The 144,179-nt window shown below is 43.5% G+C and overlaps 2 protein-coding genes across 2 annotated transcripts; both read right to left on the minus strand.

The window, feature by feature from the left end:
• Positions 1-42,055: 42,055 nt before the first annotated feature.
• LOC115483080 (intrastrand cross-link recognition protein-like) lies at positions 42,056-42,529 on the minus strand (the record flags this gene model as incomplete). The annotated part of the gene is made up of 1 exon (XM_030224056.1): positions 42,056-42,529. A coding segment is annotated over one exon (234 nt), but the record flags the coding sequence as incomplete, so codon positions are not given.
• On the minus strand, positions 42,451-94,260 carry LOC111602876 (AF4/FMR2 family member 4). Its single transcript, XM_023320203.2, has 4 exons — positions 94,022-94,260; positions 51,671-52,117; positions 51,270-51,608; positions 42,451-45,516 (listed from the first exon to the last, which is right to left on the minus strand). Exons 1-4 carry the CDS (start codon positions 94,056-94,058, stop codon positions 42,533-42,535), a joined length of 3,807 nt encoding a protein of 1,268 aa, XP_023175971.1. The 5' UTR covers positions 94,059-94,260; the 3' UTR covers positions 42,451-42,532.
• Between the last annotated feature and the right edge of the window lie 49,919 nt (positions 94,261-144,179).

Consider the following 144,179-nt stretch of genomic DNA (forward strand, 5'->3'; position numbering starts at 1 on the left):
CATTTGATAACGTCTTTAATATAGAAATAGGGAACCAGAAATGGGAGCTCTACAAAGACCCAAACCGATTTCATATTAACTTACATTTTATGCAAGTTTCTGGTAGCATCCCAGATTAAGCCATCTATATATTCAACCAAGTATTAAGAGCTAATTAAGACGAAAATATGTACTTTCCGGATACTTTTCATACTTGAGCATTTTTCTAATGTAATTTGATTATTAAATTCTTCTGTTGCCATTCAAAAGATCCAAATCAGTATAAAAATAGAGTTGCAAGCGCTTCGCTGGCTTTACAACTGTTTTCCTCAGCTGTTTTGATATAGCATTTGATATGCATTTAATTGGAGCTTACAACTGGCAAATCGATGCGCATTGTTCCAGCATTGTTCTGCCCACACCACATGCCCCGTCTAATACTCTTCTTATGCTCAGTGGAAAGCAGGCGAACCAGGTGAAACGAACGTAATGGACTTCAATGTGGAGCTCCATTTGTTTCTCTAAGAAAAACAACAAAGGAAATCGCCAACTTGCATTTATCGCTACATATCAGGGGCGATGGGCGGCAGGGGCAAGGTGGCAGGGAGGGGAGGGGACTTAAAGAAACAACAACCGCAGCGAAAGAACTGGGCGGAGGGTGATGCTTCTGACATGGCCAGACTTAGCTGCCAAGCGCTTGTCTTTGGGCTCAGCTTGACGCTGGCCGCAGTCCGGATGGGGCTGCTGCTGCTGGGAGGCTGGGTGGGGTCTGTAGACAAGGCACAAAACAATATGCGATGATATGATGCGTGTGCCATGCGCGCTCGTATGTGTGTGTGTGTGTTTCAGGTTGTTTTTGGAGCGCGACCGACGCGTTGTTGTTTTGACAACATGCGACCAGAAGGACCCCTCTAAGCCCCCTCTCCCGGCTACCCAATGCACACACAAAAGAAAATACAAGCGTCGCATATGTGTGAAAGGCGAGTTGTGCGGCTGTGGGCTGGGTGGGCAAGAATATTTAACAGGAAGAAACCAATAAAACCTAATGATATGAAAAAATGCAATTTTCTGAAACTCAACCAACACACGCACATGCACACACACACGCACACGCACAAAATACACAACATACACAATGAAACGAAGCACTGGGGAAAAGCGTTTACACGTTCACAAGAATCGTGGCAGCCACAGAATGGCGAATACAAATGACAGCAACAACTGAAATGGCACCAACATCAAGGCGAGTAACAGAGCAGCAACAGCAGAAAAACATGTAAAGAGATGCAGAAGCAGCCAAAAATCAAATAGCTGCAGCAACATCAAGAACAGCTGCCGTAGTCTCCATGGCAACATCAGCAACAGACACAACAGCGACAACAATATATCAATTTATATTGCAAAATATATCTATTTATTAGCAAAAATATTGACAAAAGCAGTCAACGAAAGTCGAAGACATCAAAGAGCTGCAATAGTAGCAACAGCAGAAAAGTTATCGTGGGTCGCAGTTACAATAGCTAGTGAAAGACAAGAAAAGCAGCTAGACTAGGCTAACAACAGTCATATCCACTGCCACGAGAACAATTGCAGAAAGTGAACAACAGCCACAGCAGTAAATTTGAATAATAACAGCAGCAACAGCAGCAACAGCAGCAACAGCAGCATTGTGATATAGAGTTAAGAGCGTTGCAGCGGCAATTGCAACAGCAACAGCAACTGAAACTTCGACTGAAGTTGTTAGTCTATGTGCCGATGTTGCTGTTGTTGTTAATATTGTTGCTGTTACTGGTACTGCTGTTAGTTATATGCCGATGTTGCTATTTCTTTGCTTAGTCAATGTATCAAAGTTGCTGTTGTTGCTGCTGCTGTTAGTCTATGTAGCAATGTTGCTGTTGCTCTTGCTGCTGTCATTCTAGGTAGCAATGTTGCTATTGCTGCTGTTAGTCTATATGTCGATGTTGCTGTTGCTGTTAATATAGTTGCTCTTACTGCTACTGCTGTTGTCTATGAGGCAATATTGCTGTTGCTTCTGTTAGTCTATGCGCCGATATGGCTCTTGATGTTAATATTGTTGATGTTTCTGCTTCTGCTGTTAGTCTATGAACCAATGTTGCTGTTGCTGTTAATATTGTTGCTATTGCTTCTTTTGTTAGTCTATATATCAATGTTGCTGTTGCTGCTGCTGCTGTTAATCTATGTAGATATATTGTTGCTGCTGCTGTTAGTCTATGAACCAATGCTGCTGTTGTTGCTGTTAGTCTATGTGTCAATGTTGCTGTTGCTGTTTCTGTTAATATTGTTGCCGTTAGTCTATGTGCCGATATGGCTATTGCTGTTAATATTGTTGATGTTACTGCTTCTGCTGTTAGTCTATGAACCAATGTTGCTGTTAATATTGTTGCTGTTGCTTCTTCTGTTAGTCTATATGTCAATGTTGCTGTTGCTGCTGCTGCTGTTAATCTATGTAGATTTGTTGTTGCTGCTGCTGTTAGTCTATGAACCAATGCTGCTGTTGCTGCTGTTAGTCTATGTGTCAATGTTGCTGTTGCTGTTAATATTGTTGCTGCTGCTGCTGCTTCATCGTATAAACATTTCGTTGCGTTTGATTTTCCGCTTCAAAAAATCAGAAATATCAGAGCCGTCTTGGCCAAACATGATGATGATGATACATATGATGACGACGATGATGAAGATGAAGATGATAAAGATGATGATGGCCATGTCTTTGGCGCTTCTTGTGTTTTGCCTCTGTGACATGTTGTCCTCTGTTGTCGCTGCTGCTTCTACTTAGACTTGTTGTTGTTGCTGTCCGCGCAAGTTGTCATATGTGAAGCTTTGCGCGTTGCTGAATTTTTATATTACGTGCACAACAACAACACAAATAACAACAAAGAATATGGAAAGAAAGACACGAGCTTGGCTTCAAAAGGAAAGGACAAGGATGGCAACAACAGCTGCTGTGAGCGGGTAGCAGCTAGAAAGGAACGTGGGAAACGTAACGAAATGAAATGAAAGGCAACAACAACAGCAGCAGTAATAGCAGCAGCAGCAGCAGCAACAACAACAAAAACAACAATATAAACATGGCACCCAACACTTGTTTCATGTCCTTCCTTAGACGTTTGTCGTTTATACAGCGCCTGGCAACGTCCACTGCACATCCTTTAAGAAGGCTTGCTGTGGAGGGAGGCTGGGCTATCGGTTATGAGTTGGAGGATGAAACGCCAGCCAGCCGCTGCATATGAAAATGTATTACCGTTAAACGGAGGGCGGTCCATGCCCAAAACCCGAACCCTGTTGCCAACTGCTTTCCCCTTTCCTGACCGTTCACAGGACACACAGGCGCAACGCATGTAAGCAATTTTCAAAAGTACTTAGTCAGCATCTTTTTAACCCTTACCCCGTTGCCCAACCCCAGCCCACTACTCCCCCTCTCGCCATGCCTGCGTGCACTGCCTTTGAAGGTGGCCGCGGGGTGACCGTTCGTCAGCAGCGCCCACGCATGGCGCTTCGTAGATACCGAAGGGTAATGTTGTGTCCTGTCACTGGCTACAGCCGAACGATAAGCCAGACGACAGACCCGCACACCCCACCATCTCCCTACCCTTGTCCCGAATGCCCTAGCCCAATGAACATCCCGGCTGTAGCTGACGACCCCGCTTAGCGACTGTTTCTAGAACAAGTGGCAGGCCGAGCAATTTTTGAGAATTCCGTTTCGGCTGACTTTGGCAAAGGTTTTCCTTTTATTTTTTCTCTCTTAACACATATTAAGCCGCAAAAATATTGCCGACTATGTCGCAGCTAGGCCGAAAAAAGAAGATATATATAGAAACAAAGCAAGTTAGTGCATTTCGTTACGTATGGCTCGACTGAGAGATACCCTTGCCGAGCTTATTAATGACCTGAAGGTTTCAATCTTCCAGTGAGGCTTCACATTAAACTAACATAACTTTGTAAAGACTAATCCGATTTTTAGCTGAATTATTATTTTCCGTAAAGCCTTTTCATTCGATTCCACAAAGTCTACTTTGACTCTATCTAAATTTTAGATTTTACGCTCAATTTTGATCGAGACGAAGTTAATGGCAGATATAGTACACAGATGATATAGATATAGGTATCTGGTCTACACATCTATGTTTATCAGTGATACCCTTTTGAATCAGTTTTAAGAGGTATGAAAAAATATTTATACGTATATGTCGAAGTAGCAATAGAATACGCAAAACATGCTTGCCAGTGGGCAAGGGGGTATGAGGGCTGATTTGGCTGAAGGGAAAGCAGAGCTGGGTTTTGGGGGTTGGGGTTGTGGTACGTAAAAAAAATGGCACTGGCCTCTAATTCACTCGATAGCCATTCATTGGAAATTCTTGATTGATGCTCTGCCCTCGTCTGCAGCGCGTTGATAAGCCGGCAAGCACTGTGTGGGCCACCCGACCTCTCCAGCCCCCAACCACTCAGCCAACCCGAAGCCCTTTCTTCAGCACATTTTTACAACTGCTGCGTTGTCTGTTAGTTTTTCAATTTTTCATTTTACATATTTCAGGGATTAGATGAGGACAACATCAACTCTCAGCTACTAGTTGCAGGTTAAGGGCAAAAGGGGAGCACCACCGAAATGTGGTTATCGGAACTGCAATAAATATATATTCAAATGACCCCCGACTTTTCCACCCACACACACATGCGAATATTCATTTCCAACAAGCCAGAACTCAGCTGCTCAAAGAGAGAGAGGAAAGAGAGTTACTTGATGTTCATAATACTCTATCTATATCAAACTATATGCAAATAACAGAAAGTCTTATAATAAAAAGAATAATCACTTTTTGTTCAAATATCAATTTTTAATCCAAGTTTTATCACAGTAGTGAAATACTTGGGCACAAAAATCGTATTTACGTTTGCCCAGAAAAAAAACATACGACTTCATGAAGAATTCTGCAATTTCTTTGAGAGTTCCAATCATTCGACTGTTGTTGTGTTAGACCTACACACCTAGACGGCATCTTTCACAATTCAACAGAATATTTGAAGCTTGTATCTTTTGAGCTTGTTTATTTTTTTGTCGATCTTGTGATCTAAGGTCGGTTTAATAGATTCTTCTGGACATATGAAACATGGGCATTACTATAATCGTATGTGAAAATAAGGATCAAGTATATTTCCCTTGTCCGCCAGAAATTTTCATCACTTGTGCTTGCTGCGATGATTCAACTCTTTAAAATAATTGGCCGCAATATCTAGAGATGAGTCCTGCTTTTGCAATTCGTCTGCGGTAATACGCCGATTTCTCTTCGCATTTCCGTTGGTCATTTTATTTGTTGTCGCCTTGCATTCGCCGTTCTTAGTGAATGGAGCTTTCTTGACGTTTCTTTTAGTGCGCACATCTTTCGGAACTGCAGTACTTATTCGACGAGTCTGAAGCTTGGGTGTTTTAAATGTAAAGTCGGAAACTGTGTATATAGACTCTTCACTGTCCCACGATTTTGCCATCTCGTCGCTACGCTGCGACCTTTGAACTTCCCGCTGGCGACCATGAAACTCTGATACCTTTGCCTCAATCATCTGATCGAGTTTGTCCAGCTTGAGTTTCTTTATTTTCTGTTCGAGTACTATATCCACCGTATTACTTATCGTCTCGTACATATCCTTGGCTTCCATTGGGTTCGGCTCGGTTGGCTTCGTCTCTGGCCTTAGCTTCTCTAAGGCATCTTCTGTGATTAGAGCAAAGCGCAATTTGGGATATCGCTTCGTATAACTGGTCATTGCCGAATAGTGTATGTAATCCAATGCAGTTCAAGTGTTTAATGAAATAAAATTATGCAATTTTGGATAAGTTAAAAGTGAACTTAAAATTTAAAATTTTTTTAATTTGTTCGGCCTGAAAAATTTGGGTTCTTACTCGATAAATGATTAGTAATGTTCTGAGAGTAGAGATTTTATTGGGTTTACTGAGTGAGTGGCCCAGTCGAATCATATCTCATGGCCTACTCTATTTCAATCTCTAGCTATCCCTCTCTCTCTCTTTCTCTCCGCTTGCGTCCCTCTCTGCCACTGATTGCCTTTGAGTCGAGCACTTCCTTTGCGTCTATTGTTTTGGTGACATGTGACAGGCCGTACTTCCCAATATTGGCACGCAGCGCATTGTCCTCGGCCCTTTGAGTCGGGGCTGGGCAAAAACAATGCACAAAGCGTGGGGTGAGACCCGCCGCTGAGACTGCACTGACTGGCTGACTGGAGAGACCAAGCGGAGCAGAGGTTCCCTTCGAAACCATGTCCAATGACATTTAACAAAAGCTCTCTGGAACAAGTCACGTTTTCTGCTCTCAATTAATGAAAACAAGCAGCTTTACCTAAGTCTTTATGCACCGAATTCTGTATGCGCTTAACAGTTATTCCAATTATGTACATATCGAGAATTCTACAAAACGAATATTTTAATCAGAACCTTGAATGTTAAGCGTTAAGTTTATTCTATTAATAAGTTCGTAATTTCGAGTTTTTGGTTTTATATTTTTTTACCTCAAATTTCATTTGGTAATGAAATTTCTTAAAACAATAAGACAAATCCAATTAATATGCCCAGTGCTTGACTTGATGACCAGGCAAAGTTCCTGACATAGTTGTCATGTCCTCAGCCCTGCTTTATTGAATACTTCGGTGGCTTCTTGAGCTGACATGTTCACCTTGTTGTTGGCCTTTAGTTTTATGGCTTTGCTTTTGATTCTACTGCTTCTTTCACTGGTTCCGCATCTGGTTACCCTTCCACTGGAAGTTGCATTTCCATTTCCATTTTCTATGCGCGGTGACATTTCGGGGTTATTGTTTGTGATCTTCGGGTCCCGGGACCCGTGTCCCGTCTTTTGACGACTTGTCACAGGCACTTCAGGAAGCCGGCAGCCGATCTCGCTGCAAGACGCGGCCGCAAGACCTTCTAAAGCGAAACCTCAGCGAGCCCAGCGCAACCCCAAAAAGTGAACCAAAAAACTCAAATGCAAAAAATAAAACAGCCGAAAACAGAAAATGAAAAATGATAATTTCCATTGACGCAATTTTTAACACAGCACGTGTGTGTGTGTATGTGTGTGTGAGTCCTTACCTGGTAGGGGATTCGTGTTTGGTTTTTAGGATCGGCATATGCATTGCGTTTACGGGATTAACTCGATTTACGAAAGGGTTACGCATGCAGCCCGCGAACGTCCCAATAACAAAATATGCCAAAGTGTTTAATGTGCATTACCCGTTCCCATTTCCATGCCAGTTGCCATTCCCAATACATAGGGAGTGCCAGGTAGTCGCTTGTTCTGCCTCTCAGTCTCTGGCTGGCAATGAGTGTGCACAAAAGCCGAGCTCCTTTGCCTGCCTAATTCGCGACGTCGAGAGGTCCCGAGGGGGTAGCACGAAGTGCTTACAAATTACGTTAAAAGTGAATTAACCCTGGCGCACAGTCATATCCCGATCGTAGGCAAATGTGTGGCGTCACGATCGCGAAGGACCTAACTCCTCGAGCACATATGCCGCAGAGATCGAACGTCTGTCGGCCTAACGGGTTGTGTCTCGGTCTCTCTCTCTCTCTCTCCAATCGGCACTACTCAATCATCAGTCGCAATCGGTGCCTTATCGATTGGACCCATCAGCTCTGCGCTTTTCACAGCTGATACTCGAGCGCGTTTTACGGGCGAACAGCTTCCACAATCCGATCGGCCCATACGATCAAGTCAAGTGGCCACCACAAAGTGTCATCAATTAGCCAATTTCCATTGTTTGCTTCAGTTTAGACTGTGCCTTTTCTGTTTTGCTTTAGATTCATTTTGGAGATATTTACTGAACAAGAATTTTGCTGACAGGCAAATGCCGTCCAAAGAGGGTCGCGAAAGCTAAGTGAGCAAAAGTGTTTTATTGGACACATTTGAGACTATTCTGTAAACAAAAAATTTATTAAAAGTGGTCTAGTCTATGATGAAATAATATTCGTTTTATATGCCATAAAAAAGAATAAAAACTTACAAATTCTTATGAAATATATCTTTATTATAATGTCTACTTTTAAATAATCATTTATATCAATTGTATTTGTCTAAGTGAAACAGCAATCGGGGCTTAGGTGTTAGTTAAGTCAAGACCACAGTGGACAGGTCTGAATAAGCTCGTGAGCTTATCCAACGCAGCTAGGAAACTCAACAACTATATCTGCATGACAGTATAACAGTATAACAGTATAACAGTATTTTCCATTGAAGAGCTGCTTATTTTCCAGCTTTATCGAGGTGTATCAAAAGCCTAAAGACCTTTTTACATCAAACAGAAGCGGCTGGGGCACATACATGCTTATTATGGCCAATTTGTTCAGTATCAAATTGGCAGAGTAAAAGGAAGTTCGCCAAGAAGGGGGCTGGGCTTACACACCCAGAGCCGCTCGAAGCAGCGATGCAAAGGCGGAAAAACTTGCTGTCAAAGGCCATTCGAGAATTTCAATTGTATTCCTCTTGGTCTGGGTATTTGTTTAAGAATATAGCGAGTGTGTGTTTGTGTGTGCCTATCTGCTTGAATGTTTGATATCAGAGCGCAACATTTATAAATGTAATTGTATAATGGGCTGCTTATGCCCACAGTCAAGCCCCCGCAGAATAAGGAACTGTAAAGTGTGCTTCGGCTTGTGCCCATAGGGTTGAAGTAATGGCCGGTCTGTGCCGTCCGTTAGACATTAAGGGTGGACCATGGATTCGGATTCGGATTCGGAAACGGATTCGAATTCGGATTCGGATTCAATTCGAAGCGCAATAAAAATATGGCCACAGCGAAAGAGAGTGAGCGAGAGCGAGTCAACTGCGACAACAAACAAACAATAAATATGTACAATTCCAAAGCACTTCAAACGCTCGGCCCATTCGACTCCCACCACCACCGCTGCCACCATCACCAGCACCACTACCACCACCAAGTCCAGCAGCCACTTCAGGACTTTTACCTCGGTGCCGTCCATCAACAACACTAACGAGCTGGCAGCTTAGACTCAATGGCACAATCGAGTCGACTCGAGTCGAGCAGAGTAACAGGGTGTGAGGGTGGGTTGGCTGGCCAGTACCACTGCCTGAGCCACCGTTGTCCTGGCCGATGTCCGTTTCAAGCAAAAGGGTCAATGCTTACTGCAAAGCTTTGGTCTTGGTCTGATCTGGGCTGCTCTGGCTGTACACGTTCAACCCCTCGGACAGATTGACTTTTATGTTGATAGCATTCTCCTTCTTCTTCTCTCTCTCTCACTCTCGCTCGCTCTCCTTCTTTCTCTTTGTCCGCGCTTGTTTGTGTATGTCCACTACGCAATTCGCTGGCATACCCACCCCTCAGGTGGCCATTTTGAATATTGGCAGTGGCCAAATAACACCTTCCGTGGCTCAACAATTGATTTTAATAACTGCGTCAAGCCATTTGACCAGGTTCAGCTGCTGTTCGTTTAAAATTTCATCAACTTTAGGTAGTCTGCCACACACTTCCCAAGCAGCGGCAAAGCATTTTCATATCCAACTTAACTTTAGCTCTGATTGAAATCGCAACTTTGCGCAAGACTTGATGGAAAAATCATATTGAAATGATTTTCCACATAAGCTCATTTCACAATCGCTGCAACGTGGCCTTTGTGCGTAGTTGTTCCTTTACTGTTGGTATGTTGTAAGTATCTGATGCGCTCTGTTGAGCATATATTTCTTAATATATAACACGTGTGCTATATTGCAACTTGCTGACTACGACAGGAAATTTAATTAGGTTATTGTAGCTCATACTCATTTATTAACGGACGAGGCGACATCTCGTCGCCTGAGGTGATAAACGTTGACGTCTCTTTGGTGTGAATCTATCTATCCCTCAGCTGTCAGCTATTGGTATAAAAGTCATCTAATATTTAAGCACTTATATAAGTAATTATTTAATTATTAAATTAATTCATTTATGCATTTTAATATTTTGATTGATTAGTTTCTACTGTTGAGAGCATTGCCCCACTGAGGTTCATCTATCAATTGCGCATTAGACCCCAATTCATGAGGTCAATTCAGCTTGACAAGTCCACACATCTTACTTAACGTCAGTTGCTGGCATTAAATCCGAAAATTAGCTACTCATGCCGTAACTTCCGCTTTACCTGTACCATTTTACTAGCCACATACATGTGTAGCTCTAATAAGCCGCCTTAAGCCGGTGTCCATGTGCTGTCCGTGGTCCGTGCCTCATCCTCCACAAGTCCATTACACGCATCAAATGCTGCTCCATATGTGCACGATGTAGAGATGGGCATCCTACAGCAGCTCTCTAGCCTATGTTCACTGCGGATAAGCCTCGTCCTGGCTGTTACCGCCACCCTGTTGCTCGTCCTTGGTCCAACCCCGTTGGCGTATTAAGACAAAAGGTTAAATTTAAATTTGAAACGCAAATGGAGATGGGACATCACGTTCACATTCACGTCGCTGTCCGTGAGCCGTTGGAGATGCGTGTGCCATTCCCCATGCGGCATGCGCCATGCGCCTTGGTCATACGTTGCAATGTGGCTGGCCAAAATATCTCTTAACCCTCTCTCTCTGCGAGAGTGCGCCTCCAAGCATATTGTTGGCTCGGAATTGGATTGTTAGGCGTAAGGTGTAGCAGATGGTGTGGATTTTGTGTGTGCGTGTCTCTGTGTGTGTGTCTTGGTTGTTGAGGAGCATCCGTGGAAGGCAAAGGCAAGGGTTTAGCCCGTAACCCGACCGATGCGAACTCAATTCTAGTCCAGGGTGGTTTACTCTGTGTGCGTGTGTGTGAGTGTGGAAAGAATAAAAGAAACTGCTGCTAAGGCCAGAGACGTGGCCAGAAGGAGCTATACGTATGCTAATGGACATTCGAGATTTTGGTTTTGGTATTTTAAGCAGCTCAGAGCCGCTCAGCTCAGCGCTGTTCGGTTTAGATGGGGGGCTCTGGAAAGCTGATAAGTACGTTTGATGCCGCCTCTCGACTGCTACGTGTGCCTGCCTGGCTGACTGACTGGGCCATGGCCATAGCGTCGATACCTTGGGTAAGCTGGTCGAACTGAAGCACGGACGAGGGGCCAGCGAAAGGGTTGGGAGGTGGTATGATACTCATTTTGTGATTGTGTGATGATGGATGGGACATGTGCCGTGGGGACTTTTGTAGCAGCTTAGATGCTTCAAAATGCCGATAGCTGCTGAAAGGCCGAGCACGGGAATAGAGACCAAGACCAAGACCAAAACCGAGACCAAGACTGAGACAGAGACCAAAACGAGGACCTTAGGCCAGTTGCACTGCTTGTCCTTGTGCTATTGAGCGTGTGCGAAATCCCAAGCTCTGGCTGTCCGCTCGACTGTGTCGGGCAAAAGGATTCGAACGATTTAGCATTCGAAATAAGTTGCTCCGTTGTCCTGTATGTGCCGTATCCTGTGTGTGCGTGTGTGTGTCAGTCAGTCTGTTGTGTGCTTTGTTTGCTCGCGCACTATTCATACCTGATATCCAGGACCATTAAATTCATAAAATATGCATGTGGATAAACATAATGCCAGGCCATGCGAATAAATACTTTTGTAAAGATTTTACCATGATTGAGTGTTTGCAGAGCTACCTCCAATACACCCACGCCCACTGGAGCCGTCCCCATCTAACGCAGGCTAACTGGCCATAATTCATACAGTCGATTGGTTTGCACACTTTCCGGATTAGTTACGGAGCAGCGACCACTCGACCCAAGCCATGGGTCAATATTCAGGTGTCAGAGTTTATCAAGGCAGCCTTTGTCAAGCTGAACTGTGCAATATGTAAATATATTTTTGAATATTTTATTAAGCATTTTTAGAATATATAGTAATTGCATTACATCTGATTTAGCAGTTCTTGGAATTTAAACTAAGCTAGCCAATTGTTAAGATTGTTATAATCTCTCTTTCTCTTAAGTTTCTCCTATGTAAAATAACAGAGTTAACATGAGCATTGATTTAGGTTTATAATGTTTAGGCTCAGCTTAAACTGTATGTTAAATACTCTTAACTGTTAGTTAAGTTTTTAACTGACAAAAGGTTCTCTTATAAATACTTTCTCTCCTTAACTTAAATCCGACAGTCACTTCTGAGGTTCTCTTATGCAAGCTTGTTGAGCCCTAGTCTAGATTGCTGTAACCTCCAGTTAAATTAAGCATGTAAAAATCATGTGTTTGTTAGCATTGTAAACTGCAAGTTAATGCTTACTGTTGTAAAGTCTAAAGCTATTTATCTTAAGTGTCTTTATAAGAGTATTTTCAAGGCTAAAAACCATCCAATTTTTCCTTTCAGATGACAGTTATGGTGTGTTCACAGTGTTCATTGGGGCGTCGGAGTTCACTTGTAATGAGTCTCTACTTAAACATCGATACAGTAAGCACACACACATACACACACACATGAGCACCACACAGTTGTGGGATGTCAACACCCACTCAGTGAATGGTGAATGGGTGTACTCATTAAAAATGTACGTTAACATTTTGCAGACAATTTCAACTTAATTGGCCCATATCGAGCTGTTGCCAAGGCAGCCAATTTTGTGGGCGCTGTCACAAAGAGGCGTGGCGGGGGTGTGCACTAAAAATTAAAAAAAAGATGCAAAATAATTAATAACACATAAACAAAGCAAATATACAGAAGCGACTGCATAGGTTTAAAAACTGCGAGACTTAGACAAGGAGAAAGTATGTGGGGAGAGAGACAGATAGAGAGAGAGAGAGAGAGCGGGAGAGTGAGAGAGGGAGGGCAGAGAAATATTAGATAGAATAAAATAGCTGTGTCATTCGTTATTTTTGAGTGCTATTATTAAGCATTTGAAATATCATACCATGATGCGGGACATGGGTCACACACGAATACATGTGAATATGAATATAAACATGAATGTGTGAGTGCGTGAGTGTGTTTGTGTTGGCGCGTTATCCATTAGCTTATATTAAAATCATTTTTTGCAGACTGAATGGCTGCCTGTAAAGTCTGGGACGATGCCATACAAAAACCACGCCCCACAGACCCAGACCCACAGTCGACAGTCGACAGTCGACAGATAGACAGACCGGCAGAACGGCAGACGGACAGACGGACAGATAGACACAGCCAACAATCACGCACTCACACACACCCACACAGCAGACACTCACTGGACGGAGGCTCGAGATGAATGGGCCGGGCCACAAATGTACCGAGTTGGTCGCATTGTTTAATGAAAGTTCTTTCCAAAAACTTTTGCAAGCCGCTTACGGGAATGTGGACTCAGCTCTCGAATCAAGTCTGTGTGTGTATGTGTGTGAGCGCGTGTGTATCTGTGTGGGTGTGTGTGTGTTGCCGTCCTGGGACGTTGGCCGCACGTATGCAAATGTGGCTTTCCCTGCAGCATGTGCAGATGGGCGCGTCTGCGGGGGAGGCTGGACGACGTGTGGTGTCAGACGGCAGGTGACAGCATGTTTATTTGTTTTCATGTCCCCCTCCCCCTCCCCACCGCCCTCTCTCTCTCTTGCTCTCTCTGTCGGTCTGTGCCCTCTCTGCACTGCCTCCCACTCGAGAGCTAAATGTGGCCACTGTCAATCTGAACGTCCAAGTTGCAGCCTACCTTTTCGTATTTTTCCAGCTCGGTATAAACACAGTGCCTGTGAATACATTCACATTTATTCGTATTGATTAGCACATTTGCGAGTGCAGAGCATTTAGCTGCCGCATGCAACTTCAATGAATACATGCAGTTTATAAATTCTTTAAAAATTAATTCATTGAGTAATTAGATAAATTCTAAGCTGAATTAATTTGTTGAATAAGTTCAAACTGATAAGTAAGTGTCATGAATAACTCATGAATGTACATGTAATATTTGTAATTTTTGTAATTTTTGAATGAATGCAATGAATATATTCATATACAGGTGAATAGCATGCACATACTTAAATCAAATGAATGAATGAATGAACTAAATTCAAGCTGATCAGTGAATATAATGAATAAACTCATTGTCTTATATATGCCAATAAAATGAGTGCAGCAACTTTTGTTAATATTAAGATCACTCTAAATAAATATTCAATCAAATTTTCCTTTTGAGTACAATGAGTAAGAATCCACCATATTTTTTTTTTATTTCTTTATTCATTAATGGATTGGAAACATTTAATAATCTACTGTGAAGACTCTTAATACACTTCCTTATCTACGCTCATATCGATTCACATGTAGTTATATGAATCAAATGAATATAATTGAATAAATTCAAAAGCCTTACATTCTGCATCTATATAGGAATACACTCACATGTCCACATTTCTGTCCAGTCGCTTGTCCGCCATATATCCGATTCTGGACATGCGCGATATTGTGCTCACACACACACACACTCACACACGCTCAGTCGCCTGTGGGTCGAGCTGGAGACATGCGTCCATTTGCCCAGCTATTTATATGTGAGTATGTGGGTATTGTACATATGTGAATACGAACTCTCTTTCTCTCAGTGAGCGTGTGTGTGTGTGTGTGTGTGTAAAAGTCCTTTGTTATTGTTGTTGTTGTCGCTTTACAGGACTTTTGGTCCATTTAACATGTCTCATAATAATTGTGATTGGGGTTTATTTCGCATTCATTTGAATATGAATTAGCATCGTTTCGCATTTGAATGTCCAAAATGGGCCACAAGCCACCCACTGGGTGGTTTCCCAAGCTGTATATATGTGTAAGAGCGAGAGAAGGAGAGAGGAGGCGGCAAAAAGGACGAAGCTGCTGAATGGATGAATAGACTAGAATTTTGCCAATTTAACAAAAAGGGAAACGTTGCGATTGTATCTGCCAGTGGACCACACACACACACACACACACACACACACAGGCAGACACAGTTCTTATAGCATCATATCCTTAAGGAACTGTAGCAGCTGCCCACGTGAGTCAAGCGGTAGCCAAGTACCAGCCGTCCGACCGTCTGCCCGTCCGTCCGACTGGGTGGTTGACTCTCATAAAGACGTAAAAAACTATGCAACATTTTTAACTGTCAGTTTTGTGCAGTCACCAGAAGATGCTCGCCTGCTGTGTGTGTGCGCGTGTGTGTGTGTCAGCAGAGGATGCGCAGCATACCCGGACCGCCACACTCGCTCGCTTGGTTGCTCCAGGCTCGTCTGACGCTCGTTTGGGGAATTCGCTCTTATTAATTAGTGCAAAACGGCCCTTGGGGGACACAGACACAAGACCTCAGCCGGGCTTTCTGTGGGCTTTTGATTAAAGAGTTAAAATGATTGCCGAGTGGTCAACTGTACACGGCAACGGCGTAATACCAAAACACCACACAACCACCCAACCACCCAACCACCCAGTGGCAATAGCATTTACTTATCTGTGGCTTGCTCAGAGTTTAGCAATAATTCTTGTTATTCAGAGTAAAGGATATAGTTACCATTGAGAAGTTGTTGAAACTGCTTTCCAGTGTCTTCCTTTTTAGCTATTAGCACATCCAAATGTTTTGATAAGGCGAGCTTCACATTTATATGAAATTCAGACTGATTGATTGATGATTAACTGAGACTAACTGGCAAAAATCATAGCAATTGAAACTCAAGGCACACGTCTTGCTTATGTCGGTGCTGAGCCATTGGTAACTAGGACAACTTAGGTACACGTGAATGAATAATAATTAGAATAATAATAATTAATAATAATTATATAGAAATTTAAAATGATAATTAAAATACTGATATATTGAATTTAGACTTTGTAGTCTCTGATTGTTGAATAAGCTCATAGTACTTACATATTTTATTTATTACATTATATTTTATATATTATTAAATTTTTAGTTGATAGAAAGGCAAACAGAAAATCAGAGAAAATATCTTTTTTATTTATATTATTTATTTGATCATTAAATTCAACTTTTATCAAATAGAATACAAAATAATTAGACGTGGCTTAGTCTTGGAGACTAGTAGTTAGTCAGAAGCCTTGACTTATGAATTAGCCTGTGTCATTGTGGACTTTCTCCATTAATTTTGAAACCAATTGGAGAAAGTGCCGAAGTCGTCAAGTATAGCAAGTCTTCCTCTACTGATGTCTGAGATTAGCTCGAATTGCTGAAGTTTAAAATCGATTTTGATTGATTTTATAAAAATGAAATTTATAACTCTTATGAGCAGACAAACAAAGACGAGGCTAGTTCGACTGGTCTGATGCTGATCAAGAATATATTCACTTTATATGTTCGCTGCGCCTTAACTTAAGTTTTCTCTGGATTTCAAAGCTGAGAGAGCGTTTTTTTGAGTTTTTTTCAGTCTGTGCTCTGTCAAAATATTTCTTTATATTATGTTTTTAACTATGAATATGACTTGCTTTTGTTCGCCATGACTGTTTACGTTTTGCCTGTTTCCTATTGAAGCCCGACCCCTTCCATTTGCCATTTTCCCATTTTCCATTGACAGTTTTTCAACTCTAATTGCTGCTGTTGCGTTTGTTGTTTTTCTCGCACTGCTTATGCGGTGAGGGCCTAGCGAATTTTTAAAAAAATTGCGCATCGCCCACTGTCGGGATGCGCCAGGATGCGACACGTAGCACATAAATTGTGTCAAAAGCAGATAAAACAAAGTGCAGTTGTTGTTCCACGCATGTGTGTGTGTGTGTGTGTGTGTTTGAGGACAACGGGATATCAATCCGCAGAAACATGCCCTTTCACACCGCGTTATCGGCGCCCCTCAGCGTCCTGCCAAAGGTCCTGCCGTCCTCGTCATCGCCAGCGCATTAGATCATAAATAAAATTAGAGCAGCGCCTTTGGCAGCGCCTCTTGCGTCCATTACGCGCGTCCTATCAGATACGCCTGGTGTGCAAATGTATCTATAGCCGTGGCTCTGGCTGCAACTGTTACTCTATCTGTAGCTGGCTTGTGTAATATTGATTAAATTGGTGAAACTCTTTTCTTTCTTCTTTTTTTTTTTTAAATTACTGTAAAATTTCGCACACTCACCCAGTGGTAACTCAGCCTCATGCTGCATCGCCGCGCTCCGTCTGTCTGTGTTTGTTGCCCGTGTATGTTTCACCCTTTTGCCATTATCCGTTCGATTGCTGCTGCTGCTGGTGCTGCTAATAATATTGACACAAAGGATACTCTCTGGTCCTGCACTTCATACAAAAGGTATGAAAAAGAGGATGAAATACAGCAACAACATGCCATGGCTTTGATCGGTGAAGTCAATTGTAACACATCGAATTGTTCGCATTGATAGATTTTGATTTATTTGCAGTTATTTATATGCCTTCAACCAGACAGCCAGCCAGTCAGTCAGCGCGCTCTCTCTCAGTGTGTGTGTGTGTGTGTGTCTCTGTGTGTTGTCGATGACTCGACGCCTCATTGAGTGACGGCCGTTGCGGCAAAGGCTCTAACTTTACCTACTTCACAGCGACATTAGATTATCCGTTCTTATCCTCGATTTTTGGTTTTTACCCTTTTAGTCGCTTTCCACAGCAAAAGATTCGCACACACCAAAGCAAAGCAAACACTCACACACACACTCAGAGGAAGAGAGCAGGAGACTTACATGCATGGCAAGAACTTGCCACGTGATGCACATGGCCTACAGGACATTGCATCTGCTTACAAATATCTGCATACGAGCGACAGCTTGACTGGCGAGGGCCCACACAGAAGTTGCTTAGAACTCTTAAATTGCATTTGGCAATATTAATTTCCTAGTCAAGTCTGTGGGCATATAGTTAATGTGTGCATTGATCTTGTTGACTCTTAAAGTATAAACATATTCTTATCCATCACACATAACTTAGTGAATCTACCTACGATTGTTGAACTGTCTGAAAGAGTTAATATCAGATTAGACTATTCACCATATCAGAAGTTAAGTTCCCCTACTGTTAGTGCAGATGAAACTTATTTCAAATTGTCGATAGACATGCGATGCGTATCGATTCTAAGAGTGAGCTTACTTATGCTAATAACTTCGATTTATCAAGCTCTACCCTTAACTTTTCACACTATATTTTGTTAATAGAAACTAACTGAAAAACGCTGAGAGTAGTCAACAAAAAATACTTCATTTATTATAAATGAGTATAGAGTTAGAGTGCGAGCTTTAGCTTATTTGAGCTTCATAAGCCTCGACTCTCCATTCCCATGTATGGCCTTCTTAAGCAATTATCTGTTAATGGCATTGCAACAGACACATTCTTATATTAATTGCAGATGCGGCAAAGTATCTGAGAGATATATTAGGAGAGGTTTTTCTGGCCAATCTTGGTGCAGTTGCTTGATTCAGTGCTGCGTCATCAGCCTTTTTATGCAACTGCAACTCGACGTCAACAAATGTCCAAATGTCCAAATGTCCAAATGTCCAACTGTCTAGCTGTGGACGCCAACCGCAGTCTTGGCCATGGGGGTGGCTCACATATCTTCACAGGACTCTGCAGCCTAGCGGTCGTTTGAGAGAGAGGAAGAGATTGTGTGTGTGTGTGTGTGTGTGTGTGTGTGTGCATGTGCTTATTGCATATCCTTAAGGTAATCACATTCACAATATAATAAAACCATGCGGTGACGTTCCTTTTGCGTTTCAGCTGCTGCTCGAGCCATAGCGAGCATAGCGCAGTTGGTCATGTGGTTGGAGCCGGGACGGGCCATAAGCAGCAGCAGAAAGCGTTTGCCTTCATTTTTGTTGTACTTACATGTGTCTGAATGAATGTGTGTGCGTGTGTGTATTTTTTTTGTGGAGCGTCTTCTTTTCGTTTATTTTGAAAAGTTTGTTGGTATCCGGCTACAAGTCCCTTGGGCAGCATTTGCCACCCCATTCACAGGCAGCTGTGTGAGAAGACAACGCTACGAGCAAACCACCCACACACACATGCACACACTCGCACTCATACACACACCTTGGGCGCTCGTTTGAAATTCTTCAAGTTAATGTTGTTGTTCCTGTTTTCATTTTTTGCTCGTCCTTCTTTGGTAACTGTGTTGTTTTTTCCTTTTCCAAAATGGACATATGGCCATTGGCATGCCCGAGCCCTGGCCCCCGCACCCACATTTATCAGTGCAGATGTGTGTGCGTGTGTGTGTGTGGTTATCTCCATGTAGGTTTTAAAACCTTAAACAATTTCGGCAACGGCTTGCGAATAGACTGTAAATTGGGAAATTAATGGCCCTGTTACGGCTCGTGTATTGTTTTTTAAAGGGTTTTCCTTAAACCCCCTTTGCCACTCCCAAACATGTTTTCCTTTTTTCTTTCACTTTTTTTGTTTTTGCTGCAGACTGACTGATAGGAGGCATTTGCCACCCACTGAGCGGTTGTCTGCTTAGTCTGTGCATCAGAAATGGACCTCGACTCGGACCTGGTCCTGGACGCGAGCGTGGACTTGGCATTCTTGTGGCTTTTCTATTTGCTGTGGGATTTATAAATTTGCGTCTGGAAACTTTACTTTTAAATAAGTTCTCTCTTACTACCCATATGTAACTCTGTCTATTTATATGCATGTGTATAGAAATGGGATGGATTAGTGAAGCCTTAAAGCTGGGATATTTGTGGTACAATAAGTTGAAACTACTCAACAATAAATTAAAACAGATTAAACATATTTTCAAAATATATCATCTTAACTTCATTCTATCGAATATAAAATATTGTTAATAATAATATTGAATAGAGTCTCGTTGACGATAATTAGAAATCTCTTGTACAAAGTGTTCACATGTATTCCTGAAAGACACAGCCCAAGAAAACAATTCTGATATTTGCTTTAACAAATATACGACTTCTATATACTCTTTTCTTCTCGTCTTCCTTTTTCTTTCTTTTCCATTTTCATCGTTTGCTCTGATCTTCTGGATCCTTCTCTGTTTTCTTATTTTCCTCTTTCTTCTTCTCCTATTGGCTTTTCATCTTCCTTTCTTCAAGCTTATCTTTCATTTAATTTTCTCTCTACTTTTCTTCATTCTTTACTCTAATTACTTCTAATTTTCTTATTGGTTCTGTTACTTGCTTCATATCTGAGAACTTTTGGGCGCCATATCTGACTTCAACTTTATGACATCCATAAATAAAATGGGTCGAAACCCCGTTTAGTGTTAATATTTTGTGTTTATCTAGATAACTAAATAAATTATTAAAATTATTATTAAATAAATTATTAAATTATTATTAATTAACTAAATAAATTATTATTGCTAACAGCAATTACAAATTAACCTATGAGCACTTTATATCAAATCGTAAAAACTTCATTGACTAAACAAACTAAAACACTTTAAGTATTTATATAAACATGCATTTAAGTTCTATGTCGAGAAGAGTATTTAGTCTTCGGCGCTAGGTTGTGAGTTTTGGAAAGTTTGAATTTCTTCTTGGATGGCTCTACAAATAGTTGCGACTCTGCTCTACTTCGTTCTCTAGAAAGTCAGATAACATTAATGTATGCGAATCAAATATAGAGAAAAAGTCTTAAAAATAACTAAAAGGGAAACCACGAAGAGAAAATTGCGAAAACATGTTCAAGCAACGGCATTAATATATATATATGCATATATATTTATGTAATATTGGTAACTGAAGTGGGCGCAAACAAACAGAAATAATAAGACGCAAGCAGGGGGAGAGAGAGCGGGTCGGCGAGGGGGGGGTAGGGAAGAAGACAAAACAGCAGAGGACGAAGCATATGCAAAAAATTTAAAATAATAACAACCCAAAGGAAAACAACATTTGCAGATATTTTGTCCTTGTTTGCGGCGGGTTTTCTATGGATGGAGTAGGAGCGAGAGAGAGAGCGAGAGCATGGGGAGTGGGGACTGCCGATTGGGGATGGGACGACGTTTTGGCCAAACGGACCGGTCAGGATATGTGCTGCTCCCAGCGCACACCATAAACACACTCACACATACAGACGAAGGACTATAGATCGAATGGAACGATACACATCGAGAGATCCCGAAACGCGCTGTTCGGACTTGGAAATGTGTGTGTGTTTGTGTGTGTGTGTGTGTGTGGAAGGGCGCAGGACATGTCTTAAAATTTTAAAAAGGACCACAGCAGCGACCAGAAAGGACCTTGGCAACTGCTTTGCATATGTGTGTGGGTGTGCGGGCGATTGTGTGTGTGTGTGTGTGTGTGTGTGTGTGTGTGTGTGTGTGTGTGTGTGTGTGTGTGTGTGTGTGTGTGTCAGCTTTTGGGTGTAGTTTTGACAACGAGCATTGGGCTAAAAAGTTTCTGCTTTGTATATACACATATGCAAGCTAAACATATAGATATTTATATATTTGTATATGTACTTGTATGTGTGTGTGTGAGGGTGTGTGTTTTGTGGTCCTTTTGGGTGGCAGAAGGTCCAGATGCTTGTTCAGTTGCCCGGTTCCGTTTCATTAGTTGGACTGTCGTTTCGCTTACCTTCAAGCTGTGGAGGCTTAAGGGGCAGAGGAGGTAGCTATACATATATATATATATATATATATATATACATATTTATACATATGCATATAGCATGTGTCTGTGTGTGTGTGTGTTTTGTGGCTCCGCCGAATGCCGAATTGGATTTATACGTGTATAATAAAAGTACTTGACGGGAGGGCCAAAACACTAAATGACTATAAAAAGCACTTTGAAGAGGGTCAAATGGAGATAAATTTGTGTGTGTGTTGGTGTGTGTGCGCGTGTGTGTGTGGTCACAAGGACTGGCGGGACGCTGTGTTAAGGATATTTGCTTGTGTCTAATGTGTTTTTATTTTCCAGCTCGTTTTCGTCTTACGTTTTACGATTTCGACGGTCACTTTTGTGGACGTGGCGAACGTTGTCGGGCTTCAAATGTCCTTCGTCCTTCGTAAAAGGGCTATTTGCATGCATGCATGTGTGGTTGTGCGCGTGTCCGTGTGTGTCTTGGGGGCTTTCGTTTCAAGGGGGTATTGTGTATTTTATGGCCACACACCCAGCATTTCTTTTTGCGCCTTTTGACATCGGTCTCTCGGTCGTTGGACCAAGCCGACAACTCGCCCCGTCATTTGAATAGTGCCCATCCATACGTTAGCGCAACCCAAATGCCCCGACCCCCACAATGCTAACTTTCCCAATTTCCCGTTCCAATATCAGATAGCATATAGTGCCTAGGTAGTTTAGCCTTAGGTAGTTTAGCCTTAAATGAGACTAACGAATGCTCTACCTTTTATTTTTATTGTTTTTATAGTTGAACTTTTGAACACTTTTGTTCTATTACAAGAAATATAAAATAAGTTGTAGATTTTCAGTCTTGAGTGGTGAAAAATACGTTAAAGACTTGAGCTAAGAATAACTAAAGAGAGGTATACGTATAAGTTGAAAGAGGTCTCAGGTGATCTCCTTGAACCAACCAAATGTTAGCCAAGGGCAGGTTAGGGCAGAAAGACTTAGTTTCCATGAGATACTCATAGGTGAAGCTCAAGTGTAACGCAGCTGTAGAAGATATAGAAAATACATTTTATTGTCAACTGTATCAACTGATCTGTGTTTGGGCTAAGCAAGTTTTGCGCTCAGTTTCATAAATCACAAAACCTTTTAAGGGGTCGAACCAAGGTCTTAGCACACATTCCAGTAGTATGAAAGGTACATACATATATGTGCCCTTAGTTGAAAGTAATACGATACTTTTTAGGGTTGAGCTGTAGCTGGACGTTTGCATCCATTTCTAATTGCAAACTGTCAATTACTTTTGAGCAGGAGAGACAGAGCTAGAAAGCGAGTGTGTCGCAGAGTTATGGCCCAAGGAGTTGGCCTTTTGGCAGCTCCCGGTGGAATATGAATGACGTACGAACGCGGGAACATCGCGCAAGTATGGCCAATTGGCCCATCTGGCAAATGGACAGCGGCCCAAATTTGCAATTTTTATGGCTTATAAAAAAGCAATAAGAACAACCACATTTACAAGATGACGAGTGCTAGCCTGCGTCGCTGTAACCCGATACCCGATAGATGCGCCTTTCGCTTTGGCCCCCGGTCCTAGCCCTGTGCAAGGTCACGTTCAAGTTTTCACGCATAAAACATGATTAATTTTTGTTCGCATTTTTGTGCACTTTCAGCGCAGTTGTTGCCTTTTGAAAGCATAAGTAAGGCAAAATAGAGGTACAAAATATACAAAAAACATCAATCATTTGGCAGATTTTCCTCGAGGGGTTTTCCCCGTGAAAAGCTAAAACATGCAACCTAATTGGGGTGCCTGGCATTTGGCCTGACCGCACATATCGTCCAAGTCGCAGGACATTTGACCATTAGGTGAGGTCCTTCCTTGCAAAACGGGTTTGTCGACCACGTCTTGGGGTTGCTTCAAGACAAAAATCTCTGATCAAACTGGACAGCGGACAACAGTTTGTCCAGCTTCTGTCCTTTGGCATTTGGCTTGATCACCTTTTGATGGCCATCTTGAGACACGCGTCACAACACGACAGCAAAGTTCAAATTGATTAGATAGTTGATTAATTACGAATGCATTTGCTCTGGTCACACATAGAAGGTCAAGAGATATGACAAATTTTGATATCCCAATTATTTTCGTATTCAAATGGTTTTTTATTATATATGCTGAACCCATTGAAGTAAAGATTTGAGGCTCTTTTGATGTAAAAGGCAGAGTGAGGTGTGGCAGACATGATCAAGTATATATATTACTAATCAGGTTGACGAGCTAAGTCGATATGACTATGTCCGTCTGCTCCTCTGTTCGTCCTTAAAGTTGACGACTTTAAAGGTTAATTATATATTCTTATATACATTTTGCAATGCACTTATTTATTTACATTTGCTTACCCATAATTTTATTAATATTTACACTTGTAGAGTAGAATCATAGCGATTCATCTGTAAATCTTGAAGAAGAATTGAAACACTAACTTCGACAGTTCAATTCAATTTAACAATTAATGTATACATATTATATATATATATATGTATATTTTTTGGATATAAATAAATATATATATATTTATATAAATTTAATTTACCCGACTCCTTCGCGGCTCTTCCAATATATCGCGTTCAAGTCAACTGCTCGTTAGGCAAAGGAATCTGAGCAACTGACGATTTTTTCAATAGCCAAGCTGATCGGGGATAGACGCTACAGTAGCGTCCAAAATATTAATCTATTAGGGACTGAAAAAGGTCATATGTTGGCACCTCCCCGATCTGATTGGAATCACAAGCTGGCCAATCGGGAGTTAATGCTGTCGTAGCTAGGGGTAGTTGGTGATCTCAGCTATGAACAACCCCTGCTAAACTAATAGTTCTTCTCTTTCGTGCCGAGTATGAGGGAGATGGAGTGTAAAGAAGAGAGCGGAAAGGTAAAAGGTAGGTAGAGAAAAATAGTATAACAGTTAGAAATTCTCCGAATTGGAGATTAGATGAAATCGACCTAGCTATAGAATTCTATAATGATAAGATGCATACTCGAAACTACTTGATCGAAATGATCATATATGTCATTTCATATATGTGTAATTTCAAATATTTCTATCATTTATTTATATGATTTATAAGTATATTTTAATAAAATCGTAGAAATGTGATTTCCATTTCGAAATATTCAATTTTATTTTTTAAGGCACAAAGAATTTCACTAAAATGTCAGGTAAGGCAGTTATTCGTCGCTGCTGCTTCATATGTGTGCTTATAAATAAGGCAACACATTTATTTTTAAAAGACGAATCCCACAAACAATTTCATAGTCTACTTCTTGGGGACGAGGCCTGGGTAATTCCCAAATGTGTTGCCGGAATGTTGATCATAAGCAAATTATTTGCCTGACGAATGTGGAATGTGTGTAGTTGTGGCAGCAGTCAATGGCAGGAGGCAGAAGGCAGGCCGAAAGTGGAAGATGGCTTTAGAAGTTGGGGGAACGTTGGGCCTAGGCCAGTGTTTGGGTGGGTCTGTCAAGTCGACTTGTCTAGACCTAAAAACAATGAATGTCGAATATCTGTTTGTGATTTGTTTGAAATACTTTTCAAAGGTATACACCCACGCACACACATACACCCACACACAGGGACAGAGAAAGAGGCACATTTAAATATCTTTCGAGTGGTCTCAAATTAATTTACACCCAATACACATACACACACGCTCGCATATGTGTGTGTTTTTGTCTGCTCACACGTGAGCTTGGCATCGGGTGACAACGACGAGGACTATGTGAGGGACAACGCACAGGGAGAGGGGCTACAATTAGAAGCCAAAAAACCGAAGCCAAGTCGCCAACGAGCACAAAAGGCCCCCAGCGTCGGCTTCTGTGCACAGTTTTATATAGCCAGCGTGTGTGCGTGTGTGTACATGTGTGTAGCCAGTAGTTGTGTGTGTGTTTTTTACGACATGGCTGCAGCTCCACATGGCTGACTCGCAATGCTCTCAATTCCCCACTGAAGTCTGCCCATGCCCCAGTTTAACTCCCAGTTCCGTGCTCCGTTCACCGTTCCCCTCTCCCCGCTTCCCGCTCTCCATAGCCCCTTTCCCCGTTTCTCTTCATGTTTACGTTCTGGTTCTTGTTCTCACGTTCGCGTCGAGAACAAAAGGTTAAATTCGCTTTCAAATGGTCAGAATTATTTAATGCGATGGGTTTTAGGTGGCTGGCTACAGCTCTACAGCTCTGACTATGGCGGACAGGCAGGCGCACTGCGTCCGACATTACGAGAGTGGGCGTGGGTTTATATGTATATATATGTGCTTGTGTGTGTGTGCGAGACGGTGTATGTGTGTGTGAAAAGGGTTATTGCTAGCGGCAAGCAAACACCACCGGCTGCGAGCTGCGTGGACATCGGACATCGGGCAGACGGCCGTCGACGGCCTTTGGCTGCCAGTCGACCATCCACAGCCGTAAATCCACCCGCCGCCATTGCGATGCGCATCCATTGCCATTGCCTCTCTCTCAGCGTATGGCTGTGTGCGTGTGAGTGTGTATTCAATGGTTGCCGCAACGGCTGTCCACTGCTTTGCATTAGCATTAGCTTCAAGTTGTCCAGCTTTGAAAGTTTCTTACTCACAATTAGCAAGAACATGGGGGAGTGCTACGCAAATTAAGAATTTACGAAATATTAGAGTATTTTATCCCGGAATATTTAATGCAGCAAATATTTCTTACAATCAATTATCATTAATGGCTATAGGTAGTTTGCTCTTAAGCCATCTAGAAAACTACAGAACAGGAGATCTGTACTGTAATACTCAGATATTGATATATCTATGTATCCAAAATAGCTACAGATATTGCATTAAATCAAACATTAGCATTAAAGTAAACAAAGTTTTATTAAAAATGTTCTTTTAAACAGCTTTTTATGGAGGCCTGCAATAAAAATATATGGGCTGGTTATTGATCAAATTTGATGAAGTAAATTTATTGAGCTCAGCAACCAGCGCCACGTTTCGCACTTTAATTTGAGAGCGACATTTCGTCTAATACAATTATAATTGTGAAGTGATTGCGGTTATTCGTGCTGCCTCTCTCTCTCGCTCTCTCTATCTTTCTCCTTTTCTCTATCTGTCCATTCCCTGGCTCTTTCTCTCGCTCTCTCTTTCACTCTCTCTATTTATCTTTCTCTTTCTCTTTTTCTCACTCTCTTCCTATATTTCGCTCTCTCTCTCTCTCTCTCTCTCTCTCTCTCTCTGTCTCTCACTCATTCCCTCATTATTGCTCTCCCTCTGTTTCTCTCTCTCTCTCTCTCTCTTTCTGTCTCTCTCTGTCTCTCACTCGTTCCCTCTTTCTTACTTTCTCTCTCTGTTTCTCTCTCTCCCTCTCCCTCTCCCTCTCTCTCTCTCTCTCTCTCTCTCTCTCTCTCTATGTATCTCTCTATAACTTTTTCTCTCTCTTTCTCTTATTTTCTCTCTCTATTTTTCTCTTTCTCTCTGAATAATTGAGTAAAGTAACCTTTTTAAGCAATATATCATAGAAAATTATATGTTATCATCGTTACCAGTCGAGTCGAGCCGACCAATAATCTAAGCAATATTAGCCAAGTAAGAGTTATCTAGTCGCCCATCTGGAAGATACCGTGAGTTTCATATAAAGCTGCCATTACACTCATTACATTCATTCACGAATAAATGTTATGTTCGTCTTCCTATCCATTCGTCCGTTTACGTCTTTTCGACTGTCCGCTAATGAAGCTAAAAAATTTTGTATATTTATTCGTGACCACAATCGTCTAAAAAGTGTTATGATTTTTCCGTTAGCCCTACTAGACGCGTGCCAAATCGGGAATGACTATATCAGAAACGCTATATACTAGAGACTTGAACATTGAACATGTGTTACAGTCTTGCTCGTCAGTGTACATATACATACACTCGTGTTGCCAACTTAAGATAAAAATATATAGTGGATATATCTATGCGCATTAGGGGAGTGCCAAATCGGATAAAACTGTATTTATTGACACATTAGTGTCTGTTGAGCTCCTCTAAAGATTGATTATTGAAATGTAAATCATTTAACATGACAAAATTAACGATAAAATTTTTGTTGACCATCTCGGTAGTCTCACAAAAAATAATATATATATGTATATATGTATTATTATATATAAATATATATATATGCATATATATGTTCGTAAGTAACCATATCTTTCGCACTTTTGGAGCTGGCAATGCTATGACCGTAAATGAGTATTATGCACTTTGTAACATTCGTGTCAGATTATTATTCGTATATATACATATATATATTTACTTAGTACTCAAAACCTCAACACAAAATATGCATAATTTTAAGGCATCTAAGAAATATAAATTTATAGAATACGAGATGATCGTGCAGAAAGATATGGTTAGATCAAAGCTGAGCTTGCTAATAAATATACCTTATTGCGTGATCTGTCAGTTACATAATATTTAGCATTTACTAGTTTACCCCCAGAGGGTCAAAAGTAACTAAAAGCCACGATTCAGTTCACTCAACTATTCCTAGGTATATCAAGGAAACTCTATGACGAAAATGCACTTATGAATGACTATTTATCTTAAGTCTTATTAGATACTCATTCGATTTTTGAGAAAAGATAAATAAAGTCGTAGATTGTCTATAGTCCTGGGCAAGAGGATTATATAATCAACAAAGTGAACAAGTTTCCGGATCAAAAATCTATAATTCCAGTCAGACTTTCGAAATCGAAAATATAAATACTTTCTTGGATAAGTACTTGCATTAATGTTTCTGTTTTAATATTTTTAAAGATCCTTTTCTTAAAATTGTTAAGCCAAGTTTATTGATCAGCTGCCTCACAGGTTGTCTTCCTCTCGTTCTCTCGCGTTCTTCTTCTGGATTGATAAGCATTTGTTAGAAGGGTTTTGTTAGAGAGGCCTAGTGTTTCAATATATTGTAATTAAACTAAGTAGTGTGATAAAAGTGTTCTTTGAAGTTTTGCAAGGACCTTTCGTACATGCTCTAACGTATACAAATATTCAATTTCAAATTTCAAATGTACATAAGTCCCAATTATATATGTATTTATGTGTGTGTCTGTGTGTGTGTGTGTGACGCTTTGAGGGTTGATTGCTAAACTTTATAATGAGAGCAAGGAACACACGCGTGCCTCAAAATATTTACACACAATGGACCGAGGAAAGGCCCGGGCGAGAGGACAGGCACTGGCCGTTGGTCGTTCGGTCAGCAACTGCGTTGCCCTTTGGTAATTTGTTATGAATGTGTGCGTGTGCGTGTGTGAGTATGTGTGTGTGTCTGTGTCGGTTTTCAACCCTTGACAAAGCTGTCCGTGGAAATGGTAACGGGAGACGCAGCCATTGCATCTGGTCGAACAACTAGAGTTTGGGAACTGTAAAATGTAGCTAGAGCCTTATAAAGCGCTGCACGTTCGCAGCAGAAGGCAACAACAACAGCTCGAACTGAAAATAGAAACAGAAATAGAAATAGGCATAGGAGCTGCGAGCCAGTTGGATGGGACAGGCACGCACGGGAAGAAGAGATTAAAGGTTAGCACTCGCGACCTTGTCGGGGCCCCGGCAATCGCTGAGGCACTGAGGCACTGGCTCGACGGCGTGGCAGCTTGGCAGCTTGGCAGCTTGGCAAAGCAGCTTGTGGCATGTACGTGCTCGTTGTTGTTGCTGTAAGCCGGACAGCCGAACAGCCACACAGCTAGCCAGCCAGGCAACCCATTAAAGCGAATCGTAAATCAAATGAGTTGCATAAATGCCTACAAAATGTTTTCAATGTTTTCGAATTTTGCGGCCTACGCCAAATATCCGCAAGTAGGCAATAAACATTTGTACACCCAGTTTTAGCCAGAGGGAGAGGACCTGTAGGTCGCGAGGGCTGCTGCTGCTGATGCTGATGGGACTTAAAAGTTCCTGTTGATATTTTGATTTGCCTGATTATGAAAGCATTTGGCAGTTAGCAGCTTGTTTAAGCAATTGTCGAGCGTTGCACAACACTTGACTTGGTTTAGTATCAATCGGGGGCAATTGGAGCAAATCATGATGAATGACAATATCTTGCTTGAGCAGTCTTATTACACTATCATTTGCTGCTCGATGTTTTGCAACACTTAAATTTATTAAACGTTATACAACACTTGACTCAACTAACATTTCAATTGCTTAACTTAGCGACATTGGCCGATTGCAACAGCCCTTTGCAACTAATAGCTTGTCAATGAGGTTTCGTGAAGCCTGCAAATCATAACACTTTACAACACTGAACGCACTTAAAAATTTCAGTTTATAAGACCGAATTTTGTGGTATAAAAAATGGTTATAAAAATTGTATGGCAATTATCTTTTTGACTATGAAAGAAAATAGTTTTGTTGAAAATTCAAGTGTAACGCGACATTTTACAACACTGAATCTGCTGAAATCGAGCTTATTGTGATTTGACAAAATGAACAAACGAACCGTTGATCTATTCTAAATAAACAGCTGGGAGTTCTGGCAATAGCGCCGTGTGCTTCATTAATTTGCAGAATTTTACAACACTAACACAACATTATATAATATATATAATATTGTAAAATGCAATTTAAAATATCTTTAATTTGTATATATTTTATTAAGAAGTACTCTGAAATATATATAATGATATTTTACAACACTGTATGACTGTATGTACTAACAATATTTATGGCTAATACAAAAGCTGAAGTTAAGAATAGCTTGGCTTAAAGGGAAGCAGCACTATATTTTATAAAGATTACATTTTCAATTGATCGAATTGTTATTGCTTGAATACCAATTCAGATTGAATATTTAACAGAATGTTGTGGCATCGTTTTACAGTACTGCAGTCGATGCAACTGTTGTGTCTTCCTTAATTTTATTTTAGTATTTGTTTATTTTAATTCAAAATTCCCAATTCAGCATATAGTTAAATTTTCTTTTTTAATTCGCTTTCCCTTTCTCTCTCGCTCTTTCTCTCTTTCGCTGTTTGCCTTTGGTCGCGTGCGGGCTTTTTTGGGCCCTGACCGCGATGTGTAGGGCATCCCCTAAGGGGTTTGGGGGTTGGGGGTTGACTGTATTGGGCTGCTGCTAACCTAGTCAAATAAAACACTTTCTAAAATTTGACTTTGGGCAGAAACCGCATTCATTACTCTTAGCCGAAAGGATGTGTAACCCTTGCAGGAATTTACCGTTTTTAATCTCATTTCAAAAGTCCTTTCCAGGCGCCGCATACAAACACACACACGCACACGCACAGACACACATACACATGTGCATATGGTGTAAATATGAGTATTGGTCCATCCTGGCTAGTGTCAGATGGAAAAATAAGTTCTGGTCGACGGGGTTTTTGGGGTTCGCTGAATGGGGCTTGGGTCGAACTGGAGGATTGAAAATGATGGTCCGACAGATTTTGAAAATTGCCAGCCGCTCGTCCTGGACGACGAGATGGGACAGACAGCCGCCAGGCAGTCGCTGCAAGTGCCTTCAGGCTGACGATGCGAGTGGGTAGTGGAGTGTGGCGGGTGGCGGGTGGCGCATGGAAGCGGGAGAACGCAATGGCGTCTGCTGTCGAGCTGTCGAGGCGGAGCTTGGGGCTGGAGTCTGCAGTAGGACTCGAGGCGACCGCAGACCTGAGCCTTGAGCTGGGTAAATATTTGTGGTTTCCGAAAGGATACTTTTAGCTATGCGTAAATTCAAAAAGGCAAATTGGCAACTTTTGAGCAGCCCTTGGCCTGCCCCCTCTACCAATCGAAATGCGGCCCGGGCTCATTTGCTGGCCGCTGCGACCTCGAGTGTCTTGGATAGACGGGCGACCAGAGTATAGCAGCTGTTAAGTGTGTATGTGTGTGTGAAGATACATATCTGCAAGCGTTGCGGCAAACACAAACACAAACACACATATGAGGCGGCTGCGCCTGCGGCCCCATTGAACTGGGGCGTCTGCCAGCTGAGTCTGGGGTTAGGGCTAGAGCCTCGGCTGGGGCGTTGGTGATTTCATTAGGACGGTGACCAAATAGATTTATTAATCCTAAGGCTAATAAATAGTGTTGCGACATTCGCACACACACGTACACACACACACAGCGAACCACAGCTTCCCGCTGCCGAAACCGGTTGATGCGCGACCCCGCCTAGTCAAGGGTTGCGGCTGCTGCTGTTTATTTTCGGGCATTAAAGGGCAAATTTCGCCGTCAGTTTTGTCAGCATCACAGAGATCACACCCCCTTGATGCTGCCACTGGCGCCGCTCCTGTCCATTGGTCAGTTCTTACCCTCTGCAAATGAGGCTGCGAACGAGCCAATTAACCTTTGTCGGGATCGCATCTGATCACCAATTTAGTTCTGTTTTTTTGGGATGCTGCACAGCAGCTTTAATAGAAAAAGAAACGGGTTTGTATTAACATTATTTTGAGAGTGTTTTTAATGGGAGGCAAGCCTAAATGCTTTAACCTCCGTATACCTTGTTGACCCGCTGACCTTTCGTGGCAGGCGGCAGCAAATTGTTGCACTTAGTTAGCAATTAGCGCGACGCGGGAAATTTAATTAAAGCCAAGCCAAGTGCAGGGCGAGAATTCGGCAATTGTTTGCTCAACAACTAAGCCAATCTTAAGCGAACGTGCAACAATGCTGCATGCCACATGCCACATGCCGTATGCCAGCCAACTCTTTGACGAGCTGTTAAAATGACAACATGTGCGCATTCATTACCTGACAACTAACTGAGCCTGCAAACAGCCAGGCAACAGCTAAAAAGGGGTTGGCGAGTGGGCGGAAGTGGGCGTGAGCGTGGGCTTGGAGCACGATGGACCGAATCGGACCTGGGCTGTGTCCGAGCAATGAGCACGCGTCGCATAAATTAGCGAAAATCGCAATTGAAATGGAATGCACTGCGATTTCAAATTTAATTAAAATACAAAAAAAAAAAATGAACATAAATAGACTAAGTTCTTTATATATGGATGTATATAAGAACGTATAAGCATATATAAATATATTCTTTATATATAGCTCAATTCTCAATGAAATGCCCAAAATAAATTGGCTATAAAAACGGGACTTGAAGATGTCATTTGATAGATCTATCACGTTATATGTATAGAATTTGTTATAAATATTTATATATATACATTTAATAATATTTTCAATTAATATCCGACCGATCTATCGATTTAATGAAATGCGAGTCGGACTCCGAAGTCTGATATATATACATTTTATAATATTGCGGTTGGGTATAAGGTATAAGGATTTTTTTAATAGCAGCTATGAGTTGGCATCACGACTTCATTTGATCATTTATTTAACAGTTAATAATTGCTTTTTATTGAGTTTAGCTGACATTTTATTGTAGATAGACTTACACTAGAGCAACGCTTGTGAATCTTTAAAATTGTTATCAAAATAATGTTTCTGTTCGTCAAAGATTGTTCAGAGAGATCCCAATATTGGTTGAAGTTCGCACTTGGATTGAGGATAAGCCACAAGTTTCTGTCGAATCACCATAATCTTCACAGAAAATTGATAGGCTATGTCTTTAAAAAATGATTGAGATTGTCCTTTAGGCACGCCACTCATGATAGTCACATGGACTTAAGCAGTTATGTCATAAAAGTTCCTGTTTAATAATTTTCGTTTATTGATATTAAAAATATATTTTTTTATTTTAATATAATTTAAAAATATATTTATTTATATTATTATAATTTAACAAAATATTTATTAATTTAATTATAATTTAAACTTTTAAAACTCTAAAAACAGTAAGCGAAAACCAAAAATATATTTTTTTTATTTTGTCATTGCTGTTTTTATTTGCAGTCTGTCTTATACTAAACAATAAACAAATTTGTTAACAACAATATTATGTAACCGGATGGCTTGGGCTCCAATGAGATCAATCCATATATTTACCTACTTTACATATTTATCTATTTCTGTGAGGTAGGTCCAGGACATGTAATCTTTTGAGTAGCCTGTGGTTGCTTGAGTCATCCAGAAGTCTTAGTGCTAGAGCATTGTCGTGGCTATGTAGTTTGTTCATGTATCTGTTTGCATATAGTTGTATTTCTTCTTTAACAAGGGACAGTTTAACCTCTTTGTGAATATTATGAGTCACATACCAGGGTGCACATGTAATCATTCTGAGAGTCTTGTTCTGGTATCGCTGTATAATTTCGATATTTGAATTACTAGCAGTACCCCATAGCTGCAATGCGTAGGTCCATACTGGCTTTAGTACGGACTTATATCGCCTTAATTTGTTTTCAAGACTAAGTTCAGAGCGTGGTCCTAACAGCCAATACATTTTCCTGCTTTTCACCTCGAGCAACCAAAAGTATAATATAATTTTTTGTTTGTTTCGGAGTTGGCTTAGTTTGTTATTTCTCTTGAAACAGAGTTAAGGTTAAGCTTTCGGATATACGGTAACCCAATTAGAAGAAATAGCGTTAGAGATAACGCCAGACTTTGCGCTTTCGATGCTTTAGAGTATCTGATCGTGAATTGATTTCTTCCAAAAATATGAGAGGGGCTTTATCCTTCTCTTTATATACTCATATCTATTGGAGCATTGTTAATATATGACTTTATATAGACAATGAAATATGTATATCTGAGAAATAGTTAGACTTAAAGCAATTTCTGATATGTCTCGCATCATAGCTCAAATAGGTACATAGAAAGATAGATACATATTGGTTTATACGACATGATATTCGGACTCTATCTAAACGGAGTGTTGGGTATGCCTTGGATGGCACAACAAACAGTACACAGCCAAAGCCAAAACCAGTATCCAGATGAAGATTTCATTGTTGTTGCGCTTTTAGGGGGCAATCGCTGCTCAAGCAGCTCAATGTGCGGGTCATTAAAGATGCCAGCGACAGAGACAGGAACTGGGAGTGGGACTGAGACTGGTGTTGGAGGGAGGGGGCCAGTCGCTGTTCCCCAATGCATTGCCCGGTTGCAATTGTGCAACAAAACGTGGCGAGCGTGGCGAGTGTGGCAGGGGGCAACAAAGCAAAAGTCCGTCTGGCACTTGGAAGCAGGAAGCGGGGTGCATGCAAAAGTACGCGGACTCCTTTAGGCAAGGTGGACAAATGGATTTTCCAAATAAACGAAAAGTGGGCGATGCTCGGCAAGCGTCGCATGGGCGGGGGTGGGGGCTAGAGGCTGTGGCAATGCCAAAGTCGAGTCACAATTGCATTCGTATTCGCATTTGTTTGAAAGAGTCGAAAGAACAACAAAAACTCAGCCAACACGCACACCCAACCACAATACACACGCATACACACTTCACGGGAGCGAGCGAGAGAGAGAGAGAGAGAGAGAGAGACACTATGTGGCAGCTAGAAGAAGAATGCACAAAAACCCACTGAAAAGTTAGAAAAGTCATTGAATGTCAGCCATGCAGCAAGCGCAGGCGGTGTGTGGCTGGCTGGTTGGGTGGTTGCGTGGGTGGCTGGATGGCGGCAGCCCCAGCTCAGTTGCGCCAGTTGTATACGTGTATATGCTTGCATCCTTGCAACGCCGTCGCACACACATTCGCCGGCTTAATGATTCTTTTATTCATTATTTTGTGCTCTTCTCCTTTTTTGTTATTTGAATATCCTGGCCCAACGGGGTATGCTATGGTTTAGCCAAAAGAGAAGGTATATAATTCGGTATAGTCAATTTACTTGTCAGCCTCTTTCCCTGTTCGATTCTAGGAAATCTTTCAACTAGGGAACATCCGAGTTACTTGAAAACTTAGGCATGGCTCTTATCAAATTTATAACAAATACGTTTGAAAATAAATTTTGAAAGTTATCTTATGGCATATATAGAATAACAAACGTATAACTTGGTCAAAAACTCGATCACAAAATTCTTCAAATCAGGTTTATCGATTAGCATTTAATAAATCATTAATAAAATGTTGATTTCTGAACAAATCACGGCAAAAGTTGCCTTTAAATTATGAAACATTGTTGACTCCATCGAGCTCAATAAGTAATCACAAAGACTTATATATTTACATTAGGTTAGGGTATCTCGTAGTCGGATGCTGGCGGCTGGAGTACATCAACTTGTTTATTATGTTTTTTTTTTCTCCATACGAACTTTGCATATATCGCATGTGCTTTGGACAGCGGCGCGCATTTAGCCAGAAACGTGGCGAGGGAGTTGGACTTGGGCCTGTGGGGTATGCGGAGGGAGGTGCGAGGTGGCAGGTAGCTCTGGCTACCGTGAAAGAAACGCTGCGAGGCCGCAGCGCCCGCTGGCTGTGGCGTCTCTGTGTGTGCGGGGGGAGTGGCATGGAGGGGCCTCGGGGGCTGTTATTAACGAGCCAGCGAACGCGCGAGCGAGCATACCATGTCCTGCCGTGTGTCCTAGCCCACCTGCCCCTTACCCAGTGCTCGGCCAGGCGACAGACCACTCGCAGGCTCTCTCTTTCTCTTTCTCTCTCTCTCTCTCTTTGTGTGTGTGTTGCTGCCTCTTCTCAGGCATTGCGAAGAGAGTACAATGTAAGGACAGTGCACTCCACACGCTATTTTCATACACACCCACACTCGCCCACACACACACACACACTTGAACATGGTCGCTGGGCAGACGAACAACAACACGAAATTTGTGCGCGCCAAAAAGGATGCATTGAAAGAAGGCGAGCCGACCGCTCTCTGTATCTGCGTCACTACAAAGCCCATTCCCTGAAAAGCTCCTCGCATCCCCACTGCAGTTGGCGCTCCGGCTCCGGCAAAGCCAAAGCGCCACAAAGGTTCATGGACAGCATGAGAGTCCTTAGCAGGGCACAAAAGAAAGGCTTAAGTTTCCATTTGGTCTCTAGAGCACGATATTCAGCGTTAGGACATGCACACACACACACACACACACACATGCGGCACACGTTCGTGTTGGCTGACTGAAGATGTAGCTGGAGCTAGAGCTGGAGCTGTAGCTCCGGTTTGGCTTGGTTCGGTTGGGTTTGGTTTTAGTTTCCTCGGGTTGCCTTGCGGTGGCATTGCCCACTGCATCCCTTCAGCTTATATACCCTGCATTCAAATATAAGCAAATAATGGGCGATATGTATGTCAGAGTTGTCCTTGTGAAGTCTGTTTCTACTATAATTACGTATTGATTGACTAAAGACTGCGAAACATATTCAAATTCACTTTTCCTTATGATTTTCCTCTTTAATGACGTCAGATTGTCGCTACAAATCATATTTTCTTCAGACTTAAAGTATTCACATAAGCTCTAAGGCAAATCAGAGTTCATAAAATTCTTGAATTAATGAGTATGTGGCAGCCGTGCATTACATGTTCACTCTTCTTCTAAGAGGGTGTTTTATAGTCGAGTATTTTGAGCATTTCATAGCTACTTACCAAAATCTTGTTAACGTCATAAATGTATATGATATATAGTAAGATCGATTTTGATTCAGAGATCTTTTACAGGGTATTCAGTTGCCTCTGAAACTCTCACTTTGTCCACTTTTTGCCTTTACAAATGTTTTGTGTGTCCTTGCTGGAAGCTGGCGCAGTCGGCGCGGAGCCGTAGACATTTGTTCTTTGACTTTCTTTGCTTTCCGGGTTGCCCAAACCCACGCACTCCACCCATACCACTCCATAAGCCCCCAACTGCCGCTCATGTGGCTGGGTGTGTGTGCAGAATTTGGTTCTTCCATGGCAATGGCCAAGACAAAATCCGATTCGAAGTTTGAATTCGTTTTTGGCCATTTTCTATTTGCTTTCCCAGCAAGTTTCTTTGCTTGGCCAGTTGGCGCGTCCCGTTGCTAGTGGCCAGCGCCTGTATCCCTTGGAGCCATCCTTGCCCCAACGTCCACACACACACTCGAACCGACTCGATTCGCACCGTGCACATTCTGGGAATTTGAGTTCTGTGCGTTCAGTAATCAACGCATTTTCCCTGGACGCTCGCCGCCATATTTGGTTAACTGGCTGTGGGGGTGGGGTAAAAGGGTTTAGGGTGTTGGGTGGTCGCTGTCCTTGTCACATTTGGTCCGCCATGCTGGCGATGCTTTCAATTAAAACATCACCCGGCTCTCGGTCTCTCGGGCCACCCGCCACTTTTCCAAATTATTCAAGTGGTCAGATGGTGTTGTTCATTATTTCCATAGTTGTTGTTGCTGTTGCTGTAATTGCTTACACACTTGCGATAGGGTTGAAACACACACACACACTCGGCTCATACTCACGCTTGAAACCCGCATTTGCTTCTGCTTCCAAAGTTGAGGCAGTTCACACGTATATGTGTGTGCCACACACACACACAAATATATATATGTATATATATATTCATTTACATAACTTTGGTCCTGGCCTGGCAATGGCTGTTACATCCGCTCACATTAACAGCATTGGCTCGGTCTCTGTCTATGTCTCGGCCTACGTCTGCGTCTCCTTCCTTGGCCCTGGCTCTGGCTCTGACTCTGACTCTGACTCCGGTTTCTCGTTCTGGCTGCGAGTGCTTCAATTCGAACATAATAAATTAATTTATCATCAGAAAAGAATCTCTGTAAGCAAGCAGTAAAAGTTTCACCCTTATGGCCACACACACACACACACACACACACTGGGTGTAGGCTACCCGTGATATACGAGTATCAGGCACACACACTTGAATTGTTCGCTCTGCACGAATTGTCTCGCATCCCAGATTTCTCCAAGACCAATCCTTTATTTGCTCACCGGGCTCCATAGCAGTCGTAGTCCTTCATTTTAGTTCTCAGCTTGGATACAAGGCACGTGCAATTAGCTCTTGCATCTATCTCTATTGGATGCTTGGCAAATGGATTTCTCTAGAAAACAGTTTTTAAATGACCTCATTACCTCTGCATGTAATTCACTTGATCTTTTGCGTTCAATTAGCTCAACGCTTTCCAGCACTCTCTCTTTTTGCAGTATTTACTCCTCTTTATCTCTTTTACTACTAAATATTGTTTGAGACCGATTAGCCCATCGCTTTTATAGTTCTATAAATAGAATAAAGTTCTAGACTTTCGACTACGCTTTTGTTCCCTTTGCCATTTTCCTCCCCTTCTTTATATAATTTATAGACCAATCTATATTCCATATAATAATTGTGCATTAAATTTTTAAATGTTAATCCTACTTTTTTCAAGATTTGTATTTGCAATAACATTTTGGCCATATACTGAAGCCTAAAGAATTTATTAATTTCATGTTTGCAAAAATTGTGCAAATTGTTGTAAAGCTATAGAAATTCAAATTTAAATTCAAATTAAGCCTTGGAATCAATTTAAAACTATTTTCCTCAAGCACTTTAGACATAAGTTAAAAATTCTTATTGATATCATCATATTTGCTGTTTATCCTGATAATCAATTAGCACTTTTCCATTTTATGTTTGCTTTCTAAACTTTTTTCAGCTATATATTAATTTATATTCACTTGGATTAAATTTTGTATTCAATTTGATAGAAATTTTGAAGTGTGCAAAGTCAAGTCTCTTAGGATTGTCTCCTATAAATCGAAAGAATATGTCCAAAGTTTAATAAATTTGTGAAATAGATAAAAGAAAAATAAAAACAATTTGGTGCAACTCGAACCTGCCTGAGGCGAGCGAACATGTTCGACGCACATGTTCGAGCCGGCCACAAGTCATTTACAACCTCGGCCAGGGGGTTGGCAATGCTAGACCGGGCAGCGACGTCGACAGCGCTGCCAGCGCAGGCAGCGGCTTCGGCTACAGTTTGGGCTTTGGCTTGGGCTGGCCCACACATGCGCCAGCCACATGTGTGCTCCGAGCGTGTCGCAGTCGTTGGATTCCAATGCCAATTCCAATTGAAGTTTCCGCCCCGCCAATTGGGCCGGCCAGTTATGTTGGATTGGTCACTGCTGGTCGAGTTTAGTGTGCTATTTGGGGCACGGCGGGTTGGCGGGGCTGTAAAAATGGGGTCCGGCTACGGGTGTTTACATGGCCAACGGCCAATGGGGGCCCATTGGGCAGCACAGCAAGCAGTAAGAAGCACATGTTTGGACACGCGCTCTCTCGCTCGCTCACAGACGCCGGCAGAGCAGACGACATGTGTGAGCTGACTGGCATGCATGCATGTGTGTATGTGTGTGTGCTTGTGTCTGGCATGGCTGTGTGCGAGCAATTTGCATTTCATGCGTTTAACTGGCGACATCTGGCGGATTTTTGTGCGCGCTGCAAAGTATGCAAAGATTTTTTTACACGATCGTTTTTCGCTGCACACTGTTGCCTAGCTTTGTGCGTTGCTATAAAGTTTATGGCACGAGATCGAAAATGAAAAATGCATTCTTTTCTTTTACATTTTTTTTTTAATTTGTATGTATTTTTTATATTTGTATTTTGTAACACAGACAACTATTTTAATTATTAATTTACGCTTTGTATTTATTATTGTTTATGTTCAAAAAATTACACACACTTGAAAAATATTTGGTTTTTGTTTTCGAAATTTTACTTATAAATTTTTTATTTGCACATTTCGCTTGCTTGCAACAGTTTTTATTTGATTTTTGTTTTTGTTTTTCTTTTTATTTCTGCTGCGATTTAAGTATTTCTTTTGTGCATTGTTTTGTTTTTGTTTTTGTTTTATTTTAGTATAAAGTTTTTTTTTATAGCTACAATTAAATTTTCTAATCTTTTATGATAGTTTTTAGCTTGCTTGCTGGGCTTTCAATTTTGGGTTTCTTTTGTTTCCAATTTCGATTTCAAATTCAGAAACTTTTGTGTTTGTTGCTGTTAAAAAACGAAGAAAAAAATGTTGAAATAAAGAAAATGTTTTTCTTGTTGAGTTGAAAATAAAACATAAGTGTTGTATGATTTGTATAATATTTGCATTTTTATTCAATTTTTCTTGATTCTCTATATGAACTATATATATAGGTATATAGATAATGTATATGTCTTGTCTTGTCTTGTCTTGTCTGAAACACAATTCACTTGAAGAATTTCACAAAAACAAAAAATTAAAAGATTCTCTTCTCGCTTGCTCTTTCACTCGCTCCCTCTCTCTCTCTCTCTCTGGCTCTTTCAACTCTAATAAATTATGCACGATAAACTTCATAGTAGAAAAATTGCTCGTATTATTGCCGCAGGGGTGGGGGCTGAGAGGGGTGTTTATTTTAGGGGTTGTGTGCGGCAACAGTAGAAGCAATTTTTGCTTTAAAAATTTTTTTACTTTCTCTTTCTTTTCTTTTTTTTTTTTTTGGTAATTGAAAACCAAAGCAAAACAAAAAACAAAGAAAGCAGAAAAACTAAAAAACAAAAAGAAAAACTAAGTTAAAACTAATTTCATTCTTTTTCGATTTGAATTTTTCGCTCGCCAAATAAATTTGTACTAAAAACAATTATTAAATATTAATCAAAATGTGAGTTGTTTTTATATATATTTAAAAGTGTTTTGTTTTTTCAATCAAATAACGAAAATCAACAGCAAAAACATGTATGCAAAAAAAATTGGTTCATTTCTCGTATTATTTGTTACCCTCTCTTTCTTTCTCTCTCTTTCTTCCAGGGAAGAGAACAAATACATACGTTAAGTTCCTCAGTCTTCTAAATCTAGTTGTTTGTTGTTGTTTTTGTTTTTTTTTTTGTTTTGTTTTCTTTCTATAACTGTTAATTGCTTTTCGCTTGAAGTTTTACGTACAAATTTCATTAATTTTTCACTTGTTTTCTGTCCTTTTCTAATGCTCAACTGCTGCTAAATTTTTTGCTTTTGCCTTTTCACGAATTGTTGTGTCTTCTTCCTCGATTCTTAAGCTAATTGTTTACAAAAAAAAATTGTGTTTACATTTATAGATTTATTTATGTATGTAAAAAATTTGATTACTTTCCATTTTTTTTGTTTTTTCTTTTCTTTTTTTAATTACAATTAATAATAGAATTATTTTCTATGCAAAAAATGTCTCGAAATTATATAAAAAAAAGGTATATATACATATATATATATATATACATATATGTATATAAATATATATATATATATATATATGTATATGCATATGTTCATATATCGTTATATAATAATAATTATAGTTAATAAGAATTCTTTTATACAAGTGTTGCTCTTTAGTGCCTAGATATCTAGATTTACTAAAATGTACATCGATGTTTAACAAATACGCGATCTTAAAACACACACAAAAAAAGAGTTATATATATATATACGTTTACTATATAGTATATAGTAATTATGTATTTTGTCGTGTCTTTTTTTTTGGATTTACTTTTAGTGGTTTTTTTTCAGTAGTAGTATTTTTTTAGTTTTTTTGTTGTTAGTTTTGCTTTTATACAAATTTTTGTTTTTGTTTTGCTTACTTAATTGCTATAAATACACTGGAAAATGTGTCAGACGCAGTTGTCCTGCCGCATTCATATATTCTTAATTTGTTATATATATTTAAATATACATATGTTTCGCATAAATTATGTATTTTAAAAATATTTTAAAAAAATTGAAAAAAAAATTGTGAAAATTAATTGTAAACAAATATATTTATATATATACACATATATAGATATATATATATATATACACATATATATTTCTTATAGGTGTATGTAGTATAGTACTTCTTTAGCAGAGACACATATAAAACGTAATAAAAAAAAAATTGTTGAAAAAAAAATTGAGTTTTTTTGTTTAAAATTATATTACATAACGGTTATTGCTTTGGTATTAAATGCCTCTGGTCGTGTTGTCAGTCGCCTTCAAGGAGCAGCCGAATGCTTGCATGTGGCAACAACAACTGCTGGCGCAATCTTTTAGAAAGTTGCAGTCAAGGGGGGCAAGGGTTGGGGCCGTGGCTGGGGCTGTATCATAACCGTACGACAACTGTGCTTCACTATATGTACAAGGGGCGGAGGCGGGGCAAGGGGCAAGGGGCGAGTTACGAGGTGCAGCATCTTTAGAAGATGCGCGACATGAGGCGGCTGCGGCTGCTGGCCAACTGTGCTGGATGATGGTGATGGTGCTGCTGCTGCTGCTGTTGGAGGTGGTGGTGATGTTGCAACTGCTGCTGCTGCTGACCAGGTGGCAGCAGCGCATGTGGATGCGGCTGTAGCACATGTGCAGCCAGCGGGCCGTGCAGCGTGGGCGGCGGGTGGGTGCTGCTGTTGCTGCTGCTGCTCCAGCTGCTAAAAAGTCATGCCTCCTCCTTCAGCGAGATGGGGTGCGCCGGCAGGCTGGAAGAAGCGTTCGAGTCATTGTCGCCGCTCACGCTGCCCGCCAGCGACAAGTTGTGTCCAAATTGTGGAGGAAAGCCCACTGCCACGCCCATGGGACAGGGCGACGACTGCGTGGGTAACTGTTGCTGTTGTTGCTGCTGCTGCTGCTGTTGTTGCTGCTGCTGCTGCTGTTGTTGTGCCTGGGCAGCTGCCTGCAACTGCTGAGCGGCGGCAGCTGCTTGGGCAGCAGCCACAGCATTGGCCGCATTGGCAGCAGCGGCTGCCGCCTTGCCCTGGTTGACGACGCACTTGCGCATATGCTTCTCGAGGGTGGAGGGCACGCTGAAGGGCATGTCGCAGAAGCGACAGCGATAGACGTCCTTGCCGGTGCGGCCGTGCGTCTTCATGTGGCGGGTGAGCTTGGAGCTCTGGGCGCAGGCGTAGGAGCATAGCTCGCACTTGTACGGCTTCTCGCCAGTGTGACTGCGCCTATGCACGGTCAGGTTGGAACAGTTCTTGAACACCTTGCCGCAGAACTCGCAGGTGTCGTTCCTTTGGCGCGACTCCTTCTTCAGCAGCGGTCCCTGCAGCAGCGAGTTGGCGCCACCCAAGCCGAGTGGCTTCAGCTTCAAGTTCTCGAAGAGCGCCTCATTGCGATGCAGCGCCGACATGCCCCACCAGTCGCCGCCGTCCATTTTCATGCGTTTGGACAGCTCGAAGGGATTGGGAAACGGATTGAAGAGCGGCACCTGGGCGGGTCCGTCCTGCGGCTGAGGCTGGAACATGTTGCAGTTCTTGGCGAACTCGTCGCGCAATCGCAGCGCTGCAACTGGCAGACCGTTCAGCTTATCGCCAGCCGCGCCTGCTGCATTCGAGGCGCCACCGGCTACGGAAGAGCCGCGATTGTTGTTGTCGACGGCAGCGGCAGCAGCAGCAGCTGCGGCCACAGCAGCCGCCTCCTTGCGGCCAGACTCCTGCAGCGCCTGCTTGTAGGCCTCCGAGTATTGAGCTATGTTGGACAGGCCGAATTTGTCCATTAACTCGCCCACCAACGAAGTGGCGCCGGAGCTGGTTGTCTTCGGGCTCTGGCTCTTGCCGTCGATGCGATTGTTGACGCTGAGATCCTCGGCTTCGTAGTCAACATCCTCGCAATCGTCTAGCTCATCCTCATCATCTTCTTCAGCGTCAGCGTCGACATCCTCATCGTTGAGCTCCTCGTCGGAGTCCTCTGGGTTCGGATCGTCATCGTTGTCCGCCTCATTCGTCTCCAAGGAGTCAGCATTGCTGCCGCCGTCATGGCCATCCTGATTGTTGTCGCCGCCATTGCTGCTGCTGCCGTCTTGGCCCTCGGCGGGGCTGCGATGAACGCGCATGTGCTTCATCAGCTTCTGGATGTGAGAGCACTCGAAGTCGCAGGCAGTGCACTTGTACGGCTTCTCACCGGTGTGCGTCCGTTGGTGGATGATCAGATTGTTCTCGAAGCGGAACTTCTTGTCGCAGTAGCCGCACGCAAAGCAGCTCGCCTCCAGCTCAGCCTCGCTGCGCTCGCCCTCTAGCGGCTTGCTTGGCGGCGTGCTGGCCGTGCTCCGTGGCGTGCCCGGCAGCTGTGCAAGTTGTCCGCCACCGTTCTCGGCGCTCTTCTCGGGCGGCGTCAGGGAGTGGGGACGCGGTGTCGCTGTCAGCTGCACAGAGCTGGCTGCGGAGCTGGGCGAGGGGCTCGCAAAGCGCGGCGATTGCTTCTGTCTAGGACTCGGCGAGCTCGAGTTAACAATGTTGCCAGCTCCAGGGCTTGTTGTGCCCGCAAGCTGACGCAATCGCTGCGAGTAAAAATCCATCTGCTGCGGTTCCAATTGCAAGGCGGCGGCGGCGGCGGCAGCGCCCGCTGGACTCACAGCGGCAGCTATCGGCTGCTGTTGCTGCTGCTGTTGAAGTTGCTGTTGCTGCTGCTGCTGCTGTTGCTGTTGCTGCTGCTGCTGTTGCTGCTGAGAGCTGAGCGAAGGTGGCGGCAGCGCAGCGGGCGGCACTGAGCCGCGTTGACTGCTGTTGCTCGAGGGCGGCCTCTGCTCTACGCCGCTAGGAACATTAACAGCAACACCTGGCAACGGTTGCTGCTGCTGCTGCTGCTGCTGGGTGGTGGCATTGAACTGAGCTTGGGCGGCAGCGGCGGCGGCAGCCAGATTGAAGCCGTGATGTCGGAACTGCTCGCTGACCAGCTGCTCCATGCGATAGTGATCGGCGGGCGTGGGGCGGCCAAAGAGGGGCGCCACGCTAGGAACTACATTGCCCTGGGCCAGCGCCGGGGGCAGAGGCATACGGAGCAGTTGGAACGGATTCGCGTGCATCGCCTCTGGCGGAGCCAGAAGCGGATGATGACGCATGCCCGCTGCCATGGCCGTGGCCATGTTCTGTTGCTGTTGCTGCTGTTGCTGTTGCTGCTGCTGTTGCTGCTGTTGCTGTTGTTGCTGCTGTTGTTGCTGCTGCTGTTGCTGCTGTTGTTGTACGCGCTGCTGCAACAGTTGCTGCGTGGGTGAATTGCCGCTGCTCGCATTGCTGCTGCTGCTCGTGTTGGCTGAGCCAACAGCACCAACAATTGCTGTTGCGCTGCTGTTGCTGCTGCTGCGTTTTGCCGCTGGCGATGCTGACGCCGACTGTGACGCCGACTGCGACTGCGACTGCGAGGCAACGGCCTGCGCCATCAGCGCGTGCAAGGGCAGCGGCATACCAACAGCTGCTGCTGCTGCTGCCGCCGCTGCTGCTGCCGATGAGGGACTGAGGCTGCGATTGGGACTTAGGCTGGCGTTCGCAGCCGCCGATGCGGCTGCATTGAGGGCGGCGGGCGTGGCCACAGTCAGGCCTGCCTCCACGTAGATCTTGACGCCGTGCGAGTGCTGCACGTGCTGGATGAGGCGCCAGGCGGAGGTGTAGCGGGTCTTGCATCTCGAACACGTATAGTTGCTGGGCTCTGCAAAGCGATAGAGAGCGAGAGAGAGGGGGAGAGAAAGAGAAAGAGAATGTAGTTTAGTTATGTTGTCTGTCAAATATGTGAATTGGCAGGAAATGAGGCTGCCAGCAATTTGCCTTATTAATTATTAATAAATGCCAGCAGAGAGCGAGAGTGGGCGGGGCAGGGCGGATGCGTTGCAGATATTTGCTGCTGCAAAGTTTCGGCGGCGAATTTATTTATTTATTGATTTTGTGTGCAACACGCACACACACACACACACACACATACACAGATAGGGAGACGCGTGTTGCTGGCGTGCTTAGCATACAAATGGGCGCGCACGGCAGCAACATCAGCAGCAGCAACAGCTGCAGGTGCTGTCCCTTACAACAGGATATTGCCACACATACACACACAGCCACACACCCACACACACCTACACATGTCATGTATCGTAATAGTTTTTCTTTTTTTTATGTGATTTGCCGTGCGGTTTGTCGCGACGTTTGTTAATTTGCCACGGAAACCGAAAACTGGAAACCGTAAAATGCCACTGAAAATCAGAAACCACCAAAACCACCCGAAAGGAGCCACATGTCCTGCGGCGGAAATTACAAGCGAACACACACACATTTGGCCATAACTATCGACGAGGGTTCAATTGGGGGAGCTGGAGGACAACGCAACAGATGCGATTTTTAAAATGAAAAATGTGAAAATGTGAAAATTTGCTACGGCCAGAATATAAAAAATAAACCGAAGACAGCAAAAATAATAATAATAATAAAGAGATGCTATGAAAGCCACAGTGAAGCCAGCCAAAAGGCAAGAAAACGACTTGCGAATACACTAGAAGCTGGACGAGACTGGACATGGCTGAGGACTGAGATCTTTAAAGAAGCTTAAAGACAAAGTGAAATGCTTGATCTGCGAGGCGCACAAAAGCAGGCAAACATGTGTGGGAGAGAGAGAAAGAGAGCGAGACAGAGAGAGAGGGGGAGAGGTCTGAACTAATTAGAAGAGTTCTGTTGTGAAATGAATACTTCAAAGAATTATTCATCAGTTCGATACAGCTCAGAAATGAAGCTCAAATCCATCTCTAGCTATGTCTATTACACAGCAGCAGAGTTCAAGCTAGGCTAGACGTCTTGGTTGCCGTGTCAGGGTTAGGGTATTAGCACGTAGAAGCCATGGGCACAGGCGCGCCACCACAGGGCTAATCGATGGAAGCTGCTGCACAGGTCAACACATGTCACCGCAGACGCTGGCCATGCGGGCAACAAGGTGTTAATGCGCCGCTATTAGAAGCCAACTACCCCTGGGGCAAGAAGAAGCAGCAGAAACTGTCGAAAACTGAGCAACGCACTTTGCATTTAAATGACGCTTTAAAAAATATTGAAAATGAAAATGGAAATGAAAATGAAAAGGAAAATGAGCGAGGAGCTGGAGGAAAACGCATGTCGTGCACGAGTCCACAAAGGTTGAGCAGGAGCTACACACACACACACACAGACACACACACTCATACACACTGAGAGAGATGAGGTAACTACACTTTTGCTTTTTCTTTTGTTTAGTTTTTCGTTGTTTTTTTATTTTATGACGTTCCGCGCGGCTGCAGCTTCTCGTTTTTTAACTTCCTGTCAAAGGTGAGAGCGTGCTGAACATGATTTGGCCACGACCCCGGCGCAAGGACAATGCCGATCAACGGGTTAAGCAGAAGCAGCGAAGGGGGAGGGGGATCTCTTGTGCCCAAATCCTGGCCTGATGCGGGCCGCAGGAAATGCAAATGAATCTGACAGATACATATAATTCGTTCTCAAATAAAGGGTTGCTCTTTAGGGGTTAGGGGTTGCACAGGGGCTTAGCACGTCGCTGCCAACTGCTGCTGCTGTTGTCGTTCGGGATCAGGATCATTATCATTTGGGCACATCATGATTGTCATAAAAAACGAGGCAAAAGTTGTCGAAAAACGTGCGGCATTTGCCAACTGCTCCTACTTTTTGATAGGCATATTTAGACGCGCGTTGCGCACGCGCCAAGCGCGCATCCTTTATGCCCTGGCAGACACAACTGCTGCCTGCCTGTCTGCCTAGCTAAGTGTCTGTCTGTCGGTCTGTCTGTCTGCCGGTCTGTCAGTTGTTTGCCCTGCGCCAGGCACGCTCTGATTTTGGCAGCTCGTTGAGCTGAGGCTGCTCGCCCGCTGGCATTGTCCTGCGGGAGTTGGGACACCAGCTTCAGCTCCAGCTCCAGTTTCTGCTTCTGCTACCGCCTCAGCCGCCTGCTCAAGTGACCCGAGTGACTGCATTCAAAGCAGCTCAGACGGAAGCGAGCAAAACAAAGCAAGACCAAGAGTCGTCTCGTCTAGAGCCAGGAAATGGCAAATTGACCGCCTGCTGCAAAGTGGAGCCAGGAAGTGCGCCAGGACAACGCCACGTATGAGCAATGCCAGCTAAGGAAAAGACGAGAGGTCAGCGGGTGGGCAGCAGCAGCCACACACTCACACACACACACACAGAAATGCACACACAAAAAAAAGGGTTGCACAGTAATGGGATAATTGTTGCAGCTTTTTGCCGCATGTTGCCAACGCAGCCGTCGAGTGTCCTGCGGGTTCCTGCGGCGATTTGCATGGCTCGACCTCTGCTTAAGCCTTTCGCTGTATATCCTTTTCTTTTCTTCCTTTCTCTTTTGGTTGTTGTTTGTGGCACAAAGCAAGGCGCGCGCGTAATCCTTTTTGTGGGTGGACGTGAAATTGCATGAGCCGAGCGCATTAGCCATTGATTTCGATATTGAGATGGTAAGCAGGTGGCACGACGCCGAGGCAGAGAGGCGTGCCACTCTTATTTTATATACATATATATATTTAAAAAGGGGGCGACACTAATGCCTGGCTTAGTGCCAGCATGAGTCAATAATTGAATGCGAGTGCGGTGAATGTAAAAAACGGACTACTGACTGAATGGCTGGATAGAGGAGGCCAGCGGAAGCGGGGGCGAGGGAAAGTGGCTGAGGATGTGTATTGATAAAATGGGTTCAAGCACTGTTGTCCTTTTGGCTGACCTGCGACCTGTGAGCCGCAACCCCAACCCCCACAAAAAAAATTCACTCAACCCACTCTCGGCTGATGGTTTTTCATTGTTGCTGCGGTCGCGACACGCTGTGCATTTGAAACTTTGCCAGCAAATTGATAATTAACATGACACACACACACACATATACACACACATGCGCTGACAGGCAAACAGCGTAAAAAGCGTGTAAAAAATTTTCGTGACATTCGCGCGCTGCGCCACAAATATTTTCATTTTCCCCACATTTTGTTGACAGTTTTTCACAGCGAGCTCTCTCTCTCTCTCTCTCTATGTGTGTGTGTGTGTCTGTACTGTAGCTATGGCAGCAGTCGCTTCATATTTATAATTACCAAATGGACAACAATTGGATGCGAGGACAGCAACAGCAGTGGCAACAGCAACTCTTGAATGCGAGAAAAAAGCAAAGCAAGAAAAAAGTCAAACAATGCGTAATTAACGTGACAGCCACAGATACAAATGTATCTGCTAGTGTGCATCCGTATCTGTATCTGTATCTGTATCTGTATCTGTATCCGTATCTGTATCTGCGGCAACTGCGTTGATGTGCTGACAGTTTTGCATTGTCAGGAGTCAAACAACTTTGTTGTCGCTGACTTTTGCCGCTGTTGTTGCTGGTGTTGCCCGTGTCAAAAGCGCAAAGTTCAAGGGTTAATTTGCGACAATGTATGTGTGTAGACACATACGCGGTTCAAATGCGCACGACACGCATCAAGTGTCAAGTTGTGATTGCTTAGGCAAGTTAATCTATAAAAAACTCACTTAGACAGCTAAAACTAGCATGTGAGTGTATTCACGAGTGTACTCACAAGTGCATTCGTGAGTGTGCTTTAATTTCAACGAATGCTGGTCAGCAAATGTATAATTAATAAACAAATTATAGTCGTTGATTGTTTGAGTGTACTCATGAGTGTACTCACTAGTATTCACTAGTGAATTCAATATAAAATGAGCAAGCATAAGGCTGCAGACAAATTGAACTGACCATTCGATTTTATTCATGTGTGTATTCATGAGTATGAATGAGTATTCATGAGTGTATTCATAAGCATAGAATATAAAACGAGATGACCACTGAGGTCCATATACATACATGGAAACAACATTTAATTTTTATTCATGAGTATGGCATAGGCATTCATGAGTGTATTCATTCATGAACCTGGTAAACATTCAAATATACAAAAGCTTAATTGAATTCATTAGCATTGACATTTATGACATGAGTATTAATGAGTATTCATTACCCGAGTACGCATCGAGATGTAGCTGAATACCTTTTTAGTCACGAGAGTAATTCATGAATTCACACTTGCTGTGCACTCATTCATTGATTCATTCAATCACTCACTCAATCAACTCGCTCGTCGAAGTCGAACTCGAACGACGCCTGTCGATTGCCGTCGCGTGGCCTGTCGCGTCTCACCTTTGACCCCTGCAAGCCGCTCGACACGTGGCGCGTTGCGTTGGTCAAGTCACCAACAAGCTGACCGCCTCAATGGTCAACGCTTGTCCCGATTTCTGACCGACTCGACCTCCGACCCCTTGCCCTGCCTTAACCCCTTCAGCTATTTCTTGGCATTCGCCTTTGTGCGTGTGTCAAATCCAGTTCGCATTCGCATTCGCATTCGCATTCGCTTTCTCAGTCCTATTCACATCCACATTCGCATTCGCACTCGAGTGTCCTGTGTGCTTTGTCCACTCAAGTGGTTTTTTATCCTCTCCCTCTACCCTCCCTCTCTCCGACTCTCTCTCGCACATTCCTTTGCCTCTTTAAATTACCCTCGAGGGCAGCTCGACTTCTGTGGTTGCTGACAGCTTCTGCTACAGCTTCTGCTTTCTGCTGCTTTGTTCAGTGTCCTGTTGGGCTTATCCCTTCCCTCTCTGCCTCCACTGCCTCTCTCATTCCCTTAGTCCTGGTTATTGTTTTTATTGCTGTCTTTTGGCGTTGGGCTTTGGCTTTTCATCAGCTTCGTCGTTCGCAGCATTTGCATTGAAAAATGTCAAAGTCAAAGGGCAGCAGCAGCCGCGTGACAATCGAAGCTGCCCCTCGCTCTCACTCTCACTCTCTCTCCCTCCCTCTCTCTCTCTCTCTCTCTCTCTCTCTCTCTGTTCGCCTGTTGTCCGAGTGTCCTTTTTGGTCCTGCTGCACTTCAGCTTTATCAGCCGTTTTGCGCTTTGATGTCGCCCACGTTCCCATTTTTTTTGCTGCATGTCCTTCGACATTCTCTCAGCTGCTTTTTTCTATTTTTTCAGTGTCGCAGGACAAAGCGTTTTACAGCGCAATTGGTCAGAAAGGTCCTGTGAGATGGGTGAGCGGGGGCAGGGCAGGGTCGTGGGCGAAGGGGGGTTTGTTATGTTAATGCAGCTGCAGCTTATCGCGCGCTCAGCAGCCCCGCGGCCCGATCAGCAAGGATTTATGGACAGCCGTGAGTGCAAATCCTTTGACACACGCACACACACACAGACACACACGCACTTCAAACACATTTTTTAGTGCACATTTTTGCCGCCTCGTTTGATCTACATTTTTATTTGTTTTATTTTAGCGCTGGTCACTAAAGCGAAGTTGGGGGCAGGGTCGAGGGGCTGGGGGCTGGGAGCTGCTGGCTTTTAATTTTGATTACGCAAATATGCGCATATAACAAACATGCCACAATCTGTGGGCCCACTGCTCACCTGTGTGCACCGTGTTGGCCTCGGCATCGACGAGCTCCATTTTGGGTCGCTTAGCCAGTGGCTGTTGGCACTCGTCGCCCGCTGGCAGCACTTGTGATTGCTCCAGCTCATGCTGCCGCTCCTGGTCCTGCTGCTGCTGTGCCTCGTCGTGCTGCTGTTCTTCTTGTGGAAGTTCATCGTCGGCGAGTGGCTCTTGCTTGACCTTTGGCTTGTCGTCGAGCTGCGCGCAATCCTCAATCGCTGCGCGTCCAATGTGAACGTCCTGCTCGCCGGACCGTGGACTATGCGGTTCCAGAGGCAGTGTTTCGCTGTCTGCCTTGGGCGTTGTATTGTCGTTCTCTGCCAAGGGTATTGAAATGTTAGTTGACGAACTGTCAGCTGCCAGCTTAGCAAATACTTACCGTCCACCAGGCGTTTGGGTGTGCTGCTTGCCCCATCGGCCAGCAGATCCGCTGGACTGGGCGGTGGTGTGTGAATGCGTGAGCCGCTCGCTGCGCTGCTCGCAACAGCAGCAGCCGCAGCCGCCGCCGCAGCGGCAGCAGCTGTGGCCGCAGCAGCGGCAGCGGTTGCGGTGGGTGGTGCAACACCAACCGGAGCCGATTTGCGACCTGTGATTGGCGCCGATATCGATGGACGGCGATTGACCAGGCTCAGTGGACGGCCCTCGTCGGCATCGCGATCCATGCTGGGCGCCTGTGTGGTGCACTGGCCATAGTTCTCCTTGTTGCACTGCAACACCTTGTGCTGTATGAAGCGGACAATGTCCGACAGCGCGAAGGTCTTCTGGCATGCGCCGCACGTGAGGATGTCCTGCGCGGCGACCGCATCGTTCTCTGTCGAGTCGGAATCTGCAATGGGCGAGCAAATTTGTGTTTGGGTTTAGTCAAGGCTATTGAATTGTGGTGTGGTGTGGTGCGGTGTGATGCTACGATGCCCCACCCTGCACCACCCGCTGCTAGCTGTCAGCTGTGTGACACTTTTGCACTTGCAGATCATAAATTTGCGCAACATTTCTCGCTTTTATGGCCATCGACTGTTGGCCATCAATTCTGGCTTAATGCGCCGCCAAGTTAACCATATGAGCTGCGCTGGGTGGCTTGCTCATTGTCTAATTTACTTCTGCTGCTGCTGCTTTTATGGCAGCAATTCCCGTCCGATTGCCATGAATAATTGTGTCGCAGCGAAGGCTCTCATTAAAGGCCACCGAAAAAGTCGAAATATTGTGCTGAGCCATTGGCTGAGCACTTAGAAAAATCAATATCGATAAAGGTATAAATCGATTTACAGCAGCTTATCGATAAGTTTTGCGTTCAGCTAATCAGAGTTTCTATGCATTAAACAAAGCAAACAGCAATTGGCAAATGGCAATTGGCATTTGGCTTGGCATTCACACACACACGCACTCGCACACACACACACACGCACACTAAGTTGGATGTGTCACAATTGATTTGCAACAACAATTTACGCCTGGCAATTTGGTTGGGTTTTTACGCCGCCAAAGTAGCTGGCAGCACCCATGACCAAATGGCAGCTATGACAGCCCTGCCCAAACGCCTCCTCCTCCTCCCCCTCCTGCTGCTAGTCGCAACTGCCGCTACTCACTTATTTACATATGGACACAGCTCTGGGCGCTGATAAGAGGGCGTGCTACTAGCAGTTGCGGCAGCAGGGGCTGGGGCGGGTCGCTTGTTGGTTAGTATTACGCGAATCGATTCGCTTGCACTTTAATTTATGTATTTGCGCGCGCCCAAATAAAGCGACAAATGGTAAGTTCACCCCAGCAGAAACCACACTCAATCGAATGTAATCTAAGCCCACACCTCCCCCCGCTCAGCACTATTTGCATGTGTGTGCGAGTGTGTGTAGATATATGAGAACATAAATTCCAGTAAAATGCCGAAAAATTTGTGAGGCGCCTGCAATTAATTCGAGTCGCAATGAACTCGCAAAAATTGCTGCCAATTGTTTGTGCCACAGACCAAGTCGTAGAAGAAGAAGAAGAAGCAGAAGCAGGAGAGACCATAGCAGTGGCATAGCCGTCGACAGGGGCAGCCTGCCCCGGGGCTAGGCAACTTTTGGTAATTTATCGATGAATTTTGATTGACCAAGAAACAAGAACTTCACGCCCCAACTAAGCACAGCAACACACATAGAAAGGGCCTCGGAAACAGCTAGAAGCAGAGGCAGAGTGGCAACAGAAGCAGCAGCAAATTAGCCGCCAGGCACATATGGCCAACAAGGGCCAGGCAAAAAACTTGATTGAAATCGACAAAGTTTTCCTCACTTTGTTTGATGCGTGTTCATTGGTCAATCAGAACCCGAAACGGAATTGACCTAATTCGAATGCCGATCAAGCTGAGGCCTCATGACAATATAATCTATAAGAAATGTGCGTTTCTTTTGTTTAACAAAATTGTTTTATTTATATTTAATCTTTATTATTTAACAAAATGTTTACTTTAAAGACTTTTTCCATTTCCTTTCTTCTCTTTCCGCTTAAGCCTCACAGTTGACTGCGCCCTTAAGCTAATTGCTCATCTTTTATCACGCACAGACACTACTCACGCACTGGATTAGGGTCTAGCCTTCTCCCACCTCAATGCCAACTCCGCCCGCTGCTCGAGCTGCCTTGACTTTGTCAATTAGCTGTCGCAACATTCATACCAAAAAAAGCAAAAACAAGAAAAATATTTATTGACGCGCTGTCGTTTGCCACTTGTCAAGTTTGCTGCTGCTGCTTTTGTTGTTGTTGTTTGGGCAGTTTGAACAATTTGCGGTTGCCCACACACACACACACACACTCATGCACACACACATTGGCTAATGCGCCCCGAGGCGTTGTTCAACTTTTCTTCTCTTCTATTTTTTTTGGCCACGTCCTTTGTCCGTTCTTTTATGCTGCGTGTGTCCACCCCCGCCTGCTGCCGCCCGCTCGTTTGCTATTTTTTATCAATTGATTGTCCTGCGACGGGGTGACAACAAGGTCCTCACACACACACACATGGTTTTATTTAGCTCATATTATTATTACATGTTTATATACATATTTCTTTTTTTGGGAAATTTTTTTGATTGCTTGGGCGGACCGTGGCCCGCTGCCCGCTGCCCGCTGCCCGTTGCCCGCTGCCCATTGCTGACTTCACTTTTGGTTTCTGTTTCAATAATAACAACAATAAAAAACATAAAAAAAGAATATGTTTTCGCTTCCCCTCGTTGGCCTATTGACATTCGCTTTTTTATACCCATTTTTGTTGCCTTTGCTGTTGGGTATTTTATTTATTGATTGGCGATCATTGGCGTGAAATCGACGCAGGACGCAATTAGCCGCCTGTCTGACTCCATGAATTAAACATGTGTTGTTGTTGCTGTCAGTTGCTGTTGTTGTTGGTAGTTGTTAGCTGCTGTTGCCGCTGCTGCCGTGCGATTGGCCAGTGGACAGCTAGCGGGCAGGTAAAACTGACTTGTTACCTGCTCTGATGTTGTAGGCGTTGCCTCGCGCTCGTTTCAGACTGGGAGAGAGTGTTTGAGTTTCTGTGTGTGTGTGTGTCGGCCAGGGTTAACAGGGTAGGGGGCGTAACTATTTGCCTAAGCGATTAGATTAGATGCGTGTGTGTAGAGAGATTAACGCGCGCGTCTGGCAAAAACTAGGTAAATATAAATAATATACAAAACTTATTGACAGCTCCAAAAAGTCTGCTGCAATATTATGAGCGAGCGGGGCAGGGGAGAGGGTTGCAACAGCAGCAGTCAGCAGGCAGCAGGCAGCGACAGCAGCTGCTGGCCAAAAAGGTGTATCGAAAGGGTGTTCAAAGTGCCAGCAACTGTCAAATGTCAGACAGACGCTGACAGTCGCCTGACAAGTGTCAACAGAAGGTAGCTCTAACTCTTGGTCTCTCTCTCTATGTGTGTATTTGAGATAGAGAGAGTGAGAGTGAGCTCACGTGTATTTGGCGAATATTTCATAAAGTCAGCTCATAAATTGAATTATCTGCACAAAAGGGCAAAAAGGACACGACCTAAAAAGGGTTCGCCACACGCTCACACACACAAAAGCGCAGCCAACAACAGCAATTTAAGCAGCCAGAACGAATACGCTCAAGACCCACTCCACCAGTCCACCAACCCCCACCCCCGCGCCGCTGCAGCCCCTCACTTGACCAGCTGCGCTGACAGCCAAAAACTGTTTCGAAAATCTCTTGAATTTTTCGCAAAAATGTCTGTGATGTCATCGCATATGTGTAATTAATTCAGCTGCGCCTCCAGCCCTCTACACACACACACACACACACACACAGAGAAACAATAAATAAATTGAAGTGCGTCGATTTGTAAACCGCGCAGCTTAAGATTTATTTACGAGCTGCTGGCAAAGGAAAAAACTATCCTGCCGCTATTAATATGCGCCTAAGTGTGTGTGCGTGTGTGTGTGTTTGCCAAGTAGCACAATTAAGAATTAACATATTAATAGGACTTTTGCGCAAATTATCAGACAGGCACAAATATGAAGCTCGAGCAGGACTCAACTACAGATACACAGTCAGAGATACAGATACATCTGCGGCATCTCTGTCTCTCTCGCTCTCTGTGTGTGTCTGCTCGCTTCGTATTTTTGTTATTTATAACATTTTCATGTTATTGACTGCACGCTGCGGCAACTGCCCCAGCAACCCAACCCCACAAAGCCAACCACCTCCCATATGCGGCCTCCATCTCCAGCTTCCAGCGTCTCCTGCTACTGTTGCTCGCCCCGCTGCTGTTGTAGGCGTGGCACAGGCAGAAAACAATACGTTGATTGTGCTAATTTATGCCCCCATCCACATACACACACACACATACATGTGGAGCAAAGGACGCGCTTTATGGCCAAAAAGGTTATGGGCCAGTCGAGGCTGGCTGCGCGTCGCCGTGGTTGGGCGTTTCGCCGGTTAGTTGGAAACCAGGCTGGTCATAAAAACCAGGCGAGCGCCACACGGACGACTGTTTTTAGGTGCCCACGCACACACACACACACCTACACTAGCAGGCGCGGACCAAATGAAAAATGGCGACTGAAAAATAGCGGAAAATTGTTACGTGAAAGAAAGAAGAAGAAAAAACAGCCAACCAAATGTGAGGCAACTGCAGCGGCTTTGATGTGCGCCCAGCGGAAGGTCAGCGCAAATGCTGCAACACATGAATACACACACACACACACACATACATATATATATATATTTATATATAAGAGCTCGTTGCTCTATACCCGCGCGCAGCTTAAAGCTCTTTAAAGATATTTTGCCAGGCAAAGCAAGCAAAAATCTAATTCAATTGAGTTAGATTTATAAGGAAGGGAAGTCTTAAGGAGAACTAATTAGAGAATGTCCGTCCGACGTCTCGACAAAGCAAATAAATGAAAATTCATTTTTGTCTCAATTTTCAGTATTATTCGGAAAGCTATTCCTAGACTAAAGTCATTTAATAAATACAGTTATTTGTTAGAAAATGTTATATATATTTCATGAATATTTATTAACTTTGCTTAGCTCTGCTGCAGTTGTTCCTAGGAATCCCACTCAGCTGAAGCCTATTTGCAGTTAGCTTTAAGTTTTAATCTATTTCTTACAAAGAAAATGTTTCTAGAATATGTTTAAATATAAATTAAAATAATAATTAAAAACTCTTTTACCCCCCACTCTAATGTGTTCACTTGAAATATTGTTTTGAAGTTTTCTTTAATTTATGAAATGCTGGGAGAAGTGTAAGAAGCAGAGCTTATTATGACATCAAGTGCTCCATTTGTCGAGTCGTTGTCTATAGACAAATAAATTATGTACTAAAAAACAACTTGCTGATGTTGTTGTTGTTGCTGCTGCCGTTGTTGTTGTTGAAGAGAAATGCTGTGTAAATATTTAAAAATGCTGAGCCACATTTTGTTTGTTGTCGTCTTATTGTATTGTATTTTGTTTTTATTATTATTAATGTTGTTGTTGCTGCTGCTGCTGTAGTTGTCGTTGTTGTTGCTGGGTTTTGGCCAACGGGGCTGCTTTTTGAGCTCATTTAAAAAGTTAACGAACAAAAAACAAAAAAAAAACTGACAACGAAAAAAAGGTTAAACAAATTCGAAATTTTTCGTTGCTATTGCGATAACACACACACACACGCACACACCTTTGTGGGGGCGCATGTGTGTGTGTCTGTCCACTACACTCGCACACACAGCTTGACAGTGACAAAGCGACGTCAGGCAGCTGAAAACTCTAGCGGGGGCAAGCGGAATGCCTTAATTTGTTTAAACAAATTACGTGGATAACCAACAGGCAGGCAGCAGGCGGCAGGCAGCGGCTAAAGGTGTTTCTTTCAGTTCTTTTTTTGGAGCAGCTGAAACTACAACAAACACACATGCAATTGCCTATCCCCCTGTGCCTGTGTGTGCGTCTGTGTGGGTGTCTTATCAGTTAGCTGGCGGCCAGCTACGCGTCGCCGTTGCCATTGCCATTGCCCGTTGCTGTTGGCGTTGCCAGCGCCTTCATCGCAAAGTGTTTTAGCATACAAATTTGGTTTTATTTGCTTGCGTTGTTGTTACCGTGTGGTGCCCGCTCCTCTGCTCTCCACCTGGAGCGGCGCTGCTGCTGCTTCTGCTGCTGGTGGCCAGGTGCCCCTGGCATAGTCCAAGGGCAGCGAGGGAGCTTCGACACACTAGCTTGCATGCGAGGGTGGCGCAGTGGTTAGCCAAAAGCCAAACGCTGAATGCTGATAACACCCGCATGTGCTGCCCGACTTCATGCCCATTCCCCCTACACATCCCCATCCCCCACATAACCCCATGGCACTGTGTGTGCGTCTGTGTGTGTGTGAGTATCTGGACAAACAAACAGTCCGCCAGGTTGAGGTTGAGTGAATGAGCCATATGCAAATATAGGCGGCCTGGAAGCGAGCATTAAATGTGGTCACATATTCAAGCACACACTCACACTCACACTCACACACACACACTGACACTGTGTGTATTTATATATCGTACTCTATATGCCTCGCAACAACAACAATGAACTGAGCCAAAAGCTGGACACACACAACATACGAGGACTGTTGGACTATATATATACACAAATATATATATCTTATATATATATAAGGTGGGGTAACGTTCATCGGGGGCATATATACTATAGCGAGCTGTACAGATAAGTAGAAAGGAAATGAGCACAACGGCGCGTAACTCAAGCGATATGTATTTCAGTTATATTTCAAAAAGGCAGGCATAAGCACTAAGTTATCGATAATTATATCGATAAAGCAAACTTTTCTTTTACTTCAAGCAAAGGACTAATGACAATATTAAAAATGTATTTCGACAATTAATTGTTAAATACGTCAACATGCAGAGAGCCACTTAATAGAGTTCATAACTGTGTGTTATCGAATTATCGATAAATGAAGAAAAAGGGCAATGCCTGTGGGTTGGCATTACAGTTGAATGTTATGCTATCGATAGCTTCTTCGATAACAGCAGCTGTACAAGTGCCAATTGCCCACGTTGACAACGACTGCAAATGCTATCAAGGCTTGCGAAGGCGACAGGGCGGGAGCTTGGGAAGGCGTGGCAGTGCCATCTGAAGGTTTCAGCCAACAACAACAGCCACAGCGGCCAAGTCCAAAAGACCTGGCCCGCTGTTTGCCTAGTGGCATGAAGCGTCGCTATTGTAAGTGATAAGAGGCTGTTGATGTTGCTGTTGTTGCACGCTTGCGACATTGTTGTAATGTGGAAGTTTTACTTTTAATTTTTCCAGGTCGCTAAAATATTTGTATTTGTATTTGTGTTTGCATTTTGTGGTGAGACGCGCGGCGCGCAGTTTGCTTTATATTCACCCGAAAAGTCAACGACAACAACAACGGACATGCCATATGTAAATAGGCGCGATCTATATAAGCATGTCTATATATACATATACATATATATATATATAGTATGGGCATTGTAGATAGGTTGGGTCTATGCCATATAAGACCTGGGTACACATAAATATATCTCAGATTGTGTGGGTGCGGGCGTTCTTGTTGTTGTTGCTGTGCTGCTCGCTAGCAGGCGCTTATCAAAAGTAAAAAACAAAAACGTGGAAAGAAGAAGGCAGCTTGGCATACACACGCAGGCACACACAATTTCTACTTTACTGTCGCTGTGTCTCCCATGTGGAGGACGGCGAATGATTAAAGAGACAACAAGAAGAGCCGAACAACCGGAAAGGTGAAGAATTCTTGGAAATGCTGCAAACTATCTTGAAAGATCGTCTATCTCAGCGCGACTTATTACGCGCAACATTGCGTTTTGATAAGCAAACACACCACGCCCCACACGCCCCCACGACTCCACTCCCCACACGCCTACTCAATACGCTCCACTCCGAAATTATTTTGGTACACTTACGGCTCAGCGAACGGAATCCATGATCCTCACTGATCGACAGCATTTTGTTGTACATTTTGTAGGCAGTTTGTTTTTATTTGTTTTTGTTTTAATTTAATAGAAAATTCACTTTGTCATTTAAAAAAAATAATATTTTTTTTCAGTGTTTCAGTTTTTGGCACATCACAAAAATATTCTTATATACGGATATATATATATATTGATATTGTTGCTATCAAGGCACCGCGTTGCACACACACACGATCGTAGGTAATCCAAGTGTCCTGCGCTGTGTGCGGAGCCAACAAAAAAAAAAAAGAACACGAATCTCTACTTTGGAACGCTTTGAATTCTCGCACGTGTAACGGTTAAGTTGATGTGTGAGTTGTTTTTTTGGTTTTGCTGAATGCGTTTTTACGTAGTTTTTCTCGTTTAGCCTAACAGGATCTTGAGCGCGTCCTCTGGTATGTACGGGCTGAGCGCGTGTGTTGTTGACCCCACAGAGGCTTCACGTGGACTGACAATCGAAAGTCTTCCTGTGACGGTCGTCGACGGTCCTGCCCCTGTCTCTCAGTCTCTGAGGCTGTGCGGTCGACGTCGACGTCAACTGCACTGTGACTGCGTGTGTGCGAGTGTGAGTGTGCGGACTGCGTTTGCCCTCGGTCCGTGTGCGGGACACACGAGAAAAACACAGAGGAAAAAAAACACAACAAACACAAAAAAAAAACGTGTGTGAACGCGCGCACACACACACACGGGGTAGTTGCTGCTTGCCTCTCGCTCGCACTACTCACACTCATGCGTGTGTGCTGCGAGTGGACGTCGACTAAGAAAAAGGGGGATGAAAACATCTTTGGACTCTGCGGCTCTGCTCCCTTGGCCAGCGCCAGCGCCAGCGCTAGCGGCAACTGCGCTGCTGCTGTCAACGTTCGCTGCCAGCGTCGCTGCCAACGTCACTCGCTTTGTTTGGCGCTCCTTTTGCTATGCTCTCCCCCACCTCCCCTTTGGCCTACCCATCGCCAATTGAGCTGTTACACAGCAACAACAACAGCAGGAAGATACAAGCGGCTAATGATAACTGAAGATCTGAAGGCAACAGGCTGACAAGCAGAGCGAGAGAGAGGGGGAGAGAGCGAGAAAGAGAGGGAGCGTGAGAATAGAAGCGGAGCGAATCAGTGGCAAATTCTAATATATTTTTATATTCAGATATTCAAGAATTTATTAAAAATATATCAAATGGAGTTTCTTCGTGTATGAACTAAAGTCTTCAGATCATTGCTATATCAATTCTAATTAGCCACGTCAAGTTGAAAGACTTTTCAATCATTTTTATTCTTCATGTATTGCAAATATAAATAAATATTGTCAGTAGTATAAAGTAAATATTTATATTAATTTTTAAATAACTTTAAAAATAATTATAATATTTCAGATTTTAGCTAAGCATAAGTTAAAGTCACAAAAAGGTATTAAATTATATTACTTGCACTATACACCTCTATCTATATATCAAAATCCACTATAGATCTGCATGAAAGTGTGAGTTATCTAGTTACTTTGGCAAGGCAAAAGTAAGCTGATCTTTCGTTATTACTGAGCTATTCTAGTTTTACTATTAGCACCCAAGATCCCATGTAGTATGGTACATGTTCCTCTCAGCATCTAATGCGCATATTTGACACAATCATAGCCCCATTCTCATGCTGTTCCACTTGGCTGGCAACATCTTTGATGTGGCTGAGAATCCTTGGATTGCGCATCCAACTGAGTTGAGTTTGTTGCCCTCTGCGCAGTGTTGAGGCATCTGCGCAGCTATCAACAAAGCGATAGAGAGAGAGAGAGAGAGAGAAGGAGAGAGAGAATTTGCGCTTGGTCCATATGGAAGCTGCGCAATAAGCGTGGCGGCCAGCCCCGAAATTCTTGATGCCCCGTTAGCCCCGACTGGATCTGGATCTAATAATAGACGATGCTCAGCTGAAAGAGCGAGCGGGATGCACAGCTAGCGGGCAGCGGATGCCATAATACTTTTCCATAGAATTTTCAGCCAACAGTTGTTGCTGCTGCTGCTGCTGCTGCTGCTATGTGTGTGTGTGTTGTTTTTTTTTACTATAGCTTAATCCTTTTCGGGGGGTAAGAAATGTTTTTTGTTTTCCTTTTTTTTGCGCGCGCATTTCTTGCAATCGCCTTGGCCCAGGAGACGGCTGCGCAGGCGCCGAGCTGAATGCTAGGGGTAGGCCACGGTCACGTCTTGCGTGAGCTGCGCAGCGTGTAAAAGGATGCTGCTAATGTCCTGCCAGGCAGCATACATAATAATAAAAAAGGAAAGAAGCAAAAAACGTGTCCCTGCTTTGTGCGCTTAATCAAATGCCATTCAATGCGAAATGGAAATGGGAAATGGAAAATATTGCCTCACTATCAGCGGGCAGGGGCTAGGGAGTAGGGGGTATGAGGTAGTGGAAGAGCCGCCTTGCAATTTTTTATGCAATTTGCTGATCGACGCCTGATTTCTTGAGTTTCGTTTTTCCTTTTCTTGAGCTGTTTTCCTTTAGTAGTTTTTTTGCAACCCCGAGGGTGCCTGCGTGTGGATCGACAGCTCCTTTTTTGCTACTGCTGCTGCTGCTGCCTTGCCAATTGCTTTGTGCCGTGTGTCCTGGCCAGGTAGGCGCAGGCTGGGCTCTCCACCCCTCAGATGTCAGATATGTGTGCGTATGCGTGTGTGTGTGTGTGTAACGGCATTTTTTTTCTATGCAAATTTTTTTATATTAATTTTTTATGCCCCGCGTGCGTGTCCTGCTTGCGTGTGTGTGTGTGTATGTGTCCTTGTTGTGTTGTTTTTTGCTCTGTGAGCTGCTTCTTATTGTTTTTTTGTTCGTCCTTCTTTTTTTGTGACTGTCAGTCGCTGGGTTCCTTGGGTGGTGGCCAAGATTTTCCCAAGATATGAAATATGCAGGGGAATGAGCCAGCGCAAACAGGGAAGGGAAGCAGGGCAGCCGTTGTCACATGTGAGGCAGACAAGGTTTTGCATTTGATTTAGGCAGGACGACCCAGAGCCAGGACCCTCGCCGGCTGTGCGCGACTTGTCCTTGCGCATTGATTACCGTCGCTTTTTTAATTCAATTCAACAATGATATAAAAAAAGAAGCTGCCGCTGCCTGGGTGCAAAGCCCGATAAAAAAACGAAGCGAAAGAAAGGACGACGCACCCTGAAAGAAGCTGTGTCCCGGGCCAAGCACCCAAGACGGGCAATTGTCGTCTCCGGTTCTTTGTGCCCTGTTTTCCCTATGCACATTATCATTTCTACTTTTTTCTCTTTATTTCCAGCAGTTTTCGTTTAAATGAGCAAATCTTCCCAAAAAAATGCATTCGTTTTTAACGGAAAATTTATGAGCACTCGCATCGGGTTAGCGAGAGGATGAGCCAACCAGCTCCTAACTCTTTTTTTTGTTTTTTTTTTTTTTGCATAATTTCAGTCTTGGTTTACCGTTGCGTGTTGTAGATAGAAATCCATAGAATTGCTGCGCATTTGAGCTAACCAAATAGATCTCAGGAACAACAGCCGTGAATTGGCAACTGAATAAAAATAGGGTAAAATAATCAAAAAAAAATAAAAGAAGAAACAATTTTTGAAATTTGAGAAGCGAGCAGAAAAAAACAGGTACAAAAAACTCAATGAAAATGTAACGGTTTCTTGTAGAGCTTGAAATATAAATGTAATAAAAAATATCTTAAGAAACTAAACAAAAAAATGTTTAGAGAAATGTTTCAAAATGGAGTTTTCTGAGATGGAAATTTGCATAATGAAACAGTGAATATTTGATTTAGACTATCTTAATTTATTGAGAGAAACTATAGCTCATGTTAAGTAAAGAGAGTGTGAGCTGCATTTAATTTCAATGGGCTCTGAGGTCTCGCTGTAGGGGTACGTAACCTGCTTGACCTGTGCAGGACTTAAGCAGAGAGAATTCGTTTAGCTGCTGTCATAATCGGGCGTATCAATCAGTTTTTCCCGTACACACTTTTTTTCTTCTTTTTATATAGGTTTTTCCTTTTGAAGTGCTTGTCGCTTTGCTAATTCCCAGCAACAATGAAGGAGAGACAGAGCGGGAGGGAGGGAGAGAGAGAGGAATAGACGTGTCATAACTGAGTCGCATGCATAATAAACAGCGGCGAGGGAGTCTCTGTCTCTCGAAAATCTCAAGTCCGAGTTCGAGCTCGAGCTCGAGGCCCATTCAGAGCTCGTCAAATGTGTTTTTGACAATTATTGTTGTAGGTGCTCCGTTTGCTTTATGTGCAGATCATCGTGCCGATCGTAAGAAGCAGGATGATCATCGTCATCATCATCATGATGTTGATGAAATGTTGTCATTGGACGTGGACACAGGTCGACCGACACCGGACAACAGCGGCGCACGTATGGGACCGAGGAACAAAACATAAAAAATGAAAAGAAAAAGAAAGCAAACTAAAGACGCAGACGAGGCTGACAATCAGATACAAAACACGCACCGATACAGATACAGCGATACGGATACAGCTACAAAGATATCTCGGATGGAGTTGGACGGAGACAAAGTGTCCAAAATAGCTGCACGTTGAGCAGCGTCCAGCGTATTGGACATGCCAAACGATCGCACACACCCGCACCCGCACACACACACACACACACACACTCACACATACAGTCAGAGTTTGGGTCTGTTTGCGTTGGTCTCTTGGGAGCGTCTCGGTTGCTGATGGGATCAAGACGCGACGCATTGACACGCAGATTGTGCAACTGGCCAGGCAGACTGGCAACAACGGCAACAAAGCCGCATGCTGCACATGTCCAACATACAACAGACAACGCCCGCTCCCCACTGCTCCCCTGTTTGCTCTATGACTGAGTCACAAAACTTTCTTCAATGTGCGCCGCAAGAACGAAAATGAAAATAGAAAAAATAAGCTGCCGAGAGCATGGGGGGGGGGCCAAATAGAAAGGGGTAGGGGAGTGGAAGGGGAAGGGGGTCACAACAATTACTCCAAGTGACACATCTTCATCTTCATCTGCATCTGCGGCGTGTGTGGACGTGCCACATGCGCCGCAGAATTGGTTAACCCAGTCGGGCAACGTCTTAAGACCTCTTTTCTTGCCTCCTTCGTCTACGTGGGCAGCATTTTCGATTAGCAATCGTTGAAGTCAGGTTCGGAACGCGTGGAATGGAACAGTTTCGCAATTAGGCATGCAAATTGAAGGAATGAAACACCATTTGTCTTGCTTTTGAGCTAGTTAACATATGCATTTTAAAATATGAAACATATGGAATGAAACATGTTCCATATACAAGACGGAAGGAATGAAATAATATTGTCTTGGTTTTCAACTAGGCGATATTCAAGTGCCTCATGCAGCGAAAGATGCGAAACCAATGTTACTTTGGAACACATGGAATGAAACAGTATTTTAATCAGGCTATTTAATGAGGTGAATAAAACAAGATTTGTCTTGCTTGAAGATTTATTAATCTTGAATTGGATATTAATCTTTGGAACACATGGAATGAAACACTTACAATTAGAGTTGAAACACAGTCAGCGCGTCCGAAGTCTGTTCAAATTCGCGTGTTGTAAATCTGTGCTTATCGCACTGCTGTCCCTTACCTGCCCTAATGGCCCAACAAATGAGCCAGGCCTTGCCTCTGGCTGCTGGCAACAATGATTTACACGCAATAAACGCAACAGGATAAAACCAGTGCCCGACCCTTTGTGGCCGCAACTTGTCGCTGACCAGCGGCCAGGACAACGGCGCTGACATTAAGGACATGCCGGCAAACAATGGCAACGCCCACAACAGTAGCTGCTGCACTCAAGCAGCGCTGAGGGTGAGCACCAGACACAGGGTGAGTGCAACTAGTCACAACACCTACACCGACACACACACTCACATATACGCACGCACACCTTTTGTTGTGATGCTGTACGCATTCGTAAATATAAACGGCCACAACAACTGATGACAATCGAATGCAGATCGAACAAGTGCCGCACAACAAGAGGCAGCTGCAGCTGTTGCAGCACAGCAATAGTGGGCGTGGCAGCTCTTGGTCAGGCCAAAGGCAGAAAAGGTTGAACGATTAAAACAGATTAAACAGATTAAAACAGTAATAGATTACAAATAAATCGATCGATAAGTCATAATCGAAAAATGTGAATTTATTATTAAACTATGTAAAGCTTCCCAGTTATCGATATATTTAAGGCATTGTGAGAACTTGACTGTCGGCGTAACCCTTTATGAATCTGATCGAGATCGAGAGTAACGAAAGACAGATCATTAATCAAAATTGTGTTTGCCAATTGTCGATTTATCGAAGTGCATCTGCGCAACGAATTTGAATTCGAGAATGCATTTCCCGAATAGTAACAGACCGAATGCATTATTATGTCATGCGATGCGGGCTGCCAAAAAGGGTTACACTGCGTTCTGTGAATTTAGCTAATTTCATTTTACAATTTAATTAGGTTTTGGATTTCCACATGTCCCGCATCTGTGTGGCAACCAGCAGAGGTGGAGTGGGGCAGCAGTTGGCCACGGGCTGCGCATGCGCCTTCGGATGGCTGCTGAAGCGAACGCTTATCAGCAGAGTTGTTTGGTTAATTGGGTCACAGCATAACCAAATTTGGAGTCCAAGGTGGTCCGATTGACAGATTGACGGATTGACTGACTGAGCGAATGACAGTCGCTCTGTTTGCTGATGCGTCAGCCACGCTTCCGGGCAACGTTTTGTATCGTTCTTTTGTGACTTAGTTTCACGTTTATATTTGGGGGCTTTTTCTTTTTATTTTAGCTTTTTTGTCAGGGCGTGTCGCCAGCTCATATTTCACGCTCGATTGGCTCGAACAGCTAACTCAAGTTTTGCCTATAAATTTGAAATTGTCATCAGCTTTTTGGGCGCATTAATTGCCGCATTGCCCACGTCCGCTCGTGCAACAGCGGCGCCCAGCTCTAGCTCCCAACTGCAACTGCAACTGCAGCTCGAAGAGGACAATGAGAGTTCGTGAGAACTTGATGCTTATCGCTGGCCAGCAGCAGCAGCAGCAGCAGCGGCAGCAAGCAGAACGTCTGGCACCATAGCGAGTGGGCAGTGGGGAGCGTCGCATCGTGTCCAACGTGGAAGCCAGACCAGACCTGGCCAACTGTGTACCAAAAGCCAAGCTGCATTGACATTTGCCAATTGATTCGCCTGATTAACATTCGAATACCACGCAGGGGCAACTCCAGCATCGATTCTGCGCTTGGTCATTTCGAACTGATTCTATGTATCAGTAGCAATTGATCTAACTTATTATGATATTATATATATAATATATATATACATATAAATTTATATATATAAAGCAAACTTAAGCCCTTTAGCATATGAAACACTTTTGAAACTAAACTTTCGATATTGTATCGATTTAATATTGTACTCAAGATTATTCCGTATCTATCATTAGCTTAGACACATTCATACGTAGTTTTGTGTGTGCTAAGCACAGCTGCTGCCATCACTCACTCGCCCATACACAGAGCTCTTTCAGTTATGTCTTTGTTAGACACCTCTAAATGACAATTCTTAATCCTTTTCTCACGCACCAAAAAACATTCGCTGGCAATAAAAAATACATATATATATATATTGAAAGAAAGAGCAAGAAGCAGAGCAGCAGCAGCAGCAGTGCTAGGGGCAATGGCAAAACCAGGGACAGGGGCAGGGGCAGCATATGAGCAAAAAGAAAGAGCCCTAAAAATGTTCTCAAGCATTCAAACTCACGGATGACACGTTGCAAATATGCCAAATACGGCAGCAGCAGCAGCAACAGCAGCAGCAGCAGGAGTAGCAGCAAATGCGCATTGTCATTGTCCTGGCAAACGGCGATTCCGCTACAAACTGCCCCAGGTAGGCAATTACAACAACAACAACAACAAGAAGTGCAACGACAATCGCCAACTGCATCTGCATCCTCATTCGGAGCAACAATGGCAAATCACGATCAATTCAATTATGAACGGGGCGAGATGTAGTGCAGCGGCGCAGCGAGTCTCATATGTGCAGGACATTCAGGATATGCAGGCAACGGGGCCTCGAACTGGAGCCTGGCACTGCAGCTGCACCTGCTCAATTTTCCCATGACAATAACAATTTTCTTACGCTGAGTTCGCTTCTTTTTTTTGCGAATCGTTTTTCGCGTCGAATGGCTAATCGCAGCCAGAGAGAGAGAAAATGCAGGGGCGAGCAGAGTAGAGCTGACGTGGCACCTGTAGCTGCGGGCTGTCCTGCCAACTCAAGTAGCGGACAATGTCCTTGCTAGAGAGACTCGAGTCTCGATCGATAGGCTTTTGTCTGGCCTCGGCCTGAAACATGAGGCGGCCAAGAAGTGGCAGAAGACGCAGGACTCGAGGTCGGACTCCGACTCGGATCCCTCAAATATCCTGCTAGCTGTAATGGGATAAGCAGCGCTAAGGCCCAGAGCGGGGGGCACTCACTTTTGTACACACACGCATACACACACACGCACACTCACTCAGAAGTGGGCGATAATGAAATTTTAGACTTGTTCCAGCAAAGAGCAACAAATTTTCGGGCATTTCGCAGAGAAATTGTGGGAAAATCTTTGTTAATCTCTCGCTGATCAATTGTTTGATCGTTTTGCAGGTGCCCATTGTACTCCATGTGTGTGTGTGTTAGTGTGTGCGTGTGCGAATTGTAGACCAGATTTATACAATCGACTGATCGCAGCCAATTGCACGCGCAACAGCTTTGCAAATATTGGATATGGGAATCGGCTTTAGTTTTATGAGAGATTAAATGCATTTATATAGAACTCTGATCAGGATTCAATTAGGCTACCCGACAGATGATCTCACAAGAGTCCTGAAATGACTTTGGTTCATCCATATTAATAAATGTGAAGATCGAAGCTGATCAAAGCTTGAATTACTTCGAATGGCTGAAAACTTCATTTCAACAATTGAAAGAGTTCAGACGAGCATAAAGGCAAATCACAGTAAGTCCCAGCCTATTAGCTAGTGATCGAGCCATGATCAAATCTTAATATATCTATTCAGTTTCGAGCCCGCTCATTGATCAATGTTAATTGTTACTTTTAGAATCAATTGATCAGTTTACAAACTCAAAAAACTGACTGATCCGTGATCAGAAGTCGTTGATCACTGAACAAAAGTCGTTGATAACTGATCAGAAGTCGTTGATCGCTGATCAGAAGTCGCTGGTCACTAATCGGAAATGGTTGATCTCTGATCACAAGCTACTGATCACTGATCATGTTTACTGAATCTTCCATCTCAGCAATAATTTGCACTTTTTACCCGTTTTGTACAGTTGACTGTTTAATTGCATGTGATGGGAGTTTAGCGGTAATGCCTGCTCCCAAAACGCATTGCGCGGTGCCATTAACCGTTACACTCACCTGCAACGACACAAAGAGAGAGAGAGAGAGAGAGGGAAGATGAGTATAAATTATTAATTAGTGGCGGAAAGAGTAAAAAGACGAGCGGCAAATGCAAATAAATTAGCTGGAGCAAATGGTGAGAAGAAAAAGCTGACGAGTCCGTTGCTGTTGCTGCTGCTTGCCACGTGTTGCACGCGAGTAGGTGTAGGTGCAACGGGAACCGTTCACCAGGTGCCAGCTGCCAGTGACCAGTAATGACCTCCAGGGGCCCCCAGCCGAAGGGCCAATGCGAGCGCTGCTGCTGCTGCTGTAGTTGCAGTTGCAAGTTCTTGTTGCACGTTGCAGTCATGTGAATGTGCTCGGGAATTCGCGCTGTTTACGAGTGCAAAAACAAAAGAAGTGAAGTTCGCATAACTGGAATTAAAGCAGCGCCAAACCACACACCAGCAACAGCAATAGTAACAGCAACAGCAACAGCAACACCAACAACAGCAGCAACAAATGCAACTGCAGCAGCAGCAGCAGCAGCAATAACAGCAACAGCAACTGCAACTGGCAGACACATTCAAAACGGAGCTCGTGGGTAGCGCGAGTGCTAAATGGGCCACAGAGTGGAGCCAGGGCCAGCTCACATGCAATCGAAGCCGCTGGGCAGTGGGAGCAACAGCAGCAGCAGCAGCAGCGCATTCGGATGGGCTGGAGTGGACATTGACGTCGTCGTTGTCGTCGTCGTCAGTCAGTCGCCTCGTGGAGTCAGTCACCCCAGCGCCAAGGCGGCGCAGGGGAGCTAAGGGAGCAACAGGCCAGCCCCAAAGACAATGGTGGGAATATTCTCATATTAAGAAATCGCGCGATCTGCAGCGCCAGATGTGTGACTGTGTGTGTGTGTGTATGTGTGTGTGTGATGGTGTTGGTGTTGGTGTTTGTGTATGTTTATGCACATGCTTGTATTTGGTGCAACGGCAGGTCAACCCACCGCCCACTGCCCGCCAGCCAAGCTGCGGCTGCTGCTGCTGCTGCAACAACGTTCGTGGCAAATTCGCAACGTGTCGTGGTCGTGCCTCCGTTGTCATGTCCGAGAGTGTAACAAAGACCTCGCTGAATAACCTGGTGCCTCATTCGTCCCACCGCTCCCCAGCCACCCCGTTATAGCTGGCCCATTCTCTGTTGCAAACGCCCCCGTCAAGTAGCGCGAATAAACATTAAACACAAAAACAAAAACAAAAAAAATGTAGCGGCAACAGCAACGGCAACAACAATAATTGCATTACACATAAAAATAAATTGTAATGAACTTAAGGAAGAGACAACAAAGCAGCAGAAGCAGCAGAAGCAGCAGCAGCAGCAGCAACAGTGGCCAATGTGAAAATCGATGCGGAAGCGGCAACACGAAAGGCAACAACAACTGCAGCAACAGCAACATCAGCTGCAACAACTACAACAATTCGTCGCTTTCTTCGCCATTTCTCTGCTCTACTCAGCTTAAAACAATCTGAGAATCTTGCCCATTCTTCCTCTTCCTTTTTCTCATCCTCTTCTATTTGCATTTATTAACATTATTTACCCGCACTTGCAGCATTCATAGCTAATCACATTAATATTAATCTAGTCCTATATCGTATCTATCAAATATATTATTCAAGTACCTAAGAGTGGGGCTGGGTATAGCCAGAGGTTCTTGTGGGCTTATTGATCTGTGCATCTGCCTCTGGCATTATGTTTGATGCTTATACTTCATTGAATCCTGGTTGACTTTGATCAATTATGTTTATTTGACACTGCTTTAGTAGAGAAACTTAATATGAATTTAATCTTTTCAATTTACAATTTTAGTTATAAAAGTTTAAGCTACTTAAAAGCTTTTTGAAAGCAATTTCAAGCGAAAATATTGCTTTTCCTTTGCTCAGATTGAAAAAGTCATTTAATTAGTTTCTGTTTATATTAAATATATATTTTTTTGGTTATGTCAGCATCCTAGAAACCTTTCAACAAGCCTCTTTCAAACTCTTCGCTAAAAGAAATTATAAAAAAAAACATTTTTAATATATTGAAAAATAAGGTTTATATAAGTTTATTTTTGATATAGAGAATATTCAAAAACGTTCACTAAATGAAACTTGCAGTCTCATATGCCCATCTTGCGTTCAACCTGCTAAGATTTGATGAGGCTTAGTTTTACTTTTACTCCCCACACCTGCCTGATCCTCTACCCTGCAGTAACTAACGGCAATTTTTATTAAGTAAATATTAAATATAATTTATATTATACTATATATAAATTATATTATATATATATTAAATATAAAATCACAACTATATATATAACTATTATGAATATATATCTTTATACATAAAAAGCTGAATTTTTGTATACATTTAGTTTTTATTTGGCTTAGAATTTAAATTGACACATCTCAAAAACTAAATTTCTTTTGGGCAAGACAGAGACATTAATGATAATAATTAATTATTAATTAATAAATAATTAGTAATAATAAAAAATATATATTATGTTTATATAGATATATTGCTGTTTCTGTTTCGACCTCTGCTCAGGCACGACAGCTACTCAGAGTCTGCTTAAATTTGTTTGTGGTAACATTTAGTTTGGAGCTTTGTGAAATGCTTAGTTAATTGTTAATCAATTATTGTTATAGACGTATAATGCCATATAAATACGCGCCCATATATACATAAACATTCGATCTTTGTTTGAAAGTTTGCAGTTGAAGTCAAGTAACTAGCAAAAATTAGTTCAAGTTGCGATTCGTTAAAGTCCTGCAAATGTGTGTGTATTGTGTGTGTGTATTGTAGTTGTGTCAGTCAGCGAGTCAATTAATTAGCCATGATTCTCACGACCTCAAATTAAGAGAAAAGCTATAACAAATAGAAAATAAAACGGCAGCAGCTACGAAACGGAGGCAATTGTTGCTGCTGCTGCTGCTGCTGTTGTTGTTGTTGTTATTGCAAGTCCCGTAACCGAAAATAAAAAAAAAACAAAAAGAAAACAGAGTACACAATGGCCCTAACCTGCCCTGGCCTGATCTGTGCCAGCTTTGGCTGCAGCTTGGACAATTTTGGCCTTTAGCCGCTGCCCCAAAACTCAAGCTGAAGCTGGCGGCGCTTGGCTCGAAACGATAAAGATTCGAGTGGGCTAAAAAGCGAGCAAGGGGAGGGGAAGGCGGATGAGCTGGTGTAGGCAATAGGAATGTCAAGCAGCTTAGTAGGCGGCGTTGGCGTTGACGTCGACGATGTCAGAGCCCGTGCAGCAAGCAGCAAGCAGCAGCAGCAGCAGCAGCCGCTCGCTGGGAGATCTGATTTAAAACGAAATTAGGAATAATGGCAATGGCCTGCACATGACACACACACACACACACACTCGCACACACAAGTAATAGAGCATTCACAGTTACACAAAGAGGCAGCAAGAGGGAAGTCTTAGCCAAGTCCAAGCGTTGACAGGCGGCAAATGCGAACAAGACAGTTTTGTACCCACAATAGACCAACAAACACAAGCGAAGAAGAAGAAGAGACTGGAGAAAAAATCAAATGAAATAAAAAAGAAGCAGCAGCAGAAGAAATTATCTCACGGATAATCCGAACAACACGACTCCTCACCAAACTCCCCTGGCAACCCTTGGCCCTCCAGCATGCCCCTTGGCTGCCCAACCTTCACCCAAATGCTGGCTGCTCACCCTTTTGGGCAGCTGCGCCGACTGCAGCAGCGCTGCTCTGATCTGGTTCGGTGCGGGGGCGCGTCGCAAAGACAATGGCTAGCTGCAAATGCACCTGACACGGCACCAGCTCGCAACGGGAAAGTGTTGCCAAGTTGCATGCTGCAAGTTGCAAGTCCAAGTCCCCACTACCCGCACCCAGTGTGGCATGCCACCGCCGACCACCTTGCCCCAGCTGCCCCACTCCCAGCTGGCAGCGCTTCGCTGCTGCTATCAACACAAAAGTTATTTTGTATTTGTTTGGCGAGAGAAAGGGTAACAGATTCCCACAGTCTACGGACGACGTGGCGGGAGCGGAGGAACGAAGCGAGTGCTTGGGACAGGGCAACTGTTGACAACTGTAGCTAGAGCCCATTGTGCACCGAGCGAGTCAGATATGAATAAAATGAATGAGTACTCGCACTCGCACTCGCACTCACACTCAGTCTAGCCAGCTAAACTGTGTGAACATGGCTCAGCCTTAGCTGATTGATGAATGTCAGGCACAACCACAGCCCGAAATTTGGTGTCTCTCTGTGTATGTGTGTGTGTGTCTGTCTAACGGCACCTGAGAGGAGCAGGTGCCATGGGAACCCAGTAAATGGGTCGCGGTCACACACTCAGCGCGGCTAGCTCAAAAGCAGCAGCCACTGAAGGTCGCGAATGGAGATCAGCAGCGAGTGGGAGTCAGAAAAATATTGAATAGGGCATACCTATTAAGAGCAATAGAGAGACTAGCTAGCTGCTATTTAAGGGAGTAAGCCTAACTAGGATACGTTATGAAATAGTCGAAACTAAATGAAGGCAAAGAAATTCTAGCAAACATTGATTTGGGGATCATTTGACTTCTATCGCTGTCTTTCTGAGATGCGTTAGTCGCATTCAAGTCGACTACACTCAAAACGCGCTGCCACCCAGTGTTGTACAATGTATTTGGACAGTGTTGTCAGCGCTCATTGAATTCGGCACACGTTAAGATCAGAGCAGTGCCACACTTGAGAGTGAGTGCCACATGAATTACATGAGCATGATCTATGGCCCAAAAGCCGTCAATGCGAACAACGATGCGCTCAGTGTGTGTGTGTGTGTGTGTGTGTGTGTGTGTGTGTTTGTTGTTTTTAGTGTTTGCACAGCTCCTGCCGCAAAATGGGGCAGGCAACTTGAAGCCTTCAATGCGCTGGGCACATTAATTCAATTTCATCATTTGAACGGCAGCCCGTTCAAAAATGCGCAAACAAACGAATGCACAAAAATGAAGGTAAATAAATAGACAAGTGGTGTGCAACAGGGTGGCACAGGCTGCCACAGGGCGACACAGGGGGAGGGCAACACTGAGGGCAGGCTCTAACTGTACAGCGAGCAGAGTAGAGCAGCGCACAGTAACCCAAATAAAGCTAACAAAAAGCGAAGCGCTAAAAACTAAAGTTGAAAGTTGAGAGCCAAGAGCTGAGTCAGGCTAAAGTATCTGCCAGATACTTGAAAGATGCGCTGCAGTCGGAGTCAGAGTCGGAGTCGTAGTCGGAGTCAGAGTCACAGTCGGAGCTGCTCTGCGTGATCGACCGACTGTCGATGTTGGCCAAAGACGGACCGACCTAAGCTGCCAGGTGCCATGCAGTCAGAAAGACAGACGGAGGAACGGCGGACGAACGGACGGACATACAGACAGACATCCATCCATATGTATGAACTGTTTGTATAACGTTTGAAAGTCATGTTGTGGCAAGGTATCTGCATATCTGCGGGCACCTGCAGCTGCCCCCACCGTCCTCAACGCCATCCAGCCAGTCGCTAGTCGCCACTTGCATATCAATGCGGCCAAAATAAAATGTGACGGCTGGGCGCACGATTAAAACTGCGATACATGCGGTACAAGTGCAGATGCAACTGCATCTAACAGATACTTTGCCGCTGCCTCAGTGCGTCGACGGCGTCGTCGTCGTCGTCGTCGTCGTCGTCGTCTCCATCTCCGTCTCTCTGATGCAATTGAAGGCCTCCAAGCACAAGCCTACATTATAGAATCAACAAAGCAAAAATCTATTCAAATCGGGCAAGAAAATGCAGCGGCTAGACTATGAGATACCCTCTACTTAAAAGACGTTTGAACACCATTCGCTTTAGCCAAATACTTACAACTTATTAATTTAGTAGGCAAGCACAAGATTGATCGGATTTGAGATACCCTTTAAGATAAGATAAGATCTAATAGCAGCTCTCGAAGTTATTCACTCAACATCATGAGCTATCAGCCTATTCTTAGAATGGAATGCTTGGCTATGAGATACTCTTAACAAAAATTGTTAATCAAATAACATAACTCGATCTCATTCGCTCATTACTTCAGCTATAAAATTATACATATTTTATGACTGTTTAAAGTGAAGAAGCTGCATCTACCTCTCAGCTACATGACTTAGTTAGGTTTCGAATGATAGAGATATATGAGGAAGATTGTTAAACCGAGTCCAACCTTCATCCAAAGGGTATTCAGCATGCTATAGCCCAGCTACAGCTGTGTCTTACAGGGTATGTGAAAACCGTAAAACATCAGCAGCAACACATAAGACAAGCACACACAGATACACAGCCTGACACGCACACACACACACACAACACTGAAAGTGCAACAACGTCAACAACGAGCGTCGTGTTAGTTTTGGCCCTCGGCCTGCTGTCTGCGGTCGGCAATTGAATTCATTCAATGCGGCTCCCGCACCGCCTCTCTTTTCGCCTCTCACCATTGCGCTAACCACGCAGGCAGTCACAGAGTCAGAGGGACAGCGACTTGATTTGCTTTTTGGCTTAGTCGACCGCAACAACAGCATCAGCATCAGCATCAGCATCAGCATCAGCAACAACCACGTTGACAAGTCGACTGGGCCCTGGGTCGCGGTTGCTTAGCAATTTGTATTAAGGATTTGAGCTGAATGGACAAACGGAGCTGCGGTCGGTGGTTGCGACGGGCATTTAACTAAAACCTCCGATTCGCAATTCAATTTTTGGCTGCACATTGACAACATTTGCATTTACACGCACTTGCCGCAAGTCGGACATGCCGCAAGCCCGTAGATGACATCACAGTGGCCCAACTCCAGCCTAAGATCAGGCTGCATTTTCATCTCCGTGTCTGATTCTGATTCCTGTGTTTAAGAACAGCGCAGTGGAAGGCTAAGCGATTCGGGCTAGCAAGCAGAAATAAGCTAATCGATAACATAATCGATAAATACTAAATGAGTTAAATTAATTGAATACAATCGGGTGAAAGTAAAAGACGATAAATTTAAAGATTTGTAGTGATTATTACGTAGCATTCATTACTACATTAACTGTTATAAATATTAATGAAATGATCGATAATGTTATCGAACTAAAGTTAATCAAGCTGTAAATACAATATATTCAGTTCATTTCGGATTCATTCTGTTTTAAATGCAATTTTACTAAATATATCGATAATGTAATCGATCAAATCGAAGTTGATAATGGTTAGAATCGAATGAACCGATGGCTTATTGGGTTCTCTAAATGAATTAAAGAACATTCTGAGCCCACGGTGGCTGCTTGAGTCGCCACACGGAAGGAAGCTCAACAAGGGGGTCGACGTGTTGGCCAGAAGGCCGTTAGCCAGCCACGCTCATTGACACCTTTCAATAATTTCAAACACGATATGCCCACATCTACAGCTCACTATCGCCCGCTCTTTGGGCTGAGGGGGTGTGGCATACCATGCAGCTGCGATTTGTTTCACTTAGTCGTTGTTGTCGATGTCATCGTAGGGAAACTTGCGTACGTCGTCGTTGGGATTTGAACTGTTTAGACATGCACGCAACATTACCGCACATTCGTGTTCCATCGTGTAAGCTTCTGATGCTGATGCTGATCCTGCTGCTGATGCTGATGCTGATGAGGATGATGACAAAACTAAACAAAGAGCCAGAGCAAGAGCCAGCGCCACAGCCAGTGCTAGGGCCACAAAGATACGCACAGGAGGAAAACGGTCCAGTCAGTTAGTCAGACAGCGGCTAAGCGGGCTCTTAACAAAGAGTTCGCTTTGGCAGCCTGTTAAATGCCATTTAACATTCAACAGACCAGTAGTCGACCGACTAACCAACCAGCCAACCAGCCAGCCAAACAACGAGGCAACCATCCATCCATCCATCAGTCAGGCGGCAGTCAAGGTTACTAATTAGGCAAATGTTACGTTTCGTCTCTGCGAGTCTGGCCCACGTGATGCTAATTAAGCGACGTTGCATCAAATGCTTGTTGCAAGTCCGTCAGTCAGTGCCACATTGTACATGAAATGAAAATTTTTGCGTTGCTATCGCAGTCCCGTTCCCAAGCAATTGACAAGCCATGCTCGGACATTGACAATGCGCCCTCAGAGGTTTGACATGCTAGGCCAAAGCCGCAACTATTGAGATGTCATCACGAGAACAAGGGAGAGTAAGAGAGTGAGAGAGACATGGATGGAATGACGGGGGCATTCGAGTGGTATCAAACATGCCGGCCAAGCTTTTCAGGCATTTGGGCAGGCGGCTAACGAGCTTGCTCGCTTGCTGGCTCGCTCGCTCGGCTCTAAGGATTTGACCGAGAGGGTCTTTGAATATGCTGCTGGCATAATTAAAAGGCCAACATCCAACAAGTTGCGATTACACGCGTTGGCCATGTTATGGGCCATGTACTTAACTTGTTGCAGCCGGCCCAGCCAGCACAGCCAGCCATCTGATTGAAATGCCAGCGACTGGCGGCCATGTGACCGACCCCGAGCCCAGTCAAGTCAGGTCTCTTCCATCCGCACCAGCTTCTCGTTCTCGTCTAGACACAACTCGGGCACTGTATGGGAAATCAGAGCAATGTTCACGACGCTTGTAGAGCAGCAGCAGCAGCAGCAGCAGCAGAAGCTGCAGAAAATTGCTGGGAAATTCGTTTGGATCATCGGTGACGGCTAAGCCTACTTGTGGTTAGCCTTTTGCAGTAATGAGGAAGTATTCAGCGCAAATTACTTGTGGCCAAACACAAGTCAAGCCAACAACTGAACTTACAAATAGAGTTTATATGTGTCGCTGAACTAAAGCAAATGTCAGCTTTCCTTGGCCAAAATCCCTTCAATGAAATTTTTTGTTATTCATGTTTATCGATGGACAGAACGCAGTTAACAGTTTGGTTTGGCTTATACATTAGCCAATTCTGTAGTTAGGTCGCAAAGCTTAAGCACAAGAAAATCATACACAAAAGCATCGACTTTACCAAGCATTCGAACAGGAAGTTCCGTCTGCATCCAGAGGAAACTCAACTGAGCAACTCACCTGCAATGAAAGAGAAAAATGCGCAAATTATTATTAAATTATAGGATTGGTCTATTGCAAATCCATAAATATGCATTAAAGGCCACTCGACTGTCATATTTAGCACAACAAGTTCTGGCATTTGGGTTGGGTTCATTGAGATTTTAGTTAGGTGTGTGTGTCTGACTCTCTAGCTCTCTGACTCTCTGGCTCTTTGACTCGCTGACTGCATCGATGTCTTTCTGTTTTGTCTGTAGTTTCATTAAAATTCTCCCACGCATCGCAGACTGGTCGCCAATGTCGGGTGACCTAAGCCTGGCCAGAAAAGCCAACTTGGCCAACACAAGCGGCCAAGAGACAGACAAACAAACAAACAAAGGCAATTGAACGATCTGTGATCTGTGACCGGTTCTTCTGTGGTGTTAGTTCGAGCTGTGGCTCTTCCTCTGCCCGTTTGCTGTTCTTGTTGCAATAAAATGAAACGTAAATGAAATCTATTGTATTCTATATGAATAATGAGACAATTTTAATAATTTATAGACAGCTTTCGGTTAACCGCAATAAGCCAGAGCGATGTGCAGACAATGCATCAACACCAAACCCAAACAACAGCAAGAGCAACAGCAACAACAATATCCCCACCGCAAAGAGTTCGATGATCCTATTGCCCAAGTCGGATATGGTTTCTCAAGTCTGCAATCTTTCAGGCTGCCAACTGCAACTGCAACTGCAACTGCAACTGCAACTGGGCACAGACGATAACAAATCGCGATTGGCATCGCTTCCGATTTGCGACAAAGGTGAGAAAGCTACGGGTCTCTTGAGTCGACTCTTTCGACTCTTCGCCAGCCATTCACCGACTCGCCTCACTCACTCACTTACTCATTCATTCATTCATTTCGGTATTCATTCATTCATTGACCGCAGGGCTTTCGGGGCAATCGCTCGTAATTGTATCTGTCGCAGCAATAACTCAGCGTTTGTCCCGTGGCCCTGGGCCCGTGGCCCGTGGCTGAGCTTCAGTTACACTTTGGGCCACATGATCCGAGTTTGTTTTCCTTTTTTTTGCTTTAGTCCGTTTGTCTCCTATCGTTTTATGGCTTGGCTATTAGCTGCAGGAACAACCAATCTACTGCTCGCTGCCAATGGGACAACAACTGGAAATTAAATGGCTTCGTCGCAGCACAGGTGACGGATGCTGCATGCTGCCTGCTGCCTGCTGCCTGCTGCTGCTGGATATTAGACCTGCAGTGGAACCTTTATTATTTATAGCTGCAAATGTGGTCGAGCAATACTTTGTGGCATTGCACTGGGACCGTCTCGCAGCTTTGGCTGACAACAATTACCAACTTGATTGATTAGAGAAAGCGACTCAACTGCAGGGCGGGAGGATCTTTGCTCAACTTATCTAAAATTTCACTCAGTCCTGAGAGAGCCCAAGATGCTAACCACTTCTATAGTTCCTTATCATAGATATTAAGAAACAATAAAGCAGAAGAAAACACTAGAGCAATGTTCGCAAATAACAATATTTGATAAGTAGCATTATCTTTAGATATTATTACTCATCAGCTGACGGATGCAATAACTGAATATAAATATTTATTTAGAGATCGTAACATGAGCTGTCTACATTTTCCGTTCATACAGTAGGCTTCGGCTTTATCGTTTTATCTAGCCACATACGAAGTTCCAGCTCCAAATTCTGGGCAAAAGGGCGGAGTCATGTGCTGGACAAGGCGAATTGCGAAAATATCACGCATACGTCGACTGACCACAGCACACGCCCATTTGTCCAATGGTCCAAGTTCCTGACAGCAGCCTAAATTCACATTCAGTCCAACCCCAAATAACACACACACACTCACACATACACACAAGTGCCACATTTTGCACCCAACTCAACGGCGCATCGCAGCTAAAATCAATAGCGCCCCAAAGTCGGCTCTGGCTGCGTGGATGTGTGTGTGTGTGTTGGGGGCTTCTTGGAGTTGTGGCAGAGAGCTCATATGCCATCTCGCTCTGACCGGATGCGGCACTTAAACGCTGACGACGATGACGTTGCCGGCGCCGAGTCGAAGTCGAAGACGGAGTTGGAGTTGGGGTTAATCAGAGTCTGGGGCACTCGCAGCGTCAAATGTGGCCGATGACGCTGATAGTACACGTACGAGCTATCCACATACACACACACACACTAGAAGACATACATGCAACGGTCGCTAGCATTTTTCGCCCCGGGTTCACAATAAAAACTTGAAGTCCTGTCGATTCTATTTGCTTTCTTTGCCTTTCTCTCACTCGGTCTCTCTCCCTCTCTCTTTCTCTCTCTCTCTCTCTGTCTGTCAGTCTGTGTGCTGGCAACTGTTTTGCAATGTGAACTTTATGCGGCTGCGGCTGAGTGATTCCTGGCTGCAGCCAATGCCAATGGCAGACAATCCACACATCCCACAGATCGTTCCAGGGTCTTAGCTTCAAGTTATGCTCGCACCGAAATGGACGTTGGCTAAAAACTGTTTCAACAGGGAAGCAAACTGGCAAAGTCCTATCATATATATACATGTATATATATATATATATATATATGTCTCCTGTTGTCGTCGTCTCTGACTGCAATTTGGAGAACTTAACCGCAGCAGCCTCGACCGCAGGGCAGGACGCAAATTGTGAACAAATGAAAGTAGCGAAAGATGCTGCAGCCGAGCTTCCAATGCTCCACTGCAAGGGTCGTACATGTGTATACCCTGGCGGAATACACTCTCTCTCTATCACTCTCTCATTCCCTCACTCTCTCACTTTAAGTCTGTCTGTCGCAAACATCTGTCTGACTGTTTGCTCGCTCGTTTTTGTTTTCGCGTCTGCTTCCTTTTTTCGGCGGTTTAACTGGAGGTCAAGAGAAGCGCATTGCATCTGCAGCCCGAAAATGCTGACGCATACTCCGAGTGCTCCAGCCGGCATCCGCAACGGGAGTCCACGTTGGTCATTGTAGCCCATGTGTGGGTGGGTGAGTGGGTTGCCCGCTTGCTTGGTGGCAGTTGCCGCCTTTAACCGCAGGCAAAAAGGCACCAAATAAAATGCACAAGTTGAAATAATTGAAAAGCGGGCAAAGTTTATGGGCGCAAATAATTTTCGGGCATTGGACTTGGCTGTCAGAGCACTAGGAGTAGCACCAGCAGCACGAGCTGGCCCAACCTAGTGCCACCCGGTTGAGTGTAGCCCAAGCGAGGACGACAAACTCAGGAAATACAGAAAGTTACACAGCATCTCAGCTGTAAAGCTTACAAAGGGAATTCGAAAACTGAAACGAATAGAATATTTTGTTGGCTCAGTATCTATTTTATTGACCCTACGCTGAATATCGATTAAATCTATCGAGACTTGACTGAAATAAAGTAGGCAGGTTTATGGATAGGATATATGATAGCGTCTGAGTCTCAAGTTCAATGTAGCTGAAATGGCTTAAACTGTTCAATTTCGAGTTGTGAACTACTAACTGAACGATGGGTAGTTCAGGAACTATTTGCTTTATTCAATCGTCACTTGTTCAGAAACGCCTAATAGTTGAGCATATTGAACTGAATCTGTTCATTAATAGCTAGTTTTTTTTATACATTTTTATGATCTAATTACAAAAAGAAGGATATGTTAAGGGTCAATCATAGAACAGAGCATTTTGAATTGAACCAGTTCTTTTGAATAACTAGTTCATTTCAACTTATACTCAATAACAACAATTTCCTTCATTCTTTTCTTCCTGAACTGATCATTTTGAACTGAACTAGTTCCTTTAAATAACTAGTTCAATTTAAATAATGTGAAATGATGAATTTGTATATTTTATATTTATGATTTGAATTATGAAATGAATGAATGAGATATGCTGAGCCTTTTGAGCTGAACTAGCTCTTTTTACTAACTAGTTCATTTCAACTTATGCTCTATAATAAGAAATTCAGCATTTCTTCATCTTGTTTTTATGAATAAAATTACAATTTCAATGGAACTAGTTCAATTGAACTTATGCTAGGCAATAAGAAAATATTTTGCATTTATTAGGCAGAAGCTTAAAGAGTTCGATATATTTTGATGTTTTTATTACTCTAATCAGATTCCAATAAGATATTAAATAAGTAAATAAATTCACATTTGACAGAAAAAAATCAGTTTTAAATTGTAACTGTGAATTAATTGTGCTTTATGTGTGATATGTGTTTGGTATATCAGCTTCGTAATTGGATTTGAATTTTTATTGTGTCTCGCTCAATTTGTAGTTGCGGCTGGGGCATTGTTGCTTATTAGCAAATGCCAAGAGCTTGTGACAGTGCAAGTCATAGCCGAAGCACACACCCAGTCACACTCACACACACACACACACGCACAGCTGGCATATTCAAATATGCGGTTTGGCACTCTTCAATTTACAAGAAATCGTTCAACGGCAACCCAAACACAGAGCAACAGAAACAACAGCAGCAACATAAATCAGACAGACACACACACAAACACACACACACACACTCTAGCACACACACAGAGACACTTGCATATACTCACACACACACACACAGCTTGCATATTTCTTACACACAATTGTCTCTTTTCTTTTGGCCTCGCACAATGCACAGCAAGTCCCAGCGAGTCGAAGCCCCCTTGGCTGCCCCAGCTGCCCCTTGGCCCCTGGCTGCACAGCTGCTGCCTTGTCGTTGGCTTTTGTGAATTGGTGTCCAAGCGTTTTATGTTTCAATTATGCGCAACTTGTGCCCAACAATGGCGACGCTTTAGCTGCTCGCTCGCCTGCGCTAAATGATGATGCAAAGTGACTTGGCCCGGGCTCCAAAAGGATCCTGTCCCATGCTCCTGCAACTGCGTGTGGCAATGTGTGTGCCAGTTGATGCATAAATTCCTTTAACATATGCCACGCACACACACGCACGCGCTTAGATTGACACACGCATACGAGCTGGGTGTACTTGCAACTGCGTTTATTTGCTTGCTTGCCACACGTGGTGGCAAGGTGGGCTCAAGTAGCCAACGGTAATTTTCCAGCACACCAAGGCCTTTGCACTCTCTGCCTTAACTTTAAACCTTTGGCGCACGGCCAGCAAAGCCCATAGGATGCCTCGAACTCAGCCTCAACGCCTGCCTCTGCCTCTTTTTCTCCTTTTTTTGGTGAGCTTACGGCAGGACTTCTGGCCAGAACTTGGCAAGCTTCAAGTCCCAAGCCCGGGCGAAGCCATTCAACATGCATTCACATGGCACAATGCGAAGCCCGGCGAACTGTGAATACATTGCGAGTGTATTCAAAAGGGTACATGCAACATGAACGTGAACTGGGGCAATGTGGGCCAAAGCATTGTGAGCCACAACTGAGATCCATAACATCTATTAGCTATCTACTATAGCTATTAGCAGCACTGAGAGCTAGCAGTTAGCATAACCACAATATATTCCATTTATAATTTAAGGAACTCAACATTTAAATAATATGGAACTAGTTCATTCCTTCACCTAAACTTTTTTAACTTCATGCCTTTCTCTGCTGTGCTTAATTTGCTTTGTTTTTCAGATTCTTCTTTGCTCGCAGTTCTTAAACGTTTTGCGCTCTTTCTCAGTGTGCTATACTTATGCTCTATCTTAATCATCTCTTTCTCTTTCTTTTTATTTTCTCTCTCTATATCTATCCGTCTATTTTTCTCCATTTCTCTGTCTTCATTTCTCTCTCTCTCTCTCTCTCTCTCTTTCTGTGTCTTGTTTGTCTCTTTTTCTCTCCTTTTTCCCGCTGCATTTAGGCTGTGTCTCCATCTCTCTTTATTTTTATGCAGCTCTCGCCCTTTTTCTTTCTATCTCTATCTCTGCTTAATCGATCTCATTCTCTCTCACTTTCTCTCGCACACTTTCTCTTTTTCACTTTGTCTGTTCTTTTTACTCTCTCTCTCTCTCTCTCTCTCTCTTTCTAGACATCCTTTTCTTTGCTCTACTTTCCCTCTCAAGTTCTCTTTCTCTCAGACTCTTCTTCTTCCTTTCACTCTATCTCTATCTAATTCTTGTCTTTGGCGTTTTTTTTAGAGCTGAGAAGATATCTTAAAGATATTCATAGAATCCAACAATCTACAACTTGGCATTGAATCAGTTTTGATTTCGAGCTTTATTAACGGTAAAAATAGATACTCATTGAATGCAGCTTTAAGTTATTTTGAAGCAATTTCTCTAAAGACTTAACTACCCCTAAAAATGTTTGTTGCTATGCTGCTATGGCTTCACTAGCTGGACCCGAATCTCGAACCCCTTCCAGGCTTCAAGACGCCGGCCAATAAATGTCGCAGCTCAAGCTGTGCTCGCTCAGCGGCAACTTGCAACTGCCCAAGCAAAAATAAATAAAAATGGGCAAAAAGAAAATCTTTTGAGTCTTTCTCCAAGCGAGTCGCTTGCGCAAAATGGCGGACAATTGATGTGGCATGTAAATCAGAGCAGCGCCATATACCTATGTACATATAGAGAGGTGTGTGCGTGTATATATGTGTGTGTGTGTGTGTTGTCAAATGCAAATGTGGCCATGCTGCGCAGTCGCAAATGCCAGGCCCAGTTTCGAGTCGACAGGCGATGCTGCTGCTGCTGCTGCTGCTGATCATGAACATAATGATCATAATGACCATAGCGATGATGATTATGATGCCGAGCCCAGAGACGTTGCCGAGCAACGCACGCCAGCCGTTGGCTGGCTGTTGTTTCTGTTTTGGACGCAGCTTTGGGCTTGGCCCGGCCCGGCCTCGGCCTATGTACAGTCAGAGATATCAAGGTCTGGCCAATCAAAAAGCCAACTAAGCACACACACACACACATACACGTAGGCACACTGTATCGAGGCTGGGCAGATTGAATGGTTCGTGCGGAGGCCGCGCGATCGACAACGTTGTCGACAGACAGGTGTGAAGCCCCAGCGCTGGCAGGCAATAACAAACCGTAACACGGCTGCAGATAAGCTTACTCGCCCGCTGCCGTTCTCGCTCTCTCTCACTCCCTCATTGTCACTCTCTCACTCTGACGCTCTCTGCGCGCTCACTTTGGCCAGCCGAAAACCTGCTAAGTGCGCTGACTCCCGACTGCTGATATTCATTCAATACGCTGGCCACAGCTCAGCCCGTTCGGTTGTTCGCTCTCGCGCGCTCGCGCTGGCACTCTCTCCCTCTCTCGCTCTGGCTCGCTCGCGCAGCCGAAGCAGCCAACCAGCCAGCCAGCTAGCTGGGGCTGGGCCACGGCCAGGCCAGAGCTGAGAGGCAGCCAACGGCAAACGAAGCGACACGGCGACGAGGCGAAGAGGCGACGCGACGGCGAACGGCCAAAGCCAAAGCCCCAACCCAAAGTAAATAAGTTATCAGTTGAATTGTAACTGGAAACGAAAACATAAAGCGAAACACGAAAAGAAAAAAAGAAACAAAACAAAAGACGAAAGAAAAAAATGAATGAATATATAAAAGGGGAGGCGTCAACAACGGCAACAACAACAATGCGAATAACAATAAGAAGACGACAACAACAACAATAAAGTGGGCTTCGTCGTTGACAAAGATCAGAGCGCGTCTTGGAGACTGAACACACACACAAACTTGGGGAGTCTGCTTGTGTGTGTGTGTGTGGGGACACATGTGAAACAAGCATAGCGAATGGCGAGCAAGCGATTTATAAGTCGCGCGTGCCCATTCAAATCTGAATGCGTTTGCTAAGGGGAGCCCACAAATGAGCAGAAAGCGTATAAAAAAGGAAGAAGCGAGAAGAGAAGGGGGCAGAAGAGAGAAGGAGTATGAGGACGGGGGCTCAATCGGTGTGGTTGCGTGTGTGTATCTGTGTGCTTGCATTTGGGGCAAGCGAGCAATTCGAGCAGTTGACAGAGGGAAAGCCAAGAGAAACAAAATAAGACCCAAGCTACATATAGTACAGTGAAGCCAGCTATACATGGCTCAAAGGCAACTGCATAGTAAGAGTCTAAGTGAAGAACTTTACTCAGATCAAAATAGTAAAACTATTGAATGTATTTAAGCTATTCACATCAGATAAATAGATGGAACTAATTCTATATATCTGAATAAATGAGACGTCTTATCAATGAATCATTCATGATGATAAGCAGTTGATGTTTGAATAAATACAATCGATTCAGACTGGCATTGTCTTCTGAGTTCTATTGTGAATACATTTTGAAATATGTAGAAATATATTTGAATACACTTAGCTGTATTCAAACACTCATTGAATATATTTGAATGCGCTAAAGTACGTTTAAGCATTCATGAAATATACTTGAGTGCAGTTAATAAGATTTAAGTACCCATGAATGTATTTGAATACACTCATTAGCATTCTCTTCATACGCACTGTCTTCAAAACACTCATTGAGAGCAATCGAATATGCACACATATAACTAAACACTCATTCTTATTAATTTGAATGTACTCACATGCATTGAAAACACTCACATTTGCATTCCAACACTATTTTACAATCTAAAGTTCCTATGAATCAGTCTTAGTTGAATCAGTTGTATTCACTTTCATTCGCTTATATTCAAACTTGATTCATTTGACCATTGCAAAGATAGTCTATGCCTGATGCTGACTTCGATTTAAGGGAATGTTTCTATTACTCGATGCATTGAGTGAATACCTTTCAGAGAAGTGGGTGTGAATATCCACTCGCAGTCAAAGTATTCACTCTTAATATGCATTGCGCTGCAATCATTGTGGAATGCTGTTGCAGCAGCAGCACCTGGACGAACAGTTCCAGTTAAGGTGTGCGGTGACAAAGGGAGTTTAATGATGATAATGATGATGATAATGATAATGATGCTGATGCTGATGGTGACGATGATGCTGATGAGGGGGTGGAAGGCAATATGAGTTGAGCGGGATTTCTGGTGCCATCTTTCGATATTAATCGCTCAGGCAAGCGGAAATGGGGTGTGCCACACACACACACACACACACACACAGACAGACACACACTTGAATACACGCACACACACATAGACACACTGAGAGTTTCGAGGTAGGTCCCCAACACAATTGTTGTTCTTGTTGTTGTTCGCCTGCAGCACGAGAGAGTGGCATGATTGATTTATTTATTTGAGCTGCGGACGCACGCGTCGCCTTGTTGTCAGTTGTTGTTGCTGTTGGGGCATTGGCAGCGTCATGCGACGTCTTCGTTTCATTTAAAATCAGTAATCATTGAATTAAATTATGCCAGCTAAGCAACCAACCCAGAAAAAAAGCAGCGAGCCAAGCCAGCCCCAGCCAAGTCAAGCCGAGTCGAGCCAAGTGGAGCCATCCATCTATCCATCTATCCATCCATCCAGCCATCGAGCCATCGAGCCGGGGCTGGGCTGTAGCCGCACCCACACCTACGAGCAAATCTTCCGAGATTGCAGCACGCGTCGTCAAGCCGAGCAGTTGACTGCTGCAAGACGCACACTGAATACCCTCACAAAGTCTGTAGAGAAGTTGGCTTTTCGATCTGACTAGCTTAGCTATATCTATAGCTACGCAAGACCTGGACAAATTACACATGTGACATATTGATTAGGAAAGTGCATATACCCTTTGTTAGCGTGTGGAAGAACTGCTTATTGGCTGTGAAGCTTTTATTGAATTCATCTGCAGCGTTGACACCCACATGAACAGAGACAGAGAGAGAGGGACAGGGAGAGGCAGAGTGAGAGTGAGCCAGAGCGAGCGAGAGAGATGGCGATTTTATAGAGGGGCAGCTGCAGCGTCCACACACACACACACACACACACACGCACACCTTGACCGTCCGAGACGCAGTTCCAATTCGAGTTCCAGTTTCAACTTTGAAGCTGGGTGCGGCGCAACGCGTGGGCTTCAGTTTTCAATCTGCGCTATTTTTATATATATAATGAATGAACGAACGAGCGAGTGAATGAATGAACGAATCGACTGCCGGACAGGCGGACAGGCGGACAAACGGACAGCAAATAATAATTGCGCGCAGCTCAATTAAAAAGGTAGACAAAAAGCCAAGCGAAAACCAAAAACCAAACCCAGAAGATGTTACCCAAGGAGGCATAGAGAGGGAGGAGTTAGGTAGGGGCATCGCTGTGGATGGGGGCATGTAGCGTGTGCTGTGTATTGGTGGGGCTCTCGGGGCTCTTGCTCTACACATTTCGACATTGCGTGGGCGGCAAAGCCAAGCCCGTTTCGGGCCCGTTTAATGAATGACTCTTGGCCCTGACTCCGACGCTGGCCCTGGAACTAATCAGGCTGGCAGGCAACCAAGCGCGAGGGGAGGAGAGGTCTAGACCCTAGCTAGGCTCTAATTTATGCGCAATTGACAAAACAGCGAGAGAGAAAAAAACTTGAATTTTTGGCATTTTTTTTGGGCGCATTTCCTGGCCGGAAGCAGCGGCTGTCGCAGCTAGGCTCAAGTTGCAACTTGTGGCACGTGCTCGCGGCGCCTGCCACAGGATGCGGGCCAGCAGCAACAAAAGCCGAAAGGTGTGCAAGGCGCGTGCGCTGTGCGCGGGGCAAGCGCGAGGGGCCTGCACCTCAGATAGGCTACGGAGCAAGGCCGAGTTTTCTTCTTCTTTATTTCTTTCTTTCTTTCTTTGCTTCAGTTTTTTATTATTTCTTTGGTGTGAAATACATTTTGCGGTTTGTTTTGCTACGCAAATTTCATGATACTTCCCCGGACTCTAACCCCCACAAGCTACGCCCTCACTGCCGCAGCAGGCAGCAAAAGGTGCCAAGTTCTCTTGCAGCTTGAAAGCGGCGAGTGGGTGGTTCGGTGGTGGGGGTGGTGTGCTTGGCTGGGCTGCTGCAGCCGTCATTGAAAGTGAAAACTTTGCCAAAGTGCGAAGTGAGCGGCGCTGGCGTCGGCGTCGGCGTTGGCGACGCCATAAAAAATATGCGCGTCAAAACAAACGCAGCAAAAGATTCATTAAGTCTGGTTCTGCTCGCCGCGCGTTTTCCTTTTCATTTGCTGGTTTTTCTTGGCTGTTCTCCTTGGCCTTCCTTATTTATTTTTTGTCTTACTCATTTTCGCTTTCGCTTAAGCAGCAGCAGCAGCAGCAGCTGGTCAGCCACAACAAACGCTCAGCTGCTTGGACATTGCGTATACGACGCGTTCGCTCGACTGCCAGAACTTCAAGCGAAGCTGTAAATGGCTTTTCAACTAGTTCCAACTCATTTTTAAAGCTACCCAAATCCGAACTAAGTCACTTTGGACTGTTGTATCTAACTCAGTTAAGACAAGCTCCAATTGATTTTGTTTGTAAAACGGAAAGCAACTAGAAATTGAAATTATTAAATATATATTTAATATGAGCCACAATATTTTGAAGCTAGTTCACATATTAAACATATTTGAACCACTGTGTGAGACGCTGAAGATTTACAAAAAACTAATTGTGAACCAGTTCCTTGAGTTACAATTATTTAAGTTATAGCAATCGGTAAGAAAGTTGTGAACCAGTGCTTGGAACTTAAAAGAAATGTTGTATATAACATAAAAATACAATAAATAATTTGGGCATTTGCAAACAAATTAATCAAACAAATATGTTTCGTGAGTGAGTTGGTGAACCAGTTCCATGAACTGCTATATTTCGAAACAAAATTTGATGCAATGCAAGCACCTTCTAGCGTGACTAAATTGTTCGATATAATTCTAAATAGTATATATATGCATTATTACCGATTTATCGATTTATGGATCGATAACAACTTCCGATGACTTTGTTGCAGCTGCTGCATAGCTTGCATTTGCCAGCTATACATATTTATTTTTACGTGTTATATATTTTATATATTTATTTTGGACAGACTGGAGTGTATGTGTGTGTGTGTGTGTATGCATTTTTGGTAGGGGATTTTTTCTTAATATATAAATTTTTTTATATTTATTATTTCAAACTACGCTTTGTTTGGTTCAGTTTTTTGTTTTTGGAACTTGAAAATTTAACTTCGAGAGAAGGAGAGAGAGTGTGTGTGTGTGTGTGTGTGTGTGGAAAACAATAGGCAAAAGCGTATTTAAAACAAAAGAAAGTGCAAAACAATTCATGCGCCTGGCCGGAATCTGTGAATGTGAATGTGAATGTGACTCGCTGTGAATGTGAAGTCGCATCCGAGTCGAGCCAAATACGAAAAGAGTCGACAGCAGCTAGTGTTGTTGTTGTTGTTGTTGTTGGCGTCTGGGTTGGCCGGCCGACTGGCTGCGACCGCCCGCTGGTCCCGAGTGTCGAATAAAAAACGGACACGGATGCACCTAGTGCGGCGGCTGCCTCACAATTGTCGAAGAAGCGGCACAGAAGGAGGCAGCTTGGCGGCTTTGGGGCGTTTGGGGGGCTTCGGTCGTTGCAGCGGAAGCAACTTGCTGCGCGCTGTTGTGGCTGATTATGCTGCCAGTGGCAGGAGCTGCTGGCAGAGTCTTTGACTGCATGACGAGCATATCAGCGCACACACACACACACACACACACCCGCAGCGCCTGCAATTTGTTGTTGTTTTGGAGCGGCGGGGTGGGGTCGCTCTGCAGAGATGTCCTGCAGGCTCCAATAGAACAAGCAAGTTCTAGCCAAGTGCCGTTTAAGCAAAAGCAGCTGGACAAAAGTTTGACATCCACATGACGACACAGGCGAATCGGCTCGTTGGCATAGGAAGGGAAGCCTTGCGGGGAGCTGCTGCTCCTCTGCTGTTATTTGTTATAACAATTGCGAGAAGGGGAGCCGGGCAGCGACGTTGCCATGGTGCTCTTGCAACAGGAGCTGGATAACAATGCCAAGCGGACGGCGACGGCCGCGGTCGGTCGCTCATTTAATGGACACTGTTTGGTCGATAATCAAATTAAAAGCAGCAGCAAAAGCAGTGACAGGCGGGCGCGCGAGCTGGGCCACAGCAGGTGCCTGCATGGAGCGAAGGACTCGCGCGTCCAGCCTAACTATCGATTCAACTAATTCGAGGCCAGCTGCTCGGACCGTGTGTGCCGCTCGATTAGCCATTGACCGTAGTCAAGCGAAACGGACACGTGGACCTCAAAAAGGGTTTCGCCAAAGGGCAGGCGAGCACATGGCCGGGGCAAACAACGATTTGATTCATATTCAAATTTTTCCCCTGCCCTCCACACTTGACTCAACTTGAAAACTAGACTACGAAGCTCTTGGCATGCAGCTACTCGAATCAACAGAGCTGAGAAAAACTCCGGGGCCGAATGTGAATTTAGAATATTTGCAAAATCTTGAAAATTTTGGATTTAAAAATTTAGAGTTTGATTCACATCCGATTTGGGATTACTAAAGCAGATCTCTTAAGATACTCATACTTACTCATTCACCACGCATCGCATTCAAAATCTAACACCAGAGCTGCTGTTGACCTGATCTATCGATGTGCCAAATCAAAAACAAAATACTCCGAAGCTTTGCAGACTCCTTTCTGAGTTATTTATGCAATTTAAGCAAAAGCAAAATCAGTTTGCAATGTAAGCAAAGTTTTTTTCTGGCTCAGTCTCATATTTTCTCATTTAGTATAGAAATTCGTCTCTATCAAAATGTTTGCTTTCGTCAGTTAGCCATCAGACTCGACTCCCTTTGCCTTCGCGTTGTCCCGTTCCTAGCAGCTCTCGGCGCTCGCTTAACATTGTTTGATTGCATTTGGCAATGCGACTTGTTTTCACCAGAAGAGTAAGAAGCAGACGATGGAGAAGAAATACTCATTAGCGTCCGATAAGAGCGGCGACGCGACGCGTGACGAAATCTTGTAAAGTCAAAGATCGAAAAGATTCAAAAAATTGAGGGAAAATTGATGGAATTGTAACAATTAATTATGAAAGGGCAGAAGGAGGGGGCCAGGGGCGAAGGTGTATAGCCACTGACAACAGCAATTTTGGGCGTAGCGTCGATATCGATAGCAAACAAGACCCAGAAACAAAAGCAACAACAAAATCAAAATCAAAGTTAACGAGGGAAAGAAGCGGAGACTGAAGGCGGGTCCACGGCGTAAGCGATCGTTTAGTAATTAGTCGTTGGGTCCACAATTTGCTTCTTATCGCATTGAACTGGGAAGCAACCACCCAAGCCACCCAAGCCAACCCAGCCACCCACGCCACCCACTCAGCACCTACTCCAGCGACTGTTCTTTTGATTTGTAACACAAATAAACCGAAAAATATCGCAACGAGCTGAATGAGAGGAACAACGACAACAATAACAAGGCAAACAACTTTGCGAGCAATTAAAACTGTTTGACGACATTTCGGGCAGGCTGGCAGGTGAGGCGCAAAGGGGCGGAGGGTGTGGGAGTGGGAGTAGGAGTAGGAGTACGTCTCAGGTGCAGAGCAGCAGCTGGATGACTCTGATAAATGGGCAGCAGCGCGAAACGTGGCGAGCGTGCGTCATTGGGCAGTTCAGGGCTGGACGGCAATGTGTTATCTAGATAACAGGTAGATAACAAGAAAGGCCCAAGAGACGGCTGGGAGAGGCACACACAAATATAACATATGAAACATATAAAGAATCTCTGCCAAAACTAAAAGCCAGTCATATTTTATGACCAGACTGATACGGAACTGTGTGTGTGTGTGTGTGTGCGAGAGTGTGTGTGTGTGTGTGTTTATGGTTATACGGCTTTGATTTCGCTTTGAACTAGCCGTGACCAGATACAGATACACAGATACAGATACACAACAAAATTATTTGTCATGTTAATTGTTGTTGTTGCTGTTGTTGACCCGCCGCCAAATAACGTAAATAATAATAATAATAACAATAAGCAGCAATAAAGCAACTAAATTGCGGCCATCGTCGCGCCCTGGCCAAAAAGAACCGTTAACTTTACAACCACCAACGCAAGCAACAAAAAAAAAACCCAAAAAAAGGCAAAAAACTATAAAAATCGCGAAAAAATCTGAAAAATCATGGCAATACACACCCAGCACAGAGGAACTCTGATTTCAGTGCGATATCGTCGCGATAACAAGAAAAAAATAGTTCAAGAATAACTGGGAAATAAAGCCTCTCGCACACATGGACATCCAACTGAAGCAAATGATATATGGGCCATGGCCCACATCCATATCAAGTCTATATCATTTAGCCCATTCACAGCTCTGAACAGATCTGCCAAGGGAATTATATTCATTGTCTGTCAAAAGTTGGGCAAGCCAAGGTTTTCCAGCTTTTCGACTGCTGGCAAATCTGTGACTATTTTTGAGAGATTTTCTTGATTCTTAATATAGATATTTTATAGAACATATATCTAAAGAATATTTATGTAACTCTGTTACTACTTTCACTTACTATTCTCTTGCAGAACAGGTTCCATTAATGTATTCAAAATGTCATTAAGTTTTCTACCAATAAGAAACTCTGAAGCTACTTCTATATAGCAGGCTCGATTTCTTAGTTTTCTCAATTTCTTTAAGTAAATATATACACTAATGATATATAAATATATTTATGTATATAAATAAGCCAGAATCTTTGCAAAATATTTAATATTCTGGAGCTTTATAAAAATGTAATATATAGTATATATTATGTATATAAATAGGCATACATCTAATCGCAACTTAAAAGTTTCTGTTCTATATAGAAGTTTCCATTGCTGAAGATGTACATTTCTAAAGATCTTTAATCTTAATCCTTAAAAACACCAACTAGCCAAGTTCAGCTCTATTTCGAATTCACCTGTTTAAGTGAATTCAGTTACATTACGTTACACAACACTCACAGAAAAATCTAAAATACATCAATGCTCTCACGGCTATATATAACATCTATGTATATAAATATATCTATATATAGTTATTCTTTTACAGCTCAGAAAAGTATTCAAAGCAAGTCTCATGGTGCGCCCACAGGTGTGTTCAACCCTTCTTCTTTTTTGCTTTCCACTCGAAAAGTCGAGTTTGGGCCATTTCCAAAAATATTCACTTACCTTGTGCAATTCGAACCGCAGGCATTTTAATTCTCATTTTTGTTACAATTTCCAAAGGGAGTTTCAAAACTTTTCGAGCGCTCGCCCCACTGGCAGCTGGGCGGGCAACTCCTTCGGCTCCTACGGCTCCACTTCTCTGGTTCGCTGCTGCTTTTGCCTTTGAGCTGTTGCCCAACACTGGTCAAATGTTTTTTGCTTTTGATTTTTTCGTTTAGTTTTATTGCACTTTGTTGTTTTTGCTTTGCTGTTTTTTCCTTGTTTGTTTCGAGAGAAAAAAATTCACTGAATTTTGTTTAGATTTTGCTTTTATCTCTTATCTGTGGCCTTACATGGGCTCCACTCGGTCCCACAGCTTTAGTTTTAGGAATTTTCTCGTTGTTTTTGTCATTTTTCCACCTTTTTTGTTTTTGGATTCAAGACATTTTTTCGATTATTTATTTAAATATTTTCATAGATTTTTATTTACTTTACGTTTTAAGTAAAACATAAAAAAAAACAAACAAACAAATTTTCGCACTCGAAAAAAACACTTTTTGCTGCCTGCCTTCTTCTTCTTCTACTACTTCGACGACTGCTATATTGCTTCCTGCTTAGACTTTCGTATAGGAACCGTATGCACTCTAGTTGTTGTTGTTGTAAATCTTATGAGCATTTCTTTAAGTTGTAGTTGTTGTTGATGTTGTTTCTGTTGTTATTGCTGGCAGTTTGGCAGTTGACGAAATTGTTTTTGCGCGTTCCTTTTGGCCACATGCTTTTTCGGCGTTTTGTTGTGCTAAACAACTTTATCAACACATTGTTGCTGTTTCTTGGTTCGCATTGTTGTTGGCGCGGCACAATCCAATTGGCAACGAATTCGACGTCCAATTGGAATCGAACATTTGTTTTTGTTTCTTTTTCGAAAATGCACAAAACACTTGAAAAAAATTGTTGCTGTTTGCGTATGTGTGTGTGCGAGTGTAGTTGTGTTTGTATTAGCCGGGTTTAGTTGCAAACGGGCGGGGATCGAGACGGTGAATGTCGAAAGATGTGCAACCAAATGAAAAAAAATTTTTGTTTGAATACGTATTTAAGCACGCGTCATTATTTGTCGTTGTCCGCTGGCTAACTGTTATTGTTGCATTCGACGTTCAGCGTTTGGCGCTTGGCGTTTGCTGCTGCTGCTGCTGCTGCTGCGTGCACCGCGACGGCGGTGGCAGCCTCGTCAGAAATGTGTGGTGCTAACGGTAACGGCGGAAGTACGCGACTACTACGAGGCGTCAAGCGGCGAGCGCGTCTTCGCTGGCTCTGCTGCGGCTGTGACTGCGGCTGCGGCTGCGGCTACGGCTACGGCTGTCGCTCTGTTGTCGTAGTTGTTGTCGTTGTCCAACCAACAAAGCGCCGTGACGACACCAACACACACACTCCAACACCAACACCAGCGCACACAGTAAGTGAATGGGCAACGGGCGGCAGTGCGAGAGAACTTCTGCTTCGTTGTCGTCGTCGTCGTGGTCGTGTCGGCCAAACGAAACGAACGAAAGCTTGACGAGTGGACGAACACAGTGCGTGAGAGAGCGCACGTTTGCTCGGCTGAGTTTTGAGTTCGAGTTTGTGTGTGTGCGTGTATGAGTGAGTGAGTAAGCGAGCGAGCGAGCGAACGAGCATACGTGTATGTGTGGAGAGGCAGAGCAACAGCAGTGGCTGTGACTGTGGCAGCGACTGTGACTGTGACTGTGACTGCGGCAGCGGCCAAGCTTATGCGAGAGCCTAGAAAAGCCAAAGCCAGTGACAGAGACAGAGCAGCGACGAGAGCATGTCCGAACGCGACGATGTCCTGCGAGCGACTGTGGACGCACACGTTCAGATAATTCAATTTTATTTTAGGGTTTTGCACTTTAATGCCAATCTGAAAATTTGATTTTGGCTAAGCGACGCCAACACGGACGCCGACACCGACGCCGGCGCCGACGCCAACGCCAACGTCAAAGCTACAGCCCTTTTGCTATGGTGTCGTCGGTGGTAATGGTGGTGGTGGTGGGTTGTTGTTATTGTTATTATGCTTGTGTTGTTGTTGTTGGTGGTGGTGGGTTGGTGGGTTGGTGGGCTGATGGGCTGCTGCTGCTGCTGCTGACGTCGCTGCCGCTAGATTTGTTTATTTGGTTTGCTGCCACTCGTTGGTCCGTTGGCCGCATGTGTGTGCGTATGTGGGGGTGGACACACACATACGCATACGATTACGAGAGCGAGCCAGAGTAAGCGCGAGCGAGAGCGCAATAGTCAAACAGAGAGAGAGAGAGAGAGAACGGCAAGCTCGCGTCAGTTGAAACAAATGAAAATAGCCAAGTTCGATGTGGCGACTGTTTCATGCCAGACTGCACACGACGTCGTCGTTGGCAGCGCGGCGACTGCTCAAGTTTGCCGCTGATAACGGTTCACACATGTGTGAAGCGTGCCTATGCTGTATGAAGAGGGATGAGGCGGCTAAAGGATAGCGTGTGGAGAATAAACCGAGCGCAAGTGGGCAGAGTTGCTGCGGCTGCTGCTGACGCGCTGTCCATTGTCCGTTATACGCAGCCGGCGTTTGACCGAATGCGCGCGCAGCTTAAAGCGACGACTGCGCGACGTTTGCCGCGCAAAATCAAAGCGTCAACGACAACAACAATGACAACAACTACAACAACAACAACATCGTAATGAACTCGAATAAGCATAATAGTTTGACTTCTTGCCATTACCCAAAAAACATCCAATTGGAAATCGAACCAAACACTAGCTAGAAACACATTTGCCTTTGTTTTTCATCTGTTTCGCTTTTTCGTAAATTTTTCGCGCGCGCTTCCCGTAGACCGGGCAGAACTTTAGTAGGAACTTGTGGCGCACGTCCTCACAACGCGGCTGCTCGTGTGCATCTAATAAACTAAACTTAGTTTATGCCCATCTTCCATTCAACAAGAGGCCACTGGCGCTGTCGCCGCTGCCACTGCCACTGCCACTGCTTCAGCTTTAGCTGCCGAGCAGCAGGCAGGCAAGCAAGCAAGCAACCAACCAAACCACTCGCAACGCCGACGTCGCTGCCAGCGCCAACTGGCGGCCGGCCACAGCCTGCCCTCGCCTGGCCAAACGCCTTCTCAGTCGGCGTTCGAACAGCAGCTGAAGCTAACGCTAGCTCCAGCTGCAGTCGGCGCTGAAGCTGCCGAATAGCCCGAACAGCGAGCCGCCAACCGACGTAGTTAGTCCGACGAGTTGTTCGGGTTGAAGTTCATTTGGTTGTGGGGCAAATGAGAATACTGTAAATTCATATATAGACCAGATGTAAAATTGCATTCAGAGTCATTCATATCGAGTACATTCATTGATAATTTTTGTTAAGTGTTGTTCATGAGAGCTTATTCGATTATTCAGGAATACATTCATGAGTGGTTGAGATTTTTTTTATTCATAGTTGTGTTCGACAGCTTAGTTTAACATAAACATTGAATACACTCAGTTGAGCTTTTATGGTAAGTGAGTGTATTCATGTTATTCATAACTATTTGCATATGAATATTTCAATAAAGTTCATTGATCGATTTGAATATTACTTAAGAGTACACTCAGTTGAGCTTTTATGGTAAGTGAGTGTATTCATGTTATTCATAACTATGGGCATATGAATATTTCAACAATGTTCATTGATCGATTTGAGTATTACTTATGAGTACATTCATGAGTTTATTAATGTCATTCAGAGATGGCTATTCGAGTATAATTATGAAAATATTGAACACAGTCAACTTATTATGAATTCATTCATGAGTGCATTCATAAGCAAAATAATACGTAAAATTATGTCTAAAGACACCCATAAGAATAGTCTTATTCATTTTGTTGCGTATTCAGTGGAGCCCTATATACCCATGATTATATTCAGAGCTTAACTTTTGTTCATATATCAAAAACTTAATTTATATATAACATTTCTGACATAATAAATAGGTAATTATTTTTATTCATAAGTGTATTCAAGATTATATTTGTGAGTGCAGTCACTCATGAAATATAAATATAAATATTTTGTAATTAAAAATATAGACTTACTCGTATGAGTGTATTCATGAGTGTATTCATAAATATATTCACGAGTGTATTCATGTAAATTATGAAAAATACATCCTTAGCAATCAGAGTAGACATATTTGGTTCAGAGTATATAGTCACGTATGTATGAATATTCACATATATTCATATATAAATATGTATATGTGTGTGTATGTGTGTTGGTGTTGGTGTGGCTAGGTGCGTTCTAACTGCAATTGGAGTCTGCTGCACTGGAGTGGAGCTGCTGCCTGTACTTGAGCTTAATACTCGCCCACCGCGGTCAACACCGGCTAATGCACATTAATCACTGCAGCTGCGGCGTCGACAGCGACGCCGACAGTGACAGCGCTTCGGTGGGTGGGCGCTAGGTCGGGTGGCTGTTGGCTTGGCTCGTGCAGCATGTTGCAAGCTGAACGTTGCGAGGCGGACCGCAACTGGACGCGAGCAGTTCGAGTCGTACACACACACACACACACACACACACACACATTGGCATTCACACTAGCTGCTGTCAACGCTGACGTCGCCGCCGACTGCGCTGCCCAAGCATTGCACCCATTAATGTCAGCGCTTTGATATGAGAAGCACAGCACGTACTCGAAGCATGTGTGTGAGTGCGACTGTGTGTGTGTGCCCAAAAGTGAATGCGAATTGTTTTTATTGCAAAGGTTTGCGTTATTGTTAATTGTGCTGCGCGCTTTGTGAGTGTGAGGCAGAGCGACTACAAGACAGAAAGAGAGAGAGAGAGAGAGGGAGCGAGAGAGAGAGAGTAAGAGAGATAGAGCGTGAGAGAGAGCGAGTGCGAGCGAGACAGATAGAGATCATTAGCGCCACACATGTGTGCACATGAGTGTATTGTGAGTGTCCACTGAGACTCAGCCCCAGCACCAAGCCTTCGAATGTGTGTGTGTGTGTGTGTATGTGTGTTTCGTATATGTACATACATACATACATATGAACATGCATACATACTTACATATAAGTGTGACACTTGCACGAATGCTGCGCTGATAACCTCAAGCTTAACCCATTGTTTGCCACCCATCCAAACCCCAACCCCAACCCCAACCCCTTTGCTTCCCCCTCCCCCCCTTTCCCTGCTCTACTCTCACACGCATGCCTCGCTGTGTCCACAGCTATAACCTACATGGCTATAGCATATGTATCGGCGCCTTGGCTTATATGTACACACACACACACGCACAGACACACATACACTCACACTCACACTCACACACTCATACGCACGCACTCACATATGCGTCGCACTCATATGAGCGTCGCACACGCGCGTTCTCCCCATCGATTGGCCATCGTCGCTCTCGCAGTTCGAGTAACTGTCCCAACCCAAATGGCCCCCCGCTAACGGCAAGCTCCCCTCACGCTCTGCAGTCTTGCACTCAACCTGCCGTTAGTCGCGCTCTCGCGCACAGGTAGCCGCTGAGAGCGAGAGAGAGTGAGAAAGCGTAAGAGTAAGAGAGCGAGATGCTGCGGCCGCGACCACGACTGCTGTTGCTGCTGCTGCTGCTGCTACTGCTGCTGCTGCTTCTGCTGCTGCTGCTGCGGTCGCTGTCTATGCCAAAGCTACCCCTGCTTGGCTCAACAGAGTCAAAGAGAGACAGCAAAACTGAGAGCGAGAGAGTGCCCAACGAGAGAGCATCTGAGAGCGGGTTGCCAGCTTCGGATGGGGTTATGTGTGCAGGCGAGCTTTGGCATCCGCGTTGCGCTTATCAGTCGTCGCGCCAGCGTTGACAATGCCGGCAGGCGGCAAACGCATGCCACATGCCACATACCACGTCGTCAGCCCAAGATGAACCCTAAATAAATGATCATCATCGAGCTTTCACTCAAATTAATAATATCTCCTCTGTCACAGTTCTTATCTAGGGTCGAGAAAGTTTTCAAAGCTCTTTAAAGTTCATAACTTTATCGAAACTCAATCGATTTCTAATTTCGATATCGATATCTTTTTGAGCTCTTATCTTACTAAAATTTTCCTGCTAAAAATCACAAATTTGTAAAGTTGCCTCAGTACAGTAAAAAATTATTTAAAAAACTTTTTAGTTTTTACACTTTTTTACAAAATGTTGTGGAATCATTAGAAAAAATTAAGAGAACTTACATTAAGCCTTTTCTTTCTCTAGCTCTTTAAGTTTTCGAGTTAAGCTTACGAAATTCAGACTCAAAATTCATTTTTATTTTTGCTTTTATTAGGAAAATGGGAGAAAACGGCGAGAAAAATTGGTAAACTTATTCAACCGGATGTTGAGAGCTCAACATACTTAAAGCTCATTTAGATAGGGCTAATAAATTTACCAGATATTTATTTTTATACTATATACATATATAAAATATGCAAAGATTCCGCCGTTTAAGCTCAGCATTAATTGAAATTTCAAATATTTGATGAGAAGATTGAAAGAATCTGTGAATTCGAAAATTTTGCTTGTCTGATTATGTAAATGGTATTTAGATTGTAGAATGCCACAGAGTTATATATGTATATATATATAACTATATATATATGTATATATATATATATATATATATATATATATATATATATATATATACATGTGCGTATTATGTTGGTTTTTAGGGCTTGTCCAAAAGGTTGTGTGCTCTGCAGTTGTGGGTGTGCGGTGGTACGGTACGGTGGTACGGTGGTGCGCGGCTGTCTATAGGTATGCGGCAACAGTTGCCAGATTTCGTTTAATATTTTTCTTTTGCATTTTGTTGTTGTTTGTCAACACTCGGAATGCGGCTACATCAAACAAAGCAAGCGAAAAAAGGAGCACTCGTAATTACCCTTCGCAGCGGCATTTCAATAAGTAAATAATAAGTAGGGTGGGGGAGGTGCAGAGGCAAGGGGAAGCAAGTGTATATAAAGGGCATATATATAAATGCATATATATATATATATATATATATAAATATATATATGTATGTGTGTGTGAATGTGAATCGCATAATATATGCACAGCCTCCGTGTCGGCAAGATGTGAGATTTTTTAAAAGCGAGACTCAACTAAAACAACAGCAACAACAACTGCAATAGCAACAACAACAACAACAACAACAACAACTGCAACGTAAATTACAAGAATTGCCAACAATTACCAAAGCCAAGAGGTATAGTTGAGAAGGCAAAGGGGGTTGCTTGGCTGTGTGACATATGCAGCAGCAGCAAAAGCTGCTTGAGTTTTGAGTGCACTCCTTGCAACTGCAACTGCAACTGCACTGCAACTGAGCTTCATTATATAATCCTGCGGCGCATGTCCAGCATTAGAAGTGTCGACAAATTGGCCAACAATCTGAGCTAAGCTCTCCGTCTCCCCATCTCTCGCTCCCTCTCTCTCTCGCTCTCTCTCTCTTGCTGCCTGACTGTCTGACGATCTGGCCAACGGGCAGCTGCTGCATTAGCATTAAGCTGCCCCAACCGAAACAGTGTTGAGCAACGTCATATTTTAGCAGTTAACTTTGATTGAGATTTCTGTGTTCGTCAAATTCAAATTCATATTTATACTTTCAATTGGGCAAGTCTTAAGCTCAAGCTTGAAATACCCGATATTAATATTTTAATATATTATTATAGTAGAATATTAGTAGCATATTAATATATATATATATTAAAAGTATAGTAGAATATATTAGAATATTATAGTAGAATATATTTATTTTTGATTCGATCTGTAGATCAGCTGAAGCAGAGATCACACACGAATATAAATTTAGATGAAGCCAGCACATAAATTACCTGTCGGACGCCTGCTTTACTTTTTTACTTTTACTTGAGTCTTAAGATATTATATTTTATTTATTTAATATTTATATTTATCTATGTGCTTAGAAAGAGAGGTTTGGTGTCTAGGCCTTCTGCTCGTTGTAGATCTGGTATTTGCTGCTGTTGCAGGGGGGATGATCTGACCAAGAGGAAGTCTGAAAAGTTTATATAGGGCAAAACGGGGCACAACAAATTAGAGCTGGGCGTAGAGTCAAAGGCTTAACAGTTGTAACAAACCAGATTTGACTTAGCTGATTTTGATAGTAATAAAATTGTTAAAGCAATATTGGCTAGGTAGAGTGTAATGTCTTGGGTTGTCTCAGTTGTAAGATGTAGCCTTTTCTTTAGCCATAAAACTAGCTTTTCTTCGTAGAGCAGAACAGCTGACAGCTCTGCATCAGCTTGTCCCTCTGTGCGTCTGTCCGTCTGCCCGCCTGGCCGAGTCGCTGGTCATGATTGCTGCCTAAGTGGCAGCCGCTCAATCGCTGCCAATTTGCAATTGGCCAAGGGGCTGCACAAGCTGGCCATTATCACGGCTACCGTTGGGCTAGCAGCAGCGGCAGCGGCGGCAACAGCAACAGCAGTGGCAGCATCTGTGGCAGTTGCTGTGGCAGGTTCGGTGCCAGGCGGCGTTGAGCGCGTTGCTTGGCCATTAATTGTCGCGTGAACAGCTTTGTTGGATCGATTGCGGGTCACAGTTTCGATAGCACCGCTATGTCAACCCACTGGGCGAATCATCGAGCGACCCACCAAGCCGACCCACCACGCGACCAATTGAAATGTTCTCAATGCCAAGCGCTGGCCGTTGATCGATTAAACGAGCTGCCACATGGGATGCGGGTCGTCGCATAACGAACATTCCATTCCATTCCATTACATTCCATTCCATTCCATTTTGTTTCCATTGACAAATTTGTTGATTGGACGTGCGTAGCCATGGCATCTAAGAGCTCACATTACGTTTATAGCATATTACATGTTCCATTCCATTGCGTTCCATGCCATCGTTTGCGTTGACAAATTGTTGATTGACGCAATCCGTTGGCCAGGGCCGCGTAGCCATGGAATCTGAGAGTCGAGGCAGACCTCGCCTGTGGTTAGCCCCTTACCAAAGGTGGTGCAGGTGGTGACGGCGGTGGTGCTCTTAGGGGCCGGCTGATTCTTGTTGTTTCCGCGGGCTAAACAAAGTTTATCGATTTAACAAAATTCATTGAGCCCAAGTGCCACATTTGGCTCCTGGGACGACCTGCACCGGCCGTGGCCGGGTTTGGGTTTGGGCCTGGGCCTGGGCCTGGGCTTTTGGTTTTGGCTTTGTTTAGATGACCCAACAAACTCGGCGCTCGGCCCGTTGGCCGGGCACTGCCGGCGCCGGAGGCCCACCCAAGTGATCGATTATACATTCGATGGCCATGAAGGCTAACAACTATAAACGGCTTTGTCCTCAATGCCCTTCTCGCGGGCGTGGGCACCCATTAGCCGTAGATACCATAGATACTACTTAGCGGGCAAATGGTGAGGCAAGAAAAGAATACGATAATTATTTAGATAGGATATTCCCATTTCATAATATTTCAGTGAGAACATTTTCCCTTCATATAACTTTCCACAGTGGAAACCCTTCTTGATCAGCCCAACTTGGGATATAGCTGCTGCTCGAACTCAGTCAGAGTGCTCCTCTTATTAAATACACCTCCAGCACTTGAGTTATATTCCGAGTCCTAGATAGCGGTAGCTACTTAATCAATTCCAGATCTGAATTCCACATGTGCAAGGATCTTCGGTAGAGTCCTTGACACTCGTTGGGTTCGTGACTTCTGTTTTCTCTCTCCGCTACTCGTAGCATTCTTAATTGAATTTTCAAATTTTTACAAGTGCCACGCACTTGATCTCTCAAGTGGGCGATTCGGTAATTCTATACACCGGTCGGGTCACAGTAGGCGCCTTCTAAGAGTTTTGTTTTAACATTTGCGGTTGAACAGCTCTTGAGAGGTTGAACACAATCCTTCCAACAGGTATTTAGGTATATTTTCGCTTGTGAAACATATACATAAAACAAATAACCACTTGGAGTTACGTTTTTCACATTTATCGTAAATATATAATATATATTAAAACTTGACTCTCTTTAAGAGCAAGTTGGAGGATCTTAATTTCTTCTTTATATTGATATGATATATCGCGCTATATGCTGAATAAATTCTGAACAATATCTTCTAATTTTGTGTTGAGTAACTTAGTTTTAATCAAGTAAATGCTATATATAAACAGAAGCAAGTGTTCTATGTTCGAGACATAAATTTCAAAACATTATAGAAACATAAAGTTTCTCTTTAAAAGATTTGATTAACTGTAAACTCTTTTAATAGAACAAGCCGAGAATATGAACTCATTTTTGATTTCAAATGCGGTTTCTCAAGTGCTTTCGAGGAGACCTGTGTGTGCGTGTGTGTGTTTCTTGTCTCTTGCTGTGAAATTGTCTCCCTTCTCCATTTACACGCTGCGACAGTGTCCAAATGACATTATTGAGAGCTGAGCAGTGGGTACGAGGAGCGCGACGCAATGGGAAAGACAAAGAAGGAAAAAAAGAACATGAAAATAGTAGCATTTGCCATAAAAAAGACACCAGCGGCAGAACAACAACGGCAACAGCAACAACATCACATGAAATTTTGGTAAATGGGAAAATAAAATAAATATTTTTGAATTAATGGAATCTCAAGTGTGTCCACAAATGGAACACTGACAAGATGAAGCTGTACAAGCAGCAATGGGGTCGCCTGATCGATGGAGGCGATGCGACCAACTCGAGAGGCAAATTTTTGCGGCCCAGCGACAATGTCAAAGTCGCCAGCGGCAGCGACAGCAACAGCCCCACGGCCAGCGACAGCGACTGCGACTGCGACAGCGACTGCGGCAGAGACTCGACTCGGCGTGGCAGTGTCAGCCGTCCGTTCCGCTGACTGGCAACGGCTCATGGACAAACATGTGGCAGACACATGTGTGTGCCCGCCCAGCTCTGCGGCGGGCAACACAGTCCGGTTGTTATTTTTAAGCATCCATGGGGATGGGACGCTCGTCGGCAGCCCAGATCACAGATCGCTTGACAGTGAGAACGGACGCGGATTCCAAATGCGACTCGAATTTGTATCGAGATTCAGTTGCAGTTGCAGCCCACAGCATTTGACCAGGCGACTGCCAAGCTACAGGAAACAGCCCCCAGTTTCAGTGCAGGTCCAAGAGCGGAGCGGAGTAGTAGGGTATCAGGGGAGCTGCGATCCGTAGCGGGGGGTGAACTTGAAAATATTTAACATTAAGTGTGAGATATTTATATATTTCCACTAGGTTTTCCCTTGCTTTTCCTTCTTTTTTATGGCATTCAGCAGAAGCGAGAGGTACAGTTGAGATGTGAAGTGGATAGAAATTCATTAAGGAGAGAAAACTAGATGAAAGCGAAGCAGAGAGTGAGAGTCAAGAGAAGTTTGCCATTTCATCTAGAGCTCACTTAAGTCCCTATAGGGGAGCTGCCTAGGGAATCGGTTGCAAAAACTTGTTCCAAAAGTTTAGCTGACATATTCCAAAAGTAGGACTTCGGCTGCTTGATAGAATTTCTTTCAGTTCTTCCTACGTAAAAGTTCAATCTTCTTTCTCTATATTTTTTAGTGATCTTCGATTGTCTTTAGGCTTTCTGGCCACCACAAAGTGGTATTTGGATGGCATTTCCCTGTGTGGCAAAGGCGTTAAGCAGTCTGGCTAGAGAGTTGGCGACTGGGAGCGGGATTTGGATTGGGAATCTGTGATCCGTGCTCTGCCACATAGCCAGCCGCACAGCAGAGTCACGATGGCATTGCCAACAACAACAACAACAACAACAACAACAACCACTGGTGACAGTCACAAAGCCAGCGACAACAACAACAGCAAAATAATCATAGAACGCTTAGGGGTTAACATTCGCTGGGGGGCGAGGTGGTTGAGGAGGGGCGCCAAAAGGGGAGAGAGACGGGGAAGAGCCATTGCGCTGGCTAAATACTTCGTATATACGGCATTTGTGGGTTTATCTTAATTGCAATATCTCTGGATATCTCTTGATTGCAATCTGAGGTGCATCATAGTGCACAAACTGAACTTATCTGGCCAGGCATGCGATATACGAGTTTGTATATAAATATGTATATAAAGACATATATATACCTACGTGTGTATGTGTGTGTGTGGCTCTCCCAGGCGCATTGCGATCGAAACACAATCGAGGCGGAGCTGCAGTCGTAGACGTTGAGACAATTCGAGCATTGTCATGTGCATGCCCTGCATTACTAGAGGGTGTTACGAGCTTGTAAAGGCATATGTAACCAAATCTATAATTATGTATAATAAACGTACACTGCATATTGCATATGTGTATATTTTATAAAACAAAAAACATAACAGTTCGTTTACTAATCGAGGTTTATTATTTCCAACATCAATTTCAGTTTTCAATATTTACAAGAAATTGTCAGCTCAAGCACCTTCACAAAATCTAATCTAGTACTCAACTGAAAAACGTAACACATTTGATATATATTATTATTTATATTATTATATATTATTATCAGCTTTGCTATTTAGTTGAGGTATTTTCAGCGAGCTGTAGAGCAAACGTAATTCGACTTGAGACTTTATTTTAGAGGAAATTGTTAATATTATATCTTTTGTTTTGTTTGCTCTTTAGCTTAAGCGGCGGCAGCCCACGCAGTCTGCCTATGAATCGAATGACTCGCCTGGCTAAATCTCAGCATAATGAATGAATTGCTGCCTGCTTGACTGACTGACTGACTGACTGACAGAGTGACTGAGTGACTGACTGACTGAATGTTTAGCTGGCTAAATGACAAATGGGACTGGCAAAAATGCTGTTAAGGTGGCGCATGACACTAAAAAACAACTACAATATTGAAGAGCAACAACAATTACTACTGCAGGCCAGCATTTAGTCAAGCCCAAGCTGCTGTTGGCCAGGCCCACAATGCAAGCAGGAGTAGGTCTGGCAAAAGATCTGCGCACATCGCTAAACGAAGCTCTCTCACTCCACTCTATGGCTAGCTGTTATACGAGCAATCTGTCCCCTGTCTCTGGAGCTCAAGATCTGATAAGCGAATTGGAATGCTTTGATTGAGAGTTGGGCTCTTATTAAATATTAATAGAATGCAGTTCAAATATTAAGTATTCCGTTTGATTTGATATATATGTATCAAGAAGAGCAGAGATCAGTCACTCATCTGGTTATAAACTGCTCCGGGATTCGGATGTTCGGTCACTTAGCAATCAGTTTATCTAGCAGAGCTAGGGCAGACTTCATTTCCTTAATAGTTCAAATTAAATTCAATTTTGAAAGGTAGGTACGATAGGCTTTGGTCGCCTCTGTCATTTCCTGTGCTTGTGCGTTAGGTGGGCATTTAGTGGGTGAGGTAATTGTAATTGCGGTTGCGAATAAGCCAAGAGTCCTCCATGGCTGGCACTTGCACACGCACACGCGCACGCAGAGGCAGACGCATACACGCACACACGGAACGTGGCCGTGCCCCTGGCCGGAGCTGGAGTTGGAGCTGAAGCTGGTGCTGGTGCTGGTGCTGGTGCTGGGGACAGATCGGACTCGCTGCTCCACATCAATGAATATCAAATGAGCTAAGGCGTACCTGCGATATGTCTTGCTCCCATTCGCAGCGATATCTCTGCATCTGTGGCCCCAACTGTGGCCCAAGCTTTGCCTCACGCACACGCGAGCGGATGAGAAATCAGAAATCAGCGCCCAGAAATCATTTTGGGGCCCCAACAACAACAACAACAACAACAACTGAGTGCAGCTGAGCGTAGGCTGGGACAATTTTGTACTTGTAAGTGATCGCACTTGGAGCCGAGGCAGAGGTGGGCGGGTGCAGCGGCGGAGGTAGAGGGATGACGGGGTATTTCAGCTTGGTTTTGATTTTGCTTTTGCTTTTTTTACTTTTCTCCTCGTTTTTTCTGTTTTTTTGGGTGTGCGCCCATGCCCAAGTTGGGTGTATTGAGGGGCATGCCAGAGAGCCACGCCCAGTTTTTGTGGTCATCAATGGCACCACGGGCAAAGGCAGAGGCAGAGCACAGATGATGATCATATTGTTGTTGTCGTTGTTGTTGTTACTGCCGGCAAGCCCGAGACAAAACGAGACAAGACGACGCGAGACGAGACGAGCCAAGAGTGGAGGAGTGGAGAGTCGAAAGCTGAGACAAGATTCGGTTGGGAATGGAACTGGCGCTGTACTATTTTCAGTTGGGCTGTCATGCATCGACGACGTCGAACTAATCATATGGCACCAATATGCGTGAGCCAACATTGGAGTCCATGACTGAAAGCAGACCGAGCTGAAACTGAACTCAGCTCTGAGCTGAAGACGCGGCGGCTCATGGCCAGCTCGTGTGGATGGCGCTTTTGTGCATTGAGCTCATTTCAAGCATACCCTGCATTAGATGCCATGGGCAAGGGGTATTCAGAAAGTAAAGAAAGCGCCCCAGATAAATAGGAAAGAATATTGATCACGAATGTTTCCTAATAAAACATATTGAATACAAAATTGGGCAGAGATTCTTAAAGTAAACAAATCAAAGCAGCAGAACTAATATTTAAATAGATGGCATAAAGATAGAGGAAAGCTTAAGTGAGTGTAGATTAGAGAAGTGCGGCGAGGAGGAGTGAAGAGTCGATAGCTGAGATTTGGTTGGGAGTCGAGCTAGGCTCTACTATTCTCAGTTGTGGCTAATTGAAGTTGCCAACTATTACGTGATAACTCGCAGTCTATCATTTGTATATGATGTCAGTTTGGTCTGTTAACGTCACCCGGCGATCATCGTCAGCGGCAAACAATAAATGTCAGACTTGAGCTGGCATTTGACGATCGTCGTCGCAGCTTTTGGCCGGTCAATTTTCAAGTGCATGTGTATATGTGTCTCTCTCTCTGTGTGTGTGTGTGTTTTAGCAGCTGCCTTTGCAATTTCTCGCTTGAGCAGCGATGACAACAACGTCAACCGATGAGGTCAAAGTGCGCGAAATCGCATATAATTCGGACAGAAATTGAAAGTGAGCCCCGAGAGAGGAAGCTCTGGACAACAGAGAACTGAGGGACGGTGCTAGGCAGGGTAGGGACAGGGATTGCCTGGCCAGTGACTCGGCACTTTGCATTGCGGCCACACTGATTTATAATTAGTCATGCCTCAGGCAGTGCCACATCATTAGGTAATGAATGCCCAATGGCCATTGCCCAACTGAGCGAAGCAGCTGGCATAGATGAGAGAGACGAACTCTTCAACTGGGTCGCATCCACGTCCAAATCCATATCCATCGATGACTTGCTGTGACAGCGGGCACAACCACAGATCTGACGCCGACTGCGGAGGTGTGTGCGAGTGTGTCTGTCTGGCCGCGTCTGTGTGAGTGCGACTGGCAGAGAGTACGACTTACGGCCTCGACTCCATGGCTCATTATTTAAACGACGCTGGCTTGCCTGTTAAAAGCCATCAATAAACGACAACGTATGGGCTAGCCGCAGAGACCCACAGTGATCCACACAGTGATCCACAGAGATCCACACAGTGATCCGCTGACCATCGTGGAGGGCTTGGCAATTGCAACATGCAAATGTGAGTGGGTGGGCAAACTTTGCAGTTGTCGGACGCTCCCCAAACGGTTTGTCGATTTGTCGATTTGTCGGCTTGCCAGTCTGGGAGCAGCACTTACGTTACGTTACAGATTGACGCTCAGATTTCTGGGTATATGCCGATGTAAATCGCTCACAGAGGCTACCACACTCCACTCAGCTGTTAGCTGGCGTCAAGAGGCGCTCGCAGCACACACGCATCACTCAAAAATGCGCCTAATTGAGTTCTCCTCGTGCTGTGTGCCAGGCCATCTATGTAATTAAAAATCTTTCATTCATAATCACAATATGCACTGGAAGGTAATTCAGTATCTGTATCTAATTTCTGCCAATCTTTCAATGGCTGAAATTGTTTCCCATCGTCAGCTTCCTTCTCTCTTCTGCTGACTAAAGGCATTTTAGGGTGATCGAAATTCCCTTTGTATCTAGTTGCTGGCTCGATTAAATTTCAATTCGAGACAGCTCCATTAGCTGGCCAGCAACACGGATCACGTGCGGCTCACAATTAAGCTTTTGCGGCAATTTTAAAAGTGTTCCTTTGTGGCTTTCACTTGGAATGAACGGGCTCTTTCGCTTGTTTGTCCTTTTTAGACTTTCGGCTAGAGGCCAGGCGATGCTTATCGGCAACTACACACGTTGACGATAACCGAAAAAATTGAGAAAAACAAAACTTTCGCCTCGCATTGCTCCACGTGCTCCGGGAGCGGGGGTAGCTGGCACCCGGAGTGCTGAAGTGCCGGATTGCCGGAGTGGGGATTCGAATTGTGTTGGCCATTTGTGCGGGTACGTGTACCTGACGGCGATACGAAGAGCTTGGCCTCATCTTTGGTAACTTTTTTTCTTGCTAAGGCATGCACAACGTTGTTGTCTCTGAGCTGGGCCAGCTTCACACTCGAGTGCTCGCAATTAAAATACAGCATGTCCAACTGATAAGCCTTCATGCATTCTTTTCACTTGCCGACCACAAGAAGCAAAGCGAACCACCCCCAGTCCGACTGGCCGCCTTCTGGCTCAACAAAAGGCACTTTGGGTCCCTCGGCCTGGGCGACTTTTGTCAAAACAAAAAATTGAAAAGTTTTGATAAATCGCAAGCAAATTGAAAGGCCGAAGGGTGGTGCGGGTGGCTTGTGGTCTGGCTCAACTGCCAGCAGGCACAACATAAAACGACACTCACATACACACGCATGCACACACACCCACATGTACACTCAACAATTGACTTGGCCACGATACACTTTTTTGAATTAGTTAGCTTGCACTGCCTACCGCCCACGCCCAACTCCCCTTCCCCGCCCACGCATCCACTTAACGACTCATTCAAAGACTCTTCACACACACACACAAAAAACTTTTAATTTGGCCAGTTTGAAAGGTGAAAAGGACATTTTAGCTGGTCCTGCGATAAGCTGCTTGGCCTCCCAATGAAATATTTATGCCGGACAGCATTAAAGTACCTTCAGTAGAATATGTGGGCTAGAGCACGGGCACAGCCTGCACAAAGGGCACAGCTGACCGGGAGCTGTGAATAAGACCAGTTGCTACGAGTGGAAAGTAAACGACAGGTCCAGCCGTGTCCCCACGAATTATATCGTTAGATCGTAACAGCTAAGCCAAAGTATTTGGTAATTTAAAAGAATATTTCGTAAATGGATTAATGCATTAAGGCATGTGGTACTAGGATCATCCAAATAAAGCTGAAGCTATCTAAAACCAAGTCACTATCAACTCAAATGAACTGCCTGAAGCAGCGATCGACAGACATTGCTAATCCGATGGATGGATCAATCGAGACTCGTGGCGAGTGTGGCTTGGTAGGTGGCTCATTTGGCGGCAGTTGATGAGTGTGTGTGAGTGTGTGTGTGTGTGTGTGTGTGTGGGCGGCAGAACATTGCAGCCGAATGTGAGCCACACATGCCACATAATGGGGCAACATTGAAGCATCGTTGCAACTGGATTTGTGCCAAAGTACCAAGTTGCAGTTGCAGTTGCAGTTCAGTTGCAGCAGGGAGAGGAACACAAGACTCGAGACCCGAAACAGAGCTAAAGACAGAGCGGAAGTCATGACTAGCCAAACACGAAGCGCTGAGATGAGCTGCCGTGTCACAGCGCAGCAATCACAGCAACAGCAGCAACAGCAGCAACAACAGCAACGGCAACGGCAACGGCAACAGCAACAGCAACAGAGACAAACAGCGAAGCGCAAAAAATATAATGGAAAATTGTTAGACACAAAACTGAAAATAAGAAAGTTCGTAGATTATTTCGGGCAGAAAGACCACAAAATGCGGCATCGTATAATTTGTGCGCGTGAAAGTGAGAAAAGTTCCAATTACTTTGATGGCAGCGCGACGCCTAAGCATTTAGAGGATCTATCCCGGTCTCTCTCTCTCTCTCTCTCTCTCTCTATCTCTCTCTCTTCTGTCTGTCTGTCTGTCACCCACATAGGAGTAGCATCCACCCCCTTAGCGAGACGTGTTGCATCCAAATTTGTCATAACCACGATTACGATTACACCAGGTGATTGTGAATGTGATGGCCCGAATGGCGCGAATGAATGCGAGTGTGAGCGAGCCAAACACGAGCATCTTGTTCCGCGTCGCGTTATACCGCGTGGCGAATTTCGCGCTTGTGTCCTAATCGTGCCACAGATAGATTCGTGAGTTTAGCATACATATGTCGGATGTAAATCATTTGACAATTTCGCAAAAGCTACGAGCCTCGCTACTGTTCACTCGAGTGGGTGGATGTGGGTGTTGAGACAATGAGCCGACTGTTTGACAACGGGCCAATCATGAAATTAACTTATCGATAACTAACAATCGATAAGTTTCATGTAAACACTAGACTGTGTCTTCCAGTCGGAACTTTGAAGAAAATCTAAGCGCTCAGCTTGTAAGTGTTATCGATCAAGTTTGTCAATATATATCGATAGGTATCATCGCTTAATTTTATCACTATATATCGATTGCATTTATCATATTGTTTTGCATCAAATTTATTTTTAAGAAGTATATCGATGAGTATATCGATAACTGATTACGATAGATATGGCTCTGATATCACTTATGTCATCGATAATAATTTTATGTCTATGTATCAAATACACAACGTGACTAAATTGTCTATTGATGCATCGCTTTTAACATAGATGGCATAAATGCATTTATATTCATGTATCTATAGAAAAGGATAGTGCTGTGGCTAATTAAGTTATCGATATCGATAAATGACTCAATCCATACAAGGCGCTAATTTTTTGGCTTCACTGAAACCTAAATAGATCTCTGTATGCTTATCGATAAAAGCATATTTCTTTTAAGAAGTGCTATCGATAAATCGTTGAATTTCGCTTGCGAATCAATCCACTGTGCGTGCTGCCCTCGCCCACACACTCGTCCCAAAGCCCATCGCCAGGAGCAGAAAACAGCAAAAAGTGCCAATGGGCCGCGATTAGCGATTGGCTTTCATTGATTGGCTGGTTAACCGATGCGCCGACCGCAGAGTAGAACGATGCAGGGGCTACTGCTGTCTGGAACGAATGGGTGCTGGGCTGAAGCTGAAGCTGAGGCTGGAGCGGAAGCTGAAGCTGTAGCAGTAGCAGTAGCAGAAGCTATAGCTATGGCTGGTCCGGACTATTATTAATATTGCTGGGCATTTTATTGTGGCGCGACTTGGTCGTTGGGTGCCTCGCAGTTTTCGTGATTTATTTTTTAAGCAAATTGTCGCCAGCGAAGCCGCAAGCTCTAGCAAAAACTGTCGCCAAATGGCTGCCATGTAACGGGGCCAATGAATAAACGACCGTGGGAGTGGGTAGGTGCCATCTGGCAGGTGGGGTAGTGGAGGGCGAGACATAGGGTATATGGGCTTTAAGGCCTGCCTGCCTGCCTGCCTGCTTGCCTGAATCGTGCATGGCTAAGGCTATGTGCAGCAGTTGCATCTGCTAAAGATTACCACCTCCCTGGACGGTCGTCGACAGTTGCTACTGCTGCTGCTGCTGCTGAGCAAATGTCGCATGTGATTTTCCAAACTGTTTCCACGCTCGCTGCCCACAAAGCCAACAACAACAACAAACGGCGGGACAGCAGCTTCTGCTGCTGCTGCTGATTATCATCAAAAGATCGGAACTTGCGCAGAGACAAACGAAGAAGCTCTCATGTGGCTCCATGGAGCGCTCCAACTTGGCGCTGACTTCCATTTGCTCGCTAGCAATTGTTGCTGCTGTTGCCAGCATACCCTGTTAAATGGAGCATGCTTAAAATTGTATCTGATGTGCCAGAGCAACATACAATAAGCCTAGCATGTTTTTATTTATATTAAATTTTAAATTCATTTTAAATGTATTTTAATTATTATTATTCACAAATATCAAAAATATATAAAAATATATATATATATATATTAATATTAAAATATATATGTATTAATAAAAATAATTAAAATTTATTACAAAAAATACTATACAAAAAATAATTCTTAGAAACAATTTTTTGATATTTATTAATATATTTAATATTTATATTCATTTAATTAACAAAAATCTATTTTATCCATAAATATTTGTAGATTATCATAATAAAACACTTTTATATTTTTCATTATTTTTTATTTATACAAAATCAAACATATTTAAAAATGTATTTTATTTACAAACATAAATATATTTTATGGCTTAATTTATTTCTAGCAGAATTTCTTATTTTTAAATTTTTACCTTAGCAAAATCGATAAGTATTGATTTTCGAATTTGAGTTCGTATGAACAAATGGCTCCCAATTAGAAAAGTAAACTAAGAGTAAGGAGAGCTCTTAATCAATGCAGATTTCATGAAAATTGTATCTCAATCGATAAAAATCGATTTCAAGATACAATTTCTGTCAGAAGTCTGTGCACTTCTGGAAGAAAATCGACTCTTAAATTTGACTTTCGCTAATGCTAACTATAGGGTATAAGTGATTCGAGCTTCTTTGCCTTTGATACAGCTAGTTTGCTGTTGTCGTAGATGTTGTCGCAGTGAAAAGCGTTATGCCCTATAGCCACAGTTCCATGTGGCACAAACGAGTGCAGCAAGCGGCAAGCGGAGCAGAGGCGGGCGAGCGAGCATTTTCGTGGCAAATTAAAGTCCAAGTGCGAGTGCGAGTGCGAGTCAAATTATTTCTTTACATGTGAGTTACTGTTTTCATTGCGGCTCTTAATGTAACTAACTGTTTAGAAATATTTATTATTATTATTGTAGGTGACGTTGCCCCGCTACTCGTTGCTGCTGTTGCTGCTTCCATTATTATTATTTAGCGTTGTTGCTGCCTCGTTTAATCGCCTGATGATGATGACAACGGAGACAACAACAATTATTAAAAGCACTCGAAATCTTGAAGACGCAGGCAGCCGAATGAAATTAAACGGCGGCCAGGCGCATCTAACCGCTACAGACCGCAACCAACGCCAAGCCACCAAACCACCCAACCACCGTTCGATGGCCATGTTCCGATAAGCCTTCAAGGCAAACTGTAGCATCAGGATTACGAGCATTAGATGAGAGTTAGGCGTCAGTCCGCACAGCCAGTTCGAAACGCTTCAATTTAAACAAAACACTTCAAGCATCAGTTACAACTGCTATATTTTGTAGAGCTGCAGATTAAATATTTAGACGAGCTCTAAAGTGCATAATAATAGATTAGAATGGGCACAAAGTAGAAGCTAAATTAGCTAAAAGTGGGCAGCCCTGGCTAATTCTTCAATAAATTACTAAGGACGTATTTAGTTAGATAGATTGTGTTAAAATATAAGCAACAGGTAAGAAAGCCTTAGTCACGTGGGCATACTTTGGCAAATACTTTCTTGAATGACCTAAACTCCTCTTTTTGTCCATTATTTTAAAAGGGACTTTATATAAAACTGAGCGTTCTATTATAATCAATACTGAAATATCGATATTTATTGTCCATTATTTTAAAAGGGACTTTATATAAAACTGAGCGTTCTATTATAATCAATACTGAAATATCGATATTTATCGATTTCTTATTAAAACAGGGCTCACATTACCTTTTAGATAAGTGAATTTATCTGCTGACAGAGCAAACACATTCACATTAAAGATAAGAGGCTGTTGTTACTCTCTACGCATTGATCACAGTCTTAAGCTATTTTACAGTCTATAGTTTTAGTTTTTAGTTTAGGTGTTAGTAGTCAAGTATATTTCATTTAATATTTTATTTTATTTATCTAATATTCTATTCCCTTTCTATTGATCCCCCTTTGTTTGCGCGGCTCATTTACCAAGATTTAACTAAATTTAGTTAACTTAGCTGATAATCTAAGCAGCCAACTAACTAAGCAGTTAGCTAGGAGTGAAGTATTTGAAAATGATTGTCGAGGCAAGTGCAACGACTCTTCGACTTAACCTAAATTAACTTGTATGCCATACGCTTGGACACTGACTCTACACACACACACACACGCACCTAGGCAAGAACAAACATATGTATAGATATGGAGACAAAGATAACAAAACAGAGGAGGACAGTACTTGACTCTGGGTCTAGCTACTCTTTAGCTGGGCTCTTCCGCTTGAGCAAGGGACAGGGCGGGCGAGGGGAGGGGCTGTGGAGAGGGGTCTCTGAAGGCGCTGGTCGGTTGCCCTTGTCGCTTTTGCGGCTCAGTTAATGTTAATGTTAATGCGCTCCAAACTATTTGTACGCCTCTGCAGCGACACCCGCCCCCACCCTGTTGTGTGTGAGTGTGCGTGCAATTGTGACCAGTGGGTTAAACCAATTTCACGCCGGTAAAACGCCATGAGCGTTGCAACCCCGGGCAATAGCATTGAGAAGGTTCTCGTGTCATCTACCTTGGCCATGAGCGGTGCATGGGTGGTGCGTTATGAATGCACTATGTGGTTACTACTAGAGCTAAATGTGCATGACGTACACTTTTGGACACACACACACAGAGACGAACTCACTTTCGAGCTCGTACGAATGTCGCGCTGCGATCTTTGGGCGTCTGAAACCACTGGAACCACTGTAACAACAACACGTCAACCACTTTCATTCAGTCAGTGGAGCGCAAAACCTAGACAACTGAGGCCCTGGACGAGCGAGTCTTGACTTGGCCACATTATCAAAAGCGTTGACTGGTCGCGGCTATTGTCAATGCTTGAACGACACACACACACGCACACTCGCACACACACACACTTGGTGAGACAGCAACGAGAACTCATATTAGGCCATTAAAAGAGCGATAAGAAAGTTCAGCGGAACTGAAGCGCGCAATTTCAGGCTTAGTTTAGTTTTAGTTGTTAGAGAGTGGCAAGGGGGCGGGGCGGCTAAGAGGGCAAGTCAGTGGTTTGCTACGACGTCTGTCTGTTGCTCTATATGCACGTGTGTGTGTGTCTGTGTCTGTGTGAGAGACAAACGTGTGTCCACTACAAATATCACGATCTGGCAATACATGCCACAAACACATGTCGATAGATCGCGCGGCGTGCACAGCTTTTAAACATAATTTTTGCCATGCAATGGCGATGGCTGAGGTGGTGCGCGGCTTGTTGGGGGTGGTGCTGTGAGCTGTGCGCTGTGTGCTGTGTGGTTGTTTGGGCAAAACAATTTTATTGATTAATGAACCATAATTAGAGACATTTACAATGAGCCACAATAATTCTTCATTACCCCCAAAAGCAGAGCGATTCGTTGCTGCAACGAGCTGTGCCACAAGTGGCACCACATGCCGCACCAACACAGCACGGCAGCCAACAGGCAGCACCTACAACTAACTCTCTGGCTAGCCTCGAGGCGACCGCTGACCGGGACCCCGCCGGCCGCCTCGCTCCACCTCGCCACCTGCTCTGCCTGTACGCAGTCGCTGATCGTGGCTCACGCGCACAAACTCATTCAATTTCCATGGCAGACACGATTCGAGCCCAGCCACCAAGCCACCAAGACAGCCAGCCAAACCACCAGCAAGTCTGTGCAGTGGGCTCCATTTCGACTCTTGAATGAATGAATTTTGCGTCTATGCATTGCCAGCATTCGCAGTCGCAGTCGTAGTCGTAGTCGCAGTCCCAATCTGAACTTTCTGTTGGAATCGGCACATGGAACGTGTCAATCGCACACACACACACATTGGCAGAACAAGTTCTGTACGCGAAGGTGGACGCACACGGACTCTAATCACTTCCGACTACAAGTTCATAAATCGAACCATTCCATGCCACCTGCAACCCTCCGCAGCTCTTCTCCCACTTCAGTTTGAAGCGCCAAGCAAATTGTGTTAACGCATTTTCCCAGCGCTTCACGACTGGGCACAAGTGGATGTGGATGTGGATGTGAATGTGGTACAAGATATACGGCTAAACACGCTGTCAGTCGAGTTACTAGCAAATGTCCATTTTATAATACACCGATAACATTAATTGATGATCGAATAACTGTTTATCGATAAATAAATTGGATTATTTATTTTATATTTTTATTGGACATTTCAAAAGTTTACAGCTATCGATATTTTAATTTAATAATTTAAAAATTAACGGTTGATTACATTAGCTATCGGTTTCAAGCTTGGATTATTTTTTATATATTTATCGATAGTTTTGAAAGTGTTGAGCTATCAATAATTGATTAAAAAGCTATCGGTTTCAAGCTTTTATTATGTGTTTTTTACAAATATTTATCACTTTCAACGTTTAGAGTTATCGATAATTCTTAAAAAATTAATGTTCGATTACATTAAAAAACTCAATAACTTATAGTTCAATAGATACTTAAGAAGTCAATAATGTATATTGTAATAATATATCTGTAGCTATCGAAATGCTTCATTTAAATTAGTTAGTACATAAATTGTTTAACAATTGTTAATTAAGAAGGTTATATTCGATAATTGATCGATAAATTAAAATGGAGAATATAAAATATTAAATTATTTATGGAATATCCCAGTGAAAGTATATTGATATCTATATGAAGTTTATTAAACACAATCTATTTTTGACTACTTAAATTATTATCGATATTCGATAGCTTTTTCTCGAATACACCATGTTAATTTTGCACATTTGATAGCATTGCGAGTGTGTGGGCTTGTCCTGGAATGAAGTCCAATTCAATTACGTGAATTTCAAACGCTGCCTTCGTTTAGTTGCTCGTGTAGGCCGTTCGATCGATTAACGATAACAAAAGCATCGAGATCGACATCGACAGCGGCAGCGCCAGCCATTGCCAATGCCACCGCAGTTGGTTGTCTCCGATGCGATGGCCGTTCGATAACCGCAAAACCAGCCCAGCCACCAGTTGGCAGCGCCTCTCAAATGAGCTTTACAGCGCAATTCACAATGCATATTTATTTTGGGAAAATAAGTAATCAATAGAGAGCTGGGGGAGCGGAAGAGAAGTGGGGAATTGGGAGCAGGAAAGAAGCAATTGGTATGGGAAAGAGCAACCGAATTGGCACAGGAAGCCAAACGCCAAACGCCAAACGATGCTCCCAGGCAATCGCCCAGCCAGCCAGCCCGCCAGCCCGCCAGCCAGCCAGATCGCAACTCAACAAATGTATAAATAAATAAAAGCTGATTTATGTAATTTCACAAATTGCGAGCACTTTGAGTAAGAGTCGCGTCTTGGCTTTGTTTTTGTTTTGGTTTTTGTTTTATTTTTTGTCGAGCCGCCGCATGATCCAAATCAATGGCAATTATTAGCGGGCAGTAATCGTGTTTGGGCTGACCAAGCCGCAGCGAACCTGACCTGGCCCAAACATCAACAGAGAGAGAGACAGCGAGAGAGAGAGAGAGTGAGAAAAAGAGAGAGGATGAGGGAGAGAGAATGAGAGTGGATTAGGGCACCTAAACAAAGAAGCCAAGACGCTGAACTCGCAGCACGACGATCTTCAACATAATCATGATGAAGCAGACGATGATGATGATGCTGCAGCGGTGCGAAATTTAAATTTTCGCTCGAAACGCTTCTGGGGACATTGCTGTTGCTGCTGCTGCGGCTGCTGTTGCTGCTGCTGTTGCAACAACTCCAGAGCAACTCTCGACCAGCACTTGCCCGGCGATGGCGGACATGGACGTGGGAACTTTGTATCTAGGCAGCTGCCCCATGGCAAACGCTGGGCAATCGCTGCCGATTGTCGAGTGCTGCCTCGGCTGCTTTGGTTGCTTTGGCTGCCTGAGCTGCTGTGTGCCTTGGGGGCTGTAGGCTTGGCGGAATATCGCGCACGATTGAGGAGCCACTGGCAGTCCAAAACAATGCACTCGCCCCCCTCACTCCCTCACCTGTCAACCCTCTGTAAATGTACAGTTGTAGCTGCTGCTGGCTGCCCACTCCCAGAGCTCAAGTTGTAGCTTTGGCTGTTGCTGTGGCTGTGGCTCTGGCTGTGGCTCTGGCTCTGGCTCAAGCTGTAGCTGGAGCCCAGGCTGTGTTGTCCAAGGCAACAACAATGGAGCTGTGCGGTGGTTTGCTGGATCGATTAAATTGGTCGCTAAAGGTCGAAATTAAATCACGAAATAATTGTTACACCAAATAAGTTCTTCTTTTACTTCGTCTTCTGCTTCTTCTTCGCTGTGGCTTTGGGCTAGTTGGCATCTTCGTGCCGCTAGCTGATCGATCTATGGACCAAGCTGCACACTTAGCCTTTGACTGACCGTCACTAGTCCGCTCTCCCTCTCTTCCCTCTCTCCTCCTCTCACTCTCTCCCATTCTCTCTTACGTTGACTGCCTCATCAACATCTCAAGCATTATGAGAATTGTCTGCTGGCCACGGCATTGGACTCTTGGCCGCCTGTGTTATTGGCCTTAACGTGTCCGTTTTGGACAAAGTAGACATAATGCAGCCCCTGGCAATTACCTCGTGTCACAATAAATTGTTTTTGCAGCAGTAGCTGCGAGCAGGCGGAGGCAGATCTGGGCAACTCGAGGCTAGTGGAGCCTGCCTGGTGGAGGCTGCAGCAGGCGGCGATAGCCGTGTTGGCCAATGGCCACAAATCTTGTTTCGACTGCCGTGTAATATGTAAATTGAAAATGCTAAACACCAGACATTAAACGTTACAGATACACAAACAGTTCCAGATACAGATTCGGACACAGATGCAGATACAGATACACAGATACACCGATACAGAGATGCACAAACAATAAGAGACGCAGATACTGATACAGCATAGATAGAGCGCTGCATTTGCAATAAACCAAAACATGCTGAGCCCGCTGAGTGGGCGACAAATTTTAGATCTGGGCAGAGGCTAAACCAAACTACAAATGTGATCTATTATACAAGCTGGAACACTTCGTATTACCACATCTAGGTTCAAATCTCTGTTTGACTTCAGTTAGTAGTAAAAATAATATCAGCTGAAATAAATAGATAATAATAAATAATAAGTGTGTGATCGACTGATGTATACATTAATATCTACAGATGTAGTATGTAATCAGCTGATGTATACCTTAGTATATACATATGTAGTATGTAATCAACTGATGTATACATTAGTATATACATATGAGTATGTAATCAACTGATGTATACATCATATACATAGGTAAAGTATAATCATCTGAAGAATAAATAACTTTATGTGCATGTATTGTTTATTAAATTGATGACAAATATGCCTAATGACATCAATTGATGTATACATCCCTAAATATGTTCAATGTATGCATATAAATTATGAATATATCATTATATATGTACGTATTCATTATTCAATAGATGTATACATAATTATATGTGTCTTAAGTCTTCAATTGATGTATACAATCTTAAATATCAATTGCTGACGATATGTAGTATATGAATCAAGATGTATACATCAATCGATATATATGCACTCAAGTAATGTATACATCATGTTACACATATGTACTGATACACTAGTTTATGTGTGCATCACTATACATGTATGTAGTATGTATTCATTTGATGTATACATCATCACTATACATGTATGTAGTATGTATTCATTTGATGTATACATCATTATATATGCCATATTTTGTCAATTGATGTATACATCATCACTATACATGTATGCAGTATGTATTCATTTGATGTATACATCATTATATTTGCTATATTTGTCAGTTATGATGATGTATGATGATGTATACACAAATGTAGTATTTATTCAATTGATGTATACATCCTTATTTAATCTATATAATTAATGAAGTATAAATTTTTTCATTATATGTATTTTTGTCGTATGTAATGGGCTGATGACTACATCATTCTATATTTGGTATGTTTCAAATTGATGTAAACAGTACTCTATAGTGATTATGTAGTCAACTGATGTATACATCATTCATTACGAAATATGTATTCAGTAGATGCATTGGGAGCAGATTCCATTCTCTTTGCCTTTCTCTTGCATGCAGCATGACGCGGCAGCTAATTGAAAACTAAAAGTAGAATATTTTTTTTTTTTGGACAGAAACATAACTGCAAATGTTGCCCGTCGCCAGTTGCCAGTTGCCAGTTGCCTGTTGGCTGTTGGCTGTTGACTGTTGCCTGTTGCTTGTTGCAGACGCACACACACAGACACAGAATTGACAAAACGATTTCCAGCGCACAGTGCCAAACAAATTGAGCTATTGTAATTGCCCAAAACGTTCAAATCCATCTTGAGTGCTCCACTGTAGCCCATCCAGCCCCCCTTGCCTCCGCTCGGCCCCTGGCACCTTGCACCTTGGTGCAATGCAAAGTACGTGGGGCATGCGAGCCATACTACTGGGGAATTCAGTGCCACGACTTCTTGAGTGGCATGTGAACAAGCAAACGTTGTTGTTATTGTTGTTCTCGGCGCAAGCTGTTGTTGTTCTTATTGTTGTTGGGCTTGCGAAATGCGACCAGGCCACGATGCACTGCTCCCCAGTTAGTGGGTGAGTGATGCGATGGCGCTGCAACCAGATTCAAGGTGCAATGCAACCGAAAGTCGAGGCAACTACGCCTCTGTCTACCTCAGGCCACTCTCCGCTCAGCTCTCTGCCTACCTACCTAGATACATGTATATCCCTCTGTCCATCTCCGGCTCGCAATGAGTGATTGCCAGCAAGTCGAGCTGGGGTCAGGTGACAGACGACGTTGGCGACTGCAACTGCAACTGCAACTGCAACAGCGGCGTGCCATGACTTCACCGTACCCACATGTTTGAAAATTACACACGATCATTAAAAGATTGTATTCATGTCGAGATATTTTGCGCACTACAGTTGCCGTTTCTATATATGCTAGAGACACACACACGCACACACACACATACACACATGTACACAGTCTTATATATTTGTATATTTATTGTCAATATATACCCTATGCACACGCTCGAGAGACGCACGCTTCGAGCCAGCTCTTTGTTTAACAGTTGTCATTCTAAAGTTCATTCCATATATAGAAGATCATTAATAATTTTTAATATTTAATGCGCCAATGGCAGCTGCTCAACGCGTAAAGCTCAGCTAGAGAAAGGCTTCAAATTATCGAATAATAAGTATAACTTTTTCTATCTATCATTAACAGCTAGCTGTCATGATTGTTAGTCAATTCAAATACAATGTTGAGCCACTTGGCAATGCAAATTAATTTGAGTATGTTCAGAATTGAGCAGTGAAAATAGTTCCAAGACAGATGGGTAAATTCTTATTTGGGGTGCAAAGTTTCAATGGCAAAATCCAATTAGAAGCTTGGACTGATATTTTTATGATTTATAGAAATATATCAATTTGACTTCAATTCGAAATTATCAAAAAAAAAACACAGTTTCGATTCAACTTAAGTTTTATCTAAACTTAGCATAGCAATTGTTGTTAGTAGCAGGTCAACTAACAGCAGTGCAGCTGTTATGCAACAGCGGCAAATGTTAATCAATTTCGAAGTGTAAAGCGAACTTAACAGAAACGACGCTATTAGACAATAGCTTCAACTAGAAGACCCGCTAACTTCAGACTTAACTAACATTACGGAATACTGACAACAAATGCTTGATACAAATGTAACAGCCGCTAGCAGCAGCCTAATGCACAGCTGTTAGATAACATTTAAAGTTGAGAACTGTTAAGGCTGATGTACGATGATGAATGTTAGAGTATATACGCTTCGGTGTACAAGTGAGGAGAACTCATTGCTGCTGCTTTTGCTAGTTGGTGTTGCTTTTGTCGGTTGCATGTCGGGCGAGCGTGCATCGGCTGTCATAAGCGGCAGCCGCGCCAAGCTTTAATGGAGCAGCAGCAGCGGCGGCCACATTAGCGCCACGAGGAAGCAATGACAGCCTCGGGTAGCGGGCAACCAACCAGCTAACCAGCAACAACAACAACGACAACAGCAGCAACAACCAAGCAACCCGGCAGCAGGCAGCGGCAGCAGGCAGCGGCAGCAGGCATCAGGCACCGGCCACGGCGAATGGCAAACGGCAACAAGGTTGTTTGTCCGACATGATGATGAGTGTTTTAGGCGGCTGTTGCAACAACAACAGCAACGGCAACAACAACAACAACGATATAATCATGACTGCCCAAGTTGTAGCCAAAGTTTTTTAGCTGCAAGTGATCTGCGTCTTGAGCCGCCGCAGATTCAAGAGCGCGCCGCATGTAAATGAGGCAAAGAGCCAAAAAAAATATAATGAGAAAAAAACGCAGAAAGAAAATAAATTCTTAGCAAGCCGAAGTTTAAATACCCTAAGAGCAGACGAACTTAAAACGAAGTCATTTCACTTTGGTATTCAAATAGTTGACCCATCCAAAACACGCCCAATTGGCTCTCTATGTCAGCTAGCAGGTTGGATAGCTGCAGACAATTCTCTCTGATATGCGATAATTCCTTTAGCTGGCTAAGCAGATAGTGCGATTGGTGTTCAAGCTGAAATGACCTTTGGAAGTGCATCGAATATCGTCGAAGCTGTCGATTGTTCAAAATTATCATAATGATGAAGATGACAACACAATGATGATGCCCACAATGAAGATGATCATGATGATGGCCCGGCCACTGCTATTGCTGCTGCTGCTGCTGCGACGTTATTGTGCCAAGGTAAGAGACGGTTCCGTTGCCAAATAGTTGTTGCTTCTATTATTTTTTCAAATTCTTAAAATAGAAAAGAAGGCAAATGCGCAGCGAAGGATTTGTTGCTATCACATTTGTTGTTGTTGTATATATATATATATATATATTTTTATATATATATGTTTTTTTGCCAGTCACCGAGTGCACAAATCTGTGCAGCAAATCGACAGCCTCTCGCCGGAGTTGGAGCCCAGGCCAAAAACCAAATGCTGCCACAAATCCGTTGCACAACTCATAGCGCACGATGAGAGAGTGAGAGAGAGATGCAGAGCGACAGAGAGAGAGAGAGAGAGAGAACGTGGTTGGTGGGGGTGGAGGCGGAGGTGATCTACAGCTGCATGTCAGTTAAGCGCTGCGGCCGCATGCTAAAGGTGAGCGCTGCCGCTGAAGAATCCTTTGGATTGTCAAAATATTGTATGCCAGATTCACTCACGAGTTGGCAACTTGCTGCCGCGCTGCCCGTGCACCCGTTGCCAGCTTTTTCCCAGCCGGTCATGGGGCATGCCACAAACTGAAACTCCAAGCTAAAAACTCCACAAAAATGAGAAGAAACAAAAAAGTAGACCTAGCAGTGAGCGGCCCAAAGTCAAAAGCTAACAAAACATGAATAAGCGAACGAGCAACGGACCCGCGATCGATGTTCGACTGCTTGAATCGATACTTGTGGCTGCGATACTCGATACTAAATGGCAAATGCAATAAATGTCCAGTTTGAAGCTATTGACACATTTGCATGCGGCATGCGGCATGCGGCATGCGGCGTTCGATGGGTTCGGCATTGAACCCACAGACAGTCATGCGAAGAGCAGCCGCCAAATGTGGCACACAATTTGCAACAACAGGTGTGTGTGTATGTGTGTGTATATATAGCTGGGTGTGTGTACCAACATGTGTAGCCTGTTAAGTTGGTGCCACTTATATCTTGAAGACTAAATAGCCTTTGGCGCGACTTGCCCAACCAACTATGGACTTTGTATGCACGTCTCTATCTCTATCTCTATCTCTATCTCTATCTCTATCTCTATCTCTATCTCTATCTCTATCTCTATCTCTATCTCTATCTCTATCTCTATCTCTATCTCTATCTCTATCTCTATCTCTATCTCTATCTCTATCTCTATCTCTATCTCTATCTCTATCTCTATCTCTATCTCTATCTCTATCTCTATCTCTATCTCTATCTCTATCTCTATCTCTATCTCTATCTCTATCTCTATCTCTATCTCTATCTCTATCTCTATCTCTATCTCTATCTCTATCTCTATCTCTATCTCTATCTCTATCTCTATCTCTATCTCTATCTCTATCTCTATCTCTATCTCTATCTCTATCTCTATCTCTATCTCTACCTCTATCTCTATCTCTATCTCTATCTCTATCTCTCTCTTTTCTTTCACATATTTTATCTTAGTTTACCCGCTTACCTTTTTAACCGTGTTTACCCAAACTTGAGCATTTAAACTCATGAACTTGTTGCATGTTCCAGCAGTTGCCTTAGCACCGATTATTGGTCTTCATATAAGTCGATATGCTCTGGTAATTTACATGACGACTTGGCGCTGATTCCAGCTATTTTCTAATGCAGATTCAAGTTGCATGATGAAAGTCGCGAAGTAGGAGACTTATGTATGCATAATGAGGTGCTCTAATCAGAGGGAGAGAGAGCGGGAGAGAGAGAGAGAGAGTGGGACTAGACCACATTCCTAATTATTGATCATGACAATGTTTCGAAATTAGAATTCGCTTTGAGGCAACACTTTTTGGCCAACTTGTCTTGGCCATAGCCATGTGCACAGCTCACATAATGTGACTGCTGTGAAATGCACGATTCAACCGTTTGGCTGCCAGTTGCCGCATGCCACAGATCGCTGCTCTCCGCTGCCTCCATCATTCAGTCCCCATCTTTTGGCAGTTGGAGCCGTGAGCAATGAGATTTCTATGGTTTTTTTTGTTTGGCTAGGAAAGTTCAAATTGCTTGAACTTTCTGGTGTTCCAAATAGACCGAACCAACTGGACGGCAGGTTGTCCCTTTTTGGCCATCATGACTCCGACTCGAGCTTTGGCCAGCCGTTGACCAAGGGCCAAGCAGGCGCTGTTCGACGCTTCGTTTCGTTTTGCGCTGCTTTTGGCGCTTTTGCTGTGCCTAATCAAAAGTCAAAATCTTTGCTCGCTGCCCACAAAACGTGATGCAGTAGGAAAATGCTGACGATGACTTGTTGCAGGCCTCATGCTGCCTGCTGCCTGCTGCCGACTGCCACATGATGGCATTTTGGTGAATGCATAAGTTTGGACAATCAGCCAAATGACTAACTGACTAACTGACTGACTGACTGACTAACTGACTGACTCAGTCACTGGCTGGCTGACTAGAGGAGCGTCTAGTCTAACATGGACCTTAGCCATTAGCCAAATGGCGCAATTGCTTTTATTGGCGCTGAAGCAGAAGCCGCTGCCATTGCGGCCGCTCCCGTTGACAACTTGGCAAAATTATGAACATTTATTTGGGCTTGCCTGCTGCACCTCCCAGCCCCTTCTATCCACACCTCACCGCTGCTGGCCATGCCACACAACCAGTTGGCGGCAATCGTCGCCGTCATCGTCTTCATCTGTGCCTGCTGGTGCGAGATCTCGCACAATGCTCCACAGTGGCTACCCAGCCCAGAAGCGTCGATTGGCTCTCTCTCTCTCTCGCTTGATTACCTGGAAAAGTGTGATATAAATGAAGACATTTTCTCAAATTCAATTGAAATTTTATATACGCTATTTATTATATAATTATTTACTAAGTTGTTTATAGCCAAGGTTAGAGTAGAGCAGGTAAATCAGGTACTGCACCTGACCTAATCACAAGCTCATATATAATTTTATGGCGTAAGTAGTTAAGCAGTTAGTGTAGGAGACGCGGAGAAGAAGAATGGAATGTAAAGCTTGGATTTTGCCAAAAAAAAAAATAATAAAAAAAAACAGAAATGAAAATTGTTTCAGCTGTTTGTTTTGTCATTTGCAAGTAAAACTGTCTCAAGATGCGAATCGAGAGATGGGTGTATTTGGCTGTGCTTAAGACTGCCTGCACATGCCGATCGACCGGTGCGCAGCTCTGTGAAATTTTTCGGCTGTCAGTCGTCGGTGTCGGGGTCGGGGCGACTGTTTGTCTGGGCGCATAATCCCATCGGGCAGATCTCACATATCTAATGGATTTTGCACACATTACGACAACAGTCTTGCGATTTTGAGCACAACAGATGCAAGAGAATGAGACAGAGGCGAAGGGAGAGCGAGAGACAGGAAGGGCAGGAGGATGTCCCCTGATGTTATCCAATGTTAAAGGTACTCCAAAGAAAACTCATCTACTGGGCAAATAGCATTGCGTAGGCCCTGGCCCTCGTCCTGCAGCCTCTGCTGCTTTTTATCCTGTCTGTGCCCGGGTCCCCAATTAAGATCAATCACATTTTGAATGCGCAGCGAAGCGAACCGCTAAGCAGATAAACCATTGAAAAATGATCATCATCGTGATCAGTGCTCTGTCTATCTATCTCTCTCTCTCTCTGTCGCTCTGCCTCTTCATGTGGTTAGTTTTTTTCTTTCTTTTCACATTTCGCCTGCCCTTTTTAAGGATACCGGACGGCGTGCGAAACTGAATAGAAAGCCGAAGAAGCCGCTAGAGCTGTGAGTGAAAGACTGAAGTGAAAGAGAGGGCGTGTATCCATGTGCGAGGGCGAGAAGGCTGGCGCATTGTGCGATATCTGTATGGATAGTAAAAGAATAAAAAACCGCTAGGCATTTGTTCTTGAAGTATGCGATCCATCCCACGTCCTCAGATGACGGTGCGTCGTCCGGCGCGGGTCCATTTTGCTATTTTCTGCAGGATGATGGGGCAGGATGTTGGTACCGCTATAAAAAATGAAAGAAAGAAAACAAAACGGTCGAATCGTCTTAAGTTTCCTTTTCATTTATTTTCAACACATTTCGTTGTTGCTTTTGTCCACAAGCGAAATGGGAACGAAACTAGAAAGCAGATACCGTAGAACGTTGCCGTCGTTGCTGGTTACATAACCCCAGCCCGCAACCCTCAATCCCCCACCCCATCATCCATGGATACTAGGAGAAGCGTTCGTCTACAAACATATACTTGCTGGAGAGATTCAGCGAGCCCCTGGAAGAGGTCAATGCCATTTTGGCACTCACTCAATTGATTAGCTGCGATCACTGCGCTGCGATTGGAGCGAATTTTACAGCTTAAACGACTTGGCTTGTTGCAATAATAGATCTACTTGCTTCTGCCTGTTACATACATTGCCACAAAGAAGTCTGCCTCTTTTGAATCATCTCTCGGAATTTCTCTATAGGAATTAAGTCCCAAAATACAGTCCAAGTCGCTCAACAATAGACTCAACGAGTTGACACTTCATTTCAGGCAAATTTCATTATCCATTATTCATCCCGTGGGATAGTTCTGCTATCTCAGCTTTCAAAATATTCACACTTCGAGGTCCAGGGGACGCCGAGTTGCCAGAGATGCTTGCCTGACTGATGGTATCATGTGGGTGTGCACCTTGTGCACTGTGATTGAAAGGAAACGCCATGTGTGTTACAAATTTCCCAAATGCCATGAAAATATGAAAATGCACTGGACTCACGGGGCAAGGGCAGGGGCAGTCAGCAGTCAGCAGGACAGCGATTTCCGGTAATTCCCACAGTCCGTTCATATTAATCAGAAGCAATAGCACCTTTCCCTCTCCATCTTTGTCGCGCTCTCACTCTCACTTGTTGAGCACCAGCATCCAGCGGCAAGTGCAGCGCACAACTGTGAATCCTATGAGGATCCTTGTGTATGCTGATCGCGTTCGTATCTGGCTTTGATCTATTATTCCATTTTCAGCGTGTTTACAAACACATCACAGCGCCAGGATAGAGGTCAGCATCTGCTACCTGCGCATCCTACCTGCAGGCCGAGTGGGAATGACTGAGTGAGAGAGAGCGAGCGAGGCACAGCTGGTACCGTTAAGTTGTGGCCAGCACAGCAGGAGCTGCACAAAGGTCAGCGGACAGGACAGGGTCAGTCAGAAGGCACAGCACTTGGCAGTCGATTCATTTCCGTGTCGATTGCGGTCAGTGGACTTCCTGGTCCCAAGGTCCCCGGTCCTATGCCCAGTGCACTGTTGCCTAGCTCTATTGCCCGGCACTAATCCTGCGTGTGTTTTCATTGGATTCTGAATGAAGAGCGTTGATGAGCCAAATTGCTTAAGCAGGTATCCCATGCATTGTCCATAATGCTTTGTCGGTATGCGCTACTAATTATTGCCGGCGAAATCAAAAAACCACAGCAAATGATCCTTTTGCGGATCTACACCTTAATTGCGTTTTAACGAAACACTGAGAAGCCCTAGCTGCAGGAATAATAAACCCAACTGGACACAATCACCACAATTCGTAGTCAATGAAATCCTTCGAGTCAATCGATTTTCTACATTGCAAACCAATTGCTCGAAAACCCAAACCCAAACACCGAACACTTCTCTAGCGGAAGAAACACCACAGATTAAGCAGATGAACACGATCGAAGTCTGTCCATGTGAAAGTCAACTGACTTTTAGACATTTATGTTCATATATAATATTGTCTATACGCGAGCTGAGACACGCTGCAGTAAAAATATCTGAATCTAACTAAACTCAAGCCAGGGAAGATTTAGATTTTCGAAGAGTCCATTCGAGTTTTGATATAGATACATCTTGTCTAGAAAAACACTAAAACTATTCATAACAAAACTTAATTCTTGAATGATGATTCTATTAGTATGAGTAGCAGCTGCAAGGTGCAGTAAGAAATGTAGAGATATACGAACAACTTATGGCCAGTTGCTCTAGATCTAAATTTCATCATAGTTCATAGCTCCAATTCATCAAATTGACAGAGAAGCTATCTCAAAGCTGTTGCTATAATAAGCCGTATGAATAACAACAATGAAAAAAATGAACCCCAGACTCTGTCTGGAGCTTTTGACTTTCCCAAGGCTCTCACTGGAAATTGGCCGCCAGCATGAAAGAGACAATGATTTCGAAAGAGTTAGAGAAAAGTGAATTTGAATAGATAGATTGATAAGCGTGGAAATCAGTGTGGAACCACCCCTCGCGCTGGGTGTTGGTTTTTCACATTTTTTATATAGCTTCGCTTATTTTTTTTTTGGTACCTACATGACCTGGCCGACAAAAAGGCGAACGGCGGCGAGGAGGGGTGCGAAATTGGTGGAAAGTGTCGCGGGTCATCGAGGTCTGAGGTCCAATGGAGTTACCCCGAAGATGCGACCGCTGACAACGAGCCCGCGACCCCGGCTGCCCCGCTAACCCTTGTGGCATTCGCATATGCAAAGGACGCATGTAAATTAATAAATTATAGTCAACTAATGAAGGGAGAGGCAAAATGCGTCTAAAGCGAAACGGAAGATGGGAAGTGCACATAGACAAAAAACTGCCCGTGTGATCCATGTCAAATGCCTATAAAAAATTGTCTACGACCTTTTTATGCATGTGTGTGTGTGAGTGTGTGTGTCACTCTCTGTGTGTGCCTCATAGTTTTTTCTATTAGTTCCGGTTTATTAGGGGTAAATGTTTTTTTCTTTATTTTTTGCGCAGCCCTTTGGCTCTGCACCACTTCGGACGAGGCGACGCTTATGCATATTTAAAAATTAAAAAAACAATTCCTGGTTATTCAATATTCGCGGGTAGCGCCCCGCAGGATCCGCGCACAGGAAGTCCATATGCATATGCACATACAGACATATATATCTATATATATGTATGTATGTATATGCACACACACACACACAATTACAAATAAAGAAATTCTGCATCTGCATTGCCTGACTTCAATATCGGCTGCGGCTCTGTCGTGGGAATTGAAGAGCGTTGAAATAAATCAAAGTGCAACACCAACAGACAAGACCCAAAGATACAGCTACAACTACAGCTAAAGATACATCTGCAGCCAGCCAAGATGCATCTTGGAGCATTGTCATCATTAGCGAGCGGATGCAGGCCTCGCTGCTCCACTTGAGAAGCAAGCCCCGAGCTACCCCTAACTGCCAAGAGAGCATTTAACGAGTGGCGCTGAGCACATCAGGGTGGAGGCAGAGAGAGAGAGAGAGAGAGAAGGAGAGGCATCCAAATGGACACACACATGTGTCATATGACCAGATTAAGCATTTCCCCTGCCTCGCTCGCCCCATCTCTACGTCTCTCTGAGTCTGTGTCAGGCCTCTGTTGGAGTGCGCACTGTACAGGCAGACTAAAACGATCGCCCAGCACATCCTGTGTGCGCATCCAGCTCAGCTTCCGCATGAGCCTATACCTAAAGTCTCTCATAAGCTGAGTCTGAATAGAAATTTAAATATGATATTGAGAGATACAAAGACATAAGCTGAGTCTGAATAGAAATTTAAATATGATATTGAGAGATACAAAGACATTACTATTAAATTTAAAAATTGGGAACTTTTATCATAGTTCTTTTAAAATTATTCTGGTGTTTATTTTATAATTACTCAGCTTCAAATCATAATAAAAAACATAAATATTTATTTAATGTCATTAAAATAAATATAGTTATATACAATGCTTTATGACAATACGTTTTTAATATGATTTTGGCTAAGATATGTACAAGGCGTCAGCTGCAACACCAGTTCTCGGCAGTCCATAAAGCGCACCACACAGAAGTGTTCTACAGAGGGAATCATATTTTGAGAAAAGTCTGTGCTTTATATTCACTTCAAATGTGAGAATTCTGCTTTCTTTTAAGTACTCAGTGTGCATCATCATACAGTGGACGAACAGAATTACAATTTTGATACAATTTGTTAGCTTTACTATTTAAATAAATTAAAATATCTAAATAAATATTTATTAACTGTGAAATGGATTTTTAGACAAAGCACTGAAAACCTTTTTTTATCTATATACACATAAATAAATATATTATAAAACATATTTAATATATGCATTTGAAATTTTAAATAGAGTTAGCATAGGGCAATGCAATTGGCTTTCAGTAAAATCAGTTTTAAGCCAACTAAATCAGCTCAGAATGAACTTGAAACTGTGAATAATATGTTTAAGGCATTATGTAGCTAGGGTACTTTAAGCAATTTACCTTTTACTAAACAAATCAATAAAAAACAAGTCGAGCTGCTGTAACTGCGCGCATATTCGTCTCTGTATCTGTATCTGTATTTATATCTCTATCTGTGTCTCTGTCATTTGTATCTGTGACGATGCTTGGAGTGGGAGCGTGGCGAGGCGAGGCGGGGCGAGTCGAGTCGAAGCGGACACACAAAGTACAGTAACACAAATTGAAACGGACACTAAAAATAGCCACCCCTCGACGGCTGGGGCGCATCAATAGTAGCGACTGCAGCGAGCCCCGGGGCTCAAGGAGCCACGACAGAGACTGCGGCAGAGGCCGCTGCTGGACGTGGACGGTTGAATAAATGAAAGACGCACCACATTCGTAATGACATTAAGTAAACAGAGAGGAGCAACCATGTCAATGTCAAACACACTCGCCACATGGGCCATGCCTCGGTTGCAGCATCTTCTGCCACACACGCCCAGCTATGACACACATGTGAGGCCATGTTGCTTCAGATACTTTTTGGACACCGGCAGCAGGACGCGCATCGCTCGACATGCAGTATTCGCCCCTCCAATTGTTGTTGTATAAGTATCGCACACACTCACACACACGCACACGCGTAGACACGTATGCGCGTAGTTGCTCACTGCATTACGCAGTAAGTCTTGCTGGCAGCGAGTGTCGCCTGCTCACGGTCATTGCGTCCGCGCATCTGCAGCAGGCAACTCGAACAAGATTTCGTATCCAACGGATGCGACTGTTTATTTTAGTCACTGGCAACTGTTCGAGTGTGTGAGCGTGTGTGCTGTACCGCAATGTTTTACAGCCACACTCGTGTACAACAACGTCACTAACGTAACCCCCATGTCGCCGCCCTCCCCCCCTCGCAGCGCAGCCCTCCCCGCCTCCCTCCCTCCGGCTAGTCCTAGTCGCACAGAAATTATCTATTTTGGTTCGAGTTGTTGTTGCCTTCGTCTTCCCGTTGCCAAAGTCAAAGTCAAGTTCAACGGCGATCGGCGCTCTGAAAATGCATATGCTCATTCCATTCTCTCACTCTCACTCTCACTCTCTCCCTCTCACTCACGCTTTGCCAACACGTAATTATAGTTTTATTCTTCTTCGTTTTTATGTAGAAGGAAGTGAAACATTTCCGCCGCTCGCGTCTCTTTGATTTTGTAAACGAACAGATTTCAATATAACTCAATTTTCTGCTAATTTCTAGAGTTTCTACAAAAACAATTTCAGATATTTGAAATCTTCGAATTAGCGCTTGAATTTGGATTCATTTATTATGATTAACGCCAAAGAGAAAACTATCTTCAAACAGACTTTAGTAGAGGACTCTGGCCCTGCTTAGATTATATTCTAATTAGATTATATATATAATATAATTTAATATTTATCCGATTGATTGTGCCTATAGCAGCTCAATAATCTAATACTGCAGTTGGAACATTGAAGCTGCTAAGACTTCAACACAAGTATTAAAAGCTAGACCTTGCCATCTGGAATATATACCCCCGATGCCAACCCACGCTCAAAACTCTATAGTAGATTATATAGTGAATATATCTACGTCTAATAGCTATGAATGTTACTTTTGAGCTCTTATAGCTTTGGAGTCTATGACCCTATGCTTGACAGTTAGGTTACTGTGTGCTTATGCTTAGAACAGCAACCAAAGTTTTGGAGCTGGCAATGATTGACTTGTTGGCTGTCAGATTGTTCAAGATATTATAACACACGAGAAAAATATCGAGTGATGGAGGCTTTGATTTTATAGTGGCACAGCGAGACCAAATAATATATGAAACAAACAGAGACAGATTGATGTGACTCTGTATCTGGGCTCTAAAAAGCTGAATTTGCTTTTGAAGCTCTTTAAGAATGTTAGGAATTTAGTTTGCCTCAACTATTAAGCATAGCTAAACTATGGAGAGTGAATAAATCTACGACACAAAGCATTCTAAAACGAAATTTGATTCACTTTAAGAATAAATATTGTGTATGGACAGCAGCTTTATATGGAGCAAATGTCATAGACAAGTTTCAGAGAGTGAGAGAGAGAGAGAGAGAGAGAAAGGAAGTTAGCTGATTATAATGCAACTGCAACAACTGCTGCAGTTGACCAGCTGAGCAAACTCGTGGTTCGTGGGCATCTGGCTAGCAAGGCAGGTCCATTACGCCGCGTTTGACTTTACGCCAGGATTTGCCTATTTTCGCACACACACGCACACACGCAAAGTACTTTGTGTGCGAAGTGTGTGTTGTTATGTTTTGGACAACAAAGGCGCACAACGGGCCGGCGAATTGTTTTATTGACAGCCGCCGTCGCTGCCGCCGCCGCATTCGGCTCGGCGATAAAATCAATTTGCTGCCCGCTCAAATCTCTCTGGGCAGCCATCCCACTGTGCAGCGTGGCACTGTGGGCCGGGCGTGAGGCTCGCGTTGTGTATGCAAAAATTGACGGCCTTCCGCCCGTCGCACGCACGATTTATCTAATCCATATTCAAATTTCGGACAGTTCCCCTCGACACCCTCGACCGTTCGACCGCTGTCCGTTCAACTGCAGCACTATGTTTGCGGTTGGGATTTATTTTTATTGAATTGCAAAAAATTAGCAGCCCCTAAACGAAGGAAAAAACCCTCAACCCTGACCAGGTTGGCAAACTGTGCAAATAGTCGAAATGTTGTGCAAATTTCTTCAATTGTTTTTCCGTCTTTCTCTACCTTACTCACTCTCTCTCTCCCTCTCTCTCTCTCTCTGTCGTTTGCTTAATTGTTTGCGCGGCTCATTTGTGGGCACAAGAGCTGCGTCGGGCGACGGGAGAGGTACGCGTCGACGTTGATAGTTGTTATTAGGAATAAAAACTCGATTAGATAATGCTGGCCCTGGGCTCTTAACAAGATGACATGCTTCGAACTGCCAGCTATTTCGGTATGTTGACTGGAAATTGTTTTATGTGAGAGTTTTTTTACTTTTTTTTTAGCAAGTTATCAGTTCTTGCTTTCTCGCTGCTTTTCTCTTCTTCTTCTAATGCTATAACTTGGACTGAACTGTACTTCAAATTCTGCTCAAATGAGGCCTCAATAGCAATTAGCTCAGTTAAGTGTGGAGCCTTTGGCGTTTATGAGAACTGCAAAGAGAGGCGAAAGAGTTTCTAGATTGCTAACTGAAAGACGATGGACAGCGCAGAGTGTAGAGTGACTTGAGCATAGCAGATCTGCATACCATGGCAACATATGGCTCATTCGCAAAATATTCCTGCAGCTAATACATAAAGTGGTTACTAAAAGGTTTGCTCCTGCTAAGCCATATTTCCACAGTGTTATTTAGTTAGCCATTCGCAGCAATCGCAACTCGCATAGCCTTCCAGCTGCCCTCAATCAGATCAAATAATGAATAGCGAGCTTGGGCTATAACCCATTCCATTGAATTGGCCATTGTTGATGGGTGGCCAGCAGCCGAGCAGCCGAGCAGCCGAGCAGCATCCACTTTTTGTCCAGCAACAACAATTGAGGATTTCTTTGTTGTTGTTGTGTTGCGTTGCGTACGTGCGTTGAAGCGAATGCTGGCAATATCCTTAATATCCTTATGAGCCGATTGCATGCTGGCTGGCCTCTGTCTACTCATGTTTTTTACGAGTCTTTGCGCCAGGACAATGCCCAAGCCCAAAGGTCAGCTTGCCTGTGTGTGTGTGTGTGTGTTGTGTTTTGCTAGTGATTTGCTGTTGTTGCTGGCCTTTGTTTGGCATATTTTGCGGTTTTTTATGTAATCTCACGTTTGACGTATTGGTTTCAATATGCCCCGACTCTGACTGGCAAGCGTCTCAGACGCTGCCAAGCTGTCAGAATTGCAACGACTGCCTGCATTGGGTGGTCCTTCCCGCACAGGCAGCGGTAACACGTACCACGCACCACGCACCCCGCCTCTGTCACTGTCGCTCTTCCTGGTGTCTCTGGTGTCTCGGCTGTTATCTGCTGCCAACTAGCCCATATGCAAGAGTCCGTCACATTCGCTGCGTGGCTGCATCATCAAAATCAATCAGCTGAGCCTTTTGTTATCAACATTCGATACGGCTGCAGCGCCGCTAATTGGCATCAAGAGCAGCCCGCCCAGTCGCCCAGTCGCCCAGTCGCCCAGCCGCCCTCTTTCGCGCCCACAGATCACAACTCGACAATTTGACAATGCCACAATCAGAGCTGTCTATTGTCTTTGCCAGCGTATAACGTATGCAAATGGCAAACCCCTGCTGCATTGACATGGGCTAATCGGAGCAGCGGAGCAGGCACTTGTCAAGCGATTCGATTTGGTTCCACAATTCGGTTATAGCGGCTCAACAGAGCAATCGATACTTTGCGCTAGACAAAGCGGTCTTGGATACTAGTGAATTGTTCCATCAGCAATGGCTGTCCATGACTAATAAAGAGCTGGCTGGGCCTGTGTCTTACTCTCAAATCTCGCATTCCAACGGACCCACATATCTCAGTTCTCAGAGTATCATTTATTTGTGCTGATTCAATTCGAATAGCAAAATTATAAGTCTGAGAGATGTTTTACATGATATCCATATTGTTATCGCTGGTGCTAATGATATTGATAATGATTATGATAATCAAACTAATATTGATAATGATTATGTTTAATATAATGATGGTTGACTTCTTATTGCTAATGAAATTGCTATTGATAATTATATTGCTAGTATTAATAAGAATGATTATTTTAGAAGTGATAATCTATTTCTAATGCTAATGCTAATGATAATATTAATGATAATGATAATGATCATGATAATGCTAATAAAAATGATAATGCTAATGCTAATGATAATCATAATGATAATACACATGATAATGCTAATGCTAATACTAATGATAATGCAAATGATAATGACAATGTTAATGATAATTCCATTGATAATGCTAATGCTAATGCTAATGCTAATGCTAATGATAATACTAATGCTAATTCTAATGATAATGATAATGATAATGATAATGATAATGATAATGATAATGATAATGATAATGATAATGATAATGATAATGATAATGATAATGATAATGATAATGATAATGATAATGATAATGATAATGATAATGATAATGATAATGATATGATAATGATAATGATAATGATAATGATAATGATAATGATAATGATAATGATAATGATAATGATATGATAATGATAATGATAATGATAATGATATGATAATGATAATGATAATGATAATGATAATGATAATGATAATGATAATGATAATGATAATGTAAGGAAATGATAATGATAATGATAATGATAATGATAATGATAATGATAATGATAATGAAAATGATAATGATAATGATAATGATAATGAATATGATAATGATATGATAATGATATGATAAATATATGATAATGATAATGATATGATAATGGATAATGATTGAAATGATAATGATAATTCATAATGATAATGATAAATGATAATGATCCTGATAATGATAATTATAATGATAATGATAATTATAATGGATAATGATAATGAATAATGATAATGAATGATAATGATAAAGATCAGGATATGAATTAATGATAATGATAATGATAATGATAATGATATGATAATGATCATGATATGATAATTATATATGCTAATGATAATGATCTTATAATTATAATGATACTGATAATGATAATGATTGATCATGATAATGATACTTGATAACTGATAATGATAATGATACTGATAATGATAATTATATGATAATGATAATGATAATGATAATGATAATGATAATGATAATGATAATGATAATGATAATGATAATGATAATGATAATGATAATGATAATGATAATGATAATGATAATGATAATGATAATGCCATAGACAATGCTAATGATAATGATCATGGCAATCTGCATGACCTTGAAATACTAACAGTTATACCAATTAAAATGATGATAATTGTGATATGAATTATGTAAATGATAAAGTTAATAATATAAAAATAAGTTTCATGGACAGTTAAATATATATATTAGATATAATATATATAAATAATATATATTAGACGCAGAGCCGAATACGATTCAATAATTAGGCAGCCAAACAGAAAACCTGGATGAAGCATTCCTCAAACGAGCATTGGAGATGCCTCCGACATTATTGACAATCGATTTTTGGTCGAGCTCTGGTTACAATTGCCGTCTGGTGTTTGTTTAAAAAACAATACAAGTACATAGCTGTGTATACACATTTTATAGCCATGCCAAAAGACACTTGAAATTGCGGCATTGGGTTTTGGTCTTGCGATCAGTGGAGAGTGTTTGAAAATGTCGTCGCTCGACGTTGCCGCTCGGTTGCTGCGCGTAGCGCCAGCCTTGTTGATGGACGCAGCCAACTGCAGGATGTTTATCAATGTCACTTGAATCTCAAGTTGTCTGATTCCCATTGCATCAGCTCGTTCGTCCACTGTTCGCGGGGGTGTCTACACACGCACACACATACACACACAGAGAGAGACTTAGTTGTGTGCCCTGATTCCATTGTCAAGCCACGGTCTCTCTCTCTCTGTCTCTCTTTTAGTATCTTATTTTAAACATTTTCCTATTTATGGCATCTTCTGTAGCTAGCATTTTGGATCTCTAATGTCTCTGTTATGTTAGGGCATTCAAAAACTAAACAGAAGCTGAAACACCCTTGCCAACGCTTGATTTAGAAGTTCTGCAAACGAAAGTCTAACTTAACAAAAAAAAAAGGAATTCATATATGAGTTCTCTTGTGGAAGGGCAGCATACGAATCGACTAAATCATAATGCCCGCCACTAGAGTATATAATAAGAGGTAGCGATCTGCTCGGCTGGGCTTGCCTTTTGTCGGTTCGCTGGCCGCTTCAAGGACCCACCGAATGTACAGTTATGCAAGGAGCACACAGGCAATTGATCAATGGACCGTTCGCTTGGATTCTATTCTTGTGTGTTAAATATAAATAACATCTAGAATTTCATGCCAAACAAAGGTCATATGAGTTTGTTTTTGGCTCTCCTCCGAAACGAAAGTTCGGTTAGATGTTTAAGCAGTAAAATGCGTAAAAACTTTAAGTTATTAAGGGAAATTATAATATATTTTTGTTAAAAAACGAGCATATTCAAGTGAAAGTAAAAGTAGTCTAGCAATTAGCATGAGCTCGAAAAGTACTGAGACTTAAATACATATAAAACTGAATATAAAATAGTCTATAGAAATTGGTTGTAAATAAAATGTTGCCTTGTTAACTGAAGCGTAATCTGCTACATACGAAGCATGTAGAGATCTAATCAGACTTTTATTACATTCATATTTAGTCTGAAATATCCTATCAATATTTACTCAGTTTGAATTTACTTGCTCTAGCTCTAAGGACTTAAGCACTCACATATGTCACACACTCACATTACACATATGTATGTACGCATTTGGTGTGTGTGTGTGTCCAAAAAAACCACCCTAAGGTCGACGTATTCTTGCTTTCCAATTGGCATTTACGTGTGCGCGTGTCCAATCAGTTGTGCTGGCGCCATCTGTGAGCGTAGCGGCGAACCACAGCAGCGGCCAACAGGTGGCGCTTGGCTGGCCAGGTGAAGAAGCAAATTAAATAGCTAAAAATCAATTCAATTAATTCCGAAATAACTAAAAAAATATCATATCAATTATCATTTCAATCAGCTTATTATCCCATTGGATAAAGTGTGTGTGTGTGCGCAAAGAAAATGCTAAGGCCCAATTAGAGTGACCCTGAAAGTATGCTACACATGATTGTTGCTATAAATTAGATGCCATAAAAGAGAAAAGCAGCGCAGACACGAACCGATGATCATTTTGTAGGTGCCCAAAGGGGCATCATTCGCAGTGGTCGGACTAACTCAATGGCCAAGTCGAACCCTCCCACACACACACACACGCATACACACACTTTGAAATAGACAAAAGTCTCGAAATACATGAGCTTACGTACACGTATGTACATACATGGGAGAGCCACCCTCGCCCTTACATATGGCCAAAAGTTGACGTCCGTGCTAAAGCGCTAGACGTGACCGGGTGGTTTTTGCCCAAGGGCCAGGGAGCGGGGGGTGGTTGGGCAAGGTGCCTTGCAACTGTTTGGCTGGATACACATGGCCGCTCGGCTATATGCTAAATATTTTGCAAGTATGTCTCGCTGGCGCTGTACATATGTGTGGCATGGTGATGGTGGTGGTAGTGGTGGTGGCTGTGGTGTTGGCGGTGGTGGTGGTGCTTCGCACTGGTCACACGGCCCAGTGGTGGGTTGTCTACATTTCGCAAATGTTTGCCCAGACAGACCGGGCAATATCTAAGCTGGCAAACATACAGCCACCCACCCAACCCACTCACTCGTTCGTTCGTTCGCTCGCTCGCTCGCTCGGTCGCTCGCTTCTTCTTCTTCTTTTTCGTTTTGTTGTATGTTATGGCCATATAATGGCAGTCCACACACACATAGAGAAACCACCCCCACACACACACAGACACACACTGGCAGAGCTCCCTTAGCTACCTTTTTTGCTGCTGCCCCAACCCCTGCCACATCCGGCTGCATCATCAGCGCAACAATGTTCGCAAAAAGGACATTTTATATGTGCGCCATAAAGGCATTAGCATTATCGCTCGTTATGTCCTTGCGCGCTTAGCCCCCACCATCCCACCACCACCCTCTCTCACTCCCTCTATTTTTCTTTCTCTGTGTGTTTGTCCACCCTTCAAGCTGGAACGGCATATGCAAATGAGCCAAATTCGCAGAAGCCATCAATACACATAGTTGAGCAATTTGAAATTCGAATCGAATAACGTCCTCTCGCCAAGGATATTGAACTACTGCCCAGCTGCTGCTGGGGTTGCCACACGACACGATTCGACGGCGTTGCCAGGACCAAAGTCTCTCTATTTCGCCAGCAGCTCCTTTGAGAACGTTTATCGCATTTATCATCTATCACATCACTTAATTGGGCGGCCCAGAATCCTGAGCTTTCGCTTCAACTTTAATCTGGAGCAAAGCTGTTCAATGTCTGCCTCTTGCTCTCGCCTTGCGATTGCTCCAAAATTAACTCGAACAGGAATTTTTGTAGATGTCATAGAGAAAGAAGTGAGACTGAAAGAGAGAAAGAGAGAGAGATATATATAAAGACAGATAGACAGAAAGAGAGAGAAAGAGAGAGACAGAGAGAGATATAGACAGAGAGAAAGACAGAGACAGAGACAGAGACAGAGACAGAGACAGAGACAGAGACAGAGACAGAGACAGAGACAGAGACAGAGACAGAGACAGAGACAGAGACAGAGACAGAGACAGAGAATAAAGAGAAAAAGAGAAAAAGAGAGTGAATAAGATAGATACAAAGAGAGATAAATATAGGCAGAAAGAGAAAGATGAAGAGACGATGAAAAGAAACGAGACAACGTGAGAGGAGAAGAAGAAAGTGAGAAAGGCAGTAAATATTTCTATGGATCTTTTTTTTTTACTCTCGCTCTGTCTCTCTTTGTTCTCAGTCTCTTTCCTCCTCACATTCTCTGTCTAGAAAGAGAGGGAGAGAGGGCTAAAGAGAGAGAGAAAGAGATAGAGCATTAAAGTATATGTGAGCATTGAGGCATCTATAGAGCATCAAATAGTCAACCTGAAGCCTAAATGGTTTTGGCCTTGATATGTTCAGCTTCAAGCGTTGGCCAGACACATATATCCATACACACACACACACATACGCCGCCACACACACATAGATTGGAGCCAAAGACATTGGCCGCAGCCTCTGGCCGTTATGTATGCTGCTAAGGCCGAGAGCCAAGCCAATAGATGGCCCAAGCATACATGCGTTTGTATACACATACATACACACATATATACACTATATACATATATTTGATCTACATACATAGATTTCATATGCTGGCAAGCTTCCAAAGCGCATTAATCTAACGACCACATCCGGCACACAAAAGCTAAAGCCGCGCCTTCGCTCCGATGACTCCAAGCTCCAAGCTCGAACTGTGGTCTGCGGTTCAGTCTCTCTGTCTCTCTCTCTCTCTATCTCTCTCTCTCTTCCTCTCTCTGTGAGTTTGTCCTTATACATTGCTTATGCTTATGTCCTTTACATATTTGTCATTTGGATGGCGCTGGCGATGTTCGCCGCGTTTGCAAATTCCCGATTTTGCACAAATCCTGCAAAACTGTCGCTCTATCTGTGTGTGTGTGTGTGTGTGTGTGTGTATGTGAGTGTGTTGCTCTCTCGTGCATACGCCCTCTCGCTCACTCCCGCGCTCCTTCGCTTTGTTTGTCGCTATCTCTTTCTGCCGTTAACTCTCTCTCCCTCACTCTCACTCTCACTCTCTCTGTCCCTCTTTCTCTATTTGTGTTTTTTGCGCTCTATGCAAATGCGACGGGCTTGTCCACGCCCCTGAGACGATGTGTACGAGTTGTTTTGCATATCAAAAATATAAATCACTTGGCGTAAGACCAGCATCCAAACCCTAGTCGCATTTCTTTGCTTTGCCCCCCCCCCCCTGCCCTCTCTCCCTCCACTCCCTAACAACACCCGCTAAGCTAACGGACCTGGCTCCATGAATGGATAGATGGATGGATGGCTGGATGGCTGGATGGATGGTTGGATGGCGGCCTCTGCTCCGCGCTCGTTTCGTATCGTTTGCTTTTTGCAATTTTTATTTTTGGCCTTCCGCTCCGCTGGCCCCACCAACCACCCACCTTGCCATGTCAATATGTGTGTGTGTGTGTTTTATTTTGAATTCGACAGCTCGTTCCATTTGATTTCATGGCTTGAACCGCGAACCACATTCATGCCAAACATTTCAGCCACTTGGTCTGCCGTCCGCAGCTAACAGCATTCCGCAATCGACTAGCGTTTGCTTCCTCTTCCTCTTCCTCTTCCTCTTTGGACCAGCCACCCAACCACCCAACCACCCAACCAGTTACCCACTCAGTGGGCACAGTTAGCGCCAGTTTGAACACTTTTTGCGCAAATGTTTTTGGTTTAGCATTCGAATTCCGAAACAGTACAGTTGAGTATGCCACAGCATGGCATTTTTGTAGCCCACACACACATGTTTATTTGCTATTGTGTGTGGTACATGCGCACACCCACACATACATAATATATATATATATATTTATATAGAGAGAGCATGAGAGGGTTGACTTGAGCAGAGTCAAGAAAAATGCTTTCAAGAAATTGTCTTGTCGAGAGGTCAACCCAAATCAACTAAAAGAGTAGAAAGAAACGGAGAAGCCAAACAAAAGCAGAATATTAAATACACTTACAGACTTACGTATGTGATATCGATAGGAAAGACTTTCCAAAATGGTGATTGAAATGTTAAATGGTATTTCACGAATCTATTATTCTTAAGTTCTATGTAGCAGCAGATATATCCAGGATATTCTCAATAATCTTAGCTGCTAATATG

Source organism: Drosophila hydei, unplaced genomic scaffold (assembly GCF_003285905.1).
Source record: "Drosophila hydei strain 15085-1641.00,03,60 unplaced genomic scaffold, DhydRS2 tig00000343-arrow-arrow-pilon, whole genome shotgun sequence".
In the NCBI taxonomy this organism is placed as follows: Eukaryota; Metazoa; Arthropoda; class Insecta; order Diptera; family Drosophilidae; genus Drosophila; species Drosophila hydei.

Bases quoted from the DNA above. Each gene is read 5' to 3' on its own strand.
- LOC111602876 (XM_023320203.2), bottom strand. From the start codon at position 94,058: ATGAGAATTAAAATGCCTGCGGTTCGAATTGCACAAG. The intron at 52,118-94,021 runs GTAAGTGAATAT...CGCCCATTGCAG, and splicing joins TGCGGTTCGAATTGCACAAG to ATTCCGACTCGACAGAGAAC. The intron at 45,517-51,269 runs GTGAGCAGTGGG...ATCGCTTTGCAG, and splicing joins GGCCAACACGGTGCACACAG to AGCCCAGCAACTATACGTGT.